Genomic DNA, 125368 nt, shown 5'->3' with positions numbered 1-125368 from the left:
GGGGAAGGAGAGCTTTTTCAGCCCAAAGACTGAACCCCCTTGCAGAAACACTTATAAATGTGTGCATTGGGGAGGGGGCAAGAAACAATAGTGGGTGGAGGAAGTTGGCCTGGGAGACCTGGGTTCATATCCCCACTGAGCCATGAAGCTCACTACTTGACCTAAAATGCGAACTATGTACAGCACCTTGAGCTCCTTTGGAGGAAAGGAGGGATAGAAATGCAACAAACAAACAAATAAAACACTACTTTTTACTCTGTTTTACTTATGTGGGACGCGGGTGGCGCTGTGGGTTAAACCACAGAGCCTAGGACTTGCCGATCAGAAGGTCGGCGGTTCGAATCCCCGCGATGGGGTGAGCTCTCGTTGCTCGGTCCCAGCTCCTGCCAACCTAGCAGTTCGAAAGCATGACAAAGTGCAAGTAGATAAATAGGTACCACTCTGGCGGGAAGGTAAGCGGTGTTTCCGTGCACTGCTCTGGTTCGCCAGAAGCGGCTTAGTCATGCTGGCCACATGATCCAGAAGCTGTACGCCAGCTCCCTCGGCCAGTAAAGCGAGATGAGCGCCACAACCCCAGAGTCGGTCACGACTGGACCTAATGGTCAGGGGTCCCTTTACCTTTACTGTTACTTATATACATAACCAACCTGTTAAAAACAAAACCAGTATGCTAAAAGAAAAGTTTTTCAACACTATACCCTTCCTGCAGGACAGAAACAAAACGTTTGCAGAAAACAAGTCTCACATGAGGAACGGGCAATGCAATAAAATGATAGCACCATTCACATTTGATGTATATAACAGTCAGGGGAAGGATCCCATTGGCAGGTCTTGGCAACTCTGGAAACACATTCCTAAAGGGAAGGTGAACCCATGTTTAAAATGGACTTTGGTCTTTTTTTTTTAGCTTTGTTTGGTTGGGGATTTCCCCCTCTTTGTTGTCTTGGCAGTTTGGGGATAAGGTATCTTCCAGTGTCACTAAGAGAATACATTTGCAAAAAGCTTGGAGAGTCACACCAGTTATAAAATCCACCTTCATTAGGGCAACCAAAACAGTGACAACGTAAGTGTGTACACATTCAGATTTTCTTCTCTTTTTAAATTTTTTATTTAGTTTTTCAGATTTTAGAAATTTACAAACCATTATCCAATAACCAACATAAAAAGAGAATTTCAAAGAATCTCCTGAACTTCTCTCCCCCCCTTTGTGGGTCCCTATATTAACCTTTCCCTCCTGCATCTTGTCTATTTATCCAAATCTACACACTGTATAATGACCAAAACTCAACATTAAACTACAACTGTTATTCCAATTCCAGTCCTACTACTACTAATTTTAATTGTTTACAATGGTTTTTAAGGTGTTATATACTTTCCCCATTCCATATTAACATTTTGGTCTTCCCGATTTCTGATGCTTCTGGTCATTTTTGCCATTTCTGCAAAGCCCATCAACTTAATTTGCCATTCTTCTCTGGTAGGGACTCTCTCTTCTTTCCATCTTTGGGCTATTAACATCCGGGCACCTTCATGGTAAAAGTTTGGGGGTATGGGTGGCAAGCAATACAAAGGGTTGGGCGAGGGGTGGTGGTGGTGGGATGGCTGATATTGGAGCCATAGAGCAGGGGTCAGCAACCTTTTTCAGCAGGGGACTGGTCCACTGTCCCTCAGACCTTGTGGGGGGCTGGACTATATTTTCTTTGGGGGGGGAGAACGAATTCCTATGCCCCACAAATAACCCAGAGATGCATTTTAAATAAAAGAACACCTTCTACTCATGTAAAAACACTCTGATTCCTGAATCGCCCAAGGGCCAGAATGAGAAGGTGATCTGGCCCCCAGGCCTTAGTTTGCCTACCCATGCCATAGAGGGAATTTGCATTCAGACACAATCTTAAGGTGGAATGTAGTGTGTGTGTGTGCGTGCAAGCAAGCAAAACACCTCACAGAGCTTCATTAAACTTGACATTGTCCACCACTCCATTTTTGTTGTCTGTCTTGTCCAAAGAAGCATTCAGTAAAACTAAAAAGCTTGCACATTTTATTTTGTAACAGCTTGGTTTGGAATTCGGAATTTTTCTACATGGGCTGACACAGCTACAGTTGCTTTTGGGTGACAAAAACCAGAAGCAACCATACTGGTCTGGGGGCAAAACACACTCTATAATAAAATTTACAAACAGGGTCTCTTCCATACCTAGTGTGAGAGCCAGTGTGTTGGATCGGGAACCCGGGAGACCAGGGTTCAAATCCCCCACTCAGCCGTGAAACTCACTAGGTGACCTTGGCCCAGTCACGTCTCTCAGTCTAACCCACCTCGCATGGTTGCTGTGAAGATAAAATGAAGAGGAAGAGAAACATGTTTGCCACCTTCGGTCCCTTGAAGGAAAGGTGGGATATAAATGCAACAAAAATAGATACAGATTATTAAGCAACATATTATAAATACAAAACAATGCAAGATACAATGACAATGTGATCGACATTCAACTTTACAACTTTGTAACATGCTCCTTAACTTGCTATAACAAGTATGTCATTTACTGCTGTGGAATAGCTTAAAGGTAAACGGACCCCTGACCATTAAGTCCAGTCATGACCGACTCTGGGCTTGTGACACTCATCTCACTTTATTGGCCGAGGGAGCCGGCATACAGCTTCCGGGTCATGTGGCCAGCATGACTAAGCCGCTTCTGGCGAATCAGAGCAGTGGGAAACTTCGTTTACCTTCCCGCTGGAGTGGTACCTATTTATCTACTTGCACTTTGACGTGCTTTCGAACTGCTAGGTTGGCAGGAGCAGGGACCGAGCAATGGGAGCTCAGCCTGTCGCGGGGATTCGAACCGCCGACCTTCTGATCGGCAAGCCCTAGGCTCTGTGGTTTTACCCACAGGGCCACCCGCTTAGTTGGTGGGGAAAAGATTCCTGCATTGTGTGGGGGGGGGGGTTTGGACTAGAATCCTAGTGGTCCCTTTCAACACTATGATTCTGTTTACCCAGCTTTTGGTAAACGTGTAAAATGATTATAACATTCCAACACAGATTTTTTTTTGTGGGGGGCATTCTGACTTTTTCTCCAAAACTTTAGTTTTTGATTAAAAAACATACTCAATACCAGAATTATATATATTTTTTAATGTGTTCAAGACTAGGATTTTTAAAAATGTGGCAAACTGCTTAGATATTGTTGCTAAAAGTGGCCCGCAAACTGTTGTTATCAAGTAAAATATTCATTTGTGAAAGAAGTTATTTTACTTATTAAAAAATCTGTGTATACTACTCACTGACAGAAAATATCAAGATGGTGTACATCAGCATATACCAATAAAATGAGATAAACATATTTTTCTCCAGTGCAACCTTCCCTTTCTTTTGGATTTAACACCCCGGAATGTCTGGCAAGGAAGAAAGTTAGCTTGACTTGGTAAAAGATGCTGAAAGACACAATGTTATTGTTGCATCCAAACAGCTGACAGCCTTTTTCTCTTTGTCTTGCAGTTTCCCCCATAAAAGACCTGTAGCAATGACTTTCCTTAAGGCTATGGACTCTGGAATCCCTCCTTGAGGCTGTTCTTTTAACAGGGGTGCCATTTGCAGCAATTAGCAGGTGATCTGCATTTTTTATTCGGCTCCATATTTCACCTCTAAACATCACATTTTACTTAAAGGCACAGGAGCCATATCCCACAGGAACCCTACCCGGTTAATACATGGTCTCCCAACCAGGTTTGCTCAATAGAAGTCCTAGGAGGAAATGTGTGGCAAAGTCTACTCCAAACATCTGAAGGGCACTGGGTCAGAAAAGGCTGTGGTTAGCAAGTTAGACCTGGTAGATCCTCACTCGACTATGAAGCTCACTGGCTGACATTGGGCTAGTTATTCTCTCTCAGCATAACCTACCACATAGGGTTGTTGTGGGGGGAATGAAATTAAAGCCCTTGGTGCAAGAGCAAGATAAAATTGCAATTAATACCAATAAATTAAAAACACAGCAGCAGGAGCAAGCAGGTTTTTAAAAAAACCAGAAGCATTTTTACTTGGTATTATAGGTCAGGACATTAATAGGCGAGATGTTAAATTATTTTTATATACAACAACCGCGGCAAGAGTATTGTTAGCCCAGAAATGGAAACAAGAAGAAATTCCGACAGAAGAAGAATGGCAGACGAAATTAATGGACTATGCAGAATTGGACAAAATGACAGGAAGGATTCGAAACCTGCGGGACCAGAGATTTACAGAAGATTGGAAGAAGTATATGAATTATTTGAAGAGCAACTGTAATCAGCAAATTACACTAGAAGGACTACAAGAAGTTTTGTAAGGAGAAATATACGAAGTGTTACAAAGTAGAAAAAGATAGAGATATTGGTTATGAGTTTGAAATGTAATAGGGAAGAGAAGAAATGCATACTGAGAGATTAGATTGGAAAATTTTCAGACAGGATTGATGGAAGTCAAAAATTTGAATAAGATGTAAAAGTATGTTTAATTACTGTTGAAAATGACATGTTAAAAAAACTAATAAAATTATATTTAAAAAACCAGCAAAAAACACAGCAGCACAAAAGTTGGCAACACTGTACTGTTTTTACTTTTACGCATATGTTCTGTTACAGTGTCGCTGTTGTGATGGTTTTGCAACCCGCATGTTGCTTTTCAGTACCAAAGTTTCAAGGCGGTTTACAGCAGCTTTTTTTGGAAGACTGGAGCACACCAAAACGTACCTGGCTCCTCTTCCTCCTCATGAGTAAAACCTGCTCAGACAGCCGGGGAGGCGTCAACACCAGAAAAAAAAAGACGACCCGCCGGGTGGCCGCGATTGTTTTGCAAAACCTTTGTTGAGATGGGGCCACCTTTGGCTTGGAGGCGATTATCTCCTGCAAAAAGGTGTTAATTGGGCTTGCAACCTGAAGCAGGCATTGGGTTTCTGGGAAATCTCAGTCTCCGCCCCTCAAGGGGCAAATGCAATAACAGGAGGCGCGGAGGAGCAGGCTGGGGTGCAAGTCTTCGTTTCTGTGCTTAGATTAGTTCCTTGCAGGTAAGAAAACGGCGGCGGTGTTTTCTGTAAAATGGGTCCAGGGGAGCGAGCAGGCGACCTGATTTGCTCTAGCCCTGTTTCAAGAACTCTCTCTTCCCAATCTGCTCCCCCTTCTAATAATTATAATAAATGAAGGACGATGATGGTCTGCAGTTTAATGCTGTGCTGTCGTTGGAGCAGTATTGAACTGGGCTGAATTGCCCGTATCTTTTTAACGGGGGGGGGGGGTGGTGGTGGTGGTGGTGGTGGTAGAGGAATATTCTAAGTCAGTGAACAAGCTGGCAAATGCAAACTCCTTGCCACGCCTGTAGGGCTGCCCAGAGAGATGGGCCAGAGAGATGCAGCTTCTACAAATCGCGAGGTAAGGAGTGCAAGGTTCAAATCCCCCACTCAGCTGGGAAAAGGCGTTGGAAATTTGCTTCTCAGCCTAACCTACCTCACTGGGCTGTTGGGAACTGAGGAAGGAGGACGAGCACCATCTGGACATGCTGTCTTGAGCTTTTTTGGAAGACTTGTTGTTTAGTCGTTTACTTGTGTCCGACTCTTTGTGACCCCATGGACCAGAGCAGGCCAGGCACTCCTGTCTTCCACTGCCTCCCGCAGTTTGGTCAAACTCATGCTTTGAGAACACTGCTCAACCATCTCGTCCTCTGTCGTCCCCTTCTCCTTGTGCCTTGTCCCAACACCAGGGTCTTTTCCAGGGAGTCTTCTCTTCTCACGAGGTGGCCAAAGTCTTGGAGCCTCAGCTTCAGGATCTGTCCTTCAGTGAGCACTCAGGGCTGATTTCCTTCAGAATGGATAGGTTTGATCTTTTTGCAGTCCATGGGACTCTCAAGAGTCTCCTCCAGCACCATACTTTGTCCATGGAGTTTTCTTGGCAGGGATACTGGAGTGGCTTGCTGGTTCCTGCTCCAGGTGGATAATGTTTGGTCAAAACTCTCCACTATGACCTGTCCATCTTGGGTGGCCCTGCAGGGCATAGCTCATAGCTTCTCTGAGTTATTCAAGCCCCTTTGCCACGGCAAGGCAGTGATCCATGAAGAGAAGACTGGAGCACACCAAAACATACCTGGCTCCAATTCCTCCTCCATTAAAGGTTAGGGCTCTGCACTTGCCTTGCAATTGTTGTAGAAAAATTTGGGGTTGGCTTTTGCAGGGCAGGCCTTTGTTCTTTTCTCTCCTGTCGGAAAAAAAAGGGGGGGTGGAACTCTGTTGCAACAGGAAAATAAAGATCTTCCTGGTTTTCTTTCTGCTGGTTCCTGCCTCCATCTATTCTTTAACCCATCACAGACTTAGGGGACTCCGAGTCCCTTGGGGAGTTGGGCAGCAAAAGCCAACCTCAGTTGTTTCTACAACAATTCCTAGGGATAATGAATGCCAAGCTTCGAAAGCCTTAATGGGTCTCCCGCTCCCCATCTCTTCACCTTCTTCCTTCTATCCAACATTTGTTTGCTATAGGTTGGTTTGTGAGCCACAATGTTCTAACTTGGAGGCGATATCTAAATGCAATTGGACTACAACTGCCATCAGCTTCTGTTGCCAGGATTAGTGGTCGGGGATGATGGGGTTTGCAGGAGGGCACCATGTTGGCCACCCCTGGGCCTGAGATATGTTGGGCTCCCGGCATCCTTGACCATTGTTCTTGCTGATGGCAGGATCTGGTAACATCTAGAGGGCAAGGGTTGTGGCTGGCCTGCCACAAGGAGCTTTAAGGCTGCCTGCAGCCTTTGTGTGAAACAGAGAAGGAAGCCAGCTAGCCAGAATTGATGGGGAATTTGAATGAGGGCAACACACACACACACACACACACACACACACACACGCGAGTGTGAAGGCAATTCCTCACATAAGCAAAATGGGGGACCAGGTCCTCTTTGGTTCTTGAGCCTGATATTTGCACAAACTTTGTACTATCCCGTAAACTGGTGCATGGACTGTACCAGCTTAAGTCTGTATTTGCATGATTTGGTGTGCTTGTATGCAGGGCTGGATTAACGAGTAAGTGAAATAAACACATGGTTAGGGCATCAAGGGAAGGGGGGCACTCCAGAAATTTCCCATTGCCAGATTTACCACTAGTCCTGTTAGCTAGGGATGATGGGAGTTGTAGTCTCAAAACATCTGTAGGGCTGAGTTTGCCTATTCCTGATTAAGGGCCTCTAAAGGTCTTCATCCAGCCCTGCCTGTATGCCCTAAATAAATTCTGCCAGGGGTGAGCCCTAATCTAGCCTTTTGCCTTCCTAGGTGTAGGGAGTCTTCTCTCTGCCCCCCCACCCAAATTTTGTCAGTCTGCAAGGTTCTTCCAAGGCAGCAATGGCAGAGCCACATTGAATAGTTCTTTAGTATTTGTATTGCACTTATTCCAGTTTCTGAAAGTGCCACACAAGCTTTGTTCTGGCTGCCATCCTGCCAACAACTTTAATGATTATCCTTCTCCTGACTCCATATTGTAGATGGAGGGATCTCAGGCTGAGAGCAGCTTTCTTCAAAGAGCTCCTGGTGGGCAGCAGATTTGAGCCAGGGAATTCTGATTCATTAAAAAAAACCAAAATTTAATTTTCCAAAATTTGACATTTACAATAGTCAAACCACCAAAACAAAAAGAGAATTCAATAAATTCCTATGGACTTCCCGCTTCCCTTTTGTGGATTCTTATGTTAACCCCCCCCATTTTCTCTATTAATCCAATTCTATTAAATCTGTATTATAACCATAGCACAGCGTTCAACTCTAAGTATCATTCCAATACTACTGATAATTTCAATTGTTTACTATGATTTTTAAGATAAATTATGTATTTTCCCCATTCCTTATTAAAATTTTGGTCTTTCTGATTCCTAATTCTTCCAGTCATTTGGCATAGTCCATCAATTTAATCTCCCATTCTTCTCTGGTAGGCTCTGTTTAGCCTGGGCAGCTGTGGACACATACATAAATAGTCTCTTCTGGTTCCTTGGTATTTTGGCACCTAGAATTCTTAGAAGAAAAGCTTCAGGTTTTTTTTTTTAAAGAAAAAGTTATTTTAAACATTTTTTTCCAGTTCATCATTATCATCTCCCAAAATTCTTTTACTACCTTACAAGTCCACCACTTGTGGTAAAAGGTGCCTTTTTCTTCTTCTTACATTCCCAGCATGTATTTGACCTTGCTTTATACATTTTAGCTAATTTGCTAGGGGTTAAATATGAGCGATACATCATTCTTATATAATTTTCTTTCAGAGTATAACATACAGTGATACCTCGGGTTAAGTACTTAATTCGTTCCGGAGGTCTGTTCTTAACCTGAAACTGTTCTTAACCTGAAGCATCACTTTAGCTAATGGGGTCTCCTGCTGCCGCCGCACCACCAGAGCATGATTTCTGTTCTCATCCTGAAGCAAAGTTCTTAACCTGAAGCACTATTTCTGGGTTAGCAGAGTCTGTAACCTGAAGCGTATGTAACCTGAAGTGTATGTAACCCGAGGTACCACTGTACTGTAAGCTTTAAATTCCAGTTCCATAACTTCTCCCATGCTGCAAGTTGTATATTATGTCCAAAGTCCCTTGCCCAGTGTATCATAACTGATTTGACCTGTTCGACTTTCGCATGCCATTCTAATACTAATTTATACATTTTAGAAAGCAATTTAGTCCTATTCTCTAACCGCTCTTTTTCAAATTTAGAGGTTTCATTAGAAAAGCCTTTCTTTTTGTCCATCTTAAAGATATCATTAAGCTGATGGTATTGTAACCGATAAGTTAATAGTCCTCTTATATCTTCAAACCTCTTTAATGTTAATTCATGTTCTACTTCCATTAATAATTCTTTATCAGTTGCCCAGTCAGTTCTCTCTCTCTTTTAAGGGAGATATCACCTCCAGTGGGGAAAGCCACCATGTTTTAATAAGGTTAGGTGTTTTAAACAGTGCATCATGTCAGCTTTTCATTAGGTAGCTAACTAGAAATGGCTGGCATCCATTTGCCTCATCTTCAAATAGTGTGATTAATAAAGCATGATTTGGTGCCAATGCCATTAGCGCATGTAGAATGGAGGTAGTCTGATGGGGAACTATGGTCTTGCAGAGAGTTAATCCCTCTCATTGAGGGATGTTTAGAGCAGGGGTCAGCAAACCTTTTCCGCAGGGGGCCGGTCCACTGTCCCTCAGACCTTATGGAGGGCTAGAATACCTACCTACCTACCTACCTACCTACCTACCTACCTACCTACCATCTATCTATCGTGGTACCTCGGGTTAAGTACTTAATTCATTCCGGAGGCCCATTCTTAACCTGAAACTGTTCTTAACCTGAAGCACCACTTTAGCTAATGGGGCTTCCTGCTGCTGCTGCCGCACCACCAGAGCACAATTTCTGTTCTCATCCTGAAGCAAAGTTCTTAACCTGAAGCACTATTTCTGGGTTAGCGGAGTCTGTAACCTGAAGTGTATGTAACCTGAAGCGTATGTAACCTGAGGTACCACTCTCTCTCTCTCTCTCTCTCTCTCTCTCTCTCTCTCTCTCTCTCTCCGAATTCCTATGCACACTGTGAGAGGGGCAAGTGGTCCTCCTCCCCACCCCTGCCCCGGCCCCCTTCTCGGTTTCCTGCCAGCCTCATTCGCCGAAGGGCTGGTGGCAGTGGCACGAAACGGGCTTCCTCCCCGCCTAGAGGAAGAAAGTGCGGTGCTTACCTTCCCAGGGGCTGCTGCCACCACCATCGCTGCTGCTGCTTCCTCTCATGAAGCGGGTAGACAAAGTGAGCTTGTCTGCTCCGCTTTCTGGCCCACAGAAGTACCAGGGTGGCGACGGCGATGGGAGGAAGAGGCTGAGTGGCAGTGGCTCTGCCAGTCAAACGCCATGCCTGGTTTACCTCAGCTCAGCAGAGGGATGTCTCTGCCAATCAAATGCCGCTGAGGTAAACCAGGCGTTGCGTTTGATTGGCAGAGCCACCGCCACTCAGCCTCTTCCTCCCATCGCCGTCGCTGGGAGTCTCAGCTTCGCGATGGGTTCTAACTTTGCTGTGCGGGCCGGATTTAGGACCCAGGTGGGCCTGATCCTGCCCGGCGACCACAGTTTGTCGACCCCTGGTTTAGTATAAATAGTAGCTGAGGGCCCACCCTACAACTTGAATGGCTTGCTCATGGTTGCATGTGGGCAAACCCTCAGAATGCAAGTCTAAAACGGTGTTTCCCAAACTTGGGTCTTCAGCTGTTTTTGGACTACAACTCCCATCATCCCTAGCTAGCAGGACCAGTGGTCAGGGATGATGGGAATTGTAGTCCCCAGACAGCTGGAGACCCAAGTTTGGGAAACGGGGGTCTAGAAGAACTTGAGGAGGTAGTTGTAATATCTTGTGATGAGGAAGAACTGTTCCTTGAAGCCTAGTTGTATCTTAAGCAGTGGGGGAGCTCAGGACCCAATCCGTTGGCCTGCATTGTTTCCAGTCCCCTCGGGCAGCCCCTTCCCCTAAGTACACCTCAGTTGCTTTGAAGAGGTCCTTTGCCTCTGGGTCTTGGTGTGAGCAGCAGAGCATAAGCTCAGAGGCAGCTTTCCCCTGCCAACCCTAGTGCCCTCAAGATCGTTTGGATGACAACCAATGGCAGCTGTCATCCAAAACATCTGGGGGGCACTAGGGTTGGGGGGAAAGCTGCTTAAAGGGGAGCTGGGTGTCCTGCACAGAGTCAGATCATCCATCCATCTCACTTAGCATGATCTATACCATCTGACAGCAGCTCTCTGGGATTTCAGATGGGGGTCTCTCCTAGCCCTACCTGCAATGCTGGGGAATGAACCTTCTTCATGCAAAGTAGATGCTCTACCACCCGTTCCCCAAGTGTGCTATGGCCTTGGCTGTCACTTCATGTTTGTGGGTGTGCAATTTAGATTGGGGGAAACTAGGCGGGTCCCATTTGGTCAGGGGTGGGGAACTTGTGGCTCTCCAGATGTTGTTGGGTTGCAGCTCCCATCTTCCCTGATTGCTGGCCATGCTGGCTGGGATTGGTGGGAGTCCAGCAAAATCTGGAGGGCCAGAGGGAGCTGGCTTATTCCAACCTTGCACTTAAGTACGTGCTTAGTAGCAATGGATGACCAGGAATTGCATGTAGGCAAGTGAGCAGGCCGGCACAGCATGGATGGAGCATTGCATCCATCCTCTATGCTTGGCATAGAAATCAAATGGGCTTCTAGAAGAGGGAAGTCCTCTCTTCTGTTCAGACTAGTATTTTTTAACCTATCCTGCCTTTCTTCCAAGGAGCCCAAGGTGGCATATATGTGGATCTCCCTCCACTCCCCATTTTAGCATCACAACCCCTGAGAGGTAAGTTGGACTGGGAGACAGTGACTGGTTTGAGGTCACCTAGTGAGCTTCATGATTGAGTGGAGGTTTGAACCGTTGTCTCCTAGGTTCTAATCCAGTGCTGTAACCCAGGATTTCCAAAACTTGGATCTCTTAGCTCTTTTTGGACTACAATTTCCATCATCCCTGACCACTGGTCTTGGTGGCTAGGGATGATTGGAGTTGAGTTTCCAGCTGTTTTTGAACTAAAAGTTTGGGAAACCCTACTCTAACCACTGCTCCAAACTGGCTTTTATGAGTGGGCAGGACTGGTGTCCTGATCCCTTGGCCCATTCACACAATTTACCCCATATTCTAAAATGATGGGGAATATGCTTTTAAAATCCATTTTAATGAGCCTTTTTTTTCCATGGAGCACAGGTGTTGCTCCCATCCAAAGTAAGGTGCATGGTCAACAGAGAGACTTCTCAGTGATGGCACCCATCTGCAGAATCCCTTGCATGGGTGGTGCTGTTCTGGCTACATAATGTGGATCCTTATTAGCTTATAGGATTTATAATTTAGGAGAACTACTGTTCTCATACTTTTATTTCTGTTTAAATAAATCATTTCTTCCTTCCAGTTCACAACCAAGCAACCATGATGGGTTTTTTTATGATAAGTCAAACAACAGGACCACCTGGTGGCAAACTGGCCCCTTCCGGAAGCTCAAGTAAAGCCAGGAGAACATCCTCATGCTTTAATTTGGGTTTGGCAACAACTGCCCAAAGACAGACATGGCAAACTGTCTTGTCCATCATTCCTCTTCTTTTTGCCAGCACTGCTGCTTATAACGAAAGCTATTTAGCTGCGACTTACCAGACTCCACCTGGCACAAAACCAGGGTCTTCAGATTCCTTGCCTTTCCAGAACGTTACTGATGGGCAGCAGTTGACTAGGCAAGACTTGCAAAATTGGTCTGACAGTGGCCGACCACGTTTTCCTGCTACAGGGAGAGATCTGTATACTGCAAACTTATCAGCCAGCACGGCTGGCACTGTTGACTGGTCCTTTGTTGCAAATACCCAGTGGGATTCAAGTAATGTCTCTGGAAATATGGAGTTAAACTTTAGTGAGCAAGGACCTCTGAGTGTTGACTCCACTGTCTTGAAGATGGACGAGAACAGTTCTAATGTTCTGGACCTTGCAACTTCACTCGTGCCTGATTCTACAAGCATTTCTCCTAAGCTTGCTTCTAAAGGGATTGAGCAGCTAGAAATTACCACGGCACCTCTGTCTCTCATATCACAAGCAGTAGGAACTGAAAAAATGGAGACTGCTTACACCATAAGGGTAACTCCTACATTGTCCCCAATATTGCCTCTTCCAGACACGAGCAGCTCCTTGCCGTTGGATCCAAATATAACACACCAGTCTGCACCTGCTTTCCAAAATACTGCTGCTGCTACTGATCAGCCAACTGCTGCTGACACTGTGGTCTTAACTTCAAGAAACCCAATTGCTCTGGAGCACATCACCAGGGATGTGCAGGGCCTACATGAAACGTTGTTGTCTTCAACTGAAATGGTCTACAAAACCAGTATAAGTAGGACAATGTCTGAGTATGCTGGCACAGCTACTTCTACACATAGTGACTTCCTCAGCGAGCAGTACAGGAAGAAAGAAGGGTCCTACCTAACATCTGTAGGTTATGAGACACTGCATACCACTCATCAAGATTCGATGACCTCTTCTGTTGGAACAACTTCTCCTGGAACCACTAATATAAGGATGAAATTTCTCCACCCAAGTAGTGGGCATGCATCCCATAGTTCTCTGGCTTCCACGCTGCACACTCCTGCCAATACCTTGCCTGATTCTTCTTCACAGTCTTCTGGTGCAAGTTCACATAAGGCTGACTCTGAGCCGAATGTTGTGTCCAATGACCAGAAACTTGATACCACTGAATCAGTGAGTAGAGGGGCCCCCGCAGCTGTTCCTGTAACTTTGTCCCAGTCTTCCCTCTGGCCCTCACTTAGTCATTCAAATGAAGCTTTGCCAGCTGTTACTTTCCCCGCTTTTACAACTTTGGCAGGCTTCACAGGCTCTAGAAAGTCCAGAGGGTTTCCCACTCCGCAGCAGCTTGAACTCCTAAGCACTGGCTTTTCTCCACATAGACCTATCCCCATGACTACAGAGTCTCCTTTTGTGTCTTCACTGTCGGCTGCCACTGATGGAGCCCATGTCAATCCAGAGAACTACACTGAGGTACCTCTGAATTCTGTCTTCCCTTATTGGGAGGGTAAGGGCACAATCCCGCCCAGCCATAGCTTACCTTCTACAGCTGCTCTGACTAGCTCTTCAAGCCAGCCAACCATGACAGAGTCCACCATGAACAGGTCCCTGTGGTCCAAAGCTAGAAATCCTACTTTACCCATTTCTCATAGTTTGACAGCAGAGTCTTCTGCTGATGTGGCTCATGGCACTGTTAGCAAGGTGGCTTTGGAGACTACTACACATATTCCTCATTCATCAGCAGATGGGGAGGCAGCGTTCAGCCTTTCTCTTGCCGCTATGTCACTCGGCCTTGGCACTCATGCAGCAACTGGCCTGTCTGTTGGATCCCAGAGTTCTCGGATGAAAGAGCAGGTCACATCTCTGCCGCCATCTCCTAGTACTACTGAAGAGGACTCTTTAGCCACTGTTGGAGTGATAAGCACTTCTGCAGGTGAAGAAGCTAGGCTGGAATTTAAGGAAGACCCCTCTCCTGTACCACAGGAGCTTATTGGTTTCAATGAGGCCTCTACACATGGCACCATCTCAAACAGCAAAAGTGGCATGACCAACTTTGGCATTAGTTCCCCACCCTGGCAAGCTTCAAGTTCTTCACTTGGCACATTGCATGCTGGGGATGCTGAAACAGGATATAATGTTGGTCCACTGGAAGGTGTAACCAACACTGCTAGTTACAGGGAGCCCCATAAAATAACTGCTGCTGCTCAACTGATGCCTATGTTCTCCTCTGAGGTCCCACTGATGGCTTCAGGAGGTACTCCAGCTGAAGACTTGGTCTTTAGCTTAACTTCTGCAGAGTCCCCAGTTCAGCTGACAGATGAGCACCATGCTTTGCCCAGGAGGAGGAGTGGATCGATGCCAACCGCTTCTCCAAATTCTACCTCTCTTGCCACGTCGAGGGTTGTGCTGAAGTCCAAGGAGCCTTCTGAGCGAGAGACTCTAACAATGTCCTCGACCACAAAGATGGCTAATGATTCCACTGTGCACACATTTACAGCAAGAAGTGACCCTATGCGCCTCTCTAGCCCATACCTAGAAACAGCAGAGGCTACCCTGCCAAATAGAGATGTTTCTGATGGTACGGTACATGTTGATCTCTCTACAGGAGATGCTACAACCAGGTCTGCAGCAGAATTTCTCAGTATGACTTCCCAGGGATGGAAGCTTGCCATTCCAATGTCATCTCATGCCACAGCTTCACATGGAAACATAACAGAATCAGGAAGATTTTTGGTCATTCCAACCCGTGGGTCTGTATCTACAAGCTTTATCTCAATGGGCTCCTCTAGGAGCAGCATTCCTGAGTCAATTTTGAAGATAAATGATGAGGCTACTGAGGGCCCAATGAGCAGATGGAAAGAGCAGGGGACACCTACCAACACAATGCTGCCCGTTGCGTCCAGTGCAGAAGCATGGACACATGATTTGAAAGCCATCACTTCTTCTCAAACAGCAGCTAACACTACAGATACAACCACACTTTTGCCTACAGGGGCCTCTGAGGTTGACTTCAATGTCTCTGCTGTAGCAACTACACTGGGGACCATACTAGGATACAAGATCACAGATGCCTTTACTGCAGCTGTCCCACAAGTAGTTAGCACAATGGCTTTGCACATTGGCAGCTCAGGGTATGAAAGTTCCACTGCCTCTCAAGGCCCTGCATATCTGTCTCTCCCAGAGACCACATCTACCCAGGCTGTCCCTGTGTCATCTGTTACAACAGATCTGCCGACTAGCCCAAGAATTCTTCCTGGTGAGTTGTCAAGAGCAGCTTGCAGGAATGCCCCTTGTACAGTGAGCACCATCCCAGCATCTTTCACTCCGTCTCAAGGTGCATCAACTCAGATTCCCACTACTACCCAAGCACTCACGACTAGAAAGCTTTTAGTTACTCTACTGGGGTCAACAGATGCCATGAAGAATGGGGCCAGTGCAGTTCTTGGCACCAAGAAGACCAGCCCTGAGCATCTGATAAGCACAACTACACAAATGGTGTTTGGAAACCAAGACGGCAACACTCCAAAGCAGCCAGTGTCAAAGTTCGAGGCTCCAGCACTGAGCCAGTTCACCAGGAAGGAGAGTTTGACCTGGAGAACATCTACGCCACCTGTTCTGGCTGTGCATAATCTGCCTCTGCAGTTCCGTCTCATTGGAATTGATTATGAAGAATCCTTGCAGAACAAGTCCTCTCAAAGCTACAAGAAGCTGGAGAAAGAAGTAAAGTTGACTGTAAGTATTCTAGACAATGGTTTTTTTTAAAAAACACCACCACACCTATTTAACTGACTTTGGATCAGATTTTGGTGCATTTTTGACATTATCACTGTGGTAATCTACCCTTCCACCACTTTGTCCTACAGGATTGTTGGTGGTGGGCCCTCTACCCATGGGTGAGGCCAACTCTAGGAATCCGTACTATTCTTTTTATCCCTCTTGAGTCAATTACTTGCACAATTGTACAGCAGATCTGCAACTTATGTGCATTTAACTTGCGCCCACTCAGTTTTATGCTCTTGGCAATTAATTTTTTTAAAGAGGGCCAGAAAGCCTACTGTACAACTATAAGATCTACACTTATTGCTCTTCTCTCTTTGTGCTCTGGCTCTTCTGAAACTGGCAAATGGCCCCTGGAAAATTGCCTAGGAGGGAATGTCCCCCTTGGACTGAAAAAGGTTCTCCACCCCTGTTGTTAAGGCGAAAACAGCATCGTTATGTGTCTGGTCCAATTTGTCTCTTGCTGTCCAGGAAGAGCAAACATTGAGCTACATCCCATGGCATCGCCATCTGCATGTTTGTTCTGTGGGAACTCTGCATTCTAAATGTTCTTCTGGGCAAACAGTCCCTGCACAAATAAGCATCTTTGTGTTCTGCTTTCAGTTAAACAAGATGCTATCTACCTATGAGACCTTTCTCCAAGCAAACATTCTCCGTTTCCTGTAAGTTACTCTTTATCGATCGCACTGTTGTGTTTCCAGAGAGAAAAAGGTTGGCCTGTTCAGAAAGTACCTGGCTTTCATTTCTTGAGCATTATCACATATTGCTTAGCTGTGAACTTAGGATTCACCTTCAATGTAGAAAAAGGCCTTTTTTTGAGGTGCACTTCAAGCTGAGAGAACTCATTCATTCCTCATCTATGTTTGTTGGTGCAACTTGACCTACACTCTTCAGCAGGTCTCTGCTATACATTTCAAGCTGTAGCCTACCACTTTAAACACTCACAGCTTCCCACAAAGAATCCTGGGAATCCATTTGTTAAGGGTGCTGTGAGATGTTCAGAGACCCTCTTCCCCTCACTGAGCTACAATTCCAAGAGGTTCCTGGGAAGAGGGCTTGATTGATACGCCACTCTAGGAACTGCAACATGGCGAGGGGATGAGGGATCTGCTAACCACTCTCAACGCCCATAACAAACGACAGTTCCCAGAATTCTTTAGGGGAGGGGGAAATCACAACTGTATTAAGTAATACATTATTGCTTTGAGTGTATAGAGCAGGTGGGTCTTCACCACCAGTCCGCCTGTGAATTACTGCCAAGACAGAGTCCTTTCTGTTGGGAATAACCCAGACTGAAATTCCCAGGTGTCAGAAAAGGTTATTTATGTATGCCACTACTGCGACCTGTGTTTTGTTAGTCCAAAAATGGAAAATAAGTGAGGTCCCACTTAAAGAGAATGGCAACTTAAGCTGACAGAATATGCGCAACTTGCAGACTTAACATATAGAATAAGAGAACAAGAACATACGTTTAGAGAAATATATGGGAAAAAATTGTGTACACTTTAAAACGTTGGCAGCATTAAGATAAATTCAACAGTGTAAACAAGTTTTGATGGATGCAATAATGGAATACTGAATGATTTAGTTTTTCTAAAATATGCAGGGATTTATGATATTTAAAATGAACCATGGAAAGAGAAGAAAGGAAGTCACTGATATTTTAAGGATGTTTAAATGAGTATTTTAATGGGAACACTCCAGGGCCCATTTCCTCCTGGCATTTTGAGAATGCATGGAAGCCAAACCTTTGCTCTCCAAGTAGAGTTTAAAATGGTTAGTCATAGCACGTCATCCCAACTTGCTTTTCTAGGAACAGGGGATCATATTGATCAATTTGATGGCACTCCAGAGGCTGGTGGATTCTTTCCTCCTTGCAATGGTGTTATGATAGGAGGTCTACTAGAGGTGGCCAAATACATCGTGGTTGTTCTGGCTTCTCCACAGGAATGGCTCTGTGATCGCTGAGGCTGTGGCTGTGTTCCAGGCTGGAGCCCCTGTTCCCACACCCTCGGACATCCTCCGTACAATTGTCACAGAGGTGGAGAGGCGGGAAATGGACACCTTCTTTGGCTGGAGGGTGGATCTGAAATCTCTTCAGTCAAAAGGTGAGCTCTGTTGGAATATCTGAAAGCCATCATAAAGACAAGGAGGATCTGGAAGTTGCAACAGCTATGATCACTGCAGCCAGACTAGTCATAGCAAGAAACTGGAAATCTGATAAAGCATTTGACGTCTTACAATGGAATAAAACTATATCGGATGTAGCATAGTTGACAGAACCTGTGTATTATATAGATGAGTAATTGAAGGATGTGTAGCAAATGAATTTACTAGTGGGGGGGAATAGTAATTGTTGAATATTGGAACAACTACAGCATGTTCAGCCTTATATTAACAGTATGAGGCCAGTTTACTTGTAAGATAGCTGTATACCATATTTGCTCACTCAAGCACTTTGATATGTTACCTGTGCACTGAAATACTTGCTTTGCAAGTATTTTAGTTGTGTGCATGGTCTCTCTTTTACACTCACAATGTTGCAAAATTTAGGCAGTGGTACCCACTTATGTGGAGACAAATGATTGACAGACACAGCAATTTGGAGAAAAAGGTGAAGTTTATTGCTGAGCAATAATGGACCCAGTTGGAATCCTTTCCAAAAGACTGGGACCCCAAAGAATTCAAGTTCAGGAGTTATATACCTGAGTGCAGCATCACAGATCATGAGACAATCACGAACGCCAGCGAAAAATAACCAATGAGTGCGCATTCTGCCATGCTCTTGACCGCGCGCAGAGTACAACTCCCAAATTCTGCTTTCCTTTGTCTGTACAGTCTGAACTTTTCCCTAGTTGATGGAACAGGAAATTGAAACTTCGGCTAGGAGGGGATCTCCCGCCGATAACTCCCCCGTGCATCTGTTCATGTAGGGGTATTGTGGTCAGCCCTTCCTGTTTCGTGTACAATTTTAGTCTGGACTAGAGGGAGAGAGTTGTATCAGCGTCTTCTGATTTATAGCTTCCCCTTTCTCTAGGGTGCAAGAAAGCACTGGGGGAAAGGTCCATCTCTGAACTTGCGGTTTCAAGCAGTTTGCTGTTAGACTAGGCAAAGCTTTTATGATTTAAAAGGATTATAAAAATCACTGTAAAACTCTGGTTATATGTGAGCATATGTGAATATATTGATAACTGATAACTGATGATATGAATAGCTGATTATATGAAAAACCTAAGGATAATAATCATCTAGGGTCCTGCTTCAACAACAACCCTGCAGGGTAGATTTTGTTGGGAGAGTGCCTGCCCAAGGTCAGCTCTGTGACTGAGTAGGGGGTTTGAACCCAGGTCTCTACTCCAGTTTTCTCTCTAAACACACACACACACACACACACACACACACACACACACACACTTGCTGTCTCAAGATCAACTGTCTATACTATATATTTAAAGAAGATGAATAAATGAGTAAATTAGGTTAATTTGGATATGCAGAAGATATTACAAATAAATTTAAGGAGCCGCAGAAAGAGGGGGAAGGAAGTCAAATTTTAAAATGTCAACCTGATTGTAAAATTAGTGAAATGTATAAAAATTAGTGAAATGTATAAACCTGAAAAGTATATTTTTTTAAAAAATCAACTGTCTATACAGCAGTAATAGCAGTCAGTTGATAAGCTAGAGGAGGGAGGAAGAAAGCGAGCATGTTCCTTTTCCCATTAATAATTATAAAACAAATAAAAAACATGAGAAATAAAAACAATTATTATTAATTGCTATGTTCCTTGAATGTTAACTGTATCTCCACTAGGGTTCAGCTTGAAAAACCTAGAACCAGAGAAGCTGGCTGTATCATTCACAGTTCTGGGGCTGGGATCTTCAGCATGGCATGATGAACTTGATGGCATGATGAACCTGGAACATATGGAAAAGCTAAGACGCAAGGTAATTTGGGGGTGAAAGGCCCTTTGCTTCAGGTGTGGGAGACTTAACGTCTGGAAGATGCTGTTCTCCTTGTGAGTTGGTTGCAATAATTCTCTTTTTACCTTTCTCATTCTCAGATGTAGTTTGGTGGCTGTAGCAGTGTAGCCTAATCTTTTAAGAGTGGCTGACATATCCTGCCTAAGCTTATTGATGCTGGTGACAACTTAGAAAAACCTACCCCCCTCTTACCCACAATAGCTCTCGACCCTGGTTTTAGTGAATTACAAGCCACCTAAAAATACCAGATGGGAGCAAAAGGCAGGAAAAAAGGGTGCAGAATAAAAGGAAGGAATAGATTGCAGCTAATGAAGTTTTGTAAGCAGTGCTTTGGGTTGCTTGGCATCTGTGGTGCTAAAGAAGCCCAGAAGTCATGTCTAAAGCAGTGATGGGAAACCTGCAGTCCCAAAAGTTAGGAGGATCACAGCTTCCATCATCCCTGACCATCAAACAAGCTGTCTGGGGCCAATGGGAGCTGGGGGTCGAAACATAATCTCTTGGGCACCTGCTCCTGATCTAGAGGGAAGTACATAGCTGACCTTTAAAGCCCTTAATGGCCTCGGTCCTGTATACCTGAAGGAGCGTCTCCACCCCCATCATTCAGCTCGGAGAATGAGGTCCAGCGCCGAGGGCCTTCCGGCAGTTCCCTCGCTGTGAGAAGTGAGGTTACAGGGAACCAGGCAGAGGGCCTTCTCAGTAGTGGCACCTGCCCTGTGGAACACCCTCCCAGCAGATGTCAAGGCAATGAGCAACTATTTTACTTTTAAAAGACAACTGAAGGCAGCCCTGTTTAGGGAAGTTTTTAATGTTTGATGCTGTGTTGTTTTTAATATTCGATTGGAAGCCGTCCAGGGTGGCTGGGAAGCTCGGCCACATGGGCAGGGTATGAATGAATGAATGAATGAATGAATGAATGAATGAATGAATGATGGCATGCCACCATAGAGGAGGCCCCCTCTGGCTGGCACCTGCCTGACCTCCACAAGTGGCAGCATCTGAGAAGGCCTTCAAATGGATGAATGGGCAAGTTCACCTGGAGTCAGTGCTGCTTTTACATACCGTGGTCAGGTCTTGCCCTCGTTGGGAAGCAGAGGAGGACGTGGCTTGAATGGCTTTGGGAAGATTCCTGTCTTACCTCTTTGTGGGTCCCAAGTGCCTTCAGAACCCCGTGTCTGCTCTTTCTCCTTATTTCTGCTTCAGTCAGCACCTTGCTCTCATCTCTTCTTACTTGCCCTGTTCCCGCCCCTGTTTACTCCCTGCATCTCTGCTTGTTCCTCCTCCGTTTTATGCTTCCTTACACATTCCCACTTTCTCCCCATTCTCTCTTCACTTAGTGGCTGGGATCCACACTCAATGTATCTCTCATCCCACCGTTATCCTCTGCTGGGCTGAGCGATGCTCCATCCTCAGCAAGGCTCCTCCCGCTTTATCCTTTCCAGTCCAACTGGCTTACCTTCCAGCTGAATCACCAACGTTGTGGCGCATTGAAGAGGAATCTCCCCCAAGCTCTGCTCACAGGGTTCTTGTGGCCTCATCTTCCCTTGTTTTCCATGGAAACCCTAAGCTCTGCTAAGCATGAGACTCTTAATCTCAGGGTCATGGATTCAAACCTTCCAACTCTACAATTCTATGATTCTGTCCGGCGGTGATGGCTCCAGCTTTGAGGTTTAACATCTGCATGCTGATGAATTCTGAGTAAGAACAACATTGACTTTTGTCTGTAGGTGTTCCTGTTGCTTGGAACTCGGTACACAGTCCAGAATATCTCTCTTAATCAAGTCGGGTATGTACATGAGTTAATCTCTTTTAGGGGCTGGGCAGTGGTGCTGTTGGGCAACTTACAAGCGTCAGCTTCTGTTTTGTGTCCTATCTGGGAAGGATCCACTCTTGAAGAAGGTAAATCTGTGGTCATGGCATCTCCTATACTAGATTTGTACTGGCTCAAGCAAACAGCTTGTATCTCAGCAAAGCTTTATAATGGGGAAAGGGGAACCTGCGGTCCTCAATGTTGGACTACAACTCCCATCAGTCCAGGCCAGCATAGCCAATGGTTGGGACTTTTAGTCTGGCAATATTTTGGATGCTTTCACAGGTTCCTCTTCCATACTTTATAATCTGAACCCTAGAAAGTGCTGGTGTATACTTTTTGAGCTGGAGGTATGAGCTATCTAGTACCTAAATGCCTAGGCTGGTCAAAGCTGGATAACCTTCTCTTGGTTGTAGTCTTGGTATGTATTGATGGAACCTTTGGACTTGACTAGGAATAAAATGCTTTTCACCAGTAACTTGTTGTTTGAGCGGGACCTCAAAGACCTCTATGATTGGGTGCCTGATCAAAACCAATCCCAAGTGTTAAAACAGTCAATGTTTTTCAACATGTTTGGCCAGGTGCCTGCTTAATAATAATTTTATTATTTATACCCCACCCATCTGGCTGGGTTCCTTAGGGTGTATTGTAGCACCACTTGGGGGTAGGGATACTCTCTTATGTGCACAGGGTAACACAACTTCTGTTGCTTGCAGATATAGCCAAGGTGGTGTCAATATAAATGGAGATGTCTATATTGATACCAGTACTCATGTGGACATTGACTGGGCTCTAAAAGCACTGATGGGGCTTAGAAACTACTCTGTGGACCTCACGTCTCTCTCCATCAATGGTCAGTAGCCACTCTCTTTCTGGCTTGCTTTTAGGGATGATGATGGGCAGTAGGTGGGAAGCTTAATTCTCTGCTCCTAACCCCATGCTTTCTGCTTACAGGGTCACGCCTAAGTCTCCAGGTCTTTCCAGTGTCTTTCTTGGTAACCAACAGGATATTCAATGAGAGAATGATGGATCGTTCTTCTGTAGAGCATCAGAACATTGCTAAGGCTATATCTGATGTGGTAGGCATGAGATGTTAATACTAAACATTAATGGTTGGTAGGGTCTCTAATATAAGGACAGGGGATCTCCAGCCCATAAGCTGGATGTGGCCCTTCAGACCTCTCTGTCTGGCCCTTCAACTCTCACTAGCCCCATTCCATCCTGCCCTCTAAAGACACATTCCAGATAGGTAAAAGCACTTGAACTGGTGCTTTAACAACAGCAAGGGATGTAAGATGGAATTGCTTGAAGGAGCAGGAAACCACTGGATGATGAAAAGGGATGCAACTGGCCATCTATGGGGTGGGGACGTATTGAGGATATTCAAGCAGAGATGAGGCTGGCAAGGCCACAAAAGGCAAAGCAAGGTGTTTGTGCAGGATCTTGCTGCTTGCAGGAAGCCAATGAAGGAATTTAAGCTTTATGATTTCCTAGGATTTTGAGTAATGATTCGCAGAGCAAGTGACCAACTGTAAACATCCATTATTATTATTATTATTATTATTATTATTATTATTATTATTATTATTATTATTATTATTCCAGCTAACACATATTCTGGGGAAGTACAAAAACCTCCTGCAAGTGGCAATCCGAGACATCACGTAAGTAATTCTGTCTTGATTTTCACTTGCTCTAATACAGACTAGGCACTGAAAGCTGAAACTCGCAGGTGAGTCTTTTTTTCATTTGCAAAACCTACACAACCTTTTTAACCTAGGTAAACTGAACTTGTTTTTTAAAGGCTAAGCTTATCTCTTTTAAAATCAAGGTGACTCTCCCACTAGCTGCGCCTCTTATTGTGTGAAGCCAAATATATTAGTGGGCTTTTCTTTTTACCCTTTCTCCACAACTGTAAGTTTGCCTGGTCCGCCCTTTCTTCACAACTGGGAATTTAGCCAAGTTTCTACACTAGGGTAGTGCTGAAAACTCGGTTCTACAGGTTCCTATCCTTAAGCCTATCTCTTTGTCCTGGCTGCAGCGGTGGATCCCTGATATGTCATGGAGATGTGATATTCCAGCACCCAGCTCCAACAAGCAAGGACGTTCTACAGACGCTCGCTCTTTCAGTTGGCCCGAAGGATTATCTGGACTCCTCAGATCTCCAAGTGGACCCATTCTCCTTTACTGTAGCAGGTATGCCAGTATAAGTTTCAGAAAGGGGCCTTAAAGGTAATCTAATCTTGAGGTTACCAGAGCATAGACAATAGTGGTTAGGCTATCCTCGTCCAGATAGGGGCAGAGCTGAGCCACCAGCCGAAGCTGATGGAAGGCACTCCTGAGGCCACCTGAGCCTCAAGTTGAGAGCAAAGGATCCAGGAGTTACCCCCAAGCTACAAACCTGCTCCTTCAGAGGAACTATAACCCCATCTGAAGCTGGACCAATAAAGCACTTCTGAATTATAATCTGCTTTCTCCCCCTGCAATTAGCAATTAGCAGAAATGAACTTCTAGGAACCATCCAACTCGATGATTCTGTGACTTCTCTTCATTTTAAATATTTATTTAGGTGATGGGCTGGAGCCTCCCATTACACACCGAGGTGTTCCTGGCTATGTGGTAGCCATCATTGTGCTCTGTGTCCTTGCAATAGTTGCTCTTCCTATCCTGGCTCTGCTGGTAAGAATCTCATATGAACCATACAATCATTCTTTTTTGCATTGCTCTTGTCCCCTGTAAGGGTTCTGGCTTTGTCTTGCCCTAGATCAGCATTTCCCAAACTTGGGTCTCCATCCAGCTGGTTTTGGACCACAACTCCCATCATCCCCAAGTAGCAGGACCCCAGTGGTCAGGGATGATGGGAACTGTAGTTCAAAACAGCTGGAGTCCCGAGTTTACGAAACACTACCCTAGTTAAAGAGCAGCTCCCTCCCTGCGCCCCAATCAGAACCAGGGTGACAATGTCCAATGGGTCAAGGCAGGTCCTGCTATTCAGTTTTCCCCTTAGGCAGCTGACCTGTTGGCAGTTGAAATGCCCCCCAAGTCAGGTGGGAGCTTGATGGAGTTCCCCTCCTCCCTCACCCATGTCAGGAATCACTTTTTATATCGCAAAATGTTTTTGATTGTTTTCTTCTGAGTCTGGCATGTAGAAGGCAAAGTGTGCTGAAAATAAGGTTCTTGAGCAAACTGCAAGACAGAGGTGCAGAACCTGATCTGGATAGAGGGCCAGATCTTTTTCTCCTCTGTGCCACCAACCGGATACGCGGGTGGTGCTGTGGTCTAAACCACTGAGCCTCTTGAGCTTGCTGATCGGAAGGTCGGCGGTTCGAATCTGTGCAACAGGTGAGCTCCTGTTGTTCTGTCCCAGCTCCTGCCAACCTAGCAGTTTGAAAGCACGTCAAAGTGCAAGTAGATAAATAGGTACCACTCTGGCGGGAAGGTAAACTGCGTTTCCCTGCACTCTGGTTTCTGTCACAATGTCCTGTTGTGCCAGAAGTGGGTTAGTCATTCTGGCCACATGACCTGGAAACCTGTCTGTGGACAAACACCAGCTCCTTTGGCCTGAAAGCGAGATGAACATCACACTCCATAGTCACCTTTGACTGGACTTTACTATCCAAGGCTCCTTTACCTTTTAGCTTTACCCACCCATCAGTCACCTGATGGCACAGGGACATCTGGTGATGATTACCAAGACTTCAGAGCACAGCACAGGCCTATCCACTGGTGGGCCATCACTTGAATCCTGCTTTCTGCAGGGATTGGCCATGCGAGTTTGGAAGATCTGTGGCTGTCCTCGCTCCATCAGTCCCAGCCAGTGTGGTCAATGGTCTGGGGACAAGAGATGTAGTTCAGCAACATCTTGGGGAGCGCCCAACTGGCACCCCTTGTCTACAGGTTTGGTAAAGCACTAAAGGCTTACCGGTAATCTTGTATTAGGTGAGATCTTCAGATGATCCTGTGATGTAGCAATGATGTACATCTTTGGTAGGGGCAGCATGCTCCAGACTTCTGGAAGCAGCTTTCTTTTGTACTATGAGCAGCCTATTCCATTGAGCGCCACTTAGTTTGGAAGTCTGGGTGGCCCAGTTGGTTGGAGCCTGGTGCTGATAATGCAAGGTTGCAGGTTTGATCCCCATGTGGGACAGCTGCATATTCCTGCACTGCAGGGGGTTGGACCAGGGTCCCTTCCAACTCTACAGTTCTATTATTCTAACTGGCAACTTGCTAGGCTACAGTCCCTTAACCAGCTCTGCTAACTTCTCCTAAGCGAAAGGTGCGTGGCCGGAGAGACAAGATTATTATCAACAGGTGGCGTGACCATGAAGCATGTGTAGAGACATTTGAACTAGATAACCCAGGATTCTACCCAACTCCGGATGAGGTATACTCCAGACTGTCAGAACATATGGAAAAATGTGAGTGTGCAGCCAGCTCCAAAGGAGTTGAAAGTTCCCCAAACTGGCCTTTGAAGAATCTAGAAATCTTTGGTATTTTGGTTATACATGCCTTGGATTTTTTAAATTTTTATTTTGGCAGGGGGAGAAGGGACAAGGGCTTCTGCCATGAAAAAACTTCTTTGTGCATTGCCAAAGCACAACATCTGAATTGGCAGTGTGCTGATAACTGAATATACTAACCAAGGCACAGTCTTTCTTTTTTATGAGCAGAGTACATCAGGCTTTCATGCTTCTGAATAAAAACAAAATAATTTGTGAAGACTTGATGTAGCTTAGATTTTTAAATTCTAGCAGATTAGAAACGTTGAACTGGTGATGGGGGATTTCAGTGTGTCCAGCACTGAAAGTCTCCCAGTTCACGGGCTTCTGGAGTTGACAGCGTTCTGTTTTGCTTTTTGCCCACAGGATGGTGCCAGATGCTAGACTAGAAGAATCAAAGGCTTGGGATGAAGATGGGATGTTTCCATACCATCTGAGTTGGGCCTTTTTGTCTGCTGATGTGATACCAAACGGTGTCTGAGCCAGAGCGGCGGAGGATGCAGGAAGGTGTTGGCTGGTGACTGGTCATAAGAAGAAGAAATGCAAATACTGATCTCAATGCAAAATTCCTGTATAGTGTCTTGAACAGAATTGGGAAGGGGGATGTGGAAGCAACGAAGCTTTTTTTAAAAAGAGGGGAGTGTGTAATGGCTTCCCTTTGTAAATTCCACATTTGATTTACTGGGCATCTCTTTAAAACTAGAAGCGAGGTTTTAACGCCAGGAAAGGCAAATGGTCCAGAACGAGAGTGCAAGGCAGTAGCTGGTTGTGTTCTGTAGCTTTGAGGAAGGGTGGCCCCACAACTTAAGCGCACAGGTCAAAAGGTTTATTATACCTCTCCCTTGTGCCCGTACTTGAGGCCTTCATTGTAAAGATCTTTCCTCCCGAACCAGCAAAGAAGTCTCGTATTTTTTTTATGACTAAGCTGATCTTTTATGTATGTCTTTGAAACATTTCTTATTACTTTGTATGTTTAGGGCATAGAAGTTAGTTTTTTGTTAGTTTTTCCTGATTGGATGTTTACTGTTCCTGACCAGATCTTGGTGGGATAAGAACTCAAGGTGTGTTGGGGTGGGGGTAGGCAGATTTGGGGTGGGGGGCAGATAGAGCCCTGGGTATATCTGATGGTAACAGTCTCTCTTGAACAACCTGCAGACTTGGAAGCTCTGAACACACCTTTCTTTTGAGAGTATGTGCCTCTTTGCTGCTATTCCTCCAAATTTGTGCAGAACCCAGGTGGTTTCTATAGCATGAGGAATTTGAGAGGCGCTTTTAGTTCAATTTTCTAGCTGGGATGTCACAAGGGTGAAACTGATACAGACTGCCAGTGATCCCAAAGAGTCAACTTGTTATAACATGCATTTCAGCAGCATTGGATCTTGGGATCCAAAAGATTTTATTTGTAGGTGCACTAATTTCCAGGTGAGATCTTTAGCTTCAGTTTTGCTACTGCAGGAATCTGGTTCTTTCAGTAGCTTTGAGGAAGATGTCTATCCCTGGCTTCACACGTTTGCTAACGGAGGTGTCTTATGTCTGTATTTTTTGAATGTCTCATTTAAACTGGGAGTGGGGTTGGACTCCAACTCCCATCAGCCTGAGCCAGCATCGCCAATGGTTGGGGATGATGGGAGTTGTAGTCTATCCATATCTGGAGGGCCGCAGGTTCCCTGCCTCTGGTTTGAAAGGTCCTTCCTGAGGAAACGCAGTGTCTTTTGCTCACATTGCCTTTCCAAGGGAGCATCAGTTTTTACCTCATTTTGGCTTTTATCCCTGGCAAATGGTTTCCCCCTCCGAATCACTTGGCAGAAGTGCCTTTCTTTTAAAGTAATTAAGTTGAACCTGGTTAGTAAACACAATATACTTCCTCCCCTCTCCCCTCGGGCTCATTGCCATTATTTCCAAAGAATGATGTTATGTATTAAAATATAGTTCTGAATAAACTGTAACAGCTTTTTTTTTTGAAGCCTGTCTTGGAAAAGTCTTTGTGGGGTATGTTGGGAGAGAATCCTGCTCAAAATGCTGGAGTGTTGCTGCTAGTGTGGGTACAAAACACTGCTGAACTAGATGCAGCAGTGGTGTGGGGTTAAAGCAGCTTCATATGTTCATAATATTTACCCCCCTATTGGTAGACGCTCCATGAGGAGGCACCATGCTGATTACACCATAGCTTTTCAAAAATAAGCAGGTTACTTAAGATTCTTCTGAAAGCATTTAAAACAAGAATAAAACAAGAGAACACATAATGTGTAACTCCTGGGATCCCTGACCATTGGCTGCCCTTGCTGAGACTGAATTGGGAGACTGTACCAACTGGAGGCCACAGGTTTCCCAACCCTGCTCTAGTTTTCACTTGCATCAGCCAGCAATAAATCACAGCTTGAGAGTTGGAGTTAACCCTTTATTATCTAAAACATGATCGATATAGGAGTGTCAGGCCTAATGCGCACAGCAACTCCTCTCCAGTAGCTCTTGCCCTGATGAAAGGTAAAAAAAGGTAAAGGACCCCTGGACGGTTAAGTCCAGTGAAAGGCAACTACAGTGGTACCTCGGGTTACAGATGCTTCAGGTTATGCGATTTTGGGTTGCGCACTGCGCCGAACCTAGAAGTACCAGAATGGGTTACTTCTGGGTTTCAGTTGCAGCGCATGCGCAGAGCACCAAATCGTGACCCGCGTGTGCACAGACACGGTGCTGTGGGTTGCGAACGCTGAGGGTTGCGAATGTGCCTCCTGCACGAATCATGTTCGCAACCCGAGGTTCCACTGTATAGGGTTCAGGCGAAGGGAGCTGGCATTTGTCCACAGGCAGCTTTCTGGGTCATGTGGCCAGCATGGCTTAACCCCCTGTGGCGCAACGGGACACTGTGATGGAAACCACAGTGTGCGGAAACACCATTTACCTTCCCACCACAGCAGTACCTCTTTATCTACTTGCACTGGTGTGCTTTTGAACTGCTAGGTTGGCAGGAGCTAGGAAAGAGCAACGGGAGTTCACCCTGTCACAGGGATTCGAACCACCAACTTTCTGATCGGCAAGCCAAAGAGGCTCATTGGTTTAGACCCCAGTGCCCCAATGAAGCAGTTTCTGAGGCTGAAGGTTCCTGCTTCCCACAGATGCCTAAGCCCCCGCCTGCATGTCACCCATCTCTCCTCTGCCCTTTTCATGCCTCTTCTGGTTTTGAGAGACAAGTGAGGAGCTTGTGCTTCTTCACCAGCCTGACTCATCTCAGCCTCTTGCCTTCTCTCCTCTCCTACTTCAACTTCTGCCTCAGATTCTAGACTTCCCTCTGCTACAGATTCCCTCAGCTCACTAAGCCCTGTTACCTTCTCAGCTTCCAACACCTCCTCTTCCCAGTCTTCTCCCTGTGACCACTCATCGTTGTCCCACCATCACTCTCTGGGCTCTGAGCCTTCCACCCTTTGGAGTTTCCCACCTGGTACCTCTCACCAGGTCTGCATCTAACCAGTCCATGGCATCACCATTCACAAGTTTGCTTCTTTGCCTCTAAGGCAGCCTTTCTCAACCTGTGGGTCTCCAGATGTTGTTGAACTACAACTCCCATCACCCCTAGCTAGCAAGGCCAGAGCCCAGGGATGATGGGAGTTGTAGTCCAACAACATCTGGGGACCCGCAAGTTGAGAACCGCTGCTAGTCTAAGGCCACCACACCCCTTCTGACATGACAGATCTCCATAAAACTATGCATGGCATGGAGAAAGTGGAGAGGGAAAGGTTATCTTCCCTCATATAACACTAGCATTTTTAGACATCCAGTGAAGCTGCATGTTGGAGGAGTCACAACAGAAGGAAGTTCTTGAGTTCTAGTTTAACTGTGGAACCTGCTCCCACAGAAAGTAAAGGTAAAGGGACCTCTGACCATTAGGTCCAGTCGTGGCCGACTCTGGGGTTGCAGCTCTCATCTCGCTTTATTGGCCGAGGGAGCCGGCATACAGCTTCCGGGTCTTGTGGCCAGCATGATTAAGCTGCTTCTGGTGAACCAGAGCAGCGCACAGAAACACTGTTTACCTTCCCGCCGGAGCGGTACCTATTTATCTACTTGCACTTTGACGTGCTTTCGAACTGCTAGGTGGGCAGGAGCTGGGACTGAGCAACGGGAGCTCACTCCGTTGCAGGGATTCGAACCGCCAACCTTCTGACTGGCAAGTCCTAGGCTCTGTGGTTTAACCCACAGCGCCACCCGCGTCCCCCACAGAAGGTAGTGGTGGTCAACCCCCCCCACAATTATTTTATGATTTTCAGTTTTATACATTTAATTTTTTTATAATTGTTTTAACATTTCAAAACTCGACTTCCTTTGCCCTCTTTCTGCGATTCCTTAAATTTGTCTTTTGTATTTTCTGCATATTCCAAATTGTGGTGGTGGTCAGCTTTAAAAGAGGATTAAGCAAATTCATGGAATTCCTTTTGGGAATTATAGGGACAGAACGACCCAAACTGTATAGAAATCTATTCATGTATGCAACTACAGCGGCAAGAATGTTACTCGCCCCAAAATGGAAAGAAGTAGAAGTCCCAGCGAAAGAAGAATGGATACAAAAACTTATGGGATACGCAGAAATGGCAAAACTTACCAAAAAATAAATTTAAGGAACTGCAAAAAAAAAAGGGGGGAGGAAGTCAAGTTGTGAAATGTTAAAATGATTGTAAAATTATTGAAATGTATAAAACTGAGAATAATAAAAAGGCAAATTCGTGGAAGACGTGGGGCTGCCCCACGTGGGGCCGTCCCAGAAACTCCAGCGGTTGCAGAATGCTGCAGCGAGGTTCCTCATGGGGTCTCTGGCATGGGAGCATACTCAGTGGCTCCCAGTAGAGTACAGGGTCAGATTTAAGGTGCTGCTTTTGACCTTTAAAGCCCTTCATGGCCTAGGACCCTCATACCTACAGGACCACCTCTTCCGGTATGCCCCACGGAGGACCTTAAGGTCCATAAATAGCAACACCCTAGAGGAAATAGCAACTTCCATAAGGAAGTCAGACTAGCCTCAACCAGAGCCAGGGCCTTTTCAACACTGGCCCCGGCCTGGTGGAACGCTCTGCCTCATGAGACCAGGGCCCTGCAGGATCCGATTTCTTTCCGTAAGGCCTGTAAGACAGAGTTGTTCCGCCTGGCCTTTGGCTTGGAGCCAATTTGATTCCCTCCCTCTCTTTTTTCTTTTCCTTTCTCCTCCTGTAATAAGGCTACATTTTAGTATTCTAATATTTCAATATTTTAATGTTGTATTTTAATTTTGTTTTTAAGTTGTATTCATTCAACTTGTTTTTATTATTGCTTGTTAGCTACCCTTGGCTGGGGAGGGTGGGGTATAAATAAAAATTATTATTATTATTATAATTATGATGATGATGATGTCTTACCTCCACTGTCAGAAGTGTTTTGCCCCTGAATATCAGTTTCCACAGGTAGATACAGGTCTCACAGGTCAGCCACTGTGAGAACAGGAAGCTGGAGTAGTTGGGTCATTGGCCAAATCAGGCAGGATCATCTTATGTGGGAGGGGTCACCTGATGCTGTGTGCTGCCACACCATCCATGCTTCCTTTGATGTGATCTTGTCAGATGAGTGGTAACATAAATGAGTTTCTGAGGCATCTGATCAAGACCTGTATTTTAAAATGAGCTTTAAAAATATATTTGTAAATGTTTGTATCTTTCATGCCAGGCAGGAACCAGCTGGCTAAGTACTTTGGCAGATGTTTATCTTCCTAAAAAGGGCCCCTCTGATTTATAGCATTAGCAGGAGACGAGTTCCTCAAAGTTGTAAAAGGAAATTACAGGCTGGGAGCAAAGGTTACAGTGACCCTACATATTACAGAATACAATCAAGCTGCAAAAACACTAATTAAGAGTTGGTAAATAGTAAGATTTATTGTTTAACAGAAGACTCGATCCATATTTTCATAAGGTTAAAGGGCAAGAGCTAATAGGAACAGCAGCTGGCTAGGAAAGGGAGTTGTAAATTGAATAGGTTGCTTTTGAAACTGTTTTTACTAAGTTCCTTTCCTTTTAAAAATCTATCTATGTTATGTATGAAATATAGCGGCTTAAATGTATTTATGCAAAGGATTTAGAAAGTAAGAAATGTTAGATTCTTATGTTAGATTCTTATTTCATTGATGGTGTGTGAGAAGGTGAACCCAAGATCTCTGTTACCATGAGCCATCTGTTTTGGAGTGAAGGGGCAATAGGGTAATAGGGCAATAGGGCAAAAAGGTTATCTGGTAATTAAGGTGCCTGGTCGAGGCAAATATAAGATATATGGCTACTTGTCTGCCATTTATGGATAGAAGGAAATAAAGCTCTTTGTCTCCCATAAAAGGTAATAGGAAATGGGTGTATCTTTTATGATTGGTTCTAGCAATCAGCCAATAGGAATTTCAACCAGGCTGATTGGACAGAGGCAGCCAAAGGAGGAGCAAGGGGGCTGGGCTGAGGAAATATAAGTGCTGGCCATCAGGGCTGGAGTGGGCAGAGCTTTGGTAACCATATACCACTGTGTCTATCATTTATTTGTCTGACAAATAAATTATTATTTTAATTTATTTATTGCTGCGTTGAATATTTCATTCCAGCTAAGCGTTAGCCACAAGCAGGGTGCTACAGTTCTGTACTGTACATGGTTTCCCTTTAAGGGGCATGTAAGTGTGTTGTTGTTGGTGGTGGAGCATTATAATGGGGGCCGAGGGCCTTCTTGGTAGTGGCACCCACCCTGTGGAATGCCCTCCCATCAGATGTCAAGGAAATAAACAACTATCTGACTTTTAGAAGACATCTGAAGGCAACCCTGTTTTGGGAAATCTTGAATGTTGAATGTTTTACCATTTTTCATCTGCTGTAAGGCACCCAGGGTGGCTGGGGAAACCCAGCCAGATAGGCAGGATATAAATAATAAAATTATTATTAGAAAAATTATAGTAAATGCATGCATTTTGTTGATGAAAGGATTTCTAATATCAAAGGGTTTCTAATATAAACCTTCATAGTAAGATGAAATGTACTTCTCTAAAGCACCACATTGACTCTGCTTCTAGCAATGATTTGCTTGGTGTGAAAACAGTTGAATGAACAGCAATTTATGGCAGTCGCAGTCCAATAAAAGTCAATACAAGCACAGTGGACTGCATAATGAAAGTTCAAACTGTGGGAGTGGAAAATAGATCCGAGCCATGTGTGGGCAATTAACAAAAGAATCAGCTAAGCATCTAGATTCAAAACACGGGGCACTGCACACTCTTTGGTGGGAGAGCGCTCCCAGCAAAGTTAAAAACACTATTAGAGTTAACCAGCAGCATAGTGTGGAATACAAGTTGTTAAACACTTTTGCAGATTCTGTTTAGTCTGCTTTATAGGTCTTGCCCCTGCTCTCTACCCCTCCAGCAAAGCACAGGCCACACACTGTTGAGTAAGTTTTAAAAGTTTTCCTTACTAAATCAAAAGCTCTTGTTCATGCGTTATTCCATGCAGCAACATGGAGAACACATAAATTGTAGAGTTGGAAGGGGCTCCAAGGGTCAGCAAGTCCACCTGCTCTGTGCCTGTGTGATCAGGGTCCTCACCTTTTGGAGAGTCTATTCAGAGCTATGTACAAATGTGTGGCAGTTGAGAGTAAAAGCATCTGGAAGCGCCCTTAGGCTAAGTCAGGGGTCAGCAAACTTTTTCAGCAGGGGGCCGGTCTACTGTCCCTCAGACCTTGTGGGGGGCCAGACTATATTTTGAAAAATAAATAAATGAACGAATTCCAATGCCACACGAATAACCCAGAGATGCATTTTAAATAAAAGGACACATTCTACTCATGTAAAAACACGCTGATTCCCAGACTGTCCGTAGGCTGGACTGAGGTGATTGGGCCGGATCCGGCCCCCGGGCCTTAGTTTGCCTATCCATGGGCTAAGTGTTTTCAGGATAAAGTATCTTCTATGATTGGATTGAAGACATACACAAATTTGCAACATATGAACAGCTTGCATAAAACGCATACTTGCCATGGACAAACTCACTGATATATGTAATCCATTCTTACAAATACTGTAATAGGTTAAGATCTGGTGAAGTACAATAGCAACCTTGTAAAATACACAGTTTTGGTTTCCCCTTCCCCCTTTATTTCCCCTTCTACACAGGTTCTGTTTCTCTTTCTCTTTTTCTCTCTTTTATTTACATCTCACCATGTTTAGTGCCCATATAATTATGTGCTTTTTGCACTTTCAATAAGGATTATTATTATTTTTTTTAAAAAGACAGGATAAAGTCCCAGTGAGTCAAGCTGCACTGTCTCCAGCTGAGGCTCATTGCTCTTATTCCTTCTCTACAGCTGGCAGGGGAGGCAAGGCTGCTTGGAAGGTAAGGCAGCTGTGAAGGGGCTGGGTCTGCAGCATTTAAAGCCTTCCTCTCCTGCCCTGGTCCTCTTTGGGGCACAGTGGGTGGTGGGTTAATTTTGCAGTCAGAATGGGGCTGTTAGCTTCTGTTAGTGGTGTGCTCTTGTGTATCGTAGTTGGTGTGATGGACATCGCAGGCCCTTGGGAGTTGTCTGGGGATGATCTAGTTTGGAGATCTCCTTCCAGGACTGTCCCTCCAGTGGGACAGCCTCGCAGCTCAGTCTTGTCTCGGTCTTCACCCTGGGCTTGGATGGACGTTCCCCAGCTGAGGGCTTTATCCCTCCTGACTCCCGTGACTGTGCATTGCATGGAGGCTCAGGTGGTCGTAACTGTGAACAGGGACCTGTTTGGGACAGGGAGGCTCATCCAAGCTTCGGACCTGATCCTGGGCTCTCTTGGTTGCCCATACACCTCCTTTGACAATGCAGAGAATTTGGTGGTCTTTGAAGCTGGACTCCATGAGTGTGGCAGCATCTTACAGGTAAGGTGAACTGATGAAATGCACTTGCTTCTTGAGTTCCTTGAGCTTCTTTGAGTTGTTGTAAAGTAACAAGAAAAGCCTAATGTGTGAGGAAGTACAATGGGGGTGGAAAGACTCCTCATATTTCTGATGTTCTGGCTGTGGCTAATGTTTGTTTATGTGGTTAAAAAGATACTGCCCGTGCATGAGAGGGAGGTATTGATGGCTTTGGGAGAACCCTAATATTGGACACGGGTGGCGCTGTAGTCCAAACCACTGAGCCTTGGGCTTGCTGATCGAAAGGTCAGTGGTTCGAATCCCCATGATGGGGTGAGCTCCCATTGCTCGGTCCCAACTCCTTTCCACTTAGCAGTTCGAAAGCATGTCAAAGTGCAAATAGATAAATAGGCACCACTCTGGCGGGAAGGTAAACGGCGTTTCCGTGCGCTGCTCTGGTTTGCCAGAAGCGGCTTAGTCATGCTGGCCACATGATCCGGAAGCTGTCTGAGGACAAACGCCGGCTCCCTCAGCCAGTAAAGCGAGATGAGCACCGCAACCCCAGAGTCGTTTGCGACTGAACTGTCAGGGGTCCTTTACCTTTAAAGGTGAGAAAAGGAGCAACTATCTGAGAGTAATGTGATGGATGGGTTGGGATCCTGAACCAGCAATACTCTGTGCACCAGAACTTGTGTACTGTACTAATCTTAGAGCCTTATCATGGAATCCTCCATTCAACAGAAACTTCTCAAAACGAAAGGGATAGGAGTAGTTATCATTATGTGAGGTCTGCAAATAAAACATTAGGTTTCTTCTCGAAAATAGTCAAAAGTTTCACTTCCTATGGCTTGCTGCTGGTTTAATGATGGTTGAGCCTAGGTAGTGACTGCTGGTATGTTCAGCTAGGACTGGCAAGACCTGAGTTCAAATCCCCACTCACTCAAGAAGCTGACTGATTACCTTAGGCAAGTCATCTGCCATTTTCTGTGGTGCTGGATTTTTACTTGTGTGTGCTGCTATCACTAAACCTGGTGGGTTTTAAAAAAACTGTACCTGGAGATGTTTTGCATTGGGTGACAAACTAAACAAATACCTACATCAGAATTGCTGTGAGGATGAAATTTGGTTGTCTATAAAATTCTATAAAATTCATGTACCACTTTTTGCAGCCCACACAAGACAACTTGTGCTTTTCAGATGTGCATGCAATTTGTCTGGTGGTCCTAGGTTCTTTGTCAATGTGCTAAGCCCTGCACAAGGCCACCTCTGCATGGTCCCTCACTATCCTCCTACATTATAACAGATGGTGGAGGGGGTATCCCTCTGGGCTGATTGTGCCTCCCTACACTTAATAGGGAATATATATTGAGACTAGCAATGGAATGATAATAGAATTGGGAGAGATCCAAGGGTCAAGTCCATATTTTTAAGATGGCATTTTTTTTTTTAGGAATATGATGTGTTTATATGAACCAACAATAATTTGAGCAGCCTTCTCTACCCTGGTGCCCTCCAGATGTGGTGGGCTCCCAACTCCCATCAGCCCCAGCTAGAGCAGATGATGGGATTTGGAGTCCATAACATCTGGAGAGCACCAGGTTGATGAAGCCTGTAGTGACTCTATATTTGCCACTACTCTTCTCCTTCCAGATGACTCCAGACTCTCTTGTCTATAGCATAAGCCTCTACTATAGACCTAATCCTGGAAGTAACTCTCAAATCATCAGGACCAGCCCAGCTGAAGTTCCTATTGAATGTCACTATCCAAGGTGAGTGGCTCTTTGTTCTCTGATCGCACCTTCCCAATGACTGTTCCTTGGAGAACTGGCTGATCAGTGAAGACTGTCCCTTTCAGGAAAGACAATGTGAGCAGCAAGTCCATCAGGCCAACGTGGATTCCTTTCAGCTCTACCATTTCTGCAGAAGCAAGGTTGGCCTTTTCGTTGCGTCTGATGAACGGTAGGTGGCAACCTTGGGGAAAATACTGTCTGCTTCGTAAGTCGGGATGGGGAACCTTATTTTTAGTCCAAGGGATGCATTGCCTTCAAGGGCTGTATGTCGGTGATGGGTGAGGCTAGAGGCAAAAGTGTGGAGTAATGAATATAAATCTTAACTTTTGTACAGTAGGCTACCCCAGCCTCTGAGTGATACGAGGTTTCAGGTGCTGACATAGGGCACCTGTATTATCCCATCCCTGTATTAAGATAAGGCTCACCTTCTAGATGACTGGAGTGCGGAGAGAACCATTAATAGGTATCAGCTGGGAGATGCCATGCACATCCAGGCTGATGTCAATACTGAGAACCACGTGGTTCTGAAGCTCTTCATTGACAACTGTGTGGCCACGCTGAGCCCAGACAGAGACTCTTCTCCCAGTTATTCTATAATTGACTTCAATGGGTAAGTTTGTCTTTCTTGCCAGGATCTCTGGGTTGCATTTATTTGGCTGTCAACTACTGGGGCAATGTTGGTAACCATGTGTTTTGTCTTAGATGCCTGGTTGATGGGAGATCAGATGACTCCAGTTCAGCCTTTGTGTCCCCAAGACGCAGAGAAGATTCTCTCCAGTTCACAGTTGATGCCTTCCAGTTTGCAGGAGATAATGGAGGCTTGGTGAGACATTACTGAACACAGCAAGCTTCCTGATCTGGCACATTTTGCAGCAATTGGCATTTTTTAAAAAAATCCCCATGAAAGTTCACCAGCATTTTAGTGTGAATTGATTGTAATAAATACATTTTATATGCAGTTTTGACCAATGTATACATTCTTGCAAGGACATTCCCCTAATACAATGCTTTTTTGTATGTTGTTTTCATTAATATCTTGGGTTTTGTGTGCAATTTTGTAATTGTCAGCTGGGATAGCTCTGTTGGTAGAGTAGGAGACTCTTAAACTCAGGGTTGTGGGTTTGAGCCCCACATTGGGCAAAAGATTCCTGCACTGCAGGGGGTTGGACTAGATGACCCCCGTGGTACCTTCCAGCTCTACAGTTCTATGTTTCTAGGAGAACTGCATCGCAAACATTCAAATCGGTGCAGATTCCCCCCCCAATTTTTTTATTGGTTTTCACAATATTATAAACAAACAAACAAACAAACAAACACACACACACACACACACACACACACACACACACACACACACACACGACAAACAAACATAACAAACATAAGTCATAGCCTTATTGAAAATTACTGTTATTAACTTCCTCGCTTCCCCTTAGTTGAATTTCATTGCATGTCCTTTTAACGGTTTTCCAAATCCCAATTTTTATAAAATTTAACTTAAACATTAATGTCCTTAAATCTTCACCTTATATAATTAAACATATTAATTCACTTAACATAAACAAAAATCCTAAGCCTGTTAAGTATCTGCAAGCTGTTTTCGGTTATTTTGACTTAACAAATTGGTGCAGATTTTGAAGGATAGCCGTATTTCAGTTCTCATATTATTTAGGGACATGCAAATTTGGAAAATTTGGCTTTGAATGTGTATAGAATTGAATTTCTCCTCCATCCCTACCTACAGGAAAAGCAGGTCATGGATGAAAGGGTCTTTGCAGGTAATGCCAGTCAGCTGACTGTCAATGCCTGCAAAAGCCCCTTGCACAGTGCTTCCTAAAGGCCAACAAGTGGCTAACTTCCCTGTGCCTTCTGTACTTTGATGGCTAGAGAGGCTGCGTTGTACATTATGGATTCCAGATATAGCTACATGCTGTGTTTTTAGCCTTTTATTGGGCTGTTGTTTTTATTCTGATTATATATTTTGTGGTTTTATATTTTGATTTTGTTCTGTGAACTACCCTGAGACCTCTGGGAATAGGGTGGTCTATAAATTCAATACTGTATATAAATAAACTTGGTGACTTGGTGAAGCCACTGTGACAGAGCTGTTTGAGCATGAGTGTGGGGGAATCTGTGGTTCTCCAGATGTGGACGGACTAGAACTCTCATTATCCCTGGCCATTGGTCATGCTGGCTGGAGCTGATGGGACTTGGAGCCCAATGGCATTTGGAGAGCATTGAGTTGCTCAATAGGCTGCAATGCTGGAAAGTCCAATGGTCTTTCTTTGGGGTTCCCCCCTCACTTTCTCCCCCCTTACTTTCTCCAGGTCTACATTACTTGCCACTTGAAAGTCACAGCAGCGGATCAGCCTCTTGGTCCTCTGAACAAGGCTTGCTCTTTCAACAAAGCAAGGAACAGGTGAGGGAAGCAGTTGAGAACTGTAGATGGTGGGGCTATCTGAGAAGCTGAGAGCAGCATGGGAGGAGTGATTCCTGTACCCCCCCTTTTGCTGCAGCTGGACTCCCATTGAAGGTGCTGCAGACATCTGCAGCTGCTGTGAGAGGAGGAACTGTATGCCACCTGGAGGCCGGTCTGGAAGGATGGATCCCTGGTGGAGAGAGATGAGAGGACGCTTCCAGAGAGATGCTCCTGTTATTGTGCATGGTAAATTCTGTGTCCAGAGTGACTTATGGAACAGGGGTGGTGACTCCAGGATGTGAGGCCTTGCTTCCTGCATAGAAATTAGGCATGGGTCAAAAAAGCTTCCTATCGGCTCCAATTTTTCAGAGGACGAAAAGGCAACTGGTTCCAGTCAACTGCTCTTGCCATCCAAGATGTTTCTCCTAACGTTCAGCCAACAAGTACCCTACTCCTGGGACTTAATCCCATTAGAGCTCATCCAGTCGTACCCCCCCCCACCTGCTGCCACCAACCCCTCTGCATCGTCAGTGTCTAGATTGGCTACAATTGTCCCATAGGAGGAAATGTGTTAAAAGGAGCTTAACTCGAACCTGATCAAAATAAGTTTCTAGGCTTTCATGCTTTTGCAGGTGACTCTTCAGTGGGAAGAGCAGAGGCTGACGTGGTGATAGGACCTGTTGTCCTGGGTGTCCCAAAGAGTTTGGGGCATTTTCCTGAAAACCAAAGAACCATAGGGGCAATGGAAGAAGGTAAGGCTGCAGTCTTGGGTGGCATTTTTTGCATGTAGAAAGTCTGCTGTTCAAACTCTTGCGTCTCTAGGTAGGGCTAAAAAAGACCTCTGCTTGACACTTAGAGAGCTAGAATCATAGAGTTAGGGTCATCTAATTCAACCCCCCTGCAATCTTTTTGCCCATGGTAGGTGATTGTAAACGGATGTGGGTGGCGCTGTGGGTTAAACCACAGAGCCTAGGGCTTGTTGATCAGAAGGTCGGTGGTTCGAATCCCCGTGACGGGGGTTTGTTGCTTGGTCTCTGCTCCTGCCAACCTAGCAATTCAAAAGCACATCAAAGTGCAAGTAGATAAATAGGTACCACTCTGGTGGGAAGGTAAACAGCGTTTCCATGTGCTGCTCTGGTTCGCTAGAAGCGGCTTAGTCATGCTGGCCACATTACAGCTGTACGCCAGCTCCCTCGGCCAATAAAGTGAGATGAGCACTGCAACACCAGAGCCGGCCACGACTGGACCTAATGGTCAGGGGTCCCTTTACCTTTACCTTTATGGTAGTGCACATGCTCTAAACACAGAAGGGCCCATATTCAATCTCCACTTCTCTTTCTCAGGTACCCATGAGATGTCTCTGTTGACAATGGCAGGACTGTCCATAGCAACTGTCTTCCTAGCTTTGACATTGGGGGTTCTGGGATATCTCATTGCCTGCAAGAAAAAAAGCCACTCCAATTCTACTCCAATCTCAGAGCTTTCTGCAAAAGCTGTGTAAAATAAAATAAAAATAAAAATGGGTGAAATGGACTGTGACTTGCACTCTTCTTCTGTAATGGAAAGGGGAGTACGTAATTGGAGTAGCCAATGGGATGGTGCCCTCCAAGAAGCCATTGGTCTACAGTGCCCATCAGCCCCAACCAGCATGATCAATAGTTGGAGATGATGGGAGGTGCATTCTAGGGACACCTGGGAGGCCACTGGTTCCCCACTCTTGAATTAAGTTGCTCAGTGTACTCATGACAGCTGCATTCACATGTTGGCTTATTCAATTTCCCTGAAGCTTCCTCAGCTGTTAATTTCCACATCATACTTGAGCTTTGAAGCGATGTCCAAATGTAATGCTAAGAGTTGCATGGGCATCCGTGCCATGTCTAAAAAGTGTGTGGTAGCCCTGACAACTTCCTCCCCTCCCTAAATAACACTGTGCTAACTCCATTCTCTAGAGTCTACAAATTCAGTAACATGACTCAGCGGCTGGAGTCACTAGATGCAAGTATCTATGGCAGAGCTTTATTTTATTGACCTTGAAAGGATGCAAGAATCTGTCCACCTCAGTGTTGTCCAACCTAGGGGACCTCTGGAATGGGTAGGTTTGTAGTTTAAAGAGTGTCCAAGTGATCTCTGGAGGTAGCTGAAATAAGAAATGATAGTTTAAATCGTGCATGAGCAAAAGGAGAGGGGATTATTCTCTTTCTACAGTCATAAGAGGTTAATATTTTTCCAAGATGCACCCCCGGAACAGGTGTTCAGAACCTTTGGCCCTCCATATTTTTCTGAGCAGAGGTTATTTCTGGATTCAGAACACAGTGATCACGCAGATTAGGTGAAAGCTGAATATATTGTTAATAGCTGGGGAAAAAAAGCTTTATTTTCTTGCTGCCTTTCCTTTGGTTGCTGGGAGCCCTGAGAGCAATGGACTCTTGAAGTTGGAGCTTAGCCAGCACACATCACTTTCCAAATCTAGCCTGCGCTGAGGTTCTACCTGACAGAGGTGTTCTTCAGACTTGTATACTGTCAGGTTTACATAAATCACACCTAGTATTCAGATTATTGTTCAGCAGCCTGATGTTTATACATTTTTGTAAGGAAAAGGACTACTTAGTACTTGGCATGTAGCCAACATAAATCTCTCAAGTTCATCCATATGCTTTATGCCAGGTGGGTCTGTAAGACCCTGCTAGGGGCTTATCCGAGAGATTAAATTTTTTTTGCAGGACAGGTAGACAAATGGCCAAATTAAAAGAGAAAAGGGGAAGAAGGGGAGTTAAACGTGATGTACTGCAGAGGCACTCAGTTGCGCCCAAGATTGCGGGCCCCCCTCAAAGGATTGTGCCAGATCTTTGGCACTCTGGCATGACCTCTGATGAGATGGGAAAGTGTGCTGGGTTCATACACAGGGTGACGCTAAAGTGCTGGACTTTCGGCACTCTGATGCGACCTTGCTGATGAGCCCAGAGTGCCAGTATCAGACAGGAAGGTGTACTGGACTTGTCAGCAGGGTTATGCCAGAATGCCAAAGGTCCAGCACTCCACCATTTGAAGAGCCCAGCATACCAGTGCGCTCTCTCTCTCTCTCTCTCTCTCTCTCTCTCTCTCTCTCTCTCTGTGTGTGTGTGTGTGAGAGAGAGAGAGAGAGAGAGAGAGACATCACATATTGAGGAGGTCCAGCCCCTTGCCCAAAGATTTCAAGGGAGCTAAAAACATGACCCCCTGGAGTTGGCGTGCCCAATGTACTGTATTGGAAGACAAAATCTGCTTATGATTATATATATATATAAATAAATAAATATAATGTATCTTATTGAATAAGGGACATGGGTGGCGCTGTGGGTTAAACCACAGAGCCTAAGACTTGCAATCAGAAGGTCAACGGTTCGAATCCTTGTGAGAGGGTGAGCTCCCGTTGTTCGGTCCCAGCTCCTGCCAACCTAGCAGTTCAAAAGCACATCAAAGTGCAAGTAGATAAATAGGTACCACTCTGGCGGGAAGGTCAACGGCGTTTCTGTGCGCTGCTCTGGCTCGCCAGAAGCGGCTTAGTCCTGCTGGCCACATGACCCGGAAGCTGTACGCCGGCTCCCTCTGCCAATAAAGCGAGATAAGCGCCGCAACCCCAGAGTCGGTCACGACTGGACCCAATGATCAGGGGTCCCGTTACCTTTTACCTTTTATCTTATTGAATATTGTATGATCTAAACAGTACAATAAAGCATAACAGCAAAACAAATACAGTGGTACCTCTGGGTATGAACGGGATCTGTTCTGGATCCCCGTTCGCATCCTGAAGCGAACGTAACCTGCATCTGCGCGTGCATGGGTCACGATTCGCCGCTTCCGCGCATGTGCGTGACGTCATTTTGACTGTCTGCACATGCGTGAGCGGCGAAACCTGGAAGTAATGCGTTCCGTTACTTCCAGGTCGCCGCAGAATGCAACCCGAAAGCGCTCAACCTGAAGCATATTTAACCCGGCCTGTTGTGACTTGTTCCATAAACTAGTGCATGCAGAGGGAAGAAAGAATCAAGGAATGGAAATGAAGTAAGAGTGTAGGGCAAAGAGCAAGACACGGTGGAACTCTGTCCTAAATCTGCCTCTGGTCCTGCCAAATCCCTACCCTAGCTCAAGCGTCGTCTGGGCTGGCATCCCTTCCGAGTGGCTCACAGCTGCCGGCTGTGCTCTCTCTTTGGCTGCCAGATCTGCAGGCTAGAGCAGATAAAGCTCTTCATGAGAATTGCATCCTGGTGCCAGGGCAAACTGCATGGTGAATTCCTGCTGGGCATGTGGCTCTTGAAGGCACAAGGGGTGCCAGGAAAAGAGCTGGCATGTTTACAATGCCCTGGGACGTCCAGTACTACCCGTCCTCTGAAGTATTGATGTACAAAAGCGATAATCTGTCTGGAAAGGAAAATAAAAACTTTTGATATGCAGATCTGTCTCCTGTTTGCTTTAAGTTGGTGGAAGTGACTCCTTTTTGCCAAATGAACTGCATAATCTATTTTCTTGCATTGGAGGGCAATACCGTATTTTTCGCTCCATAAGATGCACCTGACGATAAGATGCACCAAGTTTTTAGAGGAGGAAAACAAGAAAAAAAATATTCTGAATGAAATGGTGGATATATGATTTTTGTGGTTCATGCTGTGGCCCCAGACATGATGTGTGATTTGATGGTGTGTTTGGGGTAGCTCAATGCAAAAATCCTGAGGATCCATGTGGATCTGTGCTTTGTAACCACATTTTTACACCATTGCGGCCCCACGCAACAGTGGGTGTGTGATTTATTTTTTGGGGGGTGCAGGCTGTAGCCATGGACATGCTATGTGATCTGATGGTGAATTTGGGGTGACCCAATGCAAAAATCCTGAGGATCCATGGGCTTTTACCTCCCCCCTCCCAGGCAGCCTCTTTTATCGCTATCCTCCCTTATCTCCCTCCTGATCACAACCAGCTGCTTCCTTTCAACACCCCCTTCCCTCTTGTTTGCCTTAGTGTCTTTTCCTTAGCTGGAGCAGTTTTTTGCTCCTCCTTTTCTTCTAATTTCTCTCCTCATTGCTTGTTTTTAGTATTCCTGTCTCTTCTCCTTGCAAGTTACCTCCCCCCTCCCCCGGTAGCCTCCTTTACCAGCAGCCTTATCTCCCTCCCGATCGCTTGCTGATCAGCGGCTTTGTTTCAACACCCACCTCCCTCTTTCTTAAAAAATAAATAAAAAGCACGATCGCCTTTTTGCTCCTGAGCAATTTGGCTCCAGGGACCAGAAATTCACTCCATAAGATGCACAGACTTTTCCCCTTACTTTTTAGCAGGAAAAAAGTGTGTGTTATAGAGCGAAAAATACGGTGTTTTTCAGTGCAGGGACCACATTCCATTCTCCGCAACCTTCGGAAGGCCAAAGTGGGTAGAACAACTAATATAAATTTTTCCTTGCACACTAGACTAGTTTCTGTGCATGCTGTCTCTCCTCCATGCAGGCAATCAAGAGGCATGATCAGAGTTCAAGGGCACCTTCCAGTCAGGCAAAAACACACAAGGAGGGTGTGAAGCAGGGCTGGTGATGAGAGGCTGTGGCCTGGGAGAGAGGGTGGGGTGGTAAGGAGAGAGTTTTGGGGGCCAGATAAGAATGGAGGGCCACTTTCAGCTTTTGGGCATTATGTTCTTCACCCCAGTTTTATTATGTGTTTTAAACATGGATGTTCTTTTTAAAATGTTTGCCCAACTGCTTTTTGTACTTTGTAACCACTTATATACCGGCATTAAGCAGCGAAATGATAATGATAATTGGTAATTTAAAAATGTAATATAATGTAAAACAGCTGGAGGACATCAGGTTCCCCATCTTTGACTCACGCTTATCATTTGTAGAACTCAAACACAACTTGAACAGCTTTATGAACCCTTAAAAGGGGGAGATAGGAAATGAACCAATAGCAATCTCTTGGTTTCAGTTTCCCAAGCAACACTAATCCCGAATATTGCTTCTGGAAACCATTTTGGGGTGCTATTTCCTGAACGGCGCAGGACGAAAACAAAGCTGACTTACCTTTACAGGCTTCTTGTAAGGATTGCAACACAACTTTGTCTGCAAAGCAATGTGAGCGCCTGAAATCACTGCGGAAGTCTCTTCCGTTGCTGCTGATGCTTCAAAGAGGCTTCTGGAGGTCAGCGTATAATGAATCACATGCTGGGCCTGTTGCGGGAAACTTGGGATGGTTTTTATCCACTAATGTTTATCCACCTTCCATTAAGCTAAGAGGTTCTCCTGCCTTCCTGCTAGAATAGCTGCTGTTTAACAAATCAACTAAATTGCCTGCGATAGCTTGTCCTTGACTGCCACTTAGCGGTAGTTTGGAGTTTATTAGATTAGCAAAACTCCTGTTTTCCACCAGGAGCCTGTCTCGCGTGTGGGATTCCAGTGTGCGCACTGTGACTAGGAAGCGACCTTATACTGGTTTGTCCAGCTCAACATTGTCTTTTTTTAAAAAAATTGTTTATTTGGTTTTCAGATCAATGTTTTACAATCACATATCCAATATACAATATAAAAACAAGATTCCAAAGAATCTCTTGAACATCCCTCCTCCCCTTTGTGGGTCCTATTACGAATCATTTCCTCCTGCATCTTTTATAATAATCCATATCTTTTATATCTCCATTATGTCCGAAATTCACATTAAACTACAAGTGTTATTCCAGTCCTACTAATGGTTTTAACCAGTGCTTTTTTCCTTTAAAAAAAGGTTTAGGGGTACTCTCATTCTCCTACTCATATTGCAACACTGTCCCTCAATGAGGCCAAACTTAGATTCACAAAATGTTTAGGGGTATGCGTCCCCCCAGAAAAAAGGCACTGGTTTTAACTGTTTGCAATGGTTTTTTAAGACAAATTATAAATTTCCCCCATTTCTTATTAAAATTTTGGTCTTCCTGATTTCTGATTCTTCCAGCCATTTTTGGCAATTCGGCATAATCCATCAATTTAATCTTCCATTCTTCTCTGGTAGGGACTTTATCTTCTTTCCATCTCTGGGCCAATAATATCCGTGCAGCCGTGGCCGCATACATAAATAGTCTTTTCTGCTCCCTTGGGATTTTGGCACCTAGAATTCCTAAAAGAAAAGCTTCAGGTTTTTTTGGAAAAGTTATTTTAAACATTTTTTTTCAACTCATTATAAATCATTTCCCAATATTCTTTTACTACCTCACATGCCCACCACATACGATAAAAGGTGCCTTCTTTTCCCTTACATTTCCAACAAACATTTGATCCTGTTTTATACATTTTTGCTAAAAAAAACTTCCAATGAAGGAGGGTCTACCACCTTCCAAGGGAGTCCATGCCGTGGCTGAACAGTTCTTATTGCCTTAAAGTTCTTCCTAACGTTTAGTCAGAATCTCTTTTCTTGTAATTTGAAGCCATTGGTTCAGGTCCTACCCTCTGGAGTAGCAGGAACACACTTGTTCCATCTTCCACATGATGGTTGATGAGCAATTTCAAGGCCCCTCCTGCTCTCCTTTCTCGCTTGATCTTCAGGCTGGGCTTGAATCAGGCTGCCTTTCCAATGGAGGGCTGTCTTCCACAAAGTAGAACACGTGGTCACCTGACAAGGAACAGATCTCGCATTGAGTTTAGAAGTACAGTGGTACCTCGGGTTAAGAACTTAATTCGTTCCGGAGGTCTGTTCTTAACCTGAAACTGTTCTTAACCTGAGGTACCACTTTAGCTAATGGGGCCTCCTGCTGCCGCCGTGCCACTGCTGCGTAATTTCTGTTCTCATCCTGAAGCAAAGTTCTTAACCTGAGGTACTACTTCCGGGTTAGCAGAGTCTGTAACATGAAGCATCTGTAACCCGAGATACAAGTGTACGTGCAAAATGTGGCCTGGGGTGTAGTTCTGTAACTTAAACAGACTGGAATAGGTACGTGTGACTTTATTTAGTTGCGGAGAAAGAACCTTGCACCTGCCGCTTTGGGGCTCGGCAGGCTTTGCTTGCCGTTGCCAAAGGTGCTTTGCAAGCTCTTTGATCTGCCTGCACACTCTCGCCACAGCCATTTCCTCACCATATTTACCCGCTTTCCCCTGTGGCTTGAATGCCTTTTCATGTTCAAAGCGCTTTCTGCTTGGAATTCAGAGGCCGTCTGAGTTTTGTATGGGGCAAGGCTCTCTGGCTAAGTGTCTGTGTAATGCTTCGGAGGTCAAAGGGCATCAACACCCTGATGTGCTCAACTGCCCGTGATGAGCCCCCATTTTAAATACAGTGGTACCTCGGGTTACAGGCGCTTCAGGTTAGAGACGCTTCAGGTTACAGACTCTGCTAACCCAGAAATAGTACCTCGGGTTAAGAACTTTGCTTCAGGATGAGAACAGAAATCGCGTGGCGGCAGCGGGAGGCCCCATTAGCTAAAGTGGTACCTCAGGTTAAGAACAATTTCAGGTTAAGAACGGACCTCCAGAACGAATTGGGAGTTTTAGTCTGAATTATCCCCAACAGGAAGGACTCCCGGTTTTTTTGGAAAGTACTTTTAAACTCCCCCCCCCAATTCATTACGGATCATTTCCCAAAACTCTTTTACCCATTTACAAGTCCACCACATATGAAAGAACGTTCCCTTTAACACAGTGTTTCCCAAACGTTTTTGGGCAACGGCACACCTGTTTACCGGAAAAAAATCTCGCGGCACACCACCATTAAAGCCCCGCCCCGTGACGTCAGCGCGCAGCGTCACGCCGGGAGGGACGCACAAAAGTGAAAGTTTTTTCCCTCCCCCTTGCCGGGGTGGGAGGAGGCAGCAGAGCGAGGGACTGAGGGACGGCGGCAGCTGAGGCGGCGGCGGCTGTTGTGGTGGTGGCGGCGATAGCGGGCGGAGGAGGGGGCGGCGGCGGGGCTTGAGGAGCCGTCGCCGGGAGTTGCTGCTGCTGTTGTTGCTGCTGCTGCCCGGACATGCCGGCCTCCTCCTCCTCCGCTGTCTCGCGCTCTTCCCTTTTGCGCGCGCTGCCCCGCCGCTCGGCACCACCACCGCGGAGCCACCCCCGGCTCGACGCGGATCCTCGCCGCCGCCGCCTCTCGCCGCCCGACTCGCCTGCCTCCCTCCCACGGCACACCAGCCGATGTCTCACGGCACACTAGTGTGCCGCGGAACACCGGTTGGGAAACACTGCTTTAACACATGACTCACTTCCATAAAGCAGTGTGCTTAACGCGCAAGCCTGGTAGATCACCCACCTGGTCATTAGCATCAAATCTTCCCATACCCTTTTGGAGAGGCAAGACAAATTCGCAGAGAATAAAGCTGTCAGTGCCTACTAGTCATGATGGGTACAATCCAGCTCCAGTAGGAGGTCTCTAAACAACAGTTGCTGGGAAACAGATGTGGGGAGAATGCTGTTATGCTCATATCCTGCTTGTGGACTTCCCAGAAGAGACATCTGGTTGGCCACTCTGGGAATGGGGCCTGATCCAGTCGGCCTCTTTTGAAATCCTTAGTGACCATGCTGCTGGGGATTCATCTGAGTTGGGAGTTTTGCTGCATCTGTACATATTTTGCATATAGCCCACAAATTCTCAATGGGATTTACGTCCGGGGAATTTCCTGGCCAATCAAGTACCTGTATTTGCTGCTCTGTCACGAATTTCTTCACCACTTTTGATGTGTGAAAGAGGACTGGGACCTGCTGCAATATCCCAGTACCACCAGGATACCGTATTTTTCGCTCTATTAGATGCACCGGACGATAAGACGCACCTAGTTTTTAGGGGAGGAAAACAAGAAATAAGAAAGTAATGCAAAACATCCTGAGCTAAGAGGGAGCGCGCCTCCATCTTCGCTTAGGAGTCCTTGCGGGGCTACCCCTGAAGCAAGGAGAGTAAGTGGGATTGGTGCGCATTGATCCCTCTTGCCCTCCTGGCTTCAGCGAAAGCAAGCTCACTGGCTTCCCTCCTGCAAGAGCCGCACGCTCTTTAAAGGGAGCGTGGCTCTTGGGGTCTTTTCTGGGAGGTGGGGGAAGGGACAGAGCCATGCGCTAAGCCAGAAGCTAGAACAGCCAGGATCCCGTTCGCTGTCCTGGCTTCTTCTTTAGCCATGCGCAGCCTCTCCCGGGCAAGGAGAGCCTTCATCCCCTGCCTGGGAGAGGCTGCGTGCGGCTAAGGCTCCCCCAAGAGCCGTGCTCCCTTTAAAGAGCACGTGGAGTGTTTGTGCGGCTTTTGGGGGCTTTTCCCTGAGGAGGGAGAAGGGCAGCCCTTCCTCCTCCTCGGGGAAAAGCTCCCAAGAGCTGCACACACGCTCCATGCAGCTCTTTAAAGGGATGCTGACAGAGCCTCCCACCTGCATTCGCCCCATAAGACGCACACACACATTTCCTCTTACTTTTTAGGAGGGGGAAAGTGCATCTTATACAGCGAAAAATACGGTACCTCTTTTCCAGCTCTGGAATAAGTCTCTTTAGTAGAACCTCAATATATTTTGGCGAGTGCATCATTCCTTCTATTGGCTGCAGGCTTCCGACACCATAACAAATGAAATATCCCGAAAACATCTTCTTTTGTGGGTGCTTGACAGACTCATCGATGTGGCAATCATGAAGCTTCTCTCCCTGTGACCTTCAAATGTGCTGTCTTTGTTTCAATTGATTTCCACAAGGGTATAGGGCCACAGATCCCTCATCGTTGCCCTAAAACATTCAGTTACAGAGGTCTGGTTTTGGAGATTATGCATAAAACCAGAGTTGTGTCCTCTCCTGCTTCTTTCAAGGGGTTAACTCCGAGAGGAATGTGCTGAATCGGCCACTGCATTCTACTCATTCCTGACTGTCTCTGCCCTGACCTGCTTTCCCAGGCCCTGCAGCTTGGGAACTTGGCTGCTCTTTCTTGGGGAGGGCAGGCGGTGGAGGGCGGGGGGAGGATTACTGTCTAATCTCAGGAGCGCTAGATGAATGGAAAGCATGTAGAATGGCCTGGCGGGCTTCCGAATGTGACATCTACAGAACGTAATTGAAGGTGCCTCCTAGGGAGGAGCAAACTTCTCCATTTCGGTTCTCTCAGTTTCTCATCTTTCCAGTCTTCAGATCTTCACATTTCCACACCAGTTTGCTGCCATTATTATTATTATTATTATTATTATTGTTGTTGTTGTTGTTGTTGTTGTTGTTGTTGTTGTTGTTGTTGTTGTTGTTGTTGTTATTGTTATTATTATTACAGTGGTACCTTAGTTTACAACCATAATCCGTTCCGGAGGACCGTTTCTAAACCAAAACAGGTTGTAACCCAAGGCGTGCTTTCGCCAATGGGGCCTCCCCAAAAAAATTGTTTGTAATCCAAACAAACAAACAAACAAAAGGGTTGTAATCCAAAGAAAGGTTGCAAACTGGGACACGCACTTCCGGGTTTGACGTGTTTGTAATCCAAAACGTATGCAAACCAAGATGTATGCAAACCAAGGTAACACTTATTATTATTATTATTATTATTATTATTATTATTATTATTATTATTATTATAAAATTCAGCGGCATTTCGATGCAAATTCCTCTCAATATGCACGTTGTTGTATGGGATTTTGCATTTTGGGGTGCTGTTTTCACACAGCATCTCCTCTCCTGTCCCTACCTCCACTGTTAGTTTAAGCAGTGTTTTAAAATTATAAACATTAGTAAAGGTAAAGGTAAAGGGACCCCTGACCGTTAGGTCCAGTCGTGACCGACTCTGGGCTTGCGGTGCTCATCTTGCTTTATTGGCCGAGGGAACTGGTGTACAGCCGGTCATGTGGCCAGCATGACTAAGCCACTTCTGGCGAACCAGAGCAGCGCACGGAAACGCCGTTTACCTTCCTGCTGGGGCGGTACCTATTTATCTACTTGCACTGACGTGCTTTCGAACTGCTAGGTTGGCAGGAGCTGGGACCGAGCAATGGGAGCTCACCATGTCACAGGGATTTGAACCGCCTACCTTCTGATCGGCAAGTCCTAGGCTCTGTGGTTTAACCCACAGCGCCACCCGTGTCCCATGAACATTAGTACCACCCTCTTAATTGATTCAGGCCAGATCCACGGTGGGGATGGGGGGGGGGTCCCTGGGCTGGCCCGGGGAAGAGTTGATCTGATCAGGGATATAGTCAGGGGGTCGTGCATAGCCCTATTAATCAGTGGCAGCACCCTGTTTAAGGACCTCCCTCCCCAAAGAGGCTTGTCTGGTCTTGGCACTCACTTTGCTGTCATCTTTTTTTTTTTAGTGCCAGAAGTAGACCTTTCTGTTCTCCTGGGCATTTTGAGCTTTTAAGCTCTGAGCCTGAACTGCAATTTCCAGTGTAATCCTATTAAGGCTTGCTCAAAAGTAAATGTTGCTGTGTTCTGTTGAACTTAACTCCCCTAGTCATCAGGCATAGATTTGCAACCTTAATCAGCTGCTCTTGGGCTGCTGTCCTATGCACACTTACCTGGGAGCAAGTCCAGTTGAAACCAATGGGGCTTACTCTTGAGTATTTATTCTGTTTTCATTCATTTGCTGCATTTCTTCCCTGCACTTCATTTATTTATATATTTATATATATTTTTATTAAAGATTTCTCCGTTCGCAAAAATACGTGCATTGTCTCTTTTTTCAAGTTCTGTTTTTTACAGATCAGTTTCATTCCTTGCGAGACATTAGTCTTGTGTGCAGTACTAGTTTGGGAAGAAAAGAGGGGGGAAGAGTTGGGATAGTGATTGGGGTGGGGTGGGGTGGTTATGCTTCTATTCTTCTGCTTAATGTATGTGTGAGGTTTTCTGTCAGCGTCACTTGTATCGGTTCTCTTACAGTTCCCTTGTTGTGTTTCCATGACTGTCAATTGGTGGGTCTGTTGGTTGTCATTCTGGTGGAGAATTGAGTCTGAGGTTCTCCAATAGTTGCAGGGCTTCAGGTATGTTGGTGGCCATATACTGTGCTGTGTTGGTGGTTACAATGAGGCGAAAGGAGAAGCTCATTAGTCCTGCTTGTTGAAGACGTCGGATACATGGGCGTAGGTTTTCCCTCTGGTTTAGGCTCTCTTGTGATTACCTGCTCTTCATTGCAGTTGTAATTTGAGAGAGGGTTACAGTTAAAACAAATGCATATTCATAGCACAATTATTAAAGAGCAAGGCAGATCACTTACAACCAGGCATAGAAAATAAGCAGACATGGATAGAGCTGCCCTGTTCATTTCTGACTTTAATGAATTGGATCCAACAAAGTTCTACTCAGACCTGAAATGAGTGCATCTAAGTTAGCCATGTCCTTTAATTACACTGGTTCTACTCTAAGCAGCCTGTTTCCCCCACCTCCAAATTGTCCATTTCTTTTTATACTGTTTTGTTTTTATTGTTTACTAGGTTGCTAACTGTCCTGAAAACCAGCTGGTATGCAAAAACAAAGCCAGCAAACAAACAAATGTGTTTCCTGATGACTTGCAGATGCCTTTTCAGTTGGCTGAAAAAGCTTAAAATTGATTAATCAGTTATTAAAGGTTAGAACCTTAAAGAAACAAACAAACAGCAGGTTGAACAATGCCTGCAATTAGACCACCTTCTGTTGATGCAAGATATGTCACTTTGGAGTTATAGTATACTGAGGTCCTTGCCATCAGCCGGGGTGTTACAATGTGTTACAAATGCATCGGGTTTCCTTCAGACAGTCAATGCTGTTATGAGTCTGGATGAAACCCCAGATCCCCTACCAAACCTGAGACCCTATATCTGTGAGAGCAAAGCTTGCCAAACCCGTAACTTTGTCAAGTGTGGCTGGTTAAGTTCCATGATTCAGCATGAGCAAAGAATTTCCTCTGGGTTCTAGCTGTGACATAGAACCAGAACCAGAGTTGTGTGTGAGTGAGTTGGAAGGAGGCTGGAAGCTAGAGAGACACATTTGCTCCATTCTGGGCTTTGGGGCTCCCCTGGAAAACCTCATGCAGATGCAAGATCTGTTGGGGTGTTAATGCTGTAAGCCCTCTCTCCTCAGGTTGTATATACAGTCAAACCTCGGTTGTTGAACGTAATCTGTTCTGGAAGCCCGTTCAACTTCCGAAATGTTCAACAATCGAGGCGTGGCTTTGATTGGTTGCAAGAGCTTCCTGCACTCAAGCGGAAGCTGCGTCAGACATTCGACTTCCGAAAAATGTTTGAAAACCGGAGCATTTACCGTATTTTTCGTCCCATAGGGCGCTCCTGCCCATAGGACGCACCTGGTTTTTTGGGGGTGAAATAAAGGAATTTCCCCCCCTTTTATCCCCCCCAAACCAGGTCGGGGAATCCAAACCAGGTCAGGGAACAGCGCGATGGCGGCACTCCGCCTCCCCGCTGTCCCCCGAGCTTGTGGGCCCGCGGGAACTCCCGCCAGGTGTGCAAGGCTTGCGGACACCTGCGCGAAGCATGGGGCATCCTCCGGAGGGCGCCCCATGCTTCGGGCTGCAGCCCGCAAGCCTTGCGAGCCTGCAGGAACTCCTGCCGGGCTTGCAAGGCTTGCAAATAGCTTCCTGAAGCCTGGAGAGCGAGAGGGGTCGGTGCGCACCGACGACTCTCGCTCTCCAGGCTTCAGCAAAAGCCTGCATTCGCCCCATAGGATGCACACACATTTCTCCTTCATTTTTGGAGGGGAAAAAGTGAGTCCTATAGGGTGAAAAATACGGTACTTCCGGGTTTTCGGTGTTCGGGAGCCGAAATGTTCCAAAATGGAGCTGTTCAGGAACCAAGGTTTGACTGCATGTGGAAATAAAACCATATATCCTAAAGACACAACATGAAGGAGAGACTCCATTTTATGTGAAGCAAGATGACTGTGCTTTAGAATCAACTATGAACACTGCTAAGTTGAATTGGGTGTTGGTGTGATGGCCTGGGAATCGGATTCAGAGGCTGAACCTGAGGGATCCCAGCCTGCACAGGAGTCCCCGCCTCCAGGACCAGCTGAGCTGGGGCAGGGCCTTGATTCTGAAGGGCCCTCACCTGTGCCAGATCCTCAGGAGCAGACACCAGCTGAGTCTGCTCTGGCTCCGGAGGTGATCAAGGACCCATTGCCTGCAGGTGCTCCACTCTCAGCCCCGTCAGGGGAAGGTGAGGTTGCCTCTGGGTCCAGTAACCCTCTAGTCTCTCCTGAGCTGCAGGGGCTCAGGGCAGAGAGGCGGAGGGAACTAAGTTCCTGCAGGAGGAGTGCTTGCCTCCAGGCCAGGAGAGGCGAGACACCAGAGGATCGGGGCCGCCCTATGTCTCTGGGGAGATAAAAGCCAGCCAGCCCAGTCCCAGGTTGTGGGAGCAACATTGTTGGTAAACTGTTCCTGTTGGCACCCTGTCCTGCTCTTCTGCCAGAGTTCCTGACCACATCTGACTCCTTGTCTTGGATCCTGCTTCAGCCTTGACGGACAACCTCCATACCACACCCTCGACCTTGGACTGGACACGGACCACGCTGCACGGTAACCCCCCGGGACCAGCACAGTTGGAGTGCTTCTTCTCTGCTTGAAAGAGAGCAAAGCTACAGTAGAAGATAAAGGGCCCATTAATTTACAGGGGCCCACGCTGCCCAGGTCCAACATTATTGCTACTTATGGTGGCTGCTTGTAGTTTTGCTTGCTTACCATGGCAGGATTGTTAAGTTTTGTTGTTTATTGGACCTACTTACATAATTTTGTAATTTTCATATACCATTTCATATACCATTTTGTAATTTTCATATACCATTTATCTTATTGCTTTGTTCCCTGCTCTGGGATAGAAGATATTCAATGAATAGTGGACTATTGTGTCCCATTAACACATATCACATGCCCCCACTCCAAATGACTGATGACCTTCGCGCAAAACAGACACAGAGATTAAAGACAAAAGTATTTATAAAAGTATTTAAAGTGACAACTCTTTAACTTGTGTTCTCAAAACGAAGCAGTCGAACGGTTGTCCTCTCACGCAGATGCTGGCGGCGGTCAAGCCGTTTCCTCTGGGTGTGCTACCAGCTTGAGAGATGTTTGGATTTTGCAGGGTCTGGGGACAGGGGAAGAGTGAGGCCTCTACCATTCTACCACCCTGGTTGGAATCAAGACCTGTAAAAGGAACAGTGAGGGAGAAAGGTCTAAGGCTACGGACAGCAATTGCACATCAGTTTTGTACTGGCAACTTCCTTGATGTTTGTGGATGCTCATTGTCAGGTGTCAGAGTCAAACCCCCATGGTAGGTTGCCAGGAACAGATAACAACAACAACAACAACAACAATTTATCTATACCTCGCTCATCTGGCTTACCAATGCTTTTTATTCAATATTCACAGAAAGAGGCTTAGAAATGCAGCCTCTTGGAGTGATGATAGTGCTTCAAGTGAGTCTCCACCTCCCCTCTGTCACGGCTAGAAATTGGCCGCTGTTTCTTTAATGCTTAAAATGCTGGGTCAGCATGAGACAGCGGCCTGCACCGGGTTGTATATATATAAAGTGAGAAATGTTAGTTTGTTGTTGGGTTGGTTGGTTGGTTGGTTAGTGAAAGCTGGTAGTGTTGATGTGTACAGTTGGTCAGTCGCTTTTGCAGAAAGACTTTTCAGAATAAAAGCAGAAAGTACTCTGCAAGGACACTCTTCTCGTGGACTCTTTTATGCCGACAAGGGTCCGAGGACCAGGAGAGGCAAAAAAGGGAGGTCAGAACCCCCCCTTTTTTTACAAACACTGACACCCTCTCTCACTTCCACTATGCATCATCACTACGGGTGCTGAGATGTGCCTTCTGCCTCTGAGCTCTCTGCTCTCCTACCATAAATGCCTGCTGGGTTCTGGGAGAGGTGGGGGTCTGGAATGCTTTCTAAAGACACTGTGTCCATCAGCTGTCCCCCCTCTGGTGCTGCTTCTTCCTCCTCTCCCATTATTTCCCAGCTTTCCCCTTATCTGCCTCTGAGCTGTGAACTTCCTCAAACCCCTGTTGTAATTATGAACTGTCGTCTTCTTCTCTGGAAGCACGAAATAAATAAAAAATTGTCCAGTAGCCCCTTAGAGACCAACTAAGTTTGTTCTGGGTATAAGCTTTCGTGTGCATACACACTTCTTCAGATACAGTGAAAAAGAAGTCACCAGACCTTTATATATAGCCGGAGGCTGGGGTGGGGTTTTTCTCAGAAGGGTAGTAGGAGATGGATGATTGACTCAATGGGTATGGTAAACCTGTTGATGTCTGTTAAGGACTGGAAGGGTCAGGCTGAGGAGGTGGTCTCCATCATTTCTCCCCTGCCCAGTCCCTGACACTCATGCACTTTTAAACTATATTCCTATGGTATGGGGATTAAGTGGGTTCTTGCATGAGTGGAACAATGAGTTTTTTTATGTTGTGCAACAGAGGAATCCAACACAAAAGTTGTGCTAGCAGGAATCTGCTGCTATTGTGCCACAAAGCTACTAGCAACCTGCATGCGCATCCCCTTGCGCATTAATGTTCCACATTAAAGCAATGGGATGAAGTAGACCTCTGAGTGACTTTAACTCAGCACTACATTGCTTACAACCCACTGGCTCTCAGGGGAGTTGATACAGTTGGCAGCAGTTCAGCAGAGGGCGCATGGCTAAAGCGAAAACGGTTGAATACAGTGTTGCACAGGTGTGTGTGTAAGCCAATGGATGCTCCCATCTGTGCATGCCTTCATCACACCTCTCAATTACAGTCTAAGGCAGCCTTTCTCAACCTGTAGGTCCCCAGATGTTGTTGAACTACAACTCCCATCACCCCTAGCTAGCAAGGCTCAGAGATGATGGGAGTTGTAGTCCAACAACATCTGGGGACCTACAGGTTGAGAACCGCTGGTCTAAGGCATGGCATGCCTCCCAATGCCACACTGGTTTTAAATTCTTAAAGCAGCTTAGCATCAACAGGAGAAGGCAATGTTCCAAATGAGCCCACGAAAGATCCAGTTTTGAATACTCTGCCAGTTTGACATGGTCTGCAGCAGGGTTTAGTGTGGATCCACTCCCATTCATCTTCCTTCCTTAACATTTAGGGAGCCAGAATCTGCACCCCTGCAAATCCAGGATTGTGGCTGCTCAGGGAACTCTGATCCGAGCACCACCATATCCCCAGGTCCAATCCCAATCCACCACGGGCGTCTTCCTGCTTTTCCATTCAAAACCCAAGTTGGAGCAAAACACTAGAAATGCACATTTTATGAGAATTCAAAGCTAGGAATGCATTTTTATGAGTTTTTTTTTAAAAATAAAAAAGAGCAGCAACACAACTACATAATTTTAGGGGAAAACACTCCCTTCCTCTTCCTTTCCCCTCTCAGTTCCTTTGTCAAAATCAACAAGCATTGCAGTGCAGTTCTGGGAAGGCTCCTGTTTATACTGGCGGTCCAGCAAATGTGGTTAGGAGCATGAAAAGGCTTTAGAAGCATGAAAAAGCTGACTCTGGTCAGCCTCAGGAACCAAAACACGCAGAGAGGCTGGGCTGGGCTGAGGAGGCCAAAAGAAAGATGGGAGCTGCAGCTAGTGGTCATGAGTGAAATGATCGGAGGTGGGGACTTCGATTGCCACTAGCTCCTCTTGTTCTGAGCATCTGCGGGACATAGAGACTTGGACCCTATTTGAGCCATACATTCTAAAAAGTATCGTGCCACTTTATGCAGCCATAGCTTCCTCCAGAGAATCCTGGGGACCGCAGTTTGTCAAGAGTGCTGAGAGACCACCCCACTGTTCCCCTCACAGAGCTACAATTCTCAGACTGATTTAACTGTCAGTCCCTCTTCCCAGGGAACTCTGTGAGAGCTGTTCTGACAGTGGAAGAGACCTGCTTTGGGAGGTGCTTAAGAAGAGGCTGGGTGGCCTTCTGCCAGGGATGCTGCCATTCAGGGATGAAGATGTCGTGAACCAGTGGTGTAGTGTGGGGCCACAGGGGTGGTTGCACTGGGCGCAAAAAAATTTGGGGTGCAAAATGTCAAAAGCAAAGCAAAGCCAAGCAATGTAGTAATAACAAATTTAAAATAGTGTGTCCTCATCTTCACACAAAAAATCTCCCAATGTTTGCACAGGTAGACTGAGAAGCATATTTGGGCAGCGTCTGGTTGCTATGGCACATTTGCATGGGCTTTGAAAAGATGCCGGCTCCCGACCAATCCCCTGTCCTGCTCTCCGCCCTGCTCATTGCTCATGGGATGCTGTGGTTGTCACTCAGGTAGGTCGCCACACTTCTGCCCCTTCACTGCAGCCTATTGGTGGGCAGTGCCTTGCCCCAGGCACTGACAACCCACGCTACACCACTGCTGTGGACCTCCAGATGATATTGGACTTTTGCACTGAAGCAGGCAGTTGGGCTAGATGACCTACAAGATCCCCTCTAGTCTCTAAAACAGTGGGTCCCAGTTATCTAAGTACTGTGCCCCCCTGTTTTTCCAAAGCCAAGCCAAGGACTCTCTACTTTTGAAAATGTTGATATCTCTATGGTAGTTTTTGTTATGTGACTGGTGCCACAGACCCCCTGTGTGGGTTACATGGACTCCTAGTTGGGAACCGCTGCTCTAAAATTCTAGGATTTCTCAGTCAGTTGACACTGGACTCCTAATCTCAGGGTCGTGGGTTCGAGTCATGGGCAAAGGATTCCTGCATTGCAGGGGGTTGGACTAGATTACCCTTGGGGTCCCTTCCAGCTCTATGATTCTCAGAACTCTTACTGGGAGATTTTGCAGTTTGTAGTGGCGACGTAGCGCCCGGTGTAGTGAACATTGCATCTCACCACATTGTTGGTGAAGTCCGACTCCATCACAATATATTTGGGGTTCACCTGAACCTGCGGCAACAAAGCAGAAAGAACAAGTCAGACTCCAGGATGAAGAACTGGGTGTATTGTATAGCCATCATTCATCTGCATAGTCAAACCCCTTAGAAATGTTATTTTATCTGGCAACGTCTGTAAACAGGAAGACCTTCTGGTTTTCTTTTTTTCTGTCTCTGCCTCTTACATAGCTCTGCTTTATACCCAATTTATAATGTAATAACCGTATCCATTTTAATTGCTCCTGGTTTTCCCCCCTTTTAGTTTTATTATCAAAAGCTCCTCATGCCTCTCTTATATTATTTTGTTCTTGGTTTTCTTTTCTTTGTGTGTATTGTCTGTTTTCGTTGCTCAATAAAATTCTAAAAAAGAAACTTAAAAATGTTCAAATTTCCTCCCAATCTGTGAAATTTTCTCTCCTTTAGAATGGAAACTGATAGATGGCAAATTTGGAGAGAAGTGTTTTGGCTATGAAACATCCAAAATGCCAGCCAAAAAGCAGAATCTCGTCTACGAATATTACTTGGCACAGCAGAACACAGAAATTGCTTTTCATTTTATGGCCAGCTCAGTTTTGTCCTGACAGATTTAGAAAGACAATGAAGAGGACGACTTACCTTTAGGATATAATTCCCAGGCTGAACATCTGTGATATCAATCCACTGGCAGTCGATGTCAGCATTGTAAGTGTCATAACAACCAGGGCTCAGACCCTAACACAGAAAACATAACTTTAATTTGGCACCAAACACAAAGCCAGAGTGGTACATGCTCTGGTTATCTCCTGATTGGACTACTGCCATGCGTTCTATGTGGGGCTACCTTTGAAGGAGACTCGGAAACAGCAACTAATCCAGAATATGGCAGCTAGACTGGTGACTGGGGGTGGCCGCCAAGACCATATAACATCGGTCCTGAAGGATCTTCACTGGCTCTCAGTACATTTCCGAGCACAATTCAAAGTGTTGGTGCTGACCTTTAAAGCCCTCAACGGCCTCGGCCCAGGATACCTGAAGGAACATCTCCACCCCCATTGTTCAGCCCGGACACTGAAATCCAGCTCTGAGGGCCTTCTGGTGGTTCCCTCACAGCGAGAAGCAAAGCTACAGGGAACCAGGCAAAGGGCCTTCTTGGTAGTGGGGCCTGCCCTGTGGAACGCACTCCTGTCAGATGTCAAGGAAATAAACAACTATCTGACTTTTAGAAAACATTTGACGTCAGCTCTGATTAGGGAAGTTTTTTATGTTTGATATTTTATTGCTTTATTATTATTATTATTATTATTATTATTATTATTAAGCTCAAACAGGGATGGGGTCCACTTAGGACCTCCCCAGGTTGATCCCTGCTGAAAGCAAGACTGGCATCCATCAATCAACTGATTGGCAATGATTGCCAGTCCTGTTTCCTTAGCCTGTGGGGTTTAACTTTGAACTGCGCACACAAAGGAAGCGTTTTGCTCGACGTGTCTTTTGCCTGTGTGGTTTGAAAAACCAGTTTGCAAAGGCTGCCATGGTAAAGTCAGGCAACTGACACATGGATGGCATCACTCTTCCATCCCGGTGGTGTTTGGTGGATGGGAATACCAGGAATCAGCCTCCTGGCAGGATCTTGTTCCCCATCCCTGGTCTTCAGTGGCTGGCCAGGTTTTTATTCAGGACTTCCCCCTCAGATCTACCTGAGCAACTGCCAGGAGATGAACCTGGGACTTTCCAACATGTCTGCTTTAGTCTTAAGCATGAGGCCTTGGCATCGCTACTTGCATGCCCGTGACCAACAATTCAGTAATATGCAAGGCAATACAATTACCAAATACAACGATATGATATCAATATACACTCCTCCATAGCAATTGTTGTTCTACTTTTCTATTCACCATATAGATGGGTTTATGAAGCATTTCTGTATCCTTATGCTGTGCTGAAGAAGAATTCCACAAAACGTGGGTATATCCGGAATCACTGTTCACAACGTCTTTTTGCAAACTACTTCGGCAGTGTTGGACGCCATAAACAAAGCTATACAGCCTGTTTTCACCAGATAAGAATCTGATACATTGCTTCTTTCAGAGACTTGCGTAGTCTTCAAAGACTTTCAGAGACTTATAAGACTTATGTCTATTGGGTTTTATGTTTTCAAGAGAATCCATTAAGAGTGCATATTTTGTGACTTTCAGAGATTCATAAGTTTTCTGTTTATGTGATTTCATATATTTCATATTATATAAAGAGTGTGCATTGATATCGTATCATTGTATTTGGCCATCGTGTTGCCTTGGATATTACTGACTATGGTTTGCAACACAGGGGTTAAGTTGTTTCGCGACCAACAGCTGGCAGAGGACCTGTCCTGAGGCAGAGGACTTCCCTCTCCCAGTCCTCACCTGGGTGTGCGATGTGCAGGCATAGCGCTTTAAGTTCCCGAAGTCACAGGTGGTGTCTTCCAGGCAAAAGCTTGCTTTGTGGCCCTCTGCCACTTTCTTGCCTGTGGCCGCATCTAGCAGGTCATAGTGGCTGAATTCATCCATGCTGTGGTAATGCCTGAGGATGGTAGCAGGAGGATAGACACACAGATCTGCACAGTGCCGGATTTACGTATAAACTAAACAAGCTATAGCTTAGGGCCCCACTCTCTTGGGGCCCCCCCAAAAATTTAAAGGGAAAAAACACACTGGATGTACATTTCCAAAATATAAGATAAATGAGGAACGGCTAAGGGAGCTTGAGGAACGGCTAAGGGAGCTGGGCATGTTTAGCCTGGAGAAGAGGAGGTTAAGGGGTGATATGATAGCCATGTTCAAATATATAAAAGGATGTCACATAGAGGAGGGAGAAAGGTTGTTTTCTGCTGCTCCAGAGAAGCGGACACGGAGCAATGGATCCAAACTACAAGAAAGAAGATTCCACCTAAACATTAGGAAGAACTTCCTGACAGTAAGAGCTGTTCGACAGTGGAATTTGCTGCCAAGGAGTGTGGTGGAGTCTCCTACTTTGGAGGTCTTTAAGCAGAGGCTTGACAACCATATGTCAGGAGTGCTCTGATGGTGTTTCCTGCTTGGCAGGGGGTTGGACTTGATGGCCCTTGTGGTCTCTTCCAACTCTATGATTCTATGATTCTATGATTCTAAAACCTACTTATAGCAGCAGTGTTTTGTGTTGTGTATGATGTAAATAATGGGTCCTGCCTGCTAGCCTGCTCCCGAAAATATCACTGGTTTGTCAACAATTTGTTGTTGACAAAGGACAGCTGGACATATAAAGGGCCCCATTACCTTCAATAGCTTACGGCCTCAACAAACCTAAATCCAGCCCTGGATCTGCAGCAGGAGTTCATGGGGTATGCCCAGCACAGACATAACCTGTTGGTTTTTTTGCAAATAGGGATGTACTTTGAGCATCCAGATTCTAAAAATGGTGTCAAAAACCTTTGGCCAACAATTGCTGCTGAACTATAACTTCCACCAGCCTCAGAAAGTGTAGGGTGGTGGGAGTCACAGCTCAGCGACAACCGGAGGGCGAAAGTTTCCCCAGACCTGCTCTAATGCTAGGGATCATTATATGAGCCACCTCTTCATTTCACTATTCTACATTACCGAAGCCCTAAGAACAGGCCTGGCATAAGTACCTGCCACTCTTGAATGTCAAAGAATCCCAGTGAAAATGGGAAAGGGAGTGGAAATTGCTCCAGTTCACAAGTTTGCCACTGGTCTGGAACAGAAATCACCTAAGGGAATGTGATCTGTATTCATTTACGTTGTGTTGCTTTGAAGTCCACAAACAATACAGGCTTCTTTTATTTCCATCTTTTGTTGTTCCCTTTACACAGAAATGAATGCATTTTACGTAAATAGTCATGTAAGTTGTTTAACTTGGGTACCTTATGTTAAATAGTGGACAGGGAGATGGATAACAGTTTTTGGCAGAAGCCGAACTGCAGCGAAATGGAAACAGCGTTGATTGTGACGAATGTAGGTAGGGGCGAAATTTGCTGTTTTGTTACATCCCTATTATTGGGCAGCTGTGCTGAGCTGTCATGTCTGCAGGCTGTCTTGGGTGGTCGCTGATAAATCACCAAAGGGGAAAGACCTACATGCTATTTTTTATGTATTCATGCAAATTTGGGAACAATGGCTGTAATTTTAATAGAATTGCAATATATTTCTCCCCATAGTGGGAGAAATCCTTTAACTGGACTTGGACCAGACAGCATTTCAAACAGAGGACACTTTCAAACAGAGGACTTTCCTCTGACAGGACTTCAAATTATTATTATTATTATTACTATTATTATCTTCATACTCATTTATATAGTGCCATCAATGTACATAGTTTTTCCCAAATTTAAAAATGAATGAATAAGTAATAAAAATATTCTACCCCAAAGGGCACACAATCTAAAACAACAAATAATTGATGCAGTGAAAATCAAAAGTTTAAAATGTACAATTCACAAGCCGTTACATCAGGGGTAATAAAATTAGCGATTCAGACCCACGGCCTCAGGGAAAAAAAAGTTTTCAAGAGAGTTTTAAGCACCAGGAAGAACTTTATGACAGTAAGAACTATTAGACAGTAGAACAGACTCCCTTGGGAGGTTGTGGACTCTCCTTCCTTGGAGGTTCTTAAGCAGAGGTTGGGTGGCCGTCTGTCATGGATGCTTTAGCAGTGATTCCTGCACTGCAAGGGGGTTGGACTAGATGACCCTCGGGTCCCTTCCAACTCTAGGATTCTATGATTCGATACAAGGATTTCAAGCATGTGGAGCAACAAGACAAACAGGATGAGGACACAAGGACACCGAGAGGATTGTGCTCTGTAAAGCAGGACACACGCCCCTCTGAGGACTGCCTTATAAATTTCCCCCTCCAGGGCACTGTGGGGAATTTAAAATTGCTGCCTGCAGCTTTTCCCACCAGCCAGATAAGCCTGTGATTTGTAGTCAACCAATGTAGTCCATCAGAAGGTACCGTATTCTCCCCTCTATTGGACGCAGTTTTTCCCCTCCAAAAATTGAGGGGAAATGTGTGTGCGTCCTATGGAGCGAATGCAGGCTTGTGCCATAGCTGCGCGCAACCCCTCCGGCAGGGAAACGCTGCATGGGGCTATGGCTTCTTTAGCTCCATGCAGCCTCTCCCGGCAGGGAGAGATTGCATGGGGCTAAAGAGGAAGCCAAAGCAGCCAGCGGGATCCATCTCGCTGGCTGCCTTGGCTTGTGCCATAGCTACGCACAACCCCTCCGGCAGGGAGAGGTTGTGCGTAGCCTGTACGCTGCTCTTTGGGGCTGGGGGGGGGGAAATATTTTTTTTATTGATTTCCCCGTCTAAAAACTAGGTGCGCCCTATGGTCCGGTGCGCCCTATGGAGCGAAAAATTCGGTATTTTGTCAAGCTGCTCCTCAAAAAATATGCAGATGACTTGGGCTCAGAAGTTGCTTATTGAGTAAAAAAAAATGCAAATGTTATTATTAATAATATATTAATAAAATTAGCAAGGAAGGGACCTGGGTCTTAGGGTGGTGGTTTTAGAGTGTCAGACTAGGTTCTGGAAGTTTGGGGTTCAAATTCCCACTGGGCTCACTCTGGTGACATTGGGCCTTCCTCAAAGGGTCATTGTGAAGATAAAATAGGAAGTGGGGGTGGGAAGAGATTCATCCGTGCTACCTTGAGCTCCTTGGAGAACCGGTGAGATAAAAGTATAATGAATAAATGAAAAACTCTTATTAAATCCCATGAATTATACAGGATTATACAGGGAACCCTGTTTATCGCCCAGCCCTTTCCCAGCCCCATTCAGAGAGCCCCATGACTAGCACCCCCTGCTTACTGGTGGCAGCTGTGCCACTCCCAGGTGTGGCGTGCCCGGTTGGGCAGGAAGTCTGCTGTGCCCTGGTTCTTCACCCTTTGCGGGAAACGCAGGAGAACTCGGACGTCGTAGTCTGTTGCTTCAGGGGTGTAGGCGGTGCTGGAAGGACATTAAAGCAGGTGGCAGGACAAGGTAAGAGGATTTCTGGGAAAGAATCAGTCCCGGGTGCAAATGCAGAAGGACTGCCAGCTTTCGAAGTGCACCCACTCTAAGCTGCAGTTTGAGCAGGGGATTGCGTTTACTTCTGTAGCAGGACCCCCCCCCCAATCATTCAGTTTGTACAAACTTCACACACACTCACACTCACACACTACATACGCTACGCTTTCTCTATAAATTCATAGAAAATCAACCATACATCGGATTTGCACTGTTCCACTTTTATTTTACTCCATGAAGGAAGGACCACAAAATGGGGAAGGTTTGATACAGGGCAGCCATAATCCCTTCAGCATACCAGCACATCCACAGGAGCCCTGCCCAGTTGCTATGCCAACCTAGACAGAAGACCATCAAGATCACAAAGAACTTGCATATGGGAGTGGATTCAGCACGGACTGGAACAAAGGACAATAATCAGCTCTTCCCTCTGGGAGCAGGAAACTGCAAACTCCCCTTTGTCTCCTGGAAGTGACTCATGGGCAGGGGGAAAGGGGGAACCAGCCAGGTGACAGGACACTCAGGTTACCACCACAACTCCTCCCTCAACCCCTCCTTTCTGTGATGTATGCATGATGTTTCTGGGGGTGGGCTTGATCTACAGGATGGGAATTTCAAAAGTCTTTATAAGACCTTGCACACCATTTTTTCTGTGTCCTTCCTCTCTCCTGCAAGTGAGGGGAGCACCCTGTTGCAACAGTTCAATAAAGGCCAAGCCTACAGGCTGCTGTTTTGCTCCAAGTTATCCTGGTTGGTGTCTTTGTTTTTGTCCAAGGGAGCCCTCGGATTTTTCCATTAACACTTCCATGCAGTAAAATAGCACCCCCAGCTTTTTTTTTTGGGGGGGGTGATCATTGGATTTTAAAAAATGCTTTTGTACTTATGCAAAAATCCGGATTCCCCCCTTCTTTGTTCTTCAGTGGGCCCCACTGCTGTGGGCACTCGCCACATGGGTTTGCTGTTAGAAGGACTGATGTATGTACTTCACACCTATTAGCATGGCTTGCTTAGTGCTGTACAACCTAGACTGTGATCCCAGGCATATTTACTTGGGAGTGAGTCACTTTGGCCTCAGTGATGCTTACTCCCATGTAAGCGCTTGGAATCTTGAATGACTCGAGTTAAAATAATTTGAAACTGGTGTTAATATTGATATCATTTCCTTTTGCATTATAACTTGTATATTGAATGAAGAGAGAGGTTGATTCTCCCACTGTTAAGAATTGGGAAGATCTGTGGTTTTGGTATTGTTTTACCTAAGGGATGTTTCTTCCATATCATTAAGAGATGTTGGAAGAAGAAGATTCTGCAGTGCAGATTAGGAGATATATTTTGTTGTCTTCTTTTAAAAAATGCATATTTATTGTCATTAAGTTTTTAATTGTTATATCTAGTTGTATGGTTTTAAATGTCTTAATATCTAGTTGTATGGTTTTAAATGTGTGTTTAATTTTATTGGTCGATGACCATAAGGAATAATTGATTCATATAATATTACCTTTTTGGAAAGGAAAGGGTGATAGAGAGGGAATTGAGGAAATGGGGGGAAAACAACACGAAGATGTTTCGAAATTTCTCTGTAACCACAAATGCTGGAGACATGCTGTTGAATAAATTGAACATCCAGATCCAAGGCTGGCTTAGGAACAAAGACAGCTGTTTTATACTAAGTCAGACCCTTCATCTATCTAGCTCAGTATTTTATACGCAGATGGGCACTGGGTCTCCCGGGTTTCAGGCTGGGTTCCCTTCAAGACCTACCTGGAGATACCAGGGATTGTATCAGGGGTTCTTCTGCAAGCAAGGGAGATGTTCTACCACTGAGCTTGGCCCCTTCACCAAGGTCATTCAAGCTCAGTGCCATCTTCTGCAGCCGTGGAACAAACTCCCCATACTTATGCACACAGCACAGACCTTATTGGCAGGCTGCACCTGTGCATGAAGGCATCTTCCATCAAAATGCTCTTCTCTTTATTTTCAGTGATCCTCTGGATGGTTAGTCGCCTTGGACTGGTGATCGAAAACACCCAGAGAAGCATTAAAAACTAATTGCTGGTTTGCTAGTCTGTGGTCCGCAAGTCATGATATTGCTGTCGTGAAACATTACTTCATCAATATAGTATTTCCCCAAACATCTGACAGATGAAACAAGGGCTGGTGTCAAGAGAAGAGATCCATTATTTCCTAGCGAGTTGGTTGCTATCTGTAATATACTCTGTTTAATGAGGAGTTGAGTAAGAAATAGTCTGATGAAAGAACCATGTACAACACATCTTCTCTCCTTAAGCTACTTTCTCCTTCTGCCTCATGCTTGGATCCACATCCTAAACTAGATAGTGAAAATGTCCTTAAATGTATCGTCACATTTATCCTAACACTACCTTAGAGCCTAGAGGCAGGTAGGTTTTAAGACATGTCTGCATTTAGGGTTTATCCACACTTACATTTTGCCCCACACTTTCCAGGGACAGTTCTGTGCTTTCCTAGTCCATGTCTGAGCACTTTGAGTCCCCCCCCCCGCATTGCTTTCCCCAGGAAAACCCACTCTTTACCCCTGAATCAGAGCAAACAGTGATTTGGGTTTTCTACGTATTGCCGTTTGCTCCGGTTTAGCTGTAAAGAGTGGGTTTTTGCAGAGAAAGCGGTGGGGCAAAATAAAGGGGGAAAAAGAAGAAGTTCTCCAACACAGATCTGGAAACCCAGACCTGTGCCCAGAAATGGAGAGCAAAGTTAAGTGTGGATGTAAGGAACTGACATTTCCAAGTAGGGTTGGAAGATAGCCCTGCCTGAAATCATGGAGAGCTACTGCCAGATAGCCTAGGCTATATTGAACCAGAGGGATGTCTGACTCGGTATGAGATGGTTTCCTGTGTTCCTACATTAGTGGTGAAAAAGGGGGCCCATTCAGGAAGCCCCCCCCATGAGCTCAAAGAGGCATAGCAAGGATGTTCCCAGCGGCAACCTAAAATGGCAGATCTGATTATGAACAATGAGACAGATGAACCACACAGCAGAAAGTTGTTTCAGGGGTGGGGGGTTGCGGAATAAAGGCAGCCACGACAGGACTGTTCTGAAGGAAGGGACATTACCTTGCAAGACATTTCTCTTCAGCAGCGCAACGCAGGGAGTAGAGATGAGCCCTTTGGACGTAAGTGGAAGCTTGGACATAGTTTGGGTCGGGAACAAGGTCAGGGAGGCCTGTTGAGAGAGGCAGGAGTTAGTTAGCTGTGGTGATGTAAGTGCAAGAGCAGGGATTGGCAAGGTTTACTTCGCCTGGGCCAGTTCACTCCAGAGGAGATCCCTCCATGGGCCAGATCGTGTGTGTGCATGAGCGCACGTGCACACGATTTCCGGCATCTGCGTCTGCGCAGTCGCGAATTCTGGCACCGCGGAAGTGAGTCCCCGCACCACGCTGTGCCAGTTTAGTGCAGCGTTCAGGGACTTGCCAAGCGGGTGGCTTGGTTCAGGGGACAGCTTGTGGGCCGGTTAAATGACCCCCGTGGGCAGCTTGTAGCCCATGGGCCTTAGGTTGCCTACCCCTGTGCAAGAGCAACCAGCCAAAGATGGACATATAAAAAATTTCAAATCAGAAGACAGCTTTCATTTTTAGCTAAAGAGCCTGCCTGTCTAAGCCTGACCCTGTTTTAGTTTATTTTGTGTGTGTTGGCAAATAAAAAACGTACCTTGTCCAAGACCACTTGGCTGTTCTTCTGGAGTTGATTAAATCAAGTGTTTTCATTTCGCTAGGCTGGCCCCATCCAGAGCATCTGTGGTGATTTTGCCCCCTGTAAGCTCAGGGTGGCCACGGGTCCTACTGTCACCGTTCTCTCTAAGGTTAGAGGATTATCAGATGACAGGCCCCTTTTTGAAGGAGTCCTCTGTCCCAAGGACTCTCTCTGCCCATGTGTGGCTTGAAGAGAAGGAACCACAAGAAGGGCAAGTGGGGACCTCAAAGGCCTTATCACCCGCATAGTGGGTTGAGAAAGCCACCTAGTCCACCTGGACAAAGCCTTCTTCCTGGTAAGGTGAGATCTACTATATTTCTGTTTAAACTTCGACAAAAACACATGGATGGTGTTGACCCGTGTTTGGTGTAATGTGTGAACAAGCCTCAAGCGAACATCAAGTTAAGAGCAGCAGCCCAACCATCAGGCTCCAAGGGTTGGCAGGACGCCCTGCAAGATTGTGGACATTGGATTGTGGCCCCTCACTGATGCCAACCCTGAGCATGACCCTCAAAACATGGGAATTTGGGAAGGTAGGGATGGGGAGATGACTACCATTCACTGACTGAAGCAATAAAAGCTCATGAGAAACTTCCCCTTCCTGCCTTGAATATTGTTGTTATTACCCCTGAAAATCCCCCCAACCAATGTCTCAGTCTGCAAAGGGGGCCACCACATTGAGGGGGCCATTTTGGCCCAGCCCTATATTCATAGGAGATTTACTGATATTGGGTGCTTCCGGACCATGACTATTTTCAACCAAATGAATCCAGGCCATGCAACTGAAGCTGATTGGATGCTCTTGGGGGGGGGGACATTTCTCTCTCCCACTCCCTCAAAAGCACTGGGCTTTTTGCTGTAAGGAAAGTGATGGGGGAAATCCGCTGGAATGTGTGGGATAACACTTGCTTTGAGATGTCATCTGACTGCCCCGCAAACAAATCGAAGTGAATGTTTGTTAAATAGACAACATCATTTAACCTTAGCTTGAATGCTCGATGAGCATGTCACCTGGAAATGCCTTCAGAGGCGCACAATGGAGGGTCCTGCGGTTTTTGCCATCAGTGTGAAGACATCCCAGTGGTGACTCTAGGCTATGTTCATACCAGTGGTTTGCAAGGTTTTCCTTTGCAGTGTTTCAAGTCTCATTCTGTTGCCCATTACCTGATGTGTTTCCCCATTCCCTGAAGCCGTCATATGAGCATTCGCAACGGCTGCCTGAAATTACACACCTCAACTTAATGGCAGCTTCTGCTTTCAAATCAGATGGAAGCTGGTTCGTAGGATAGTGCATCAAACAGGAGTATTTCTCAAAAACCTATGGGATACCTATGGATTGTGGCTAACGCCACTTGCCCCTAGCAGTGGGAGCATGCTGGAGTCAGGGTAAGCAGCAATGTGCACATGACCTTAAACTCTGGTCGTAATGATCTTGTCTCCAACACCTACCTCTTAAGATGACCATGTGTGGGCCGAGCCAGGTCTGTTGTGGTTGTCCCCCACCCCTCAGCAGCTCATTGTGCTGGGGGTGGAGTTCCCAGTCTTTTGCCCCAAAATCTTCTCTTGATGCACTCTTGCTGTGTAAAATGTGAAACCCACTAATGGGCCATGGGGGTTCTGCTTAAAAATGAATGCTGACTGTTCAAGGGGAAAGCCTGCTCTCCTCTGATCCAGATTTTAATGGGAGCACCATTGGCCCCTGATTTCATTTTTTAAATTTTTACTGAGAGTGAAAAAGAACAATGCTTTCTTGTTTCATGGGCTGTTCTCCCCAGAGGAATCACATCACCACATTGGCTCTTGTTTCCTGCCTCTATGCTTAGTCATTTCTGCTGATGTAATCCCCAAGGGATTCTCACATTAAGAGAAGATGTGGGGGAGGGAGGTGTTGTGGAGGGGAAGCGAAACGGTTTCTTTAACTGAGCTATTCCCTTCTTAAAAAGTGAAACGTGAGACTCGCTCCCCCCCCCCCCAATTCCTTGAGCTGATTGTCAGTGTTTAAGGAGAAGGGATCTTTATGACTCAGTGATTTAATACATGCATTAAGAGGTTGGGGGTGGGGAGAGATTTGTCATCATGCATACACACACACACACACACACACACACACACACACACACACACACTCCCCTTATTTGTAATAACTCAGGGATGAGGAAGCTATGGCTCTCCAGATGTTGCTGGTCTCCAGCTTGCATCAATCTCAGTCAGCACAGCCAAGGCTGATGAGTCCAACAACAACTTGGGTGATGCAAAGGTTGCCCATCCCTGGATTGGTGCCCCACCCTACAGATCTTCACATGCAGCAGTGGGCTGCATATGATGGGGTACAGTGCCCATATCCACCTGCAGAAGAAATGGTTGGCGTCGGACTACAAGCGACATATATTTATAAGGGAGTGGATGTGCAAGGGCATTCTTATTTCTCCCAGAGAGCTACTGCCAGTCAGTGTAGACAAAAGGTAAACAAAAGGATAAAGGACCCCTGCAGTCCAGTCAAAGGCAACTATGGGGTTGTGGCGCTCATCTCGCTTTCAGGCTGAGAGAGCCAGCGTTTGTCCACAGACAGCTTTCTGGTTCATGTGGCCAGCATGACTAAACCGCTTCTGGCGCAACGGAACACTGTGACGGAATCCAGAGCTCACAGAAACACCATTTAACTTCCTACCGCAGTGGTACCTATTTATCTACTTGCACTGGCATGCTTTTGAACTCCTAGGTTGGCAGGAGCTGGGACTGAGCAACGGGAGTTCACCCTGTCGCAGGGATTTGAACCTCCCACCTTCTGATCAGCAAGCCCAAGAGGCTCAGTGGTTTAGACCACTGCTCCACCTGTGTCCCAGTGCTGAGCTAGATGATTCAAAACTTTTGAGAAACCATTCAGGGACCAAGGCATAACCAGTGGTCCATAATTCTGGTTTCCCATTCCTGTAATAACTGGTTGGAAACAGAAGGCAGGAGAAAGCTGATTCCTTTGCAGCATGCATGACATCGGAATGCCCTGCATCTTTCTGGATTGGTATTGGAGCCATCAGTTCCTGTTTTTGCTATGACAGCTTGGTAGCAATCAGCCAGGACCCCCAACGTGTTACAGGTGAAAATATGCTTATATAACAACCCTGGTTTTCAATGAAGGATCCAACAACATGCTATTTCACCCTGCTATTCCACCTACTGTATGGTACACTGACATAGCCTCTCTTCTGCTAATTTAAAAGCCCATAGGGTACTCAGTTAAAACAATGTGCCAAACAGTGAAAACAGCACCAACCATGCCCATTGGTTGGGGGTTCCTAAAGGTTTTCAGAAGTACTGCTTTTGGGGGGACCTGTAAAAGCAGCCTAACAAGGACTGAGCATGGGCAGTTGCCACATGGGAACACAGGAAGTTGCCTTACACATAGACCACTGGTCGATTGTATTGTCCGAGCTGCTCTCTGGGCTTTCAGGAAAGGCTCTCTCCCAGCCCTACCTGTCAGAAGTGGAACCTGGGACTTTCTGCATGCAAAGTGGATGCTCTGCCATTGAACCACGGTGCTTCCTCTAATTTTGACTGTTGATTTTGGGGGGAAATGGGAAGAAGAGTTTGGATTTGATATCCCGCTTTATCACTACCCTAGGGAGTCTCAAAGCGGCTAACATTCTCCTTTCCCTTCCTCCCCCACAACAAACACTCTGTGAGGTGAGAGGCTGAGAGACTTCAGAGAAGTGTGACTAGCCCAAGGTCACCCAGCAGCTGCATGTGGAGGAGCGCAGATGCGAACCCGGTTCCCCAGATTACGAGTCTACCGCTCTTAACCACTACACCACACTGGCTCTCTGGGAAACTGGGAGCAGGTAGGAATGGACTGGAGTCGGTGGATCTGGAAGAAGGAAGACCGGTGATATGGGTTTTCAGGGTGGGAGAGAAGGATGTGTAGACTTTTTCCGGGAAATTAGGCTAATTTAGACTAATTAGGCTTACTTGCACAGGGTGATTTGCATTGGAATAAATCTTACTATGCTACACGGACCAGTTGTCAGACTCTGCCTGTGCCCACACCATATGTTCAAAGCACATGACTTCCCCCCCCCCAAAGCCCTGGGGGTTGCTGTTTGCTAAGGGTGCTGGGAACTGTAGCTCTGGCGAGGGATGAACTGTGGTCTCTGGGATTGTCTAGCTAGCGGAATGCATGTGCTTTAGATGGGCTTTAAATTTATGCTGTGTGCGCATTTTTATAAGGCAGTTTCTGATACTCTTTGCCTTTTGAGACAGGGGAGGCTTTTTGTGGGAAGAGGGCCCTAAAAGCAAGTTTCTCTGGTCTCATTTAATGAGGCTTGGGCACTGTTGGGTTTCCTATACAGCCTGGGAACATCTGGGCATGTTAAGCCCAGCCCCTTCTTAAGTGGAATGGACAGCTCTTCTGTGTTAGCAGTGCTTTGCAAATATTGTTTATAGGAGAAGAAGTTCGGTAATTGGAACTGCCCGGGGAATTTCCGATAAGCCAGAAACGAATTACTCAGATGGAAAAGCATCCAAGAGACGCAGATTCTCCCTCTCCCGCCTGCGAAAACTGTCAAGGAATCTTTCAGGGCACCCTGGGTCAGAACCTTGGTGTTACCTCTCAGCAGAAACCCAAGGAATCGCCATCCACTTTAAGTGAGCACCTGGGGAACAGGGAAGGAATGTAGAGACCTGGTTATCTTGCCGCCAGTATCCCAGGGTCTGAGATTCAGACCAACTTGCAAATGGGAAAAAGGGGGGGAGGGCATGCACAAAAATCACCCCAACGCCCACGCGGTGAATCAAAATCCCGGTGGGAATCCAAGACAAATATGCAAAGCCAAGCTGTTGCTAAGTGATCCTCGTACATATACGGAAATAAAATGAAAATAAATCTAATCAGAGACATGTGGAGGCTGCAGAGGAGAAGGCAGGCAGCTTCAAGCAGAATGCCTCTGTTGGTCAATGGGTCAGGCTTGAATATAGAAGGCAAGTGTTTTCTTTTAAAATGGTAGATTACCACTGCAGGGCCTGGTCTCGGTTTTAGCTCACTTTCGATCTGATCCACTGTCCTTGTGGCTCTGTGGTGTTCCTCTTTTTGTTTTTCCAAGGAAGCTGTTCCTGCAGGCTTACAGAATTAAGATCAGCTTTGCAAGAGCTAACCTGCTATGTCAATTCAGAGCTCCTTGCAAGAGCCCAGCTCCTCAGTGGCCAGTTAATGGACGCAAGGAAGAGAAAAACTTTAAAGAAAAATGCAATCACAGTAGGAAGGGGGGGGGGAGCAGCAATAGCAACTTTGATCTGTAGATTAGCTCTGAGAGCTGAATTGCCATAATGGTGCTGGTTTTAATATGTTGTTAGGAATTGCATGGACTGGTTAGAGCCCTGCACAGATGACAGTTCTGGGGATAAGTAATGCATGGAGGGATAGATAAGCATCAAGCCGATTCTGGCCTCTGCCCAGTATACCTGAAGGAGCGTCTCCACCCCCATCATTCTGCCCGGACACTGAGGTCCTCCTCTGAGGGTCTTCTGACTGTTTCCCCACTGTGAGAAGTGAAGTTAGAGGGAACCAGGCAGAGGGCCTTCTTGGTAGTGGCACCTGCCCTGTGGAACACCCTCCCTTCAGATGTCAAGGAAATAAACGACTATCTGAATTTTAGAAGACATCTGAAGGCAGCCCTGTATTGTGAAGTTTTTAATGTTTTTCTGTGTTTTATATGTGCTGTAAGCTGCCCAGAGTTGCTGGGAAAACCCAGCTAGATGGGTGGGGTATAATAATAATAATAATAATAATAATAATAATAATAATAATATTTTCCCCACATGTTGTTAAGCTCATATACCTACATACAGTCTACATCCACACATTTTGGACATGTGTAAACATTCTCCATGCAATCTCTGTTCTGCACAGCTTCCTTCCTCAGCCGTCATCTACAGTTTTTCGTCTGTCATCCAGTAGAGGCTGGTCCATTAGGAAAAAATGGGACACTGCTTCACCAACTTCAGTTTGCCCTCAGCCAGGCCCTACCTGCCTGCCTTCTTACTTACAGCCTGTCCAGGAGTTGCCCTGCCTGTTAATTTCCTCCTCTTTGGTCTCAGTGTTGGCTTCCTAGATCTCAGTAGGAAGTTGGATATGGACCAAATTAGAATTAGTTGTCTCTGCCTGTCATTGGCTCTGGTGCCACCAACTGGTGGGCTCCCTGTCTTCTTCTCTACCAGTCTTAATGGGTACCAGTCAACACGTTTACACTTTTATGAAGTGATTTTAAGCAGGCTACTGATAGGTAGCGCTATCCATATTGTGCTTTTAATTGTGCTGGCCAAATTGTTGGTTTTCCCCTCAGTGTTACCCAATTTGATGTTTAGACATTTGAAGATTTTAATTTGGTTTGCTGCTGCATGCCATGTTTGCTACTTTGTGAGGAGATTCTTCTAAAAATGCTTTCAATTTTTTTAATATTAAAAAATCCTATTAAACAAATAAAATGATGCTTCTCATGGCAAAACACTGAATGAATGTTTTTGACTCTCGGGCTATTGAATGTTACCAACGTGCAAGAGAGTGTGGAAGAAATATCAAATGTATGTCCTGGCTGGTTTGAACTTCCTATGCTTTCAAGGTTTGAATGAAGGAACATTGCAAATGAAAGGAGCAGCGTGTGGATACTGTTGTTATATAGCTTAGCCACTAGGTGGCCCTAGACCTAGTTGTTTCTGGGTGGAGTCAGGAGTTTCCTGCTGCTGTTCCGTCCCTGTCGGGGAGAAACAATTGTGTCCTGGTCTTGCTTCCTGTTTGCTGTCTCCCGTATAAGCCTTTCAAGATGTGAAGATTTCCCCTATTGCTTCGTAAGGTTGCATTTAATAATCTTTCCTTTTCATAGCCTCAAAAGTTCCATTGTTTGTTTGTTTGCTTTCTCCATGGTTCCTAAACTCTTTGGCAAGACGTCCAGGCTTGTTTTGATACGACCTGGCACACGATGAACAGGGGGTGGCGAAACTTTATTTCTCCCCCCACCCCTGTCCAGCACTGCTCACCCCCCCCCGCTCTCTGTCTTATATTGAAGACTGCATGCTGGCAGTGGGTGCTGCCAGAGTAAAAAATGGGCAGGGATTGCAACGTTGCTGGATTGTAAAGCCCTCTCCCTCCTACAGTTGTACCTCGGGTTAAGAACTTAATTCGTTCCGGAGGTCCGTTCTTAACCTGAAACTGTTCTTAACCTGAGATACCACTTTAGCTAATGGGGCCTCCCGCCGCGGCGGCGCGATTTCTGTTCTCATCCTGAAGCAAAGTTCTTAACCCGAGGTACTATTTCTGGGTTAACGGAGTCTGTAACCTGAAGCGTCTGTAACCCGAGGTACCACTGTATTTGCCTCCTTGCCTCTCTGGAGTGCTTAAAATTCAGGCTGCCAGAAACTAGGCTGGCAGCCTGAACTAGCCTGAACTAGCTTCCACACCCCTACTGACCCACCCAGGCTGACCCACAGGGCCCTGCCCCATCAACCTCAGCCTGCCGTTGATTTACATTTGGGGAAGCCCAGCCAGATGGGAGGGGTATAAATTATTATTATTATTATTATTATTATTATTATTATTATTATTATTAGTCAGGGACTGGGCATAGGAGGAATGGTGGAGACTGCCTCTCCAGCCTGATCTCTCCAGGAAGGAGGAAGAGGAAGACAGTTTAGATTTACAACAGGAGTTGCAGAGGTCGCAGCTCAGAGGCAGATGATGGAAAAGATGGGAAATAATGGGAGAGAAGGAGGAGGATGGGACATAAGCAGAGCGGCAGCTGATGGACATGGTGCCTTGAGAAAGCATTCCAGATCCACCCTCTCCCAGAGCCTGGCGAGCCTTGAAAGTAGGAGAGCAAAGAGCTCAAAGACAGAGGGCACGTAGCAACACCCGTAGAAGTGACGAATGAGGAAGTGGGAGAGATGGGGGTGGAGATTCACTCGGGACAGCACCGTTATCCAGGAGGCTGGGTTCTATAGCCTCTCTCTGTAATTATTGAATAAATTATACTTTTCTGGGCAACCAGCTGGCAGTATCCTAATAACATCCAGTCCAGGGGGTGGCTGTCAGCTTTTTCCTCCTTAGCCTCCGTGTTGACTCTGTAGACTTCAGCAGGGAGGAGAAGGAGGACAGGAACAAAACTAGAATCCATTGACTCTGTGTGTCGTTGGCACTGGTGCCACCTACTGTTGGACTTCCTGTCTTCTGTCTCACCAGTTCCAGCAGGCACCACCCATCAAGAAAAAAAGAAAGAAAAAGGGGAGAGGCAGAGACGTTTGTGCCTATAGGTTCAGAACAGGAGGAATGGTTCAGGACCACAATACTCAAGGACTGCCTCTCACCATAGGAACCAGCCCTGGGATGATCATGTGAGGCCCTTCTTCATGTGCCTCTTCCACAAGTGGCCTGGAGGGTTGCGTTACGAGAACGGGCCTTTTCTGCGGTGGCTCCCTGCTTGTGGAATGCCCTCCCCAGGGAGGCTCACCTGGCACCTTGGATACATATCCTTGGGGCCTTTTCAGTATTGGCCCCCTGACTGTAGAACACTCTTCTCAGGGAGACTTGCCTAGTGCGTACAGTCATACCTTGAGTTGAATGTGCTTCGGGTTGAGCGCGTTCGAGTTGCACTCCGCGGCAACCCGGAAGTAACAGAGCACGTTACTTCTGGGTTTCGCCGCTCGCGCATGCGCAGACGCTCAAAATGACATCACGCGCATGCGCTGAAGTGGCAAAACACAACCTACACACACGCAGACGTGTCTTATGTTCTATTCGGGATGCGAACAGGGCTCCGGAACGGATCCCGTTCACATCCCGAGGTACTTTAAACAGAGTTTTAAAAGAAAAATCCCAGGCTTAAAAAAAGAAGCAGCACATTTATATTAGCAAAGTAATCTCTGCTTCTTGCTGTGATTTTAGGACAGGGATGGGGAATCTGTACCTCTCCAGATGTTCACAGAATCATAGAATTGTAGAGTTGGAAGAGTCCCTGAGGATAATCTAATCCAGGGGTCAGCAACCTAAGGCCCATGGGCCGGAAGCGGCTGGCGGAGGTCGTTTGACTGGCCCACGAGCCGCCCCCAAACCAAGTTGCCTGCTCATGTGCTGCGCGGCATGGGGACTCTCTTCTGCAGTGCCAGAAATCATGTGAAAATCACGGGTGCCCTGTGCTGGGCCTGGGGGTCCAGTCCTGAATCCAAGGATTCCACGAGGAGTCAGTCCAACAGGGCTAAGGCAGGAAACCAGGATAGGTCAGGCACAGGGTCTCAGGCAGGTTCCAGCAAGCAGCAATGTTGCTCCTGCAACCTGGGGCAGGGTCTGGCAGCCTTTTATCTCTGACAGGGTAACGGCCGGTCCTGATCCCCTGGTGACTCACCTCCCTGTTTCGCCCGAAGGCAAGCACTCCTCCTGCGAGTACTCAGGTCTCTCCTTCTCTCAGACCTGAGTCTCTGCAGCTCGGGAGATGTTGGTGGGTTACTAGACCTAGAGGCCGTCTCAGCCTCTCCTGACCCAACTGGTAGTGGAGCAGCTGTAAGTGATTGCCCAGCAGAGAGCAATGAGGTAATCCCCGCACCTGGAGCCAGGGCAGGCTCAGGCCCCTGACTCAGCCCAGCTGGTGCTTGTTGCAGACTGGGGCTCTTCAGAATCAGGCCCCAGACTTCGTTCAGATGCCGCCTGAGGCAGAGGATCCAGTGCAGACCGAGACTCATCCAGTTCCAAGCCCGAATCCCAGGCCATCACATGCACAAACTCACGCATGTGCGCAATCCGGCCCACAGAGGGATCTCTGTGGGACCGATCTGGCCCAGGCAAGATAAATCTTGCTGACCCCTGATCTAATCCAACCCACTGCAATGTAGGAATCTTTTGCCCAACATGGGAATTGAACCCTCAACCCTGAGATTAAGAGTCTCATGCTTTACCGACTGAGCTACCACCTATCAGCCCCAGACAGCATGGCCAATGATCAGGGATGATGGGAATTGTGGTCCAGCAACTTTTGGAGGCCCACAGGCTGCACATCTCTGCTGTATGTTGTGTTTTAGCTCTACATTGATGTTTAGGACTCTCTGCATTAGGGCTAAGAAAGTCCCATAAGTTCAGGACATAAGAAAAGCCCTGCTGAATCAGGCTGCAATGGAATGAACTCTGCTCAGCTCTGGTTTGACAAAGGCTGGGTTTCTGAGCAGTGATCTGTCAATGTTTTATATTTGGGTCTATTTATAACAAATGGTTCCATGTCCAGAGAACCTTGGTGATGAGATGTCTGATAACGGTACAGTGGCACCTTGGTTTAAGAACAGCTTAGTTTATGAACAACTTGGATTAAGAACACTGCAAACCCGGAAGTAGGTGTTTCGGTTTGTGAACTTTGTCTTGGAAGCAGAACATGTTTCGCTTCCTGTTGAGTGTGCTCCATTTGTAAATTGAGTCCCCCGCTGCTATGGGAAAGCACGCCTTGGTTTAAGAACGGACTTCCGGAACAGCTTAAGTTCGTAAACCAAGGTACCACTGTACTCAGTTAATTGATAATAAATAAAAAAAATCCAGGGGCATTCAGGAGTGTGACTCATTGAAGACAGACCTGGCTTCACATCCTGTAATCTGAATTCTGCTGAACAGCTGAATTCTCCTCAGGGCTTGATTGAAGAGAAAGGTTTGAATCATCCCTAACTGGTGTGAGCTAATATAGGGAGGAGAGTGCAAAGGGCAGTACCAGTGGAACGAAGGGGAGTAAAGTAGGAGTTTGTTTTTATTTTAGAGAAGCTAACATATGTCAGAGAGAGCTGACAAGGATATTCACACTCATGGCTCCCTTTAGCCTCTAGAGCTCTTGGAGCCAGGCCCAAATCAGATGAGGTCAAGCTAATGAAATTAGCCTTTTGTTCACTCTTGCTTGCACGAAACGTGGAGTGCACTCCGAGGAGGAGGTCGAATCTCAGGAACATGCTTGGAGCTTGGCATCCTCATGGACCGCTGGGATTTCCCACCAGTCTGAGAGACAGTTTGTGACTCCGGTGCTAGGGGTTATCTAATCAGGAGGCACCAGGCCTTGGGAGAGAAAAAGAGAGCCAAAGGCTGACCCTGCTGTTACTCAAGCACAGTTCTGGCATGGTCTTGTTGCACCGTGAAAGGAATTCTCTCGGGTTCAGACGTAACAAGACTCTTCTGGTAAACCTGGGGCCTTCCAAGGTACTGGTTCAATTTTGTTAGCTATAGCTGTCAGTGTCCAAAGTCCAGCTCTGTTCTCAAGCATTGGTGGCGGATAAGGGTGCAATAAAAGGATGCGGGTGGTGCTGTGGGTTAAACCACAAAGCCTAGGACTTGCCGATCAGAAGGTTGGCAGTTCGAATCCCTGCAACAGAGTGAGCTCCCATTTCTCGGTCCCTGCTCCTGCCAACCTAGCAGTTCGAAAGCACGTCAAAGTGCAAGTAGATAAATAGGTACCGCTCTGGCAGGAAGGTAAACGGCGTTTCCGTGCACTGCTCTGGTTCGCCAGAAGCGGCTTAGTCATGCTGGCCACATGACCCAGAATCTGTACGCCGGCTCTCTTGGCCAATAAAGCAAGATGAGCGCCGCAACCCCAGAGTTGGTCACGACTGGACCTAATGGTCAGGGGTCCCTTTACCTTTTAATGGTGCAATTATCTACATGTCTACTGGGATGTAAGCCCCATTGAATCCCATGGGATTTCTTCCAGATAAGGGTGAATTTGACTGGGTACATAGGTAAATGCAGGGATGAGGAACCTGTGGCCCCCCAGATGTTCCCGGACTACAGCTCCCATCATCCCTGACTATTAGTCAAACAGGCCAGGTCTGTTGGGTGTTTTGGTTCAACAGCAACTGGAAGGCCACAAGTTTTCCATCTTTGGGCAAATGCATGTAAGCTGCAAAATAGTCTTCTATGCACACTTCCCCGGGAGTAAGTCCCATGGAACATAGTGGGCCTCACTTTTGAATAAGCTATATACACTTGTGGTGTAAGTCATCATGCAATGCCTGACATTTTGCAAGCTGCAGCTACTGTGCTTCCAGTTGATAATAATACACTGTAGGACAACCCTGGTTTCCTACTATATCTTTAACAAACCAAAGAAACATCACCCTCTTGGCTTTTAAAGAAGCAGAGGATGGAGTTATTGCAGAGGAAATGAATAGACCACATGCAAGATGGTGAAGGGCCAATCACTACCACAACCCACAGATCTTCAGACACAGCCTCAGGCTGTAGGCACATGTTCTTTGCACATTCCCCTGTAGAAAAAGTAATTGGTGCTGGCTTTGCAGAGCTAAGAAAGTTCCGTAAGTTCAGGACACAAGAAAAGCCCTGCTGGACCCATCCAGACAAGCGTTCTGTTCTCACAGTGGCAAACCAAAAGCCTATGGGAAGTCTGCAAGCAAGACCTGAGCATAAAAGCACGCTCCCCATTTGTGACTCCTGGTAATCATGAGTGTAGCCAAGGGGGCGGGGGCGGCAGCTGCCCACCGTCAAAATCAAGTAAAACCATAGAAATACTAAACTAACTGACCAATCACATCAGTTCTGGCCCCCCAAATCCTGGCTATGCCGATGCTGGCAACAGGTATTCAGGGACATATTGACTCCAACAATAGGCAGATGTGGTCCAAAGAAAAGCAGAGCGAGACGTTTGACACTAGCTGGGCTGCAGGAGTTGCCAAAAGGAGGGATATAAGTTGCCGTCCAACTGCCTTAGGGACACTGGGGGAGGAAGAGGACTGCAGGAGGAGCATACTGCCCCCCGCAGCGTGATCCTGGTGGAGAGCCATTGTGGCTGCCCCCCCCCCCCGTGCTAGGCGCCACGACCCGCAGGCAGCATGCCACGCCTCCAGGATGCACACCATGCCCTTGTGGGTGGTGTACCATGCCCCCAGGACGCGTGCCAGCCCCGCCCCCGCCTGCTCTCTGCCCCCCCCCGGTACCGGAACATGAAGCTCTGCCACTGCTTAGGGACTCCACTCTGAATTTGTGTTGGGTTTAGTCCTTAATCTTTTCTTCTCCCAAAGATGGGATGAGTATAGCCACAAGGCAGCAGAGTTTTAGGATCAGCGTTTCCCTTTTCCTAGATGGGATATTTTCCCAGGGTGATGAGCCCCATTTCCCCCTCATTTTCCTCTACAGCTCGTGCAGAAACTGCTTTCTTTGTGGCCAGGAAAGGGAGAAGGGTGGATTTTGTGTGTGTGTGTGTGTGTGTGTGTGTGTGTGTGTGTTATAGTGCTAAGGGTCTTAGCCTCCTTCGTTTTTCACAAGTCAGTTGGAGAAGCTTTTTAAACCCGAGGGTCACCTTCCCTTCTGGGCAACTTTTTTATTGGGGGAGAGGGTCACATATCAGTTGTAGGTGGAGACTAGGAATGGAAGGATCAGTCCGTTTTGGCTCTCTCTCTGTTTCTCATTTTTCCAGTCTGCACTTCTCCAGATTTCTGCAACAACTTCTGTAAATCCTCCTGAAGATTCTCCCATCTTTTTGTGCAGCTTTCCCCCAGTGAACACATTTTTTGCTTGCATTCTGAGGAATGTAATGCAATGTCTTTTGTCTGTGACTCTCACTGATATATTAATTTTATGCACATTTCCACCCTGATAGAGTATGCATTTTTGTAGAACCGCATCGCAAAATGCGGAGCACTGCAGATTTCGAAAGAGGGCTGTGCTTCAGGTCTCGAAAGTACCAATTTGATAAATTGGCTTTAAATGTGAACTGAATCTGATTTCTCTCCCATCTCTAGTGGGACAGAGGCAAAAGTGGACAGAGCAATCCAAGGCAAATCTTACTTTTGTAGGGTGGGCCAGTTTCTTCACACTCACCCACCCCTCTCTACCCTCCATCTGGGCAAACAAGTAGCATGGTCGAAGTTTCAAGGAGATGCTCCAGCCAGGCAGAAATGCTCACGCAAGGTGCAAAGCAGGGCAAGTGATGGGTATGGCTCAGGTGTGTGGCTCAGGTGTGTGGATGTGTGGCCTGGGGAGCATCCCAAGGGCCAAACAGAGAAGCTCAGTTCGCCTCATTTGGTCCCCCAGACCTGAGGTTCCCTAACCCTGTCCAGCCAGTTGCATGGCAGGCAGGGCAAGATTAACAATGGCAGCTTCTCTGCCCCTCTCCCTATATCTAGTACAGGGGAAAGCTATGCCTGTTGAATTTCTGGCACATTCCCCACAACATCAGACAGGCGTCTTTGCTATGTGCCTTTCAGCACCTGCTAAAAACATTTTTGTTCAGACAAGTCTACCCAGGCATGTGGAATGCCTATGCATGCTTTAATCTGTTTTTATTTTATTGCCATTTTTTAATGTTTTAAATAGTTGCTGATAATTTTATATACTGATATACGGTATACTGATCGTGTTATTGTCTTATTCTCTTTGTAAACCACTTTGAGTTTTTTTTTTTTTAAATAATAACCACCACGCAAGTAGAAATTGTTATGAAAGAAATAAACAGCAATCCTAGCAATAGCAAATGTGTTTTCTCGGTTTGGATGTTGGAAACTGAAAACTGCAGCTAATGCGAAACAGGAAACTGCAAGGGAAGTCACACATCAGAAATGAAGGGAGTAGGAAAAGTGAGCTTGCACTTGTGGCTTGTTTCTGATCCTATGAACCAGGGGTAGCCAATATGCCCTGCAAATTTTGTAGACTAAAACTCCCATCATCTGTGATTGTTGACAATGATAGTTGAGACTGATGGGAGTTGCCTAAACATCTGGAAGACACGTTTGCTTTCCCTTAGTCTTAACTATAATATTCTGGTTCCCAAATTGTCCCTGCATTTTTCCAGTGTCTGCAGACGTTCTAGGGCAACCCCAAACTCAGGCATCCCCAAACTCAGCCCTTCAGATGTTTTGGGACTACAATTCCCATCATCCCTGACCACTGGTCCTGTTAGCCAGGGATGATGGGAGTTGTAGTCCCAAAACATCTGGAGGGCCAAGTTTGGGGATGCCTGTTCTAGGTGGTACTCTCCCCTATGCAAATCCCATACAAATTATTAGGAATTAGCTATCAGTTGCTTTTGCCCAGGGATCGAGAACCTGTGGCATTCCAGGTGTTGTTGGACTCCAATTCCCATTTACCCCAGCCAGCACGGCCGGTTGTCACAGGTGATGGAACTTGTAGCCCAACAATATCCAGAGGTCCATCAGTTTCCCATCCCTGTTTTTGCCCAATTTGGTGTCATCGAAAGAGATTTCTATTAGCTGATTAGATTAACTTGGCAGGAGCCACCAACAAATGAGTAAGATAATGGCAATGGCACAGCCTCCATAGGGGAAGATGTGCAAGGCCCTGCACACCAACACAACTGTTTCACACTTTCAGGAAGCAATGGCACAAATATGCCCCAGTGTGAAGTTGACCCTCTTCTCCTAGACCCTATAGCTACTATATGGAGCTCAAGTAGCTTTGCAGCTCATTGCTCAAGCAGCTTTACCAGAAGACATGGCATTTCCTAGCTGTTCTTCTTAAGAAGAGTAGGAGGGATTCAAGCTAAGACAAGGTGCTGAAGGTTCTTTCTTGGACCGCCTCGTCCCTAGAGGTCTACAGAAAGGAATCACCCCACATCCCACTGCTTCCTCTCCTCCCCAGCACCCCTCCCACCAATCATTGGGGTCTGTGACTCACCCCGTCCATTCTGATTGGGCCGGTAGATGCTGCCCACGCTGACCCGGGCCTGGTTAGCACCTTGGCTGTCTGGAATCTGTTGGGGAGGCTCAGCGTTCCGGATGGGAAGGTAGGGCTCAGGCCTAGGCACCCCATGGGGATCTAAGGGCCGGAAAGGTGGCTGAGGTTCCACGTTGCGGGGAGGGACGTAGGGTTCTGCGGGCGCCTCTCCAAAGGGAGGGTACTGCCCTGCCCACGGCTCGTTCCCATACCTGGTCCCAGCACTCATGGGGGACCCGGAGTTGATGTGCAAGTTGTCTGCCACAGGCACCCCTTGCCCCGCAGATTGCTGGTTCTGGGCATAAGGGTCCTGGACACTTTGGTCATAGCTAGTCCCAGTGTCATGGTAGAGGCTGTGCGAATACCTTCGGTCTAAGCCGTCCGAGGGCTGTAGCTGTTGGGGCACAGGGACATAGGGCCTTTCCTGAGCCGGGTAGTATCCTTGGGCTCTGTAGGGGTTCTGCTCCTCAGCATGTTCCTCGTATCTCACCCTGGGCTGGAAAGGGTAGACGACCCCAGCGCTGGCTGCAGCTGCGGCGACAGCACCCCCTCCAGTTCCCGTGGTGCGGTAGTAGGTGTAGCTCTCGTCGTACGCACGGGGGGCCTGCGGGTCGTAGGCCTCATATTGGTTGGCGAATGGCGGCTGTGGCTGGGGGTAAGAGGCCTGCGGGTAGAGCTGTCCAAACGAGGAATGTGCAAAGGAGGAAGAGGAAGAAGAGGAGCCCACCTGACGCTGCCGAAAGGTGGGCGACCAGGGACGTGGAGAGTTGGAGTGACCGTCCCCGGTGGCCCCATCCCGCCAGTTGTCAGGGACCTGTCCGAAGCCAAACGGATGCCGTGTCTGGCCCCGGATGGTATCGGATCCTGCCCGGACTGGCAAGGTGGGAGCCTGCCGCCGGGTGTTCCCCGGGACCCTTCTGCTGCCTTGGCTGGCGGCAGCATCAGCCAGCATGACCCTTGCGCTGCTGTCTGCCCTTGTGTGGCTGGCCGGGACATACTCGGAGCCTGAGTTCAGGAGGCTGTACACTCTGCCGTTGTTCTCCCACTGGATCATCTGTCTCCATCGACCGGCGTCTACGTTACTGCCTTGTGGGTGTTGCCCCCGGACCAGCAGGACAGCCCCAAAGCCCATCAAAGCCCACAGGTCCCAGAAGCTGAGAGGTGCCATGGTGATGAAAGGGATCAATGACCTTGATGGGTGTTTTTGATGGGAGGAAGTCGTGGAAGAGCAGCCTGTGGCAACAGCTTGTCCCCTTTCTCTTTCTCCGCTGCCTTCTCTTCTTCTTTAGGTGAATCGGTCTCAACTCTGTCCATTCCCTGTTTGTTTGAAGCTGCTCCAGGGGTCTCCCGCAAGCTTCATGTTGAGCTTGTTGGAGGAGAAAGAGAAAGGGAGAGAGGAAGATGAACGAGTCTCTTGAGAACTCAGGAGAGCCTGGAAAGTTTTGCTCCTTGTCTATTTCTTGCTCTTGGTCGTCGTCTTCACGTTGCTGCTTTGCCCATCGCAGGGGACGCCAGTTGATCCTGCTTACTCTTGGCTGAATGTCTTTGCTTCTGGTCTGAATGAATAAGCAACAGGCTCTGAAAAAATGCTGGGAAGTTTCAGGACTCTTTTGCGAGTGTCTGGTATGCAGGGTCCTAAAAACCGCCCACTTTTATTTTGTTAGCTTCTCAGTGTTTCCCCACCCCCCACTCTCAAAGCACCTCGACCAAACGGCTTCTGTTGAATGTTTCAGAGCAAACTCTGTCTTCAGGGATAACAGTGAACAACCCCAAAGAACTAGACAGAGCGACTGAAACACGTCCTTATGTTTTGCCAGGCCATGATATAAGGGCAAAATGAAGCCCCCAGGATTATACATGAATGCATGTATGCATACGTGCAACATACCCAGAAAATACAGCTGAGCGTGGGTTTTCCAGCATGCAAGGAAACATTGCTCTTTATTTGACTCTGTATTCAAGGGTTTTTCTTGGGTGGAGGTAAAGGGAAAGGGTTGAAGCATTGCTATGTAGGAGAAATTTGTTGCTGTGTCCGACAGGTATGGGGTACTTGTGATCATTCAGACATTGTTGGACTCCAACTTCCACCGGCCTTTTTGCCCTGATGACCAATGGCACATGCAACCTGAAAGATGGAAATAGAGTGGATGCGGTTTCAGCAAGGATTTAGGATTGCATCACAGGGAACAGGGTCCCATGCTGCCCTGGGTGGATGTGAACTGTGCATTATTTGTAGGCCACGGTCTCAAGAGGTTAGTCTCTGCCTATGATTTTATCCCAGCTTTGAAAGCATCACATTCTTAGTGCGTTGACACTTCTCAGGATGGAAACCACCCAGTTGTGCACAGAAGAAATATTGCAACCAGGTGTGTGTTTTTGGTCGTCGAATTGAATTTGAAGATTGTACCTTGGGGATGGAGGAAACTATGGAAACCAGTCGTCGTGGAGGAATGAATCCGGCATCAATAAATATGCTGCTGTAGCTTGAGGGGAATTTGAGGGGCTGACATAGCTGGCTTGTTTATAGAATATTATTCTGGGAGGGTTGGCATTGGCCCAGATGTTCCTGAACATTATTACTAAGAGCCCAGATTCACAATTGACCTTCCCTTTCCTGACAAAGGCTGTCAAATCTTTAATGTCTGAGTAGGAAATGAATTGCACAGCCAGTTTCCTCCTTCTGTCAGGAAACCACCATCACCACTCAAGGTACTGGCAAAGGCTGGAATGGAGAAGATTTTTTCAGCCCAAGAGCCACATTCCTTCATGGAGAAACTTCCAGGAACCACATGCTGGTGATCAGTGGGGCCAGAGGCAGAAGTGGGAAGAGTAATGGGCAGGACACTTGTAGAATAGGCTACTTTCCAGCCAAATAAAAGTTCGAGTTTTCTATAGCCTTGGTGTTATCAACACCACACTTGAAGAAATTGAGTCATTCAGGCTGCATGTATTCCCGTGCAGAGGATGTGTGATGACACAGGGGTTTATATGAGCCATGCTCTGCTCATGCCTCCATCATATGCCATTTGGTTGGCAGTAACAGGCATCACTTGGCAAGGCTGAAGACCTGCAAGCAACAGGAGCAGGAAGAGAGAAGGAAAGATTAGATACCTACTCCCTTTTGTTCAAAGCCTGAACAGCATGGGTGTAACTTATCTAAACAGTCATCTTCGGTCAAATAATTTTTCCCATATGCAAAGATCTAGCTCAAGGGTCCTTCTTGTGAGCCCACCATTAAGATCTAGAGGTTTCCCTGGGACTCACAAGAGAGGCTTTCTCAGTGGTGGCCCCTTAACAATGGACACACCCCCTTTAATAAAATATAGTTTCCAGGATTCTTTGGAGGAGCCAGGACTTAGTATAAGAGGGCTTTAAATGTATGGTGAAGCTGTGGCCTTTGCTTGCAGAGCTGCCAGGCATTTTGCAAAGCACATCGCCCGTGAGATCTCCAACCATCCATTGCCTTAAATATGCACCTCTCTAGATATATAAATTAGCATATGCAGATTTGGTGCAGATTTATGTCAGGGGGCTGTACCCTGATTCTTTCAAGTACTTAGCCAACACCCCTGTGAGCAGGCTGCTGTCTACCAACCTGTTGGGCCACAGCTACCGGGCACAAGCCAAGGTGACTCGTGTCCATACACTCTGACATGAAAACTGGTTTCTGGTCTGGGATCTGCCCTCTAAGACCAACTGCTTGAAATGCCTTAATGCAATTTTTAAAATACATATTTCTTCCTCCTGAGAGGGTGGGGAGGAAGTTGGTTGGCTCAGGCTGAGATCTTGTTGGGAAGTGGCGTTGGGAGGGGAAGAGAATATAGATGGCAAAGAGAGGGGCTGAAAAGGACTGGCTGGAGCCTGTGAGTTTATCCAAGATTTTATTTCTGGCGAGTGCTGCCTGCTCGTGACATCAGCTCTGGTATTTCCAATCCCTGAGGGGAGAAAGGGGGGGAAGGGGAGAGGGGGGAAGAGAGAGGAGGAGGAGAGGAAGAAAGAGGGGGAGAGAATAAACAGGAAAATAGCACACAAGGGCACCAAGTTCTTTGGGGTCCTGAACGCTGAGCTGTTGTTTGGCCGAAGGATCTCATTGCCAGCAACCCACTCCAGGGTGTTAGGAAACCGGTGGCCTGACAAGGCCTTCCCAAATGCGCTCCATTTGGCCTCCAAACATCTCCCTCTTCCCTTTGCTTGAGCTGGCCCCATTCCCCAGCGCTCAAGCTGAGAATTGGAAGCAGCAGGGGGAAAATAAATTAAAACACGGTCAGAGTTTAAAGATACAAAATCCTCTTGTAACGTTTTCTTTCAACAGCCGGGCTCCCCATGTAGTTACACAGGACACAAGGCTCAGTTGACTGCAAGTGAGCCTGAAGTTTGGGGACGGCAGGCAGGCAGGCAGAACTCCTGCCTCTGAGGCAGCCCCCCCCCCCCCGCAGCTGATGGAAAGAAGGGCTTGCTTATAATGCCCCTTAGTCTCGTACTGTGGGTCATTTTGTGAGCCAGATCTCCCATTCAGGGATGTAGAACCTTCTTCGGTCCAAGGTCCGCTTTCCCTTCAGGGCAAGTTTTCAGGGGCCACATGCAGGGGGTCAGCAAACTTTTTCAGCAGGGGGCTGGTTCACTGTCTCTCAGACCTTGTGGAGGGCCGGACTATATTTTGAAAATAAAAATAAAAATGAACAAATTCCTATGCCCCACAGAGATGCATTTTAAATAAAAGCACACATTCTACTCATGTAAAAACATGCTGATTCCCGGACTGTCCGCGGGCCGGATTTAGAAGGCAATTGGGCTGGATCCGGCCCCTGGCCCTTAGTTTGCCTACCCATGTGCTAGTGGCCGTAGGAAGGATCTAAGGTCTCTTAAGATCCAAAACAGTTACTATAGATATGGTCATTCCTTTAGATCACAGATGGGCGCTTTTTTCAGGGCTGCATTTGCATCTTACATTTAAAGCCCTTTAAAGACCGATGACTTCCCCCAAAGAAAATGCAGTTTATTAAGGGTGCTGAGAATTTCCAGGAGAGCCATTTCCCCTGTTCCCTGGGAAGGGGGATTGTACGTTAATCTGCTCTGGGAATCATAGTTCTGTGAAGCGTTGTCTGCCGAACAAGAAGAACATGGGGTGGCGGGTGGTGTCATTCCCCAGGCGAAGTTCTGACTCAGAGTAAGGCAGCTTCTTATGTTCCTAAGGAATGCGGACAGCTTGTTGACCTAATTTTGCTGACAGGAGAAACTCAGCCAAGAGAGTGAGCAAGGAGGTTCTTAGAAATGGGAGATTTGCCTCTGGGGAGCTGGATCTTTCAGACTGTGATGTGTGGAGTCCAAAGCACCGTAGGAAGGACTCCAAGGCACTTGTGAAGTAAGTTATCAGGGGGAAAGGTGGAGTATATATATAACAATAATGACAACAATAGGAACAACAACAACACAAGCCCTGCTAAATCAGACCAAAGGCCTGGGGTGGACTTGAAATCTACAGCATGTTATTCTTTGAAGGTGAACTATTTGAAAATGGTTCATAGGTGGTCTCTAACTCTGAGTAGGCTTGCTAAGATTTACAAGACTGAATCAGATAAGTGCTGGAAGTGCAAAGAGGTGGAGGGAACATTCTTTCATATGTGGTGGACATGTAAAAATGTAAAAGAGTACTGGGAAATGATTTACAATGAATTGAAAAAATGTTTAAAATTACTCCCCCCCCAAGTCCTTTCTGTTGGGGATAACTCAGACTGAAATCCCCAGGTGTCAGAAAAGGTTATTTATGTATGCAACAATTGCAGCCTGTGTAGGTGGTACATGACCCCAGTCAAGCTAGCAAAAATCTACCATTTGCCTGATAATAAGTGTTGGAAATGTAAAGAAACTGAAGGTACTTTTTACCACCTTTGGTGGACGTGCCCGAAGATTAAGGCTTTCTGGGAAATGATATATAATGAAATGAAAAAGGTACTTAAATGTACTTTCCCTAAGAAATCAGAGGCCTTTCTCTTGGGCATTGTCGGCCAATTGGTGTCAAAGAAAGACAGAACTTTTTTTATGTATGCTACAACAGCGGCAAGAATACTCATTGCAAAGTATTGGAAGACACAAGATCTACCCACCTTGGAAGAATGGCAGATGAAGGTGATAGACTACATGGGATTGGCTGAAATGACTGGCAGAATCCGTGACCAGGGGAAAGAGACGGCGGATGAAGACTGGAAGAAATTTAAAATTTATCTTAAGAAACATTGTAAAATTACGGAATGCTAAAATGTTGAGGTTTTGGAAAATAGGGGATTACAGCTGTAAAAGATTAAGTAAAAGAAAAGAATAAGGGAAAATGTGATAAAATCAAGGGGTAGGATTTGCTGAAACAAATTTGAAAATTGGGCTGCAGAAAGGGGAGGTATGGGGAAGTCGGTGAAGTAAGGTTTAAGAAAGAAGGATTCGAAATTATACATGTTTGTTTATGTGTTTGTTTGTTTGTTTGCATTGTGTAATGTTTGTGTTCATAAAAACTGTGAAAAACCAATAAAAATTTCATTAAAAAAAAACAATTGCAGCCTGTGTTTTATTAGCCCCCAAATGGAAAGTTAGCGCGGTCCCAACCAAAGAAGAGTGGCAGCTTATGTTGACAAAATATGCGCAACTTGCAGAGTTAACATGTGGAATAAGAGAGCAAGAAGAACATGCGTTTAAAAAAGATTGGAAAACGTTTATTGGTTATACGGAAAATAACTGTGTACAGCTGAAAATGCTGGCAGCATTAGGATAATTCAACAGTGCAAATAATCTTTGATGGATGTAATAATGGAAAAGCGATTGGTGTATATATGGCCTGGGGTGGAGAAACTTTTTGAACCCAAAGGCCATTTTCCCTTCTGGGCAACTTCCTGGAGGTCATAGGCCTGTGGTGGGTAGGGCAGGAGGCAAGACTCGGTAGAGGCCTCAATGTGATTTGTAGCTTTCTACAGCGGGGACACAGGTGGCGCTGTGGGTTAAACCACAGAGCCTAGGACTTTCTGATCAGAAGGTCAGCGGTTTGAATCCCCGCGACGGGGTGAGCTCCCGTTGCTCGGTCCCTGCTCCTGCCCACCTAGCAGTTCGAAAACACATCAAAGTGCAAGTAGACAAATAGGTACCGCTCTGGCGGGAAGGTGAACGGCGTTTCCGTGCGCTGCTCTGGTTTGCCAGAAGCGGCTTAGTCATGCTGGTCACATGACCCAGAAGCTGTACGCCGGCTCTCTTGGCCAATAAAGCAAGATGAGCGCCGCAACCCCAGAGTTGGTCACGACTGGACCTAATGGTCAGGGGTCCCTTTACCTTTACCTTACAGCAGGCTGGTTTCTACACATATGCATTCACACCTCTATCCTCCTTCCACGCAAGCAGGAGGCATCATCAGAGTTCAAGGATGCGTTTCACCCAGAGGAAACCCCACCCCCAATTTTGTTTTTTTGGGGGGAAGTGGGTATGAAGCAAGACCTGGGGAGGGTCCCAAGAGTCAGATAGAGAGGCTTGCAAGTCCCCATCTGTTCCCAGGACCTGGGATTCTCCCTCGTTCCCCCGCCTGTGCTAAAACATGCTTGGTCCCAAAGATGGACACTGACCATGTTGGAAAGGATGGTGCACTAGGTGGTGCCATAATCCAACAGTTTAGTCCAGCTGGTTGAAAGATCCATCGATGAGAAAGCAATGGCTGCCTTTGACAGGGTGGGACTTGTTTGTTTCATCCTGGGCCTGCCCCGATAACATATCAAGAAAGCAAGAGGGGAATTTGAACAGGGAATCTGTGCAAGAGAGTGTCCTGTTGGATGAGTGCCCTTTGTGGGAAGGTCTGCTGCTTGCACACTAGTTTGAAGTGCCCTGAGTGTGCCACCCTCCTTCTCCTAATAGCTGGCTTCCACACACAGAGAGAAACGACGAGTTGCCTAACTTGGTTAAGAAGAAATAGATTAATTATATCTCCCTTTCCTTTTGTGAAAGGGTATGGAAGCTAGTAATCTGCCTGCCAGTCAGAGGATGCAGAAATGATTACCTTTCAGCTGACTTTGGGCAAGGTATCCATTATCCGTTGTTTACTTCTCAGAGAAACAATGGCCTCCCTGCCATGGATGCCTACTTGAACTCTGCAGGAGCTGCCGTCAACACTCTGCCAAGGTATATGGCTCAGCATAATGATACCTTTGGCTCAGCTTTCTGTCACTTTGGAAATGAGTCCCGATGTTGCAACAGACTAAAAGTTATCGCCTTTTTGTTTGTTTGCGGGTGAGCCTATTTTCAAACAGAGGAGGTGGGGAGAGGGAGGAAAAGGCTGGGGTGCCATTGCTAAATGAGGAATTCTCTTTCTAGCTCATGTTGTAGTTTATAGCTGGGGTTTTGGCTATGTTGGCTAACAATCTGACACACACACACACACACACACACACACACACACACACACACACACACAGACACGGTTTGATCCAAATGAGAAGATTGAACTTGCACCCCAAAACCTGTCAATAGGTTTAAGCTGCAGTTGTTGTTGTTGTTGTTTAGTCGTTTAGTCATGTTTGACTCTTTGTGACCCCATGGACCAGAGCACTCCAGGCACTCCTGTCTTCCACTGCCTCCTGCAGTTTCGTCAAACTCATGCTGGTAGCTTTGAGAACACTGTCCAACTATCTCGTCCTTTGTCGTTCCCTTCTCCTTGTGCCCTCAATCTTTCCCAACATTAGGGTCTTCTCTTCTTATGAGGTGGCCAAAGTATTGGAGCCTCAGCTTCAGGATTCAAAAGCATCAATTCTTTGGCAATCAGCCTTCTGTATGGTCCAGCTCTCAATAATAGGCAAACCAGTCTATTTTGGTTTTTCTCTGTTGCTCATTTGTTCCAATCTTAAGTTCAGTTCCACATCTGATTTTGAATTTAGTGTGAATTGCATCCAATATACACCTTTTTTAAATGCAACTTTGCCTAAAATACATGTTTTGCAAGTGAATATAATATAATGCATTTATTGTATCTATCTTCACTAATATATGCATTTTTGGTAAATAACACTTTATTGTACTTTCAGCAGGGACAGCATACCAAAAAAGAAAGAAAGAAAGAAAGAAAGAAAGAAGACAGTGAGAAGATAGTGAGAAGATAGAAGAGGAGAAGAGCAAAATGGAAAAGGGAGAAAGAAGGAATGGAGAAAGGGAGAAAACCATATAAAACTAGATTAAGCGACTTCCCCTATTCCTGGCATGCACATTATAAAACTCAAAGTAAAGCAGTAAACATCTGGATCACCACAATTTCAGTAAACACAGAAGAAAGGAAGCATGTAGACCGCATATGACATTCAGTGGGTGATTCCAAATATCCCAAGCCTGAGCAGATGGTTGTTGAAAGTTTCACTTTATACACACTTGACCCTAGTTATGCCCTTTTCTACACATTACTTGGCTGGGGAACAGCACAGCAAAGTTCAGAGAAGTGTGAACCCAGACAGCTCCCCATTTATACAGGGGTCACATTCCAAGGCCCTGAACGTTTAGGTGACATTGGGTATATTTGAGACACCATTGGAAAAGCCTGCAGACGCCCTCTAATCCTCTGTTTCGCTTCCTTTGTTTAATTTCTTGTCTTTTGTTCCATGCTGTTCTTTGTAAACTGCTATGTGACTTTTTCTGATGAAAAGTAGTATGCAAGTCCTTTAAATAATAATAAAGCGGGGAAGACACAGTTCTTCTTTGGTGATACCTCGTAGCTGAGTAAGAACACGGTTTTAACAGTAAGTCCGTAAGTGACTGTGGAGGCCAATTCTGGATCTGCAGGTCCTTCCACAGTGGGGACATAGGTTTCCAGGTGGGAGTTGATCATGGTGAGGGTTTGCCAAACGTGCCTTCCTCTTAGCATGTTTCTCCCTTTCGTCCTGAGTTTGTGCGTCTTCAAAGTCCATAACACCTTTGGTAAAGGCTGTTCTCCAACTGGAGTGCTCACAGGCCAGTGTTTCCCAGTTGTTGATGTTTCTACTACATTTTTTTAGATATGCCTTGAGAGAGTCTTTAAACTGCTTTTGTTGACCACCAGCATTACACTTTCCATTTTTAAGTCTGAAGTAGAGTAGTTTGCTTTGGAAGACGATAATCAGGCACCCACACAACATGACCAGTCCAATGAAATTGATGTTGAAGAATTGTTGCTTCATCACTGGCAATCTATGCTTCTTCCAGTACACTGGCATTGGTTCACATTAGAACTGACACAGTTCTAATGACACAGTATGACGCTGAAGGTCAGCTGCTGGGAAGCAGCAATAGGGAGGTCTGCGTTTCTTCCATACCTCACTTGTGACCTTCCCAGAGGTGTCTCATTCACTGCTGATCAGAGTGAGGAACCTGTGAACTTCCATCCCATCATGCCTGACCATTGGCCATCCTAGCTGGGGTTGATGGGAGCTGGCATCCAACTACATCTGGAGGGCCACAGATTCCTCACCCCTGGACTAAATTCTCACCCAGAAGGGCTCTTATGACATTTTGGTGGGAGCATGTTGGTGTCAGCATCCTTCGGGGGTTGAGATGCCAGCTGGCTAGCCCCCAGCTGGATCATGCCCTTCCAGCCGTGATGATCCCCGATCTCTGGTGCGACGTAAATCAGTGACTCAGACTTCAAAAGCCTGAGCACGCTATATTAACAGAGCATACTGCGCAAACAGAACAGGTGTGAGGCTTGTGGAAACATACCAACAGCTAAAGATTTATTAAGCATAAATCAGGACAAAGAAAACATGTCGTCTCCCTTTCTTCTCCTCAGAGAGACAGAGAAAAGCAAAAGCTATACACACAACGGAAGTTCCCAGCAGACTGTGCTGGAATGTAAACAGACATGTGACACGTAACAATCCCACGTCTGCTCCTTAAGGTGGAATAGAAATTCTCAGTAGTTGGTACAGGAATTGTGTATCATCTCAATTATGATACTTGCACTTCCCTGCTTCTGAAAATTCATCTTCAGCTCAGTTTGAGGATCTTAGCCAGTCCCTCACCAAGGGACAAGTTGCAGAATGAATTCCACCAGGGGTAAGTGTAAGTGCAAGCAGAGACGAGGCAGAAAAGGTATTCAACTGTGCTTGTTATGTGTAATGGCTTTCCCCTATACAGCAACCTTTATAAAATGCAATTAAACTGGGTAATGAAATGAAACAAGGGTGGCAGGACCCTTGCTGCTAGCCCAGCGTTGCTCTACTTGACTAGCAATATCCATGACTGCTAATGATTACGGATGAGGTTAGCAAAACCTAGTCATAGACGTGGTCTCTGTGGCTGAATTTGCCACAGCTGAGATAAGTCTCACAGTGCTTTTTCAAAGGAAGAGCAATTCTATACAGTGGTACCTCGGGTTACATACGCTTCAGGTTAAAGACTCCGCTAACCCAGAAATAGTACCCCAGGTTAAGAACTTTGCTTCAGGATGAGAACAGAAATCGTGCTCTGGCGGCGCGGCGGCAGCTGGAGGCCCCATTAGCTAAAGTGGTGCTTCAGTTTAAGAACAGTTTCAGGTTAAGAATGGATTTCCAGAACGAATTAAGTACTTAACCCGAGGTACCACTGTAGTTCCTAATTTATTTATTTTTTGAAATGGACATTTTCTTTTCTCAGTTTTAAAATGCATGCATCGACAACTGGATAAAATGGATAGCTTGAAAGCATTACAAACCAAGAGTCCTGTGTCCCCTTAAGAAGTGGTAGATTTTATTATGGCATAAGCCAGCCTTAGAGATGCGGGTGGCGCTGTGGGTTAAACCACAGAGCCTAGGACTTGCTGATCAGTAGGTCAGCGGTTCGAATCCCCGCGATGGGGTGAGCTCATGTTGCTCAGTCCCTGCTCCTGCCCACCTAGCAGTTCGAAAGCATGTCAAAGTGCAAGTAGATAAATAGGTACCACTCCAGTGGGAAGGTAAACGGCGTTTCCGTGCACTGCTCTGGTTCGCCAGAAGCGGCTTAGTTAAGCTGTACGCCGGCTCCCTTGGCCAATAAAGCGAGATGAGCGCCACAACCCCAGAGTCGGCCACAACTGGACCCAATGGTCAGGGGTCCCTTTACCTTTTAAGCCAGCCTTTGCCCACTGGGTGCCCACCAAATGTTATGGACTGCAGCTCTCATCAGCTCTAGCTGGTATAGTTCAAAACGTTAGGAGGGCATCAGGTTGGCATAAGGGTCCATGACCTGGAGACCACTTCAGTGGACTGTATACTGTAAAAGCTTATGCCGTGATAACTTTTGTTAGGTTTTAAGGTGTCTTCAGTCTTTTGGATGATTTTGCTGCAGTGCACTACTGGAAAAAACAAACAAATTTTCATTCATTCCAGAAGCTCAAGGTGGTATTCATGAATTGCACAGGGTTGGACTAGAGGAATATTAGGGTGCATTCCAGCTCTACACTTCTATGATTTTATGACTCTTCCATTCCCCATTTTATCCTCACAGCAACCCTGTAAAGTAGGTTAGGTTGAGAGACAGTAACTGGCCCAAGGTCACCCAATGCCTGAGTGGGGATTTGAACCCTCATCTACCAGGTCCTAGTCTGAAACGTTAACCACTACACCATACAGGCTCCAAATGTCACATACATGTGGAAATTTTAATACTGGGTACATGGGTAAATCTTTGATCTTGCATAAGTCAAATATCTATATTTCCCACTGATTCCCTCTATCCTTAGCATTCCTCTTAAGATTGTCATTAATGTTAATCTGCAGCTGACTATATTTGTAATAAGCTATAAATGCAACTTTATTGCTCAAATGCAGCCCTGTTTAGTGAAGAACTGATGTTTATCTGTTATAAATTGGTTCGGACTACAAATAAAGGGTCATCAGAGATTAGAAGTTTAGTCAGAAAGTAGTGGTCAGTTCCAGCTAATTAGTACAGTATCAAAATACTTTTTAAAAAAAATATACAGCCAGAAATAGTATGCACACCTCTCTTCAAAAGCATTGGCTATTCTTCTACAATTCTCCATGACATATCATGAGCATGGATTTTCAACTCTGACAAATATGAAAGACCAGAGAAGAGAAAGGCTTCTTTGTGTTGATGAGAAGAAAGTCTGTTTATCTCAAATTAGACCTAATATAAACGAGATTACCCTGCAAAAGCAAGCTCATGCCCCTCACTGAGTTTGTATACATACCTAAGGTGCATATGTAAGAGGCTCATTTATAATTATATTTTGGGAATGATTCATGTTCTTATGTTGCTGCATTGTTTTATACTTTCTGGGTGTCCACGATCGTATTATAAAATAGCTGTGTTCAGTGTTATAAATCAGGCACTGCTAGGAGCTGTTTCTGCTCATTTTTCAATAACAAAAAATTGGTGTGGCGCAAGAAAATTTTTATTCTGAGAGTGTGGCCCAGAGGAAAACAGTTTGAGAACCACTGGCCTAGGGAGAGTCCTGAGGGCCAGATGGAGCAGTTTAGAAGATCGCATGTTTTTTTTTTAATAGATATTTATTGCAGTTTCAGAAATTATATACAAAAGAAAAACAAACTTCATAATCACTTCATAATGAGACCTTGAGAAGTTCATAAGGCCACTGTGATAGGGCCTACATCCATGATGTTGTTAGTCAAGCCAATGCTATTGCAAACTTGGGGGAATGGTGATTTATTAATGGATGGGTGGATGATATGGGTAAGGACATGGCTCCATTTCCCTCCCCACACTTGAATGGAACAGGGTTTGTAACAATAGCAATAGTCATGTTTCAACACCCAGTAGCTCTTCCATGGTCTTGTCATCTGCTGAGTTGTGGGCCAGGCCCCGCGGTCTCATTTGCTGAATGTCTTAGCAAGAAACATCCATCCATCATGACCTCTGGGAGCAATCTACTGCCCTGGAGTCCCCTATGCCTCAAACTGACTGAGATGTATAGGCCAGACAGATGAGAATGAAATTCGCTGAGCTGCTGCTTGCGGTGGGTCAGGTTCATGGGTGGAGGTTGTGTCCTTCCAGGGCCTCTGAAACCTTCCAGCACCAGTAAACACCTTTGCAAAAGCTGAATGGAAGGAATGGAGAAAAAGACAGGAAGACTATCTCATGCACTCCTGTCTAAGTACTGGTGTAGAAAAATAGCTAATGAAGCTGAAAACCAAGACCAAATAAACCAAATGAAGACAACCTAAGAGATTGTTCTGAATTTTGCCTTTTAGTCTCCTTTTAATTCACTTCTCCCATTATTCCCCTCCTTCAAATCCCTTTTTTCCTTTCTGTTAAATACAGTGGTACTTCGGGTTACAGAGGCTTCAGGTTACAGATTCCACTAACCCAGAAATAATACCTTGGGTTAAGAACTTTGCTTCAGGATGAGAACAGAAATCGCATGGTGGTGGTGCGGCGGCAGCGGGAGGCCCCATTAGCTAAAGTGGTACCTCAGGTTAAGAACAGTTTCAGGTTAAGGACGGACCTCCAGAACGAATTAAGTTCTTAACCCGAGGTACCACTGTAAAGCATTTTTCTTTCTTCCCCTCACTGCCTCTTACCCTATTTCCTGAATTTACCCTATTTCTATTTTAATAATTGTATCCAAGTATTCTTTTGTAATTGTATCCAGGTAATTTTAAATTGTATCTAGGTATTTTTCTCATAATTGTGTCTTTGTAAATGTGAATCCCTAAGGTGACCCTTTTGCAATTGTTACATTTGGCGTCTTTGCAAATGGAACTGACCCCTTTGTATCCTTGTGCCTTATCAGCATACGTTCAACTTCTCAATGAATGTAACTACTTTCAGGAAAATAAGAAGTGGAACCCATGTATTCAAATTGCACCACTTTATTGTAACCATGAAAGTATAAATGTTGTTTTTAGCCTCAAACTAATCACTTCCACTCAGCTCCCCTTCCTTCTTCTGTAAAGTGCCAGAGGACCAGATCCATTTCCTTTGACCCTGTAGGGAGAAAAATCCAACTGTTGGATGACACTCTCATCCTTATTACTAATCTTGAAAAAACGGATTACCATATCATTTGCCATCTCTTCCTGGATTTCTATGTAATAATAATAATAATAATAATAATAATAATAATAATAATAATAATAATATCTTTATTGTCATTGCCCCCTCTCAGGGACAACGAAATTACTTGGCTGCTCCATCCACCCAGGTAGGGCACTCCACACAAAATCAAAACAACTATAAAAACACTAATTAAAACAATACAGTATAATACAGCAAGGGAGATTAGATGACTTTCAAAGTCCGGGCTTCCCATTCAGGGCCGACATCGCTCTGGAGAAGAAGCTGTTCTTAAGACGGCTCGTTCTTGTCTTCATCGTCCTGTATCTCCGTCCCGACGGCAGGAGCTCGAAGAGACAGTGATCAGGATGCGATGGATCTTTTACTATGTCCAGTGCCTTCCTATGGCACCTTGTGGCATAAATCTGCTCTAAGGTGGAGAGTGGGCAGCCAACAATGCTCTCTGCTGCCTTAACAACTCTGCACAACCCCAACCTGTCCTGGGTAGTACAGCTTCCGTACCACACACATAAGCCATAAGTGAGCACGCTCTCAATGGCACAGTGATAGAAGGCAAGCAGCAGTTTCTGCGGAAGATGGTTTTTCCTTAGAATTCTCAAAAAGTACAGTCTCTGCTGCGCCTTCTTCAAATGCCCCTTTGTGTTACCTAACTCATGTGGATAGGATTTACACGCCACCTTGTATCTTGCACCCAAACCTCCCTTTTGCACCCTGCACCCATGTACCTCCCCCTTACCTTGTAATTTGACGAATTTGTGACAAATATGTTATAAGAATTTAAGGTCTCAAATATATACAGTATAAACCACATGTCTGAAAACAGTACAGGAAATCAGTCCTGAAACCATTTTGACTCTCCCTGTTGTTGTTTAGTCGTGTCCGACTCTTCATGACCCCATGGACCAGAGCACACCAGGCACTCCTGTCTTCCACTGCCTCCCGCAGTTTGGTCAATTAGTTTCTCCCTAATTGACCTCAAATGTTTTGAAATGGGAAAACCTCCCCATTGTCTCTTTGCTGACAAATCCTGTCTTAAGGGCGTATCTGTGTATGAATAGGGCGAGCCTGTGACCTGGATTCAGGAACTGAGTATTTACCATCCCAAAAGAGTAGCCAGACTGCCCAGGTAAAAGCAATCAGTGACCATTATCAGGTACCCTGGCAAACAGGATTTCTGCTGTAGACCACCTCCTTCTGTGATGTATGTATGATGTTTCAGGGGGGTGGTCTTGGGCTACAGGGTGGGCAATTTCAAAAGTCTATATAAGAGCTTGCACACCAATGTTCTGGGTCCCTCCTGTCTCCTGCGTGTGGGGGGAGCCCCCTGTAGCAACAGTTAATAAAGATCAGGCTTACTAGCTGCTTCGCTTCTCAATATTCTCTGGTTGGTCTCTGTTATTTTCTCCTACCGATAGGGAACCTACATAAGGTCTCTATACGGGCTCTTGGGTACCCCATAAGGGAAAAAGAACAAGTTTTTCTTATAACAAATAAGACCACCCACAATTGTGACTGTATAAAATTCTGGACTTACCTTTGGGTTCCTTGTATCTTTTGTCACCTTCGTGTAGGGAACCTGATGGCAACTGAATAAAGGATCTTTGCTTTTAAAAAGCTGCTTGCTTCTTTCTCTCCCTGTGTGGACATCACCCGTCTTCTCCGACTGTAGTGGACCCCTTTGGGGCCCCAAACCAAAACCCTACGTTTTTTTTACCTCAGTACTGCTTCTCCATGATCACTGCAGATGGTGACAGCAGCCACAAAATTAAAAGACGCCTGCTTCTTGGGAGAAAAGCAATGACAAACCTAGACAGCATCTTAAAAAGCAGAGACATCACTTTGCCAACAAAGGTCTGTATAGTAAAAGCTATGGTTTTCTCAGTAGTGATGTATGGAAGTGAGAGCTGGACCATAAAGAAAGCTGATCGCCAAAGAATTGATGCTTTTGAATTATGGTGCTGGAGGAGACTCTTGAGAGTCCCATGGACTGCAAGAAGATCAAACCTATCCATTCTTAAGGAAATCAGCACTGAGTGCTCACTGGAAGGACAGATCCTGAAGCTGAGACTCCAATACTTTGGCCCTCATGAGAGGAGAAGACTCCCTGGAAAAGTCCCTGATGTTGGGAAAGATGGAGGGCACAAGGAGAAGGGGATGACAGAGGACGAGATGGTTGGACAGTGTTCTCGATGAGTTTGACCAAACTGCGGGAGGCAGTGGAAGACAGGTGTGCCTGGCGTGCTCTGGTCCATGGGGTCACAAAGAGTCGGACACGACTAAACGACTAAACAACAACTGCTTCTCCCCAGTCATGCTCCCAAATATCCTGTTCCCACCTTATTCTAGTTACTATATTTTTATCCTTCAAGGAGCTCAGTCTGATGTATTATTGGGGTCTCAAAGGGACTCCTTAGAGTTGGAGCCAGTGACCTGAGGGATCCCCACTCAACCCTATAGCTCACTGGGGGACTTTGGGGCAGTCATACTCTCTGGGCCTAGCCTGCCTCACAAATCTTACCAACCTGAAGATGCTGCTGCTGTTGTTATATATAAAAAGGACATCTCAGGGCTTCATCTTCTCATTTTTTAATTTTAAATTGTTGCAGCCTCCCCTGGGACTTTGCAGGTAGTAGTTGTAGTAGCAATAATTAGAATAATATGAAGACATAAAACAATAGAATTGTAGAGTTGGAAGGGATCTTGTGGAGCTATCTAATCAAATTCTTTTCTCAGTGCAGCAATCTTGCAACTCCACCATCCCTAGCAGGTGGCAGTTTAAATATCTAGACGTGGCTGACAGTACCACACAGTTTTTTCTGGGTAAGATTAGAAGCTATCATTCTCTCTCTACACCCTGACACTTTCAAAGGGAGAGAAAAATTCATGACCTACCTTGCCGTTGTGCCATCAATAACTTAATGGTCAGACTGTTCTTACAATTGAGCCTGAAAATAGAATAATTACATTTTAGCTCTTTTGCAATTTTGGCTGCAATCCCAACCACCGTCTCTTCATCACCTCAGCAACGTCCGACTCTCTATCTTCTCCTTCTTTAATCTGTGCCCCCTCCCTATATCGTTTTCCTAATCTTTACCTCATCCACTATTTTCCATTAAACAATCTAAGCCATTTGTAGCTGGCCCCATCTATGCTCCATCAAAGTGGACTGGTGGAGTGTTGGATCTCTGAAATCATTTCTTAAGGAGTTAGTTTGGATGGCTATTATTTCCTAAATGTTCTGGAAAAATCAAGGGACGGGCCTTTTGGGGAAGGGATGTGACTCAGTGCTAGAACATCTGCTCTGTATGCAGAATGTATTAGGTTCAATCCCTGGTGGTGTTGTGGTCTAAACCACTGAGCCTCTTGGGCTTGCCGATCAGAAGGTCGGCGGTTCGAATCTGCGCAACGGGTTGAGCTCCTGTTGCTCTGTCCCAGCTCCTGCCAACCTAGCAGTTCAAAAGCACACCAAGTAGATAAATAGGTAGCACTGTGGCAGGAAGATAAACAGCGTTTCCATGCACTCTGGCTTCCGTCACAGTGTTCTGTGCCAGAAGCGTTTTAGTCCTGCTGGCCACATGACCTGGAAAGCTGTCTGTGAACAAACATTGACTCCCTCAGCCTGAAAGTGAGATGAGTGCCACAACCCTATAGTCACCTTTGACTGGACTTAACCATCTAGGGGTCCTTTACCTTTACCTTTACACTTACCTTCAGCTAAGACTAGGAATGTCCCTATGCCCTTTTAAAACGTGGCTCTTTTTGGGGCGGGGGTGCTAGTGGGTTGTTGTTTTCATTTTGATTATTTATATTGTGATTTCATGTTGGTCTTTTCTGTGAACTGCCCTGAGACCTCTGGGTATAGGGTGGTGCATACATTCAAATAATAATAATAATAATAATAATAATAATAATAATAATAATAATAATAATGTCCCCTGTTTGATACCTGGAAGACTGCTGCCCGTCAGTTCAGGCAACATTGAGCTAAATGGACCAATGGTCTGACTTGGTGTAAGGCAGCTTCCTCTGTTCCCTAAGGAATGTGAGAAGTGGAAACGAAAGGTAGTCATCATTTAACATTTACTCAGAATAGACCTATTGGGAATTGATTGCCATACATTTGCCATGAGACGTGGGTGGCGCTGTGGTCTAAACCACTGAGCCTCTTGGCCTTGCCGATCAGAAGGTCAGCGGTTCAAATCCGTGCGACAGGGTCAGCTCCTGTTGCTCTGTCCCAACTCTTGCCAACCTAGCAGTTCGAAAGAACGCCAAAAAGTGGAAGTAGATAAATAGGTACCACTGTGACGAGCAGGTAAGCGGTGTTTCCGTGCGCTCTGGTTTCCGTCACGGTTTTCCATTGTGCCAGAAGCGGTTTAGTCCTGCTGGCCACATGACCAGGAAAGCTGTCTGTGGACAAACGCCAGCTCCCTTGGCCTGTAGCAAGATGAGCGCCACAACCCCATACTCACCACTGACTGGACTTAACCGTCCAGGGGTCCTTTACCTTTACCATGGCCATTAATTTCAGTGTGTTGACTCTGAATTAAATTTGGTTTAATACAACTCCAAGGCCACACTTGAACCTTACATTTAAAGTATCATTATTGTGATGGCCTGGGAATCCGATTCAGAGGCTGAACCGGAGGAATCCCAGCCTGCACAGGAGTCCCCGCCTCAAGGGCCGGCTGAACTGGGGCAGGGCCTTGATTCTGAGGTGCCTGCACCTGTGCCGGATCCTCAGGAGCAGGCACCAGGTGAATCCACCCTGGCTCCAGAGGTGGTTGAGGACACAGTGCCTACAGGTGCGCCTCTCCCAGCCCTGTCAGGGGAAGGCGAATCTCCCCCTGGGTCCAGTAACCCTCCAGCCTCTCCTGAGCTGCAGAGGCTCAGGGCAGAGAGGTGGAGGGAACTGGTTTCTCCCAGGAGGAGTGCTCGCCTTAAGGCCAGGAGAGGCGGGTCTCCTGGGGGCCGGGACCGCCCCTGGCCTCAGAGAAGATAAAGGCCAGTCAGCCCGGTCCCAGGTTGTGGGAGCAACGTCGTTGAAGAGCTGTTTCAGCCAGCACCCAGTCCTGTTCCTCCAGAGTTCCTGTCCTTGCCCGGCTCCCCGCTTTGGACCCCGCTTCGCCCGTGGAGGACTGTCTGCTGACCCTCGACTCAGGTCCTGGACCTCGCCCCACGGTAACCTCCCCCCGGGACCAGCACAATTATACCACTTTTAAAGTTCTGGCTTTCCCATAGATTCCTGGGAATTGTAGCTTGCTAAGGGTGCCGCGAGTTGCTAGCAGACCCCGCCATTTCCTCCGCAGAGTTACAGTTCACAAAGCAAGTTTGCAACCAGTCCATCTTCCAGGGAACTGAACTCTGGGAAATGTAGCTCTGGAATGTGGCCCCCAGAAGATTGCCCAGAAGGAAATGTGGACCTCGAGCTGAGAAGGACTCTCCACCATTGTGTTACATGAAGAGACTTTGGTGGGAAGGACTCGGAGAAGCTTTCACACACACACTGTCAGTTTGCATTTCTTAGTGCAGAAAGTATTGATCTGATATGTAGAGATCTTTCCTTTTCTAATTAATTCAAGAGGGTTCTGGAAGCTTCTCTGTGTGACAGAAGCAAGCAGAAGGTTCCTGATGTTTGGGTTATTCCTTCAGAGTAGCTGAGTACAGCTAGCTTAAACTGGCTCTGTTTTCTTCAAGTTAATAAGAAACCATAAGAAGCCTGGGTTTCGCTTTCTCTTTCTAACTGTTTTCCTTCTGGTGTGGTGTTCTGTATATAGCGTTAAGGTTTAGTCTTATTATAAGTTATTGTAAGTTTAAGTTAAGTTTGCTGCAACTGGATTTTTTATGGACAGTGCCAATCTTGAATGTATTGGATTTGTGACAATTATGCTCATTTGCCTTCAGTAGCAGTAAAGCTCCGCTGGATGAAATATAATTGCCTTTGGTCTATTTCTTGGGCAACATGTTTAAGTTTTTACGCTGCTAACTATACACCCTGTGGAACGCCCTCCCATCAGATGTCAAAGAAACAAACAACTATCTGAAGTTTAGAAGACATCTGAAGGCAGCCCTGTTTAGGGAAGTTTTTAATGACTGATGTTTAAATGTATTTTTAATATTTTGTTGGAAGCCGCCCACAGTAGCTGGGGAAACCCAGCCAGATGGGCAGGGTATAAATAAATAAATAAATAATAATAATAATAATAATAATAATAATAATAATAATAATTATTTTATTTTATTTTGGAATCTGCTCTGGATCAATATTGAGTAGAATCAGGGGTGTCTTACCCATAGACGTTAGTGGCGCAGGGCACCAGATTTTGGAGGGTGCCACAGGCTGAGTGTCAGGCAAGGAGAGTCAGGGCGCGCTCCCTTCCCCACGCTGGGGCAGCCCACTCCTCTCCTCTCAGCCACCCATTGGAGCATGCTGCGTCCGGCTCAGGGAAGCCCCTTTGTGTCCCCTCCCACCAGGGCTGCTGCCTGGGTGCCTGATGGGTGCGATTGGGGGCAGGCGTGGGGCACTCCTCTCTGGCCATGTTGCTGCCTGCGTGCTTCCCTGCGGAGTCTGCGAGCGAAGCAGAGAAGCGCCCTGTGCGATCCCGGTGCCGAGCGAGGATGGCACAGCCGGGAAGCCACTTGATCTGCTTGCTGGCCCTCCAGTGGCGCAGACTTCACCGGACGGGGGCAGGTAAGGGGCACCGGGCGCTTAGAGGGAGGCTTCATGGGAGGCCATCTGGGCTGCGATCCGGGCCATAGCTGTTAACTTTCAGATTTGAAAATACAGTGGTGCCCCGCAAGACGAATGCCTCGCAAGACGGAAAACTCGCTAGACGAAAGAGTTTTCCATTTTGGAGGTGCTTCGCAAAACGAATTTCCTATGGGCTTGCTTCGCAAGACGACAATGTCTTGCGAGTTCCTACTGGTTTTTTTCCCTTTCCCCCTCTTTTTCTAAGCTGCTAAGCTGCTTATCAGCTGATCCGATCAGCAGATAAGCCGCTAATAGCCGCTAATAGCGCTAATAGCGCTAATCCTTCAATGGGCTTGTTTCGCAAGACGAAAAAACTGCTAGACGAAGAGAATCACAGAACGGATTCTTTTCGTCTTGCGAGGCAGCACTGTAAGGGATCAGCAGCCTCACCTGTCCTGGGGACAGTCTACGGGATATCTAACAATCCAGGATAGCAGTGGGAAGCAGTGGGAAATGGTGCTGGAATAAGGGAATTTCCCACAAAAAAAGGGAAGGTTGACAGCTATGATCCGGGCGCCTCTTACTTACGTGCCGCGCTGAGCGTGCGCTGGACCACATGATGTGAACCAGCTGGACCAAAGTCCCCCCCCCTTTATAAAAATTCTGGGAAATGGGTGGGTGGATGGGTGGGTGCCAGAGAGATATTTGCACCACGGCACCAGATATGTTTAAGACGGCCCTGAGTAGAAAGCCACTTCCGACATAAGGAGGAGGTGGTGTTGCGGGCTCACACCCCCAACAATCATGTGGGGCTGGCTGCAGCCCCGCGCGACCAGGGGAATCCTCGGGCCGCGTCAGTCCCAGAGCCAGCCAATCAGCTGGCTCTGGGGGCGTGGCCTGGGACATTTAAGCCTGGCGCGGCCCCGGGATCTCCCCTTTTTGTCCCAGCTCCGGATTTGGTTTTATTATGTAGATGTGTTTGGGGGGGGGAGGAGCGCCATCACCTCCCCCAAATATTAAAGGGTAACCTGGTAAAGGATTCCGGGGGGCGTTGTCTCGTCTGAAACCTATGGAGGCCAGGGCCTAAAGCACGCCCCCGAGCGGTGACCCCTGGGGGAGTTCCTAGTGATGTGCATCCCAGGGCTCCTGCTGCTGGTGTTAACCCTTTCCGGTGTTCATGCTAACAGTCTGAAGCTGGATAGTCTGATAGGACCAATGCCTAAAGCCAATACCGCTCTTACCTGTAACCAATAAAGTTGTGGCCAATTTTTGCCCATTAACCTTAATCAATGGTGTCCTGTGTCTTTATTTATTCCAATTGGGGGGAAGCGGGAATCGCCACGCAATTCAAGGACACACACACACATCTCCACAAGTGGTGCAGGCTAGCCAGGTTGGCATCCTCAGTCTCATCTCCACCCATCCTTCTGTGACTGACCTGTGGGGGCTCCCTGCGTCCCCATGGCCTGGCTTGGTTGATCTTCAGTACCGATTCCCCGCTTGGGCCCAGCCAGGTCCTGCGGTGCACTTTTCGGCCCAGGAAGGGCAGTGGTAGCAGTTGCCTAAACTGCCATCCCAAAGCCCACCACAGGTACCGCCGCTTCACCATATCCCCACGACACGTGGTCCAAGGCATGCTTCCCTGTCCTCTCGGTGTGCTCTCCTCACTTGCGCCTCCGTCTTTTCTTGCTCTCTTGAGCTCCCTCTTCCTATGGCCACCTGGAGCTGGAACAGAGGGGCGTCTGTGGAAAATATATCTCCGGCAGTTGGGAACACACAGAACACTTTAGAACATTCTGGAACCCCCATCCCCTCTTTGGCTGTGTTGAGAGTTCATAAAAAACCCACAGTTTTTTTCCAATTTGGGGGAATTTATTCTAAGTTAAACTACAGTGGTACCTCAGGTTAAGAACCTAATTTGTTCTGGAGGTCTGTTCTTAACCTGAAACTGTTCTTAACCTGAGGTACCACTTTAGCTAATGGGGCCTCCCGCCGCCGCCGCACAATTTCTGTTCTCATCCTGAAGCAAAGTTCTTAACCCAAGGTGATATTTCTGGGTTAGTGGAGTCTGTAACCTGAAGCTTATATAACCCGAGGTACCACTGTACTAATAACTTTTTTAAAATCCTAGTCAATATCTGTACTGAACTTAAAGTCATTTTTACAGATTCATTTTTTAAAAAATGTTTATGCCACCACACTTATGCTGACCACTAAGAAAATATCTTCCGTAATAGTTAGCGGATCATCTGATTTTAAATTTTTACATGGTTTTTGGGGTGTGTGTGTGTGTATGTGAATGATCATATTACAGTGGCTAACAAAACCTGAATGCTAAACTGTTATAGTATAATGTTCCAGCTTCTGCCTTCGTCAATTGCTCTGATCAAAATGTTGCTGTACACAAGGTGGCCTTTACTATCTGTCTTATCTGGGGCCACATCCATGCCATACATTTAAAACACTACGATAGATAGTCATGGCTTTCCCCAAAGAATTCTGGGAATTATAATTTTTTAAGGGTGTTGAGAGTTGTTGGGAGACTTCCCTCACTGAGCTGCAATTCCCAGTCTGGTTTAATAACCAATCTCTCTTCCAATGGGACTCTAGGAATTGTAGCTCAGTGAGGGGTTTAAGGGTCTCTTAAGGATGCTTATATTAAACAGCATCTTAAAAAGCAGAGACATCACCTTGCCAACAAAGGTCCGTATAGTAAAAGCTATGGTTTTCCCAGTAGTAATGTAAGGAAGTGAGAGCTGGACCATAAAGAAGGCTGATCGCCTAAGAATTGATGCTTTTGAATTATGGTGCTGGAGGAGACTCTTGAGAGTCCCATGGACTGCAAGAGGATCAAACCTATCTATTCTGAAGGAAATCAGCCCTGAGTGCTCACTGGAAGGACAGATCGTGAAGCTGAGGCTTCAATACTTTGGCCACCTCATGAGAAGAGAAGACTCCCTGGAAAAGACCCTGATGTTGGGAAAGATGGAGGGCACAAGGAGAAGGGGACGACAGAGAATGAGATGGTTGGACAGTGTTCTTGAAGCTACCAGCATGAGTTTGACCAAACTGCGGGAGGCAGTGGAAGACTGGAGTGCCTGGCGTCCTCTGGTCCATGGGGTCACAAAGAGTCGGACATGACTAAACAACAACAAAGGATGCTCAGCTCTCCTTACAATGAATGCTCACATTATTTAAGTGATGTTGCTAACAATGATTAGTGAGGAGAGAGCTTAGCCATGAGCCCAGGTTCAGACAACAAACATGTTAAACTTAATCAAGAGGGCCAGAGAGGAGCAAAATGGCTGTAAATTCCAGTAGTTTGCACATTTCTATGGTCCTGGCAAGCCATTCTTTGGCTTATCATTTCGTGCAAAGCAGGCATTATGTGTGTGCTTTCACTTGGAAAAAACAAAAATGACTTAAAAAGCAAAACATAATCCAGAGTAGTAAGTAAAATTAGTTTTTTTTTAAACGCACAGTAGTAAAAAACAAAACAAAACTATAGGTATAGTATCATGACACCTGCATTTGTTCAAAAAGCAAAACCCTGGAGACATTTTTCCAGGTGCATACCACCAGGTAAAAGTGCGTGATGATCAAACTGTGATCAGGCAGTCTTTCCATTTGACTGACAGCTTCTGATAAATTAAAGTAATTGCTGGTGTTTTGCATTCCTTTACATCAGAAGTGATTCAATTACTTAGCAAGTTAACTGCCTAAATATTTTGAAGTAATTTGCAATAACTAGTCAGGCGAGTAATTGGATATCATGTTATCAAATTACTAGGCATTTTTGTAGAGTCAAATGTATGAAGTAATAATAATTAATAATGATGATACCAGCAAGGAGACCATGATGGTGTTTCGACTGTAATATGGAGCATTACAAACTAGAATATCACCTTGCAGATATCTTGACCACAGGAAACAAGCAGGGATAAAGGCTGAAAATACACGAGGCATTCTGGATGTCATTACTGCAAGAGAGACGAGGCCAAACAAAATGGCGGTGCAGAGGATCTTTGAATAGGACCCCCCCACTTTATTTTCTTTGATTCTTTGCCAACCTTTCATGGCCAGTGGGGACATTTACAATTTTGAGAAAGTGCTGTGGGTGCCAGACACAAAATGGCTGCTTTGGAGGGTGGGGCGGTATATTTCTCTCCATTAGACACAAGTGGCCAACAGATAGATATACAGTGGTACCTCAGGTTACAGATGCTTCAGGTTACAGACGCTTCAGGTTACAGACTCTGCTAACCCAGAAACAGTACCTCAGGTTAGGAACTTTGCTTCAGGATGAGAACAGAAATCACGTGGCGGCAGTGCCGTGGCACCGGGAGGCCCCATTAGCTAAAGTGGTGCTTCAGGTTAAGAACAGTTTCAGGTTAAGAACGGACCTCCAGAACAAATTAAGTTCTTAATCCGAGGTACCACTGTACTGCAGCCCATGTTTTGTTAGTCCCAAAATGGAAAACGAGCGAGGTCCCAACTAAAGAAGAATGGCAACTTAAGTTGACAGAATATGCACAACTCACAGACTTAATGTATAGAATAAGAGAACAAGAAGAACCTACGTTTAAAGAAGATTGGAAAACGTTAATTGGATATATGGGAAATAATTGTGTACAGCTGAAAATGCCAGCAGCATTAAGATAAATTCAGCAGTGTAAATAAGTTTTGATGGATGCAATAAAGGAATACTGAATGGTATAGTTTTTGTAAAATATGCAGCGATTTATGATATGTAAAACGAACCATGGAAAGATAAGAAGTGAAGTCGTTGATATCTTAAGGATGTAAAATGAGTATTTTAAATTACACGGTTCAATTTATCTTCATCTTGCTTTGCCTTGGTGTGTGTGTGTGTGTGTGTGTGTGTGTGTGTCTCACACACATGCCAGGTGCAGGCCAGAGAAGCAACAAATGCAGCTGTGACCTTTGTTTCTACACAGACTCACACAGATCTCCCCCATTCTTCCTCCAGTCAAGCAAGAGGCATGATCAGAGATCAAGGATACCTTACAACCAGGCAACACAACAACAACAAACATTTCGGGTGGAAAACAGAGACAGTGAAAGGTGTGGAGCATTCTGAGGGCCAGACAGAGAGTCACGGAGGGCCGCATTCGCCCCCCCACCTTCCTTTTTCCATTGCTCTGATCTTCCCTTCCTCGGTTCTGAAAGAACCAACCTCAATCATCAAAAGCATTCGAAAGAAACCGCAATCAAGATTAAAAGAAAATAAAACCCCCCGAATTTTCTCCACTTCCTTCTGATCCATTTAATTCTCGAGATATGCTACCGCAGAACAATTTCATGGAGAATTACTCAGAGAAAGGGCAGCTTTGTTTTCTGCATCAGCAGTCCTGCCATTCTACTTCCAGCCCCCTCCCGATTTATTTGTGTTTCCCTTTGAAGTCCCAAATAAACCCACAGAAGGAAAAAATAACAATGATTTGTGGCATAGTATTGTGGTATCACGTATAAGTCTCACATGGGGTGAGGCAAGCTGGGCTTAAATTTAACCCATCCTCGCCACCCTTCTCAAAATAGGTTTGTCTACCTGATGTGCAGAATTCAACTAAGAAGCCTGAAACGAGGGTGGGGAACATGTGGTCCTTCAGATATTGTAGGTCTCCATCTCCCATCACTCCTGACCCTTGCCATGCTGTTTGGGGCTGATGGAAGCTGGGGCCACTTAAGCTGATAAAATATGTGCAGCTTGCAGATTTAACATATAGAATAAGAGAACAAGAAGAACATACAGTGGTGCCTCGCAAGACGAAAAGAATCCGTTCTGTGATTCTCTTCGTCTAGCGGTTTTTTCGTCTTGCGAAGCAAGCCCATTGAAGGATTAGCGGATTAGCGCTATTAGCAGCTTTTAGCGGCTTATCGGATCAGCTGATAAGTGGCTTAGCGGCTTAGAAAAAAGGGGGGGGGAGGAAAAAAACCCCGCAGGAACTTGCAAGACATTTTCGTCTTGCGAAGCAAGCCCATAGGAGATTCGTTTTGTGAAGCACCTCCAAAACGGAAAACTCTTTCGTCTAGCGAGTTTTCCGTCTTGCGAGGCATTCGTCTTGCGGGGCACCACTGTACATTTAGAGAAGGCTGGAAAATGTTTATTGAATATACCAGGGGAAATTGTGTACACTTGAAAACATTGGCAGCATTAAGATAAATTCAACAGTGTAAACAAGTTTTGATGGATGTAATAATGGAATACTGAATGGTTTAGTTTTTGTGAAATATGCAGGGATTTATGATATGCAGAATGAACCACGGAAAGAGAGGAAGGGAAGTCGTTGATATTTTAAGGACGTTTAAATGCGTATTCCAAATTGTAAAATATAAAATTTAATTACACACACACATGTGAAAATCTCTCAACCTTACTTTGAAATACACCAAAGTTAAAATGCTAAATTAGATTAAAATTACCTTAATGTTCTAAGCATCTGAGTAGGCTTGTCTAAACAGGAATGTTTTTCGCAGGCGCTAGAAAGAATACAGTGAAAGTGCCTGTTTGATCTCAATAGGCAGGGAGTTTCAAAATGTAGGTGCTGTCACACTAAAATGATTTGCGTTCTTACCGCTGTGGAACGGGTATTATGTGTCACCTGTAGTCGTGCCAATCATGCCAATCAAAGCAGTTGTGTAGGCACATGTGGGGTAAGGCGATTTTGTAGGCAATCAAGGGCTTTATAAACGAATTGCACCTCCTTGAATTTGGCCCAGTAGCATATCAGCAGCCAGTGCAGATCTCTGAGCGCCGGTGCCATATACAGTGGTACCTCGGGTTACAGACGCTTCAGGTTACAGACTCCGCTAACCCAGAAATAGTACCTCGGGTTAAGAACTTTGCTTCAGGATGAGAACAGAAATTGTGCTCCGGCGGTGCGGTGGCAGCGGGAGGCCCCATTAGCTAAAGTGGTGCTTCTGGTTAAGAACAGTTTCAGGTTAAGAACGGACCTCCGGAACGAATTAAGTACTTAACCCGAGGTACCACTGTACTGACAAGGCCTCACCCCTGTCAGCAATTGTGCTGCAGCATTCTGAACTAACTGCGGCTTCCGGATCAAGCGCAAGGGAAGCCCCACATGGAGCGCCTTGCAGTAATCCATTCTTGAAGTAATCAATGCACAAACTACTGTGGCAAGGCTTTCCCGGTGCAGGAATGGCACAGGAATGGCCATCACTGTCAAACCAGCCTCAGTTGATAAAGGCATTTCTAGCCAGATGGGCGGGGAATAATAATAATAATAATAATAATAATAATAATAATAATAATAATAATAATAAATAATTGCCACTGAGCAGCGACGGGTCTTGTCCTCTCAATTTCAGTGGCACCTGGGCGATACCAAAATCCAGTGCCCCTATCTCTCACTTTCCATTGGATTTCATAGTTGCAGTGCCTGCTGCAGTGCCCCCAAAGCTGAGGCTACCTCAGCTTCCAGTGACAGCTCTGGATCCAGAAGCATCTCCAAAACTATGAAACTGCTCCTTGGGGGGGAGTGCGACCCCATCCAGGGTAGGCAACTGAACAATTTATTGGACATGGGAACGACTCACCCACAGGACCTCTGTCTTGTCAGGATTCAAGCTCGTATTGTTTTCCCTCATCCATTTCACCACTGCTTCTTCTTTCTTCTTTGGCGATCCCTTGTAGCCAAGTAAGATTGTCTTCCATGAACACGGTTTTAACAGTGAGTCTGTAAGTGACTGTGGAGGCCTATTCTGGAGCTGCATGTCCTTCCACAGTGGGGACATAGGTTTCCAGGTGGGAGTCAATCATGGTGAGGGTTTGTCAAGTGTGCCTTCCTCTTAGCATGTTTCTCCCTTTTGCACTGAGCTCAAGTGTCTTCCAAACCCAAGACGCCTTTGGAAAAGGCTGTTCTCCAGTTGGAGCACTCACAGCCCAGTGTTTTCCAGTTGTCAGTGTTTATACTACATTTTTTTTAGATTTGCCTTGAGAGAGTCTCTAAACCTCTTTTGTTGACCACCAGCATTACGCTTTCCATTTTTAAGTTGGCCACTGTATTCAGGCAATGGCCCAGGGACTGCACAGCCTCACCTGATTCAGACATTATGGAGGAATAGAGCTGTGTCATCAGCATACTGAAGGTACCTTGAGTGGCTGTGCTCATTAGGCCTGATATTCCAACAGGTCTGGACAGATCATGTTTTTTTGCTAATAAAGAGTTAACTCCAACTTGCACTGTGTGATTTATTGCTGGCTCACTTCTTGGGAGAAATGTGATTTTGTTTCCATTTTCATGAGCAATTGCCCCATTTGCACTTCTTGAGCCAATGCATGAACCAAAATACAGCTGTTCTTCAAAATTTGCACGTTTCCAAATTTGTGGTGAGAGCAAACAGTTGTACAAAAATGCATATATTATGGATAAAAAAGCATGTAGTCATGCAAAATGTATCGTATTCAGGGAAATCACTTGCAAAAATGTGCACGTTACCCAAAGCTGCATACAAAAATGTTTTTACAGTAGTACCTCAGGTTACATATGCTTCAGGTTACAGTCTCCGCTAACCCAGGAATAGTGCTTCAGGTTAAGAACTTTGCTTCAGGATGAGAACAGAAATCGGGTTCTGGCGGCGCGGCGGCAGCAGAAGGCCCCATTAGCTAAAGTGGTGCTTCAGGTTAAGAACAGTTTCAGGTTAAGAACGGACCTCCAGAATGAATTACCGTATTTTTCGCTCTATAAGACGCACCAGACCACAAGACACACCTAGTTTTTGGAGGAGGAAAACAAGAAAAAAATATATTCTGAATCCCAGAAGCTAGAACAGCGAGAGGGATCGCTGCACAGCGAAAGCAGCGATCCATCCTCTTGCTGTTCTGGCTTCTGTGATAGCTGTGCAGCCTGCATTCGCTCCATAAGACGCACACACATTTCCCCTTACTTTTTAGGAAGGAAAAAGTGAGTCTTATAGAGCAAAAAATACGGTAAGTACTTAACCTGAGGTACCACTGTATTGGGAGAACTTTGCACTAGCATGCCGACAAATGTTTGTGAGGATTTTAAAATGAAAGAAAATCTCAGATTGTGAAATGTGAGAAACTGAGAGAAACCAAAACTGGCAGATTCATCCAGCCCTAGTTTGGCCTAATGTGCTGTGTGAACTTGATCAATATCTGAAGACCCACATGCTCCCCAGCCCCTCTCCAAGGATTCAGACAAGGCCTAACTGGGGATGATGATCATTGCCTTCCTTCGGGGGGCATGAATGCCGTCTCAGCCCAGCCATGTGCTACCCCATTAACTCTTCCTATTGGAAAGACAATGGGGAAATATGACTTGTAAAGATTTCTTGCAAGAAAATCATTATTGTAAGGCAAGGCTTCCCTATTTCTCAGCTCTACACACCAGCCGTGGCAGCCGGTAAGTGTTTTCAGCAGGGCAATGTATTTTCAACCTCATTTGTGTGTCAGCCTAAATGGAACACACTTTATTACCTTTATCCCTGCATCTCAATAAAGGGGGGAAAAATGCTTTGCCAGTTGAGTGGAAATGCAAGCGGCACCCTTTCAGTGCCATGTGCTCATACGTAGGTCACTCCTGGACATCTGCTTTATCGAGCAGTTTGCAGGAAGGATAGATGAGCCTTCCTTCTCCCACAGTTTCCTGTGCAGTTTCCCATTGCTTTCCATATTATACAAAGTCAGATTTAATGTGTGTGGTGGTTGTTGTGGTGGTGGTGGTGGTGGGCTGAATTTGCTGCACAATCAACTTCAGTTACCTAATCTGAATTTGCTTGTTTGTCATTGAATCCCACCTGAAAATAGCAACTGTCTGGAAGTACCTACAGACGCACTCCCCCAAATCGAATTTCCTAGGACGGAGCCATAGGAAGCCACAGATCAGCAGGGCTCTCAAATTTCATCTTCGAAAATATATTAATATGGCTTAAAAAACGACTGGCTTAATCTCTCACCAGGTCTATGTTTGACTGCCCTCTGTTGGAAAAAAAATCTCTAAGGGACACAAACACAATTTTAGGCAGCTGAGAATCCTTTGGAAGAGGGATCACATCTCATTGATGCCCATCCCAGTTTGTATTTTTGGTTTTATTTGTGTGTCTTGTTTCATTTTTGGTTTTCATTGTATGTCTTGTTTCATTTGTCAGCTTGGGCACCTCCATTTTGCAGGGGGAGAATTGGGACACACAGACACACACACAGAGAGAAATATATACAGTGGTACCTCGGGTTACATACGCTTCAGGTTACAGACGCTGCAGGTTACAGACTCCACTAACCCAGAAACAGTACCTCGGGTTAAGAAATTTGCTTCAGGATGAGAACAGAAATCGTGTGGCGGCAGCGGGAGGCCCCATTAGCTAAAGTGGTACCTCGGGTTAAGAACAGTTTCAGGTTAAGAACGGACCTCCAGAACAAATTAAATTCTTAACCTGAGGTACCACTGTATTACCAAATAAATAGGCTTGGGAGCAGGTCAGTCTCAAGACATTTTTCTGCCTGAGGCAGAAATGTCGAAGGCTATGGAGTTATGTGACCCCCAAGCCAAGGAGATAAGTAACTATACAACCTTTAGAAGACATCTGAAGGCAGCCCTGTATAGGGAAGTTTTTTAGTGCTTTATTATGTTTTTATATATGTTGGAAGCCTTGGCTCGGGGGTCACATAACTCCATAACCTCCAACATTTCTCCAAAGAAAATAGGGATGTCCTAAGCAAAAGAGGGACATTCCGGGATCAAATCACAAACTGAGATGCCTTCTGTAAATCTGGGACTGTCCCTGGAAAACAGGGGTACTTGGACGGTCTGCGTTTAGACTCCGGGAGACATGCAAGTGCCTGCGCCACAATTCTACCTTAAAGTTTCCTACCTCCTCCTCCTCCCAAACCCATCGTTGAATATATAATTTGTTTTAAATTCTTTCTGAGACTAATGGGATTTAGCTCGGCCTTGAAGCCACATTTAAGAGGAGCACTTTTAATGGAAGAAGCAGGAAGTGGCACGGCAGAGCCCCGCAAAGCAAAACGACTCTTTATACTGCTTTTGCTGGAGGTTCTTCTCAGCTCTTGTAAATTTAATAAAGATGTCACCCTAATATAAATGGTTCTGCTTGAGAAACATCCCTTCCCTTATCTCCACCAAACTTCCTGCCTCAGGTTTTCGGCCTCCTAGGGGCTGCTTTAATGTTCTTGCGATACAACGCAGCTCTTAGGAAAGGGAGCCAAGGGAATGCCCCAGATCCAACTCAACTGGCCGCCCCATGTGGAGGCCCAGAAGCCGCTTCAGTGAAAGAGGAAAAAGTTCTAGAACTGAAACATAAGGACACCTGTCCTCCTGAACCCAAGCAGAGAGGGGAAGGCTGGTGATGGCCATTTTTTTTATTTATTTAGCTATTCTGTTATTTAAAAGAATGAAGAATTTATTTTATTAGATTATGCGTTCTTCACAACAAGGTTCCAGGGCGGTTTACAGCAATAAAATATACAGTGAGAAAAAGGAAAACATCATTCAAAAACAATAAAAGAAGTGTAAAACAAATAAAAACAGGTGTGTGTCTGTGTATACAGTCATACCTCAGGTTACGGACGCTTCAGGTTGTGTGCTTTCGGGTTGCGCACCGCGCCGAACCTGGAAGTACCAGAACAGGTTACTGTTGGGTTTCGGCGCTTGCTCGTGTGCAGAAGCGCTAAATTGCTCTTTGCACCTGCACAGAAGTGCTGAATCGCAACCCGTGTGTGTGCAGACGTGGCACTGCAGGTTGCGAACGTGCCTCCCGCACCGATCACATTCGCAACCCGAGCGTCCACTGCATATATATCTCAAAATGGTTCTAATACAGATGCAAATAGCTATTAGCCATTACTCCATGGTCTTTGACAGTAATGCTTCTGAATGCCAGGTGCTGAAAACAGCAGGAGAGGAAAGTGTTCTCGTGGTTGAATCCTGCTTGCAGTTTCCCCACAGGCATCTGGTTGGCCAGAACAGGATGCTGCACTTGATGGGCCATTGGCCTGATCCAGCAAGCTCTTCTTATTTTCTTAGATGCAGACCAGGATGAAGATTTCTATTGAAAAGGCTTGCTGAAAGAGGACAGTCTTCCCCACCTTTCAGCAAAAGCATGCAATCACAGCACACACTTTGATGGGCAGACAGGGCAAGGCAGTCACTGTGGGAATGTTCAGGTTGGTGTTAAAGAAGGATAGAACTTTCTTTATGTATGCAACAGCAGCAGCAAGATTACTCATCGCGAAGTATTGGAAGACACAAGATCTACCCACCCTGGAAGAATGGCAGATGAAGGTTATGGACTACATGGAACTGGCAGAGATGACTGGCAGAATCCGTGACCAGGGAGAAGAGTCGGTGGAGGAAGATTGGAAGAAGTTTAAAGATTACCTGCAGAAGCACTGTAAAATTAAGGAATGCTGAAATGACGTTTGATTGAAAATAAGTGGTACTGGTAAAGAGATGCTTAAGAAAATGTAACTAGGGATTGATTATTGGAAATGGATATTTATAATAATAGGTTAATATATGGAGTAAGGATAAATGCTAGAGGGTAAGGATTTGCTGAATTTAATATTTGAACTGGAACACAAAATGGGAGGTGTGAGGAGGTCAAGAAACTAGTGAAGAAAATATAAGATCTGAAAATATTAACTCATTTCTAGCTCTGATTCTTGGTCTTTCTCTTTGTTTCCATCTTTTATTCTCTATCTTTTTTCCTTTCTTTTTCCTCTATCAACTATCTTTTTACTGTGTATTTTTATTTGTCTTGTTTTTGTAGGTTAAATGCTTAAACGTTTAAATGTTGGGTTTTGTTTTTATTGTTTGTGAAATATTAATAAAATATCTTTTTTTTAAAAAAAAGGGTATGTTCAGGGTGGCAGGACAGGATATATTGTTTATTAATATCCTTCCTAACTTGTGCTAGCAAGTTTCTTTATGTAGCAGAGTTACAATCCCCTTTCTTACATGCACAGCAGATAACTGGTTGCAGGCTTGTGTAAGCCTCTCACTATTATACAATTCAGTCTGTATCAGATCGAATTGTATGTTCCTGATAAGTTCCCTTGAATCCCTCTTAAAAGAATAAAGACACGGCAGTCTTATTCAAAGTCAATAAAAGAAGTTTACTCACATCAGTTTACAGTTGGATTCCTAAAGGCAGACTTAGTTACAAATATGTACATGTGGATCTACCCCATATGGGGGAATAATCCCATTTTAGCTAGAGCATTCCTAGCTAAAAGCTGGTTAAACGGAGAAGGAAGTGAAAAAGAGAGAGGTATGCTGTGTGACTCGTCCTTTTGTTACCTGGACAGGTAAGGTCACAACCACCTTCTATCACATGCAAAAGAAGAATGCTGCAGCCAGGTGGAAGTTTTGACTGGCTGGACCAAACATTCCCCTGCATTTCTTCTCTAGCATTACAAGGAATGTTGTACTTGACTGCTCTCAGCGGATTACATTGGATTGTTGGAGGCCATATACACCTGGACATGAGTAGCTGAGAATCACAAGTGGGGAGAGTGCTGCTGCGCTCAGGTCTTCCTTGTGAGTTTCCCATGGAGATGTGGGAGAATAAAATGGCCTTCACTTGACACCTAGAATCTAGGAGAAAGGACATTACCTGCTGGCATTTGGTCTGAACTCCACTAAACTACCCAGATCCAAATCACACTGACGCAAACACTCCTTGAGTGTTTTTGTCTGGCTGGAATGTTCATGATCTGGCTCCCAGTACATTTCCGAGCACAATTCAAAGTGTTGGTGCTGACCTTTAAAGCCCTAAACAGCCTTGGTCCTGTATACCTGAAGGAGCGTCTCCACCTCCACCGTTCTGCCCGGACACTGAGGTCCAGCGCCGAGGGCCTTCTGGCGGTTCCCTCGCTGCGAGAAACCAAGTTACAGGGAACCAGGCAGAGGGCCTTCTCGGTAGTGGCACCCACCCTGTGGAACACCCTCCCACCAGATGTCAAAGAGAAAAATAACTACCAAACTTTTAGAAGACATCTAAAGGCAGCCCTGTTTAGGGAAGCTTTTAATGTTTAATAGATTATTGTATTTTAGTGTTTTGTTGGAAGCCGCCCAGAGTGGCTGGGGAAACCCAGCCAGATGGGCAGGGTATAAATAATAAATTATTATTATTATTATTATTATTATTATTATTATTATTATTATTATCTTATCATGCCTCTTGCTTGCCTGGATTGATGATAGAGGGGGATGGGGAGGAGAATATTTGTAGAAACTAGCCTACTGGTGGGCAAAGCTAAAATGTGCATTTGCTGCTCTGTCTACTTTTCCTTCTGAGCCCCACTTGCCCTTGTCATGTGGCCCCCAGAAGGTTTCTGAAAAGTGAATGTGGCCCTGGGCTGAAAAAAGTTCCCCAACCTTGCTCTAATTGGAGACCATTATCTGAATGGGTAATACTAGGATAGATGATACTAGGACACCCTGAAAGTTGTGGAGCTTTTTCTAAGAGAGGCCCCAAAATTGTTGAGCTGCTTTTTAGGAAACCACCAAAATGGTTGAGCTTTTTTTAAAAGGAAAACCGGACAGCTGTTGAGCTTTCTTTTACAACCCCCCCCCCCCAATTTTCTGATTGACTTGCTTAAGATCCAGGACAAAGCACCACCTTTCAGAATTTCACCCCCGGATGTCAATTCCGCCTTTGAAATCCTGGCAGCCCCAGTGATACTGAAGGAATGGCAGAACTGCAGGAATTCACAGCTCAGGGATGGGAAGCTGAACTAAAAACTCAATTTTGCCTGCAGTCTTTTTTGCTCTCACCTGCGATAATCTCTCTCCACACCCCAATAAGTCATAGATGAAGTGAAGTTAGATTCCTGAGAAACAAAGTTGACTGTTGCAAACTCCTTGTTGCGCCAACGTCTCCAACCGATCCAATCTCACATCGGGAGCAGCCAGGCTGCCTTGGGCTGGGAGTGTTTGTCTAAACTTTGGGGTAATAAAAAAGGATGCAACAGATTCATCAAGAGTTAGGGAACTGTCGCTGGAAAGAGACATACCCTGCGCGGTGGGGAGAAATCCATACCCTGCTCTAATGAGTACACCGAACAGCAGAACAAAGCTATTTAGATCCTGTCACATTTTATCTCTTCCGCTCCCCAGTTTTATCAGGTTAATGCAGCAGAGAATAGACTGAGAGAGCAATAGCAAAAAGAGGAAACGGAGCCAGCCTGGGTGAGTCTCAAAGCTGCACAGGCGGACCAGAGTAGGGAAGGGGGGGTAATCTGATTCAGTTCCCCTCTGAAGATGCATTTACCCAATTTGCGCTTTCTGAAACAACAGACAAGCCAAAATCCATCCATCGGAATTTGCATTCCTCTGAATTTTTCAAATTGGTTCTCCAGCTAAGCATAGGTAAAGGGACCCCTGACCATTAGGTCCAGTTGTGGCTGACTCTGGGGTTGTGGTGCTCATCTCGCTTTATTGGCCGAGGGAGCCGGCGTACAGCTTCCGGGTCATGTGGCCAGCATGACCAAGCTGCTTCTGGCGAACCAGAGCAGCGCACGGAAATGCTGTTTACCTTCCCGCCAGAGTGGTACCTATTTATCTACTTGCACTTTGACGTGCTTTCGAACTGCTAGGTTGGCAGGAGCTGGGAACGAGCAACGGGAGCTCACCCCGTCACAGGGATTCGAACCGCCGACCTTCTGATCGGCAAGTCTTAGGCTCTGTGGTTTGGTTTAACCCACAGCACCCCCTGTGTCCCTCCAGCTAAGCATAGTGTACAAAAATGTGTGGCACCCCCCCATGGTGGATTTGTTGCACCAGGGCAACTGATGGATTTAATCCACTTTTAAATACACAGTCCTAAAGTTCTGGCATGTGCTTGAATCCTCCCACAAAATACTGGCAGTCCGGAGGCCTCTGGAGTTTGCCTGCCTCCTCCCACTCAGCCACCCTACAGCTGGGGGGGGGCAGCGGGTGGACCGTTTGGGCAGCATGGAGCTTGCACATGCACAAGCCTGCAGGCGCTGTGGTGAGTGCCGCCTGGCATTTTGTCACCCCCCTCAGTGGTGACATGTGGAGTGGCCTGCACCTACTGCATGTTGGCATACAGCCAAGGAAATGGGGGCAATTGGCAGGCCCCCAGCTGGCTCCAGCCAGGCGATCTCCGGTCCTGGGTGCAGCATCAGCGACCCCAGCTTCAGAAGGTGGAGCACGCTCTAATCAGCAGAGTAAACACTATGCAACAGAAATGGCAGGGAGAGGCTGTGTTCAGCATATTTACAAGCAGTTTATTCAGCATACATCAGGACAAGAGGGAAACATGTCTTCTCTCCTTCGTGTCCAAGCAGGCAAGCATAAGCAAAAGCAATTTGTTGTTGCTGTTTAGTCGTTTAGTCGTGTCTGACTCTTTTTGACCCCATGGACCAGAGCGCACCAGGCCCTCCTGTCTTCCACTGCCTCCCGCAGTTTGGTCAAACTCATGCTGGTAGCTTCGAGAACAGTGTCCAACCATCTTGTCCTCTGTCGTCCCCTTCTCCTTGTGCCCTCAATCTTTCCCAACATCAGGGTCTTTTCCAGGGAGTCTTCTCTTCTCATGAGGTGGCCAAAGTATTGGAGCCTCAGCTTCAGGATCTGTCCTTCCAGTGAGCACTCAGGGCTGATTTCCTTAATGGATAGGTTTGATCTTCTTGCAGTCTATGGGACTCTCAAGAGTCTCCTCCAGCACCATAATTCAAAAGCATCAAACGGAAGTTCCCAGCAAGCTGTGCTGGAGTGTAAACAGGCATGCCTGTACTTAAGGTGGAACAGAATATCCTAACACTGCACCCCCCTTCCTCTGCCCCTGCCAGAGGCACCCACAGAACCACTAAGGGAGAAAGGCCCATGGAGGTCATTGATTAACAGAGGAAGGCAGGGGCCTAGAGGGGGCCTAACTTGGAGCTGCCAGAGAGTTTTAGTGTGCCAGCATGCATGCATGTGAAAGAGTTCTACCTATCCAAGGACCTGAACAATAGTTATAACTGATGAAACATCAGCCAAGAGATTGTGGACTATTAACCACCAATCTGCTTAATAAGAAATGCTTGCCAGGGCCCCTAACAACTTACCACTCGTTAGTCTCCCTTTCAGCAGGGCATCCTGGATTTACAGAAGCTGCTGGGGCAATGGCGGTGGCGGGCGAGGGGAGGTGGCAGAGGCATGGTGTGTGTGTGTGTGTGTGTGTTGGGGGCGGGGGGAGAACGCCCTGGATTTGGGTGAGAAAATGTTGGAAGGTATGTAACAATATTAGACTCTGGCACCAATTGTCACTTACTGTTAGTATCAACATAGTAGCCAAATGACACAGAAGATAACGCACACATCGTGGAGGAAACTGAGATGCCCATTTAGGGTTTGGGGTGAGATGTGGGCCCAGGTTTTGCCCTGGCAATGCCAGGTTGTTTTTTTTTGCTGCTGCAGCCAAGATGCTAGTGTTGGGAACAGCGGCGTAGTGTGGGTTGTCAGCACCCGGGGCAAGGCAAGTAATTTGCGCCCCCTAACCCGGGGCAAGGCAAGTAATTTGCGCCCCCTAACCCCTAACCTGCCGCGTCAGGTGATCTGAGGCGAGTTGCCGCTGGCGCTGCCGCCCAAACGATGCCGCTTGCCCAGAGGAGGAGGAGGGCAGAGAGGTGAGGAAAATGCAACATGGCCCTGCAGCTGCAGCAGCAGCAGCGGTGGAGGGGCTGTGAGGAGGGGCTGCCTGGCGTGCCCTCTGCGGCCCTGACACGTGGGGACCGCGGCGAGCGCTTAGAGCCGCTGCCAGCTCGTCGGTTCCGCGAGACATGGGGCTCTGCTACAGCCTGCGCCCGAGGCTCTTCGGCGACTCCGGAGGCGGTGAGCGCCCCCCCAGATGTTGCACCCGGTGCGGCCGGCCCCCTTGCACCCCCCATGCTACGCCACTGGTTGGGAACATAGGAGGGCTCATTCACATGCAAAGGAGGTTGCTTTCATTATTCCTGCAGCCCATTTCCTAGGCATTCCAGAAGCAGCGAGGTGTGGTTGGAGCTAATTAGGTGAACCATTACCTCCCATTATTCACTCTTGGGGGTGTAACATCCCCCCTTGTCCCCCCTTTTTCTATTTGTAGGGAGGCTACTTTGGGCTAGGGCTCAGGCTATGCATATTTGAAATCCACAAGAAGCTAGAAGTGTCTAGTGTGCCATGTCTGGTAAACCAAGCCGTGGGCTGACAAAGCGTGATATTCATTTATTTTATTTATTTATTACTTGAATTATTGATATACCACTTAATGCCATTGTAGGCTTCTAAGTGGTTTCCAAGTATAAAAACAGTTGACACAAACACCGAAATATTAACACCCATCATCAAACGATGCAATAAGCCAACCCCATTAAAAAGATTTAAATATAAACACCCGTAATTAAAATATGCCACCAAACAATCCCGCTAAAGCAATGTAGGAATTAAAAGCAGGATTGAATAGATGGCAAATTAACGAGGTTTCCCATTTTGTTCCCCTCAAATAAACAGATATCAGACAACTTCTGGGCCAGAGAGTTGTGCTTTAAAATCATAAAATGGAGCTGGCCCTCCAGATGTTGTTGGGCTCCATCACCTCTGATCTTTCAGGACATGGGGGGGGGGGGCTGATGGGAACTGGAACCCAACAGTATTTGGAGGGCCACAGGTCTCCTAGCCCAGATTTTGTGACATTCCCTTATTTTGGATGCTAGTAAAACCCTTTCCAAGGGACGCGGGTAGCGCTGTGGGTTAAACCACAAAGCCTAGGACTTGCCGATCAGAAGGATGGCGGTTTGAATCCCCGGGACGGGGTGAGCTCCCATTGCTTGGTCCCTGCTCCTGCCAATCCAGCAGTTCGAAAGCACATCAAAGTGCAAGTAGATAAATAGGTACCGCTCCGGCGGGAAGGTAAATGGTGTTTCCATGCGCTGCTCTGGTTTGCCAGAAGCGGCTTAGTCATGCTGGCCACATGACTCGGAAGCTGTAAACCGGCTCCCTCGGCCAATAAAGTGAGATGAGCGCTGCAACCCCAGAGTCAGTGATGACTGGACCTAATGGTCAGGGGTCCCTTTACCTTTAAAACCCTTTCTGATACAATGGAAATTGGTGGACATGCTTGAAGGGCTCACCCAGATTTCATTTTGTGCTGCGTTTCTAGGCACAGATCTGTGCTTGTCCAAGCCCCCACCTTTCCTCTCTCTTTTTTTGCCCTGGTGCTTTCCCTGCGAAAGTTCGCTCTTTAGCGTTGAATTGTAGTGAAACCCCCCACAATCCTGGACATGACCTGGGGTAGAATCA

The 125368-nt window shown here is 46.1% G+C and overlaps 3 protein-coding genes and 2 long non-coding RNA genes across 9 annotated transcripts; 3 read left to right on the top strand and 2 right to left on the bottom strand.

Annotated features, from left to right (window-relative positions):
- Nucleotides 1-5008: 5008 nt before the first annotated feature.
- Nucleotides 5009-27202, top strand: LOC308572791 (uncharacterized protein). Of its 2 annotated transcripts, XM_081169174.1 has the most exons (13): nt 5009-5041; nt 11937-15820; nt 16469-16527; nt 17813-17973; nt 19679-19812; nt 21573-21631; nt 22372-22508; nt 22610-22734; nt 23261-23319; nt 23697-23851; nt 24225-24334; nt 25926-26073; nt 26521-27202. In XM_081169174.1, coding segments are annotated over exons 2-13 (5016 nt in total). In that variant the 5' UTR covers nt 5009-5041; nt 11937-11953; the 3' UTR covers nt 26523-27202. The 2 variants fall into 2 exon arrangements, with proteins under 2 accessions (XP_081025300.1, XP_081025299.1); XM_081169173.1 differs by having other exon boundaries at nt 25926-27202.
- Nucleotides 27203-34511: 7309 nt separating this feature from the next.
- Nucleotides 34512-40725, top strand: LOC308572813 (zona pellucida sperm-binding protein 3-like). The gene is made up of 9 exons (XM_081169233.1): nt 34512-35033; nt 36660-36778; nt 36865-36968; nt 37232-37409; nt 37502-37622; nt 39127-39218; nt 39316-39464; nt 39851-39970; nt 40562-40725. The coding sequence occupies exons 1-9, from the start codon at nt 34623-34625 to the stop codon at nt 40717-40719; spliced, it is 1452 nt and encodes a 483-aa protein (XP_081025359.1). The 5' UTR covers nt 34512-34622; the 3' UTR covers nt 40720-40725.
- Nucleotides 40726-55030: 14305 nt separating this feature from the next.
- On the bottom strand, nt 55031-86041 carry LOXL1 (lysyl oxidase like 1). Of its 2 annotated transcripts, none has more exons than XM_081169211.1 (7): nt 84338-86041; nt 68059-68167; nt 64772-64909; nt 61334-61490; nt 59568-59663; nt 58808-58965; nt 55031-55255 (listed from the first exon to the last, which is right to left on the bottom strand). In XM_081169211.1, exons 1-6 carry the CDS (start codon nt 85542-85544, stop codon nt 58846-58848), a joined length of 1827 nt encoding a protein of 608 aa, XP_081025337.1. In that variant the 5' UTR covers nt 85545-86041; the 3' UTR covers nt 55031-55255; nt 58808-58845. The 2 variants fall into 2 exon arrangements, with proteins under 2 accessions (XP_081025337.1, XP_081025336.1); XM_081169210.1 differs by having other exon boundaries at nt 58850-58965; nt 84338-86033.
- Nucleotides 86042-87797: 1756 nt separating this feature from the next.
- LOC308572843 lies at nt 87798-94073 on the top strand. 3 transcript variants are annotated; one of them, XR_014001887.1, is made up of 4 exons: nt 87798-88004; nt 89607-89738; nt 92451-92521; nt 93421-94073. It is a non-coding gene; the product is annotated as an uncharacterized lncRNA (long non-coding RNA). The 3 variants fall into 3 exon arrangements; XR_014001888.1 differs by lacking the exon at nt 87798-88004 and having other exon boundaries at nt 89080-89738; XR_014001889.1 differs by lacking the exon at nt 87798-88004 and having other exon boundaries at nt 89080-89738; nt 92348-92521.
- Nucleotides 94074-99152: 5079 nt separating this feature from the next.
- Nucleotides 99153-107833, bottom strand: LOC308572839. Its single transcript, XR_014001876.1, has 3 exons — nt 107500-107833; nt 102266-102318; nt 99153-99283 (listed from the first exon to the last, which is right to left on the bottom strand). It is a non-coding gene; the product is annotated as an uncharacterized lncRNA (long non-coding RNA).
- Nucleotides 107834-125368: the final 17535 nt, after the last annotated feature.

Source organism: Podarcis bocagei, assembly GCF_964188305.1.
Source record: "Podarcis bocagei genome assembly, chromosome: 14".
NCBI classification, from domain to species: Eukaryota; Metazoa; Chordata; class Lepidosauria; order Squamata; family Lacertidae; genus Podarcis; species Podarcis bocagei.
The sequence above is the reverse complement of the archived record's forward strand: the minus strand, read 5'-3'. Positions and strand labels throughout refer to the sequence as shown.

Bases quoted from the DNA above. Each gene is read 5' to 3' on its own strand.
- LOC308572791 (XM_081169173.1), top strand. From the start codon at position 11,954: ATGATGGGTTTTTTTATGATAAGTCAAACAACAGGACCACCTGGTGGC. The intron at 15,821-16,468 runs GTAAGTATTCTA...TTCTGCTTTCAG, and splicing joins AGAAAGAAGTAAAGTTGACT to TTAAACAAGATGCTATCTAC. The intron at 24,335-25,925 runs GTAAGAATCTCA...ACTTCTCCTAAG, and splicing joins TTCCTATCCTGGCTCTGCTG to CGAAAGGTGCGTGGCCGGAG.
- LOC308572813 (XM_081169233.1), top strand. From the start codon at position 34,623: ATGGGGCTGTTAGCTTCTGTTAGTGGTGTGCTCTTGTGTATCGTAGTT. The intron at 36,779-36,864 runs GTGAGTGGCTCT...TGTCCCTTTCAG, and splicing joins ATTGAATGTCACTATCCAAG to GAAAGACAATGTGAGCAGCA. The intron at 37,410-37,501 runs GTAAGTTTGTCT...GTTTTGTCTTAG, and splicing joins TCTATAATTGACTTCAATGG to ATGCCTGGTTGATGGGAGAT.
- LOXL1 (XM_081169210.1), bottom strand. From the start codon at position 85,544: ATGGCACCTCTCAGCTTCTGGGACCTGTGGGCTTTGATGGGCTTTGGG. The intron at 64,910-68,058 runs GTAATGTCCCTT...ATGTCCTTCCAG, and splicing joins GAAGAGAAATGTCTTGCAAG to CACCGCCTACACCCCTGAAG. The intron at 61,491-64,771 runs GTAAGCAGGGGG...TACCATCCTCAG, and splicing joins GAGTGGCACAGCTGCCACCA to GCATTACCACAGCATGGATG.